We start from the raw sequence: 121,896 nt of genomic DNA, 5'->3' as shown, positions 1-121,896 counted from the left end.
ATGTATAGAAAAAAACAGTATACACACACACACACATATAGTTTGGTACTATCTGCAGTTTTAGTTACCCACTGGGGGACTTGGAACATCTCTCTCATGGATAAGGGTGGGGGGTACTATTATGTATCCATACAATGGGATGTTATTTGGTCTAAAAAAGAATGAAACATTAGTACATCCTACACATGTAAGAATTTTAAAATATTGTGGATAAGAAAAGTTTTTGAGGATGTAGAGAGAAACAGATATTTGTACACTGGTGGTGGGGATGTGATTTGTGCAGGCATTATGGAAAACAGAATGAAGATTCCTTGAAAAATTAAAATTAGAAATTCTGTGATCCAGCTATCCCACTTTTGGGACTTTACCAGGAAAAAAAAACACTAATTCAAAGAGATTTATATACTCCATGTTTATTGCAACATTATTTACAATAGTCAAGAGCTGGAAACAACCAAAGTGCCCATTGACAGAGGACTGGATAAAGAAAAAAATATATATCTGTACAATGGAATACTACTTAACTATAAAAAGGGAAATTGCTGTTATTTGCAACAACATGAATGGATCTAGTGTATTATGCTTTGTGGAATAAGTCAGATGGATAAAGACAAACATATGATGTACATAGAAAAACCAACCAAATGAATGGCTAATAAAAAAAATAAACTTAAAAGTGTGCTAAGTGAAAGAAATCAGCCACCAAAAATGACATATTATGTGATTACATTTATGTGAAATATTCAGAACAGGAAAGTATACAGAGAAGGGAAGTAGATCAGTGATTAGTGAAGAGAAAGGGGGGTAGAGGACTGGGTGATAGAGTATAGAGTTTCTTTTTGAGATGATAGAATGTTCTAAAATTGTACAAATCTGAATATACATTTTGTGAATTTGTATTTTATAACATATGGATTAAATCTCAGCAAAGCCTCCCCCATCCCAAAAGAAATCCACAGCATAGGTACTTCAAATGTAGTCAGTGGGATAGTGCCTTCCATAAGCTGATTGGTCCACAAAGAACTTGTAACAATATAAAATTGTCACAAGACTTTCTCAAAGAGGAAGCAGTATACTGAATGTCCAAACATAATCTTATCTCATAAATGGGGTTTTTTGAGTAACAATGGCAACAGCATCTCATGCACCAAACAAAATGGCTTTCAAGGTCTTTGGAAACTATGGCTCCTGAGTCTAGTGAGGAGAGCAAGTGATTCTGTAAGAGGCACTACTGGCTGATGGATCTTGGGGATCATGAGGAATGAAGAGACCATTTTGGGGGCCTCCCCGGTGGTGCAGCGGTTGAGCGCTGGGTTGCGAAGCTGCCCGCGGCCTCTGCAGCGCTGGTTCGATCCCCGGCTGCTCCCCGGCCACCGGAGGAGGGTCCCACATGGTGGCCAGACCTCTCCTGCCGCCCGCTGCTCCCCTCAGCAGTGTACTTCGGTCCTTCTGCCTGCTCTGCTCCCCGCTCTGGCTCTGGTGAATTCTCTCACCCTCCCGCGCTTCTGACTGTACCCAGTGCATGTATAAACAAAACAAACAAACAAACAAATAAATAAAACATGCCTCTATAAATAAAAAAAATAAAAAAAAAAGAGACCATTTTGGGAAGTGCCAGAGTTGGGAGCTGGCATAATGTATGGAAGGGATCAATGGAAAAGAAATAATAAGAACAGTAACAAGAATAATGTGAGGGGGTAAATTGAACAAGAAAGCCAGAGTGAAGACAATAGCAATGGTAATTTGTGCAAAGCTAGCTTCTTTAAGAAGCATCTGAAGAACTGAAAGATGTGGCCGCTAAGGTGTCACCCTTAGTCCCCCAAATGGGAACACAAAATAAGTTGAAGATCAGGAAACTGAAAGTCACCCAGGCAATTTCAATGCAAGTGGTCCTTGAATTTCACAATAGGGCCTCTGTGGTAGCCTAGGGGTTAAGTCTCAGTGCTATCATGGAGGTGACAGCCTGAGTTCAATCCCTGACCAGGTAGCTGACACATGGCACAGCAGACCTCTCCTGTCTTGCCCACTGCTTCCCTCAGCAGTGTATTTCAATAAATCCACCAGTTTTCTGGTGAATACACACACACACACACACACACACACCCTCCCCAGACCTCTGGCCTACAACCTAGCTCTTCTAATTCAAAATAGTTAAAATTTTAAAATCTTACAATATAGCAATAAATCTTAAAAAAAAAAAGGAATTTCACAATAAAAGAGTGAAGTAGGGCCTCCCTGGTGGCACAAGGGGTTAAGTCTCAGCACTATAAAGCTATCATCAGCCACATAGCATGAGGTCCATCCCAGGCCAGAGGGCTGACCCACATGGCGCAGCAGACCTCTTCTGTCTTGCCCGCTGCTCCCCTCAGCAGTGTACTTCAGTCAATCTGCCTGTTCTGCTCCCCACTCTGTCTCTGCTGAATCCTCTCACACACACCCCCACCCCCTGCACCTCTGGCCTACACCCCAGTTTTTGTATGCATATATAAAATAAATCTTAAAAAAAAGTGAAGTAGAGGAAGCAGCAGCAGACAGAGGCACCTGATATTATAGGGATAAGTGTAGGGATAATTTGGGGGGTTTATGGAATGATAGTCACAGGAGACTCTTAAAATTGAAACTGAAGCAGTTTTTAAAAAGAAAAATCTATGCTTAACCATTTTGTGATGTCAACTTTTGACTTATTTTTACTCTAATTAGAAGTTCCTATTTTTAATGTTTGAATTAAAAATAGGATGTGGCAATAAAGTTTGTTAGGCTGTAATAATAAAAACTAAATGTAAAAATGATTTGAAATGCATTAAAAATAGCTTAAATGATCCTCAGCTTTTCTTTAAATTTAGAGATGTAGAGGTATAACTTCATCAATAATGTACAATTAATTTCAATTAGGCTAAATAATAGTTAAAGAGAATTATAGGTTTTTGGTTTTGGTTCAAATATAAAAACAGTTATAAGCATAGTTAGGCCTTGAATAATCAACCAAACTACAAGTATTTATTGAACACCAACCACATAACCAATCATCATACCATGGAAAAGAAGACCACTTTAAACCTGTGTCTTTGCTCCCAAGGACACTATGACATGGAGACAAGGCATTTAATAATAAATGAAAATCATTTATTCATTTAACAAACATTTGCCAAGCACTTGCTAGGCTGAAGACTGGTGCATATGAAAGAATGATTAATTGGTATTTGTTACATTATTCTTTATGTCTTTTTGTATATCTGAAATATGATAAATTATTTTAAAGCAATAATCGTTCAGTTTTAGTGTTGGTTACTAACTAATATCTGCCAAAGCTATTGATTCCAGGTTTAAAATAAAAGATTCATAGCAGTCATGGCAGAGTTAGAATTAATGCTAATTGGAAATTATGCCTTCAAATTGAAAATGAAGCCAAAACAGCTGGTAACTATTTTTTGGTTTGAATTACTTATATTTATCTTTCAGGTACCTTTACAGTCCATACTATTCATCTCACTCATTCTGATAGTTAGGGAGCACACTGCCTGGTGTGGTTTGTAAGACTTACACATGGATATCTTAGTCTCTGAAGAACGCCCAGGGAAGGGACCCTGCCTTACCTTCTTTGTATCCCTATCATACAGCTATCTGTCATGAAGATTGTTAACAATGACTCACTCACATATCACAGAATCTTGTTATCAAACAGTACCCTTGCATGGTGTGAATCTTCAACTAGTGGATTGCCACAATCTTTCAGTCTTTTATTGCACCGAATTGTTTCTAAGAATGTGGGTGATGCCCTACTTTTCAGCAGAGAAACTGTGAAATAATGGAATTTCTCTGTTTTACTGAGAAAGATGATGGCAATATGTTTTCCTGATAAATGAGATTCATGGGCCATGAAAGTAAGTCCATGCACTGCCCAGAAGAAATGCATGTAAATATGTTGCTCAGCCAAGCTCCCTGTGCCATGTGGCTGGTATAAATGCTAATCCCAAATGAAAGTCCCTAGAAATTTGAAATCCAGAGCAGTGATAACAGGCGAAAAAAGGAAACACCTGATTAAAAAGAAAAAGGATATGAATTTTAATGTAGTCAACTTAAACGTTAGTCTCTATAGAAAGCACCAGAAACTGATGTGGGTAGTATGTTTCCAATATCAGGAACCAACACTTAATTTTCAGTCTCTAGAAACTACATCAGTAGTTTTTGATCTGTCTCAATAAACATATCTGATAACTCAAACCTACCTTCAGTTCCATGAATTCTTTACTTTCACGCCATCAGATGCCTCCTTCAGTTTCCAAATCCTTCTCCGCCTTCATCAGATGGAAAGTGCCTGACTTCAGCAGTTCCTTTTAACCTCAACTTCCCTTACCCAGTCCTGGATCTCGCGCTTGCTTTCCTCGGGCTACACTCTTGCCCCAGAGCTGCTGGAGCAAATCACCTTTTACTCAAAGAGCCTCAGCAACAGCTGCACCTGGGGGCCTGTGGGAAAGTTGGAGCTCAGGCTGCCCCAGGCCCACTGAATCAGGATCTGTATTCTAACAAGATCCCCAGCTGATTTCTTTGCACATTAAAATTGGCAAGTGTCAACACAAAACTCCAGCTGCTTCTGGAAACACCAGGCAGATGTCCCCAGGCAGCATGAGTCCCATTTCCTGAAGGGCTTTATCAAACTTGACACTCTCTTTGGAAATCCACCCATTTTGCTTTCCCTTCCTGACTGTAGGGTAAAGAAAATGTCAGGCTTTTCTGCCCTTCCGCCATCAGGATAGATGATGGATCCTTGTCCTGAATGCATGCCTGATGGCGGGCACCTGGAATAGGGTGTGGGCATAGGTAGATGGGATTCACCTAGGGCAGCGTCACGGGGACGCCAGCAGCAGCAGTAGAAGCCGAAGCGGAAGCCGAAGCAGAAGCCGAAAAGCAGCAGAACAAACGCCAGCGAGCCCAGATAGAGTGAAGACTTGCTGGGGGCTGGGAGGCCTGCCAGCTTCCCGGCCCCCCCCCCAGCACCCCTGCCTGCCATATGCCTGGTGAACCCCAATAAAAGACCTGCAAAAAACCACTGAGGACTCTGACTCCTCCTTTACCCGGTCTGCATGGGATCAGAAAACCTGCACTGTCTCCTGTCCTGCCCCTACACTGACTTACCAGTTAATGGCATTACCTCTTCCTTTAGTGAGGGGGAAAAAAAAAGAGGGGACAGCCTCAGGCAGAAGTCCTCCATTGTTCCCACTGCCTAAACCACCTTCTCAGTCAGCCTACCTCCTTCACAGAAGAGGCAGCTCTGGCTTATTTCGCTGAGCATGATCCCTTCCAGCTCCATCCATGTTGCTGCAAATTGCATGAGTTAGCCAGAAAGAAAAAGAAAAATCCTGGATGGTCTCACTGATAGTAGGAATTTAGAAAACCTAAATAAGGGACCAGGAAAAAGACTAACTATAATAAAGAAAAAAATCAAAATCAATAAGCAACTATAAACCAGAGACACACTGAGAGTTGGGGGGAGGAAGGATTAGGGTGAAAATAGGAGAGGGTGCAATTGTATGGGGAATATAACTGGCGTACAGGCCAGAGGTGGGCGTGTGTGTGTGAGAGGATTCACCAGAGACAGAGTGAGGAACAGAACAGGCAGATTGACCGAAATACACTGCTGAGGGGAGCAGCAGGTGAGACAGGAGAGGTCTGCTCCGCCATGTGGGTCCCCTCTCTGGCCCGGGACTGAACACATGTTTCAGTGGCTGCAAATAGCTTCATAGTGTAGCAGGGTGGTCCCCAGGAAAGGGGGAGGTTCCAGGTTTCCTGGCCTACCCAAAAGGAGGGTGGAGCTGAGCAGAGAGAGAAGCTGCAGAGAAGACTGAGGAAGGAAGGAAGCAGGATGGAGCCAGAAGGAGACCTGGAGGAGGTACATGGAGCCGAGAGACATGTGAGAATCTACACTTGCCTTTTGGTCGGGGACTGGTTGACACGGATGTGGGTGAGACCCGTGGGGAGGTGACAATGGCGGTTTTTGTCTCGATTTTGATTTTGCTCTTTTCCTCCCAGACTTGTCTGATTGTTTCTGACCCTTTTCTGTGGGTCCCCACTGGAAGATGCTTTGGACTTGTGGCAGGCTTGGGGCCTTGCTCTGGGCCAATCCCGTTTGGGTGGACTTTTACCCATGAGGGGATGGGTAACTTTGGGTGCTTGATTTAGAAACTATGTTCTTTGCCTTTCCTGTATTGTTTCCTAATTGTATTAAAGTTCCTTTTCATTAAAGTCTCATATGTTCTGTGTTGATGTGGCGGGTGGCAGAACCCATTTAGAGCAGGCAGGTTTGCAGGGTCTGGGGTGCCCCTCTCTGTGCCCTGTAACATTAGTGCTGTAACTTAACCCCTTGTGCCACCAGGGAGGCCCCTGTAGTCAGTTCTTTGTACCCTCAAAGACATCCTTATCCTCTCCCTCCACCACCCAGGTTTCACTCCAACAACAGATGAATTTAATCTGTCAGGTTTGTTTATACATGTTTCTACTTCTGCCTCAATTAATTCCTTTTTTTACCTTCCACTTTCATCCTCACCCTGTGGTCTCTAGTGCAATACTCACTGCTGTCTGGCCTCTCCCCTCATTCTGGGGACCCTCCTTTGCCTTATGAATCCAACCTCACTCTGCAGCCTTTGACCTTGTCATGCTGTCGCTGGCACCCTTCCCCCCCAGCTCCCTCTCTCCCCCACTAGTTTACTTTGAGGATAATTCTTCCTCTTGCTTTGAGTTTCGATCCTTTGTTACTTCTTCTAAGACTCCTTTATAGACTCATTTTCCTTTACCTGCATCTCAAGACTGGTATTCCCTGGCTGCATGTTTGGCTTTTCCCTTTCTTATTCCTCCCTGCCTGAGCTCGCCCACCCTCAAGCCATTTGCAGTGACTCCCAGCCTGTGCCCACATCCCTCCAATGAACCTGTGCTCTTCGTTTGCTTTTGCGGCTCCACATAGAACTGAGACAGCGCGAATGCCGCATGTCCCAACAGATTTCATCTGTTCCTTCAATACCTCAATAGACTGTGAGCTACCGCTTGGCATTTGGGATACAAGGACTTACCTGAAGACTTGTGCTGTTTGAAAAGACGGTGAGTTGTGGGCAGTTTGTGCTGCGAATGACCACCCAAATGCTTAGACTTAGGCACTTCTCGGAACACTGTGCAAGGGCCTTTGAGCAGCCTCTCCCTCTCTCCCTAGTGTCCAAAACTTTCATCGTGGGGTGGTATGTAGAGGCACTAAACAAACAGAAGATGTGTGTGTGCGGGGTGGGGAGTGGTGGTGAGGGGGCGCTTGGTAAGAGTAAGGACACTGGAACCAAGAGAGTGGGGGAAAGCGTGTTCCTTTATTTGCAGAGGTGGGAAAGGCCCTCTGAGCTGGCTTTGGGGTGCAAACCTGGAGAAAAGTAAGGCGGTTCCAGAATGAGGGATGAGGGAGGCAAGTGCAGAAGCCCAGAGGTAAAATGTGTTTGTGTGTCCAGAAGCAGCCAAGCTGCAGCAAGAACAATGGAAGCTGGGAGGCAGGAGGTAAGTGTAAAGAAGCAGCAGAGTCCTATGAGCCACTGGAAGGACTTCTTTTACACTTCGTGAAGTGGGGACCATTAGAGTTCGAGTGGGAGAGGGACATGTTTCGACTGGATTCTTACCCACCTGGACTCCACCCTCCCCAACCTGCTCCTCTAGTGTTTCCATCTCCGTGAAAGGCCCTCCCATTGTGTTGACTCTCATAGTTTGCACTCTCTTCCTTAAGGTTTAGAGACGCCCCACCAAAAAAAGGTTAAGAGACCACCAATAAAATAGTTCAAAGTGTAAAACATACCCTCATTCTGAATAAGGGATCCTAGTTACTAATGGCTCACAGTCTATAATGTTCTGAACCATAATTGCAAATTTAATTTTACAAGACCAACAAGTAACAAAAGTACTTTGATTCTGAGGATTGTTTTCGGAGAAGAAAATATAGGCATTACTTTAGAATCAAGATAACAGAGGTCTTGAAGATAGTGGGCCTCTGTATTGTGAAAACATTTATCAGAAAGCAGTGAAGTTCTGAGTGTTCTGTTAGAGACCCAAGAGGTCTTTAACAAGAAGCACAAAAACCATCATTTAACAAAAGAGGAAACAAAAATTGGGAAAATGGAGTCCCGATCACACAGTTTGTAGAATAAGCCGGTTCCTGGCTCCTTGCTTCATCCACTTTAACATAATTCTGCATAAAAGCCAACCCTCAACAGGTGCACCTTCTGACAATCTTTGTTGACACAGCAAAAACCAAATCACCCTGCTGGTCTATTTTAGAGAGGACAGCAAGACAAGCTGATTGGGGTGGGGAGGGTGAGGCTGCTCACAGGGCCTTGGCACTGGGTTCAGAGCAGGGCTTAAGTCTAAGCAGTCGGGGTGGTCAAGTCACAACATGGAGCCTACCCACAGCTCGAAACCTCAAACAGCGCAGGCCTGCGGGTGAGGTTCATCACACCTAATTCTACAGTCCTTTCCTGGCTGAAGCATGTGATTTTTTTTTTTCCTATTCAGTATGACATTTATTTTCTGTCAGTCCCAAAGGAAACCAGTGGTCTTTGCCCCTCTTCCAAGAGTATATATCCAGAATAATGCTTTAAATCCAAATTACTCACATGGCAGGAATGATGGGGGTGTGGGTGAGGGGCAGAAGTTTTGGAAACTTGCGTATACCAGGGAGACTGGTTATTCAAGAAATGTTTAAAATATCCCAGTGCATATTAAAAGAAGCACACCCAGGCATTATTTATCTAAATAACTCTTTTATCCCAGGCCCATATCTGGCATCACTAGTGATGCCTAATAAACGAATGTACTTGTCCCATCATGAATCCCTGAACTTCTGCATACAATAACTTACATCATCATTATTAGGCAGGAGACAATGCCAGCCTAACTTTTTTTTTTCAAATTATGTTTATTGTGGTAAAGTTGGTTTACATTGTTACATATTTGGGATTACGGGTTTAAGCCTCAACAAATGTATATTTTCACACCCTGCCCATCACCTGTGTCCCAACAACCCTCCACCATGTTCCACGGGACCTCCTCCCTCTCCTGGTTGCCTCAGTTTTGCAGTTAAGATGTTAAGAGTTTATTATGGGTTTTGAGTGGGTCTTGGTTGTGTTTCTCTATATTCTACATATAAATGAGACCATCCGATATTTGTCTTTCTCCTTTTCACTTATCGTTTGAGGAGAGGAAGAGACAAAGAACTCTAGGTTCTTGGCTTTTGGTTTCTTGTCACCCCACTCTCCTCCTCCTGCCCCTCCTCCTCCGCCAAGTATCCTAGAGAAATGAGGATTTGAGAGAAAAGTTAGAGAATTCTATTTGGGACATTTAAGTGAATATCTCCACTGAAAGGGAGTTGTGTTTGGAACTCAGGACAGAGGCAGATAGAAGTTTGCAACATGCCAGCACAAGTCTGCTAGGTGAGGCCTACTAGGTCTGCTAGGTGAGGCCCAGGAAGAGCATGCAAAGTGGGAAGAGGCTGCAAGGCAGGATGATCTGCTCAACTGCATTTTACCAACAGCTGAAAATTACAGAGAAGAATAGACCAATTGGGGAATAAGGATCAGTGGAGTGAGTGAGGCAGAAGTTGAAATGATTCAGCCTAGATACTAGGTTGAATGGGAAAGCTAGCAAAGTTATGAGCTGGTTGAAAGACTTAGGGATAAGGAAGAAGTCAGGAGGTTGGTGCAGCTAAAACACTTTTGTGTATTTGTGTAACCTTGAATCTGCACTTGACTTTTCTATCAAAATGTGCCCATCACATGTGCAACTGTGCCAAAGTATTACCTCTGCTTTTTGAGATGATAAATAAGCTTTTAGATTGACAGGTTAGGAGCACTCCTCAAAACACAGTGCCCAAACAAGTAACTCTCCCCAATAGTGGAAGTCAGATCATTTAAAAAAAAATAGGACAGAAGAGGGGATAAGACATACCAAAATATGGAAAAATCTATCTCCCTCATGACAAAATGAGTCAACACAAGTAAGTCCAACCTCTGTGGACTGGCTTTTATGTATCTAGGTGTATGGTTCCTTTCATCACAGGTCTTGCACAAAACTAGATGTTGCAAGATACACATTTCTGGCAACAGCAACAAGCAGAGAGGCCCCCTGCTCCCATAAACTCCACATTCTTCTTCCAGCTGCATGCCAGACCAACAATAACCAAACTATACTACTCCCTCAGGACAAGCAGGAATGTGAAAATAGAACAGAACTGAAATCTATTAAGATTCATATCCAGAGAAGTTTTTATGAGGCTAACAAAGGATGTTAGAAAAAACTAAGACCAACTCATAGCACAACCCCCATCTTTAAATTGCTTAGAGTTTGAATCGAAGTGCTTGAGTTAATTAGAATTTCCTTTTGGGGGAGGAGAACACAGTTCAACAAAGCTATTAGTTGTTTGAATATTGGAAGAGAAGCCCAGTAATATATCATGCTTTGAAGAAAAGTAATAAAACCCATTCATGATCCGAATCCCGAAAACCTCAAAACCCCAATTTATTTAATCGTGGGTTCTGTTCTTTAAAATGCTGTGAAGGGAATTAAGGTTGCAGGGGGAGGATGGGAATGGGGACAAAACAGGAAGGGGGCTTAAAGGCCTAAGGTAAAGGACTATGTGTGCTTTGATGGGGGTGGTGTGCTAATATACATCTGAGGAAGGGCGAACCTATTCACCTAAATTATGTACAGTGTTATAAACCAGTGTTAACTCAGTAGAGAAAATAAAGAAATAAATAAAATGCTGTGAAGACTGCAAAAAAGAGGGGGAAGAAATAAAACCATACTTTCTGCTCTTAAAAATTTATCTATCGGGGCTTCCCTGGTGGTGCAAGGGGTTAAGACACAGCCTGTGAAGCTGTCCGCAGCCTCTGCAGCATGAGTTCCATACACTTAGATACATAAAAGCCAGGGAGCTACCCACATGGCACAGCAGACCTCTCTCCTGACTCGCCCGCTGCTCCCTTTACCAGTGTACTTTGGTGGATCTGCCTGTTGTGTTCCCCACTCTGTCTCTGGTGAATCCTCTCACCCCCCACACCTCTGGCCTGTACCCCAGCTCTTGGATGCATAAATAAAATAAATCTTTAAAAAAAATTATATCTATCCTAGACATTTATCTGTATGTTTCAACCGTAAAGTCTTTAAAAAAGAGAATGTGATTTCTTTCAAAACTATTGTAGAAAATAAGATGACTTAACTTTTGGTACATTGAGAAGTTCCTGACCAACAGTTTGCCAGTGGTCAACTATTACACAATAAGCAAAATACCCAAATCTGAATGAAGCCTGCTTGTTGGAATTCCACTCTGCCTTGGTATAACAAGAGATCTTCTGTGTCATGTATGCACTGGTAGAGAGAGTGTTGTGATCTGAATGTTTGTGCCCCTTCTCACTTCCAAATTAGAAATGAAATTCTAATGCCGAATGTTATGGTCTTAGCAGGTGGGGCCTACCTAAGTCATGAGGGAAGAGACCTCATGAATGGGTTTAGAGACCTTAGTCTCCAGAGAGCTCCCTCCATCCACCCTGTGTGGACACTACTTGGGAAGACTGCCTCCAAGAAGAGTGACTTTAGCTGACCATGTTGGCATTGATTTCCAGTCTCCAGAACTGTGAGCAAAGAATTTCTGCTATTTATGAGTTACCCATTTTGTGATATTTTGTTATGGGGCTCAAATGAATAAGTTGGGGACAGCTAAGGACTACTTGGTCCAAGCAGAGAAAAGTTAACATCCTGGAAAGGAAGGTCTAAATTGTGTGTAGTGTTGGGAGGAGAAAGGGGTGGGAAATATATTTATTTCCCTATTTCCAGAATTGGTATACACTTGGTAAATGTTTCCATAAATTAACTGAACTAATTCTCATTCTCATTTTGTGGTTAACCTACTATGTGACTTAAGGCAAATGATTCTGCTTGTGCCTCAGTTTTTCCATCTGGAAGTGGGGAGATGACCCCTGCAACAAGTGGTTATAAACAAATTTATAAACTCTAAACTCTAAAGCTCTATACACATGAACAAATGGAGAACTAGAGTTGTCTCTTTTGTTTCTTATTTTTTTTTAATATTTATTTATACAAGCACTGGGCACAGTCAGAAGTGCGGGAGGGTGAGAGAATTCACCAGAGCCAGAGTGGGGAAAAGAACAGGCAGACTGACAAAGTTCACTGCTGCAGGAGAGGTCTGTTGCAGGAGAGGTCTGTTGCAGGAGAGGTCTGTTGCGCCACATGGGACCCTTGCCGGGAGCCGGGAATCAAACCGGCGCTGCAGAGGCTGCGGGCAGCTTCGCAGCCCAGCGCCCAACTGCTGCGCCACCAGGGGAGGCCCTCTTTTGTTTCTTCTTATACTAGCAGATATTGAACTTTAAGTGTCTAAGCCACTACCAATAGTCTTAGTGACTTCTGATCATAAAACTTCCTTGGTTTGTAAAAATACATATTCTTTCCCATAGACTAAAGCTGATTTCACTATGAAATGTCTTTCTTGCTTAGAATTAAACATTATTGTTTTTAAAAACTTATTCACCATAATTTTATATAAGATGTGTCCAGTTCTGTCATGTCTTTGGCCCGTCTACTCTGTCAACTGACTTCAAAACAGACTTGTAGAACACAATCCCTCAACGAACTGAGTCTGTTTTTATGAATATGAGAACCATATTCATTTCTTAAAAAAGAAAAAAATGAGATCCTTGTAATATGTAACTTTTCTAAAACCTTTGGTAAATGTGCCTCCAATTACTGCACTTAATGCTTTCATTGTTTATTCAAACTGGATCACATCAACAATACAAACTTTTTGGGGACATTTTCTAATTCAAAAACAAAAGAGTTTCAACAATACTAGAATGAACTAGAGGAGTCCTCTGAAGAATACAATGGTCCTCATGTAAAAATAATCCTTAAAAATAACAAACCCACTATCAGGCATACAAAGAAAATGCACACTTCATCCATTCTTGTTGATTTCCACTTCAGCAGGGAATAATTTGCTTAGTGGTTGCTGTTGGGATTTTTCAGATTCTGCTGTAAGTGTTGTCTTTGTACTTAAGGGTGAGTTACATTTATTATTATCACATTGGCTGGAGGCAAATCTCTCCAGAAACAAGTAGTGAAACTTGGTTTAAAGCCCTTTGACCATGTAATTACTCTTTAAAGTTCCAATCTATACAATATCAACTTACAGTAGCAACATCATTCCAGCACACTGAGAGAAAAGTTAAATTTAGGTTATTGGCAAGAAGCCTACCACAGCTTAAATGAGACATACATGTTTTAAATAACTTTGAAATATAAGTTTACCCCACATTTCTTCCCAGTCTGCTTGGAACATGGGCAAGTTGACACTCAACCTACAATTAGAAAGTTTAGAGTGTGCAATCAGAAGAGCGAAAAGAGCTCCTAACTATGAACCAAAGAAATATGCATACTTCAGGCAATTATTCAAGAGTTAATTATCCAGAATGATTCAATATTAGCCAGAACAGATCTGGTGCAGAATCCAGAGTGAATTTGAACTAGGGGTTGATCTGATGAAAAAAATGTTTTAGCAAAATCACCTATCATGGTGGCAGTGATATGTGAAACGTCTTGGAAAGGGGTAATACCAGAGGCACAGAAACCACTTAGAAAAAGCTAAAGATTTAGATGATGTGGGATTAGCAAGAAATGGATAGAAGGTAGAAATACTTTTCAAGAAGTAATCAACAAGAATTACTTGATAGAGTTTCTTGACATGGATGGCATTATTCAAAGAGGTAGAAAAGGTGGGAAATGGAATCACTTGGAGATGAAATTTTAGTGTTGATGTGATGTGGAACTCTTCAGTGGAGATGAAGTGTTAAGTAAATGAGTCCTGGATTAATTTAATTTACTCTAGGAATCTAAAGTATGTGCAGTTTCTTCCCAGTGGTGCCTACTATGAATTAGGCAGTGATTCGTTTGAAAGAAGCAAACTCTTATATCCTTACACATTTACCTTCTGTTAATTAATACAAGTCAGGCATAAAATCTATTGCAGGCAGCTGAGACTTGATTTTATCTTTGAAACCTTATTTTCTTCTACAACAAACATTGTCTAAGTCCGATCAATATACATACAAGAAAGTTCAAACTTTGTCCCTGTTGGCAACTTGTCAGATCGTGGGCTTCACCTGTCTTGCATAATGCTGAGCTAATTACAGTCTGCATTATCTTTAAAACAGCACACAGAGGCCAGTGTATTGGAACGTGGGCTTTCTTGTAAACAGGCTGTAGCTCCAGAACTACCCAGCCTATATTTATCTATCAAGTTCTATTTTAATTTCACTTCCTCTTCAAAATTGCTGTCATCCTGCAAAGCCATATATCTACCCCAGATTATGAAAGTCCTTTCCAACTCTTGTGATATTTTGCTAATCTTTATGTTACTCGAAGATAAGCATTAAGATTACATTTTTAAAAAAGATTTATTTATTTTTATACAAGAACTGGGATACAGGCCAGAGGTGTGGGAGGGTGAGAGGATTCACCAGAGACAGAGTGAGGAACAGAACAGGCAGACTGACTGAAATACACTGCTGAGGGGAGCAGCAGGTGGGACAGGAAAGTCCTGCTGCGCCATGTGGGAATCCCCCTGGCCAGCTGGGAATCGAACCTGTGCTGCAGAGGCTGCGGACAGCTTCACAGCGCAGCGCTCAACCCACTGCACCACCGGGGAGGCCCTACATTTTGTTTTTTAAGCAAGTAGTAAGTAGGAAACAAAGAAAGTAGGAAATGGTTTGTTTAAGGGTCTATATGTTTAGACTGACTAATAAGATGGAAATTGAAATTTAAAGAACATCTCAAACCAATTATATGTGTACACAGAATCTGGCTGATTTAATTTATATAAGTTAGTTTATCAAACCATATTTTAAAATTCTTGCTTAAATAATCTCTCCCCTGTGTTACTAGTCTTATGCTGTGGAGTGCTTGAAGTCTGGACTGGTATCCCCAATCCTATGGTAGGACTTGGCATAGAAGAGGTGTCCAGTAATGACAGACGGAGGAAGTGAGGGATGAAGTGCTCTGGTAAAGGTCACAATAAATGGTGGTATCTCTGAGATGTTACTAAATATAATATGGGACACTGGACTGAAGAGATATCTTAGGATGTGTTATGGGTATTTTAGTTCCAGTAAAAAAAATTTGCTAAGAGCTGCCTTTTCTTGACACTTGCCTGTTTTCTCTTAAAAACTTGGCAAAACCCAAAAGAAAACACCAAACTAGTGAAACCACTAAAACGTCAACAAAAGATTGGTTTGCTTCAAATTACAATGTACTCACATAATTATTATGCAACCATAAAAATATAATGAAAAGCACATTATAATTCACAAACACTTAAATTACAAATCATTACATATAATGTAATTCTATTTTGAAAAGAAGAGATACATAAATTTTAAAATGTGTCTTTCTTACATAAAGAAAAACACCAAAATCTAAACATTTGTCTCTGAGCAATGAGATTACAGGTGATTTTTAGTTTTTGCTCATCTGTATTTTAATTTTTTCTGTAGTGAATGTATATGATTAAATAATGTATATAATAATGGGTATTAGGCGATTTTTGGTAACATCATAGGCAGTAGAGCCCACTACTGTGGTATATGTGATGTTTGTTAATGTAAATGGTGTTAAGCAATACCGACTGTTAACCCTTCTGGGGGCTGTGCTAGAATTAGGGGTAACATAAAAAAGATAATTCATGGTTCCTGGCATTAAGAGGCTGCCATCTTGTATTTTTAAAAGCCGAGTTTTGTATTTGTAAATGGCAAACCGCAGAGGGTTCAAGGTGAAAATGGATGCAAAGGAATGGGTCAGAATACCATTTTTCTTTCTTTCTCCCCCTCTCTTTGGAAGTAAACTTGGTCTGCTCTAAGAGTTGACAAAAGAAAACCAGAAAAGTTATTTTCTGTTTCCATGACATTAATAAAAAAGCAGTGAGCACATGTACAATGACAACAAAACAAAATAACCCTATATTAGTGAAATCTTTTTTTTTTTTTATAGAGGCATGTTTTATTTGTTTGTTTGTTTTGTTTATACATGCACTGGGTACAGTCAGAAGCACGGGAGGGTGAGAGAACCCACCAGAGCCAGAGCGGGGAGCAGAGCAGGCAGAAGGACCGAAGTACACTGCTGAGGGGAGCAGCGGGCGGCAGGAGAGGTCTGCGCGCCATGCGGGACCCTCCTCCAGTGGCCGGGGAGCAGCTGGGGATCAAACTGGCGCCGCAGAGGCCGCGGGCAGCTTCGCAACCCAGCGCTCAACCGCTGAGCCACCGGGGAGGCCCCATTAGTGAAATCTTAGCAAAAATGAGACCAGCTAGCAAGAGTAAAGGCTTCCAAAATATTAAGCACAGGACAAGGGGATGCTAACTTTTGTGATTTGGGGTCAATGTCCTAAATTCTTCAACCTTCAAATTCATCACAAAATGAGAGCATTAGGGTACAACTGCATTCCAAAATGTTTGTCTAAGAAAGAATCAGGGGGGGCCTCCCTGGTGGCGCAGGTGTTAAAGACAGAGCTATCAAGCTATCACCAGGCACTGCAGCACGAGGATCCTGGCCTGCCAGGGAGCAACCCGCATGGCGCAGCAGACCTCTCCTGTCTCGCCTCCTGTTTCGCCCTCAGCAGTGTATTTCAGTAGATCTGCCTGTTTTGCTCCCCACTCTCTCTGGTGAATTCTCTCACCCCTTGCAATTCTGGTCTACACCCAAGTTCTTATATGCATAAATAAATAAAAATCTTTAAAAAAAAAAAAGAATCAGGGACTTGTTGACAAATCAAATTCCCTACCTTAACCTAAGGATTTTGGCTTAAAACCTTGTGCACATGGATAGGGAATTTGCAACCCAAGTAAACCTCTTGGGTGGAGTGATCTAAGATCCTTGGCTCTAAGGCATCACCATCACAAAAGGGAAACAGCAGGAAACTTAAACATACAGCTTGTAATTTCTTTTCTTCCTGTTTCTACTTGTGTATTTCCATTGTGTACAGTCACAAATACTTTAATGTAGGAATTACTTCACAAATACAATAATTTAATCTGTATGCAATCCCTTCTGCAATGAGTCAAGTCAAAATTACACTTTTATCAGAAAATGAGGCCTAAACATAACACTGCATTCAAACCATGAAAAATAATTAACTTGCACTTACAAAACAAAATGGAAAGTTTCCCACAAAATACCATGATTTATAATTTACAATGTAGAGAGTGCAGTCTGAGAAACCAAAAGCAGAACATTTCCGTTCTCCCACTGAAAATGAGCTTTAAAACTCATGATTACTGAATATGCACACATATTGGTTAAGTAGGCAGCCTCCCTGTGCATCTGGGGTTGGCTTGGAAGCACTCATGGAGAAATGGAGAGAGAGAGGAGGTGAAGCACTCTGCCCTGAGCTGGAGGATCAGGCAGAACGTCCTAGAGTAGACCTACACACCACGTATATAGACGAGAAAAAGATGGTACCTAGGTTTACACTTGATTTTTTATTTTGGCAATCCCTCTGCCAGCTGGCATTTTCAGGCAGATGGGATTTTATCAATAAACATACCATATTTGGCCTTACTGGGAAAGGTGCATGACTTTACTGCATGACCATTCAGAGCTAACTCCTTATCCTGGGAGTCGATTTAAATCCATCTGAATAGAGTCACTCTTCTCTTCAACCATGAATTTTTTGAAATTGAACTATTTCATGATTTATTATACAAAGTTCTCCTGCCATCATCCCCCACCCCAGCATTTAATCTGTTTCAAATTTAGGTTTACAAGTACAAGAGCTTTGATGGTTCCATATTTATTAGTAAAGATCAAAGACACTCTTTGCTTTTTCAGTCTTTTATATCTGCGAGGGATGACATAACATTTCAGATGACAGTCTTTCTTTCCTCCAAAGAATTCAGCAAGTGAATGCTTTCATTTTTTAGCATTTTTCTCCCAAGTCTCAACTCTCCAAATTACTAACATGCTGCCATTACATGCAGAATTTCATTCAATGTTATATTTCAAGAACACCAAGAGTTTAACATGCCATTCTTTATTTTCACCAGATACTGCTTTGTCCCTTTTCTTCCCACACATCCCTTTGCCTAAAAAGACTAGCTTCAGGGATTATAAAAAGGTTTAAGTCAAAGGTTGTTATCTTCCTAAATAGATCTTATAGAGAAGATGGCTTTTTGCTGTGTTGGGTAGTTTCTGACAAAGGATCATCAACATATTTTAAAAATAGACCACATGTGGTGAGAAATATATAAAAGACAGAAGACTGCTGTCCAGAATGCATAACCACCTAAAAATCAGTAAGAAAAGGACAAAGAACCCAAATAGAAGAGGAACAAAATATCTGGATAGTAACAGAACAGGGTAGCCAAATGACCAACAAATGTGAGAGGATACTCAAACTCACCAGTAATCAATCAAGACATTACAAAGTAAGAAATAATATTTCACACAACCATAATGGCAAAAATGATGAAGTGTAACAATACTACGTGTAAGACAGGAAGTAGAGAAACTGGATTTGAGTAAATTGCCAATAGCACTCAAAGTTGGTACTGAAAATCTTAGAGAACAACAGACAATATATTTGAAAAGGTACCTAGTTGGTGAGTCAGCAATTCTACTTCAAGGAATATATCCAAGAGAAGCTGCACTTATCTACAAGGAGATACAGATAGCATTGGTTGTAGTGGTAGAACTGCTTGTAATAAACATTGAGAATAAGTCAAAATTCATCAGGTTGGTAAGGGAGACTAAATTGTGGTACTATTAAAAGATGGAATCTATGTAGCAGTTAAGATAGTTAAGCTCTTTATTTATAAATATGGATACAGAAAATGACTGGAAAAACAAATTGTAGCTCATTTTGTATTATTTATACTATTTATGTAGATTTAAAATGATTTCAATCAATACCGTGTGTTATATATGTATATAGTAAAAAACCATGAAATAAACTCTAAAATCTTGATTATTATTTCCTCTGGGGGAGGAAGAGGGAGGAATAGGAATCAAAGAGAGTCTCAAGACTTTACCTTCTTCAAGTGTTGTTTGGATTTTCATTAGCAGATGAAGCAAATAAAATAGAATGGTAATATATTATACTTTTGATACAATTCTTTGTACTTCCAATCTTTATTTAAAAATAATTCAAACTAAAATATTAAGTAATAACAGAATACATGGAAAAAACAACCTGGTATGACAACAGTCCTTTCAAATTGTGAGAGTGTGGTGTTAGGGCCACCACAGAGTTAGTTTTACAAAATGCAATGGTGATATTAACAAAGAATATTGAGAATTATTCATTATAAGGATTAAAGGTAGCTACAAGAATTGAGTATATTTGTCTCAGAAAATTCAAAGTAGGGACAAGAAAGTTACAAATCATAAAAATAAAATTATATAAAAAATTGTTCTAGGGCCTCCCCAGTGGCGCAGCGGTTGAGCGCTGGGTTGCGAAGCTGCCTGCAGCCTCTGCAGCGCTGTATCAATCCCCGGCTGCTCCCCGGCCACTGGAGGAGGGTCCCGCATGGCGCACAGACTTCTCCTGCCGCCCGCTGCTCCCCTCAGCAGTGTACTTCGGTCCTTCTGCCTGCTCTGCTCCCCGCTCTGGCTCTGGTGGATTCTCTCACCCTCTCGCACTTCTGACTGTACCCAGTGCTTGTATAAATAAATAATCTTAAAAAAAAAACAAAAACTGAAAACTTAAAAAAAAAAATTGGTCTGTCTCCTACATTTTGTATTTCATAACAGAAGTGACACCTACAATCTTAGGTAACTTACTGATGAATTCAAAGTTCCTGAAAATTCAAAGACCACCTATCTGAAAGCTATTCAACCTGTCAAATTATAAATTAACTTGAAACTTGGCAGATATATACACAAATAAAATAGTAAATTCCTGTAGGGAGTTGCAAATTCTAGTTATGTACAGGCAAATAACTTTTGAGTTAAGTGACTAGGTAAAAATGAACGAATGAATAAACAAAACCGTGTAATCCATTTACATAGTCTATCTTTGATTTTTACAATCTTCATAGAATGGGACCAGAGTATTTCTCAAAGAACAGAAGTACAAGTATTACAATAAATGGTAACTAACACTAGGTGTCAGCACTGGAGCTAAGAGCAAGGGGTTTACATTCCCCAGAACCTCCATAATAGGGAATACAGGCCCTGTGATTGTTTTGTTTTTTAAAAGATTTTATTTTTGTGTAGAAGAAGAGGTGTAGGCCAGAGATGCGGTGGGTGAGAGGATTGACCAGAGACAGAGTGAGGAGCAGAATAGGCAGACTGACTGAAATACACTGCTGAGGGGAGCAGTGGGCTAGACAGGTCTGCTGCACCATGTGGGTTAGCTCCCTGGCTGGGGATCAGGTCATAGCAGTGATAGCGCTGAGACTTAACCCAGAGGCCACCAGGAAGACACTCCTACCTCCCAGGGCCGTGTTAAAAGGAAGAAAAGCTATTAGTCAGGTTAACTGCTGCCATTATGCACACAGTGTTGTTACATTATCCAATTTTTCAAAATAAGTTGAAATGCAGATTTTTTTGTTGACTCTACCAACAGTTTTGTTGGTTCAAAGTCTGGTGACAGCCCAAAATGTGAACTATCGTGCACGCAACAGAATGTTACCCACCTGGGAAAAAGATGAAAAAGCGCTTAAAAGACTGATATAGAATGATCTCTATGATACGAAGTTTAAAAAAGGCAAGGCATAAGACTGATAATCCAAATTACCCATCTGGGCTTTAGTGATCAGGTTTTATTTTAGCTTTTCAGAGGCCCTTTCTGCCTTATTTATGAATTTCTAATTGCTGCTACAATTTTGTTGATCTCAGATCAAGCCTTCAGAAAATTAAGAGAGCAGGGTTTCAATTGGAGTCTATTTTCACTCGTGGGGATTAATCAATACAAAATGGCTATTATACACAAAAGGCAGTAAAATACTGGCTCCCAGTTAGCCTCTCTGTTTCATCAACTATAAAATGGAGACAATATACATTACCACAATGCCACTATAATCAAATGAGAAGCTGAAGTAATTGGTACTTATTAGATACTCAAAAGGTGATTGTTATTAGTTTAGATCCACTCTAAATCTCTTACCAGAAATAAAGAATTGTTTTGGTCAATAAAATGGACGTGACTGAAAACATGCTAAGTGGAATAAAGACAATCATGACTTTTTAGTCTACTCTTACTCCTCCCCAAAGAGGCAGGAATGACATCTGGATTAGAATTATTAGCTTATAATAGGGTATTTACATGAATAATAAAACCGTTGTAATTTATTGTCTTGTAGAAGAAAACAATGTTTGAAGACACAAATACCTATACATATCTATCATCAAATTACATTTATTCAGAAAAGCTTAACTAGTTAGAAAAATCATTAGCTCTAGTATCAGTATTTACTATATTCTCAACTGGAACATCACTATCAAAGTATATTCATAAAACATCTACTAAAAACAGCAATCCACATACAGGTCTACAACTCTATAACCCTGCAGCTGAAGAAGACTGAGAAGTATAAACAAATCTTACCTACATCATTAATCCACTCAATGGCTTAGACAGGTCATTTAACTTCTCTGGGCTTGAATTTCCTCAGTGAAGTCAGAAGTCTGGGTTAAATTATCTCTGACAAACTTTCCTACCCAAAAAGTCCATAATAAAGTGTTCATTAGCCCTCCCTTAATCTAAGACACCTTTCTTTGTAAAGTGATGGAAACATCAGATGACACATCATGTTCATCTTGAGAATGTGATTTCTAAAAGGAATGCCTAAAAAAAAATTCTAACAAAAAGTGGACTATAAAATTCATGATAAGATCTTACCTGAAACCAAGGTATAAATACTTTTTCAACAACAAGCAGTGACTGCAGAGGGCTAATCAATCAGAACATGGTTCAAGAACTTGGGGTAGTTATTCCCCCGGTTCTTAGCATTCACCCTTTCACAACAGACTCATACTTTCAAACGAGGTCCTCAACAACTGTTCTGTAAAAATGTACCTAACTTCAATGTCAGTTTATTGAGGGGTGGGGGTCTATACTATCAGTCCTGCTTTGCTTACCTTTACCTTGGTGGTTTACTGTCACTTTGCTTTCTACATTATTGAAAATTGTTTTGTCCTGTGAGTTTTTTTTTTTTTTAAGATTTATTTATTTATACAAGCACTGGGTACAGTCAGATGCGCAGGAGGGTGAGAGAATTCACCAGAGCCAGAGTGGGGAACAGAACAGACAGACTGATGAAATACACTGCTGAGGGTTGCAGTGGGCACGACAGGAGAAGTCTGCGCGCCATGTGGGACCCTTGCTGGCAGCCGGGGATTGAACCGGCGCTGCAGAGGCTGCGGGCAGATTCGCAGCCCAGTGCTCAACCGCTGCGCCACCAGGGGAGGCCTGTGTCCTATGAGTTTCTGTACCATTTCCAAAATTTTTTGAATATAAAAAAAACTGTTAATAGTTATTGAGTAACCTAGGATTTGAAGTGCTCATGAAATACGTTTAAGAAAAGTGGGCAACTACTTTTTCTTTTAACCAGTTCAACTGTATGAAAATACGGGGTGTCTGAATGCTAATCACTTTTCAGTACAAATTAGAATGTATCCTTTTCACAGATTAAGTATTCAGTTGAGTTCTCACATCTTTATTATCACCTTTATAAAACTGCTTGTAGCTCTTCAAGTTTCTTTTATGAGAGTTAGAAGGTTGGTCCAAGTGAATATCAAAACACTCACCGAGCCAATACTAGACACCTCAAGACAGGTAAGAGTCAAATCTCTCCAATTTAATATATTTGGCCAATAGACGATGCTATGAATAACTCAGTCACAATTCCAGAAAACTTTCTAATATTCAAGACATATTAATAACTTATGATGTACAAACTAATTTGAAATGTAGCTTTTTAGGAAGAAAGTAATTCTCAACAGAGTTTGACTACAACTAAAACACAAATATAAGACCTTTGTTACAAGTTCTTGGCACATATTTTATAATACATCTAAATGTTCTGCTGAGTTTCCAGAATGAGAATCTCTAAGAAGGTATTTTTCTTGTTTGAAGAGTTGAGAATTCACTTTGCAGGACATCAGAAAGGCATTTAAAGGACACTGACTATGTCTTTTATAACACTGATCTCTTCCCAGTGTTATCACAATGCTTTTTGCACACAGATGCTTAATAAATGTTCACTAGAGAGGTTACATGGAATACACACGCACACATCTTGACATAGCATATAAATACTGTACATACACTTACATAGTTTCAAAGACAAGAAAAGATATTTTATTCAATGAGGTAGATAAAAATATCCAAAAGAAAGGCATATTATGAAGTATCTACATATCATGGATTTATAATGTATTTTTGATTTTGTTTAATGTTGAATATTTTCATAACTCTATTCACTTTTCAATGTTTAGCATACTTATTAAAGAGATTTTTGTTTAGCCAAGTAACCACTAAAGATAAAGCAAAATAATTTTTTATTTTTAAATGACTACATATATACATCATAAAAATTTTCATGCATTATATAACTTATGAGATGCTACACTTTCACATTTATTAAAAATTAAGATCTCAGGAACTCTAATTCAATTACTTATGGAGAAATAAATGGCTGATCAGAAAATGTCAAATTACTAATTAAGATTTTATCATAATCATGAACAGCATTTAATCATGAATACTATCATTTTACTTTTAAAACTACATATCAGTCTTCAGATTAAAATCTCTTATTGGGGCAATAAAACTTTACTTCAAATTATAATCACATATGGAAGGGAGCTTTTAATTCAAGGTTTCATTATGGTCCATTGTACAAAGATAGATTTTCATGAAGGTTACATGATGGATAGCTAGCAAAGGAAATATGCTAGCAGAGGGTAGTAAATGGCCAACTAAGCATGCACTGAACCAATAGACTACTGTAGGATATGGTAAGGCCTTGATTATTGCCAGATTTTCTATAATGTTCAGGTTCTCAAAGATCACTGAATTTTATAATTATCTCCAAACAATTTTCTTCATGGTCATTTAAGCTTTGTCTAAACAGCTGGGTGTGTTGCCAAGCAACAACACCATCTCCTCTGCTTAACTCTGCTTCCAAAATAACTTCAGTGGCACCAGAAAAATCATGATAGGAGTGAAGAGTTTTATCTGTTGGAGAAAAGAAAAAATTAACACTTTGTTTTTGGTAACTTACAGAATGTAAAGTGATCATTTTGGAGTGAATTTTGTTTGATTTATAGGTAAAAATCAACCCTTAAAAATACAAATTATTTTTTATGGAGGAAATATGTCCTTTGAAACAAACAAAAGATCTTTCCCCTTCCATTTATGTTTCACTATAAAAATCCTATGTCTTTCTACTACAATGAGGTTATACAGGTTTTAATTGTTTTTATTGCAACAGTATAAGTAAGTCTTGAGTATGAAAAACTCAAAACTACATCTCTACTAAGTACAATACTTTCCATGATTAATTCTCCAGTCAAATGCTTACCGCCTGTCACTTCCACCTGGGCTGTTTCAGATCGCAATTTCCACTGTATTGTTCCAGTCTGAAAGGTTTGGCTACTTGTTCGAATGGAGATGCTATCCACTTTCAGGCCAACTGACCCACACTCAACCTTCCAGGAAATACAAGCATAAGATGATCCTTCCTTTCGGGCTAAATACACCTGCAAATCAGAAGGGAAAAGGAATTGTCAAAAATACGAGAATAAGAAACACAAAGTCTACTGTCAAAGAGTGTTATGTATAAAAGATTATAAAAAACCTAATTTTTCACCATTGATGAATTTTTCTGATATTTTTTCATTAGCAATTCTATTGTGGATCAAAATTATCTGAATATAAGTGCCTTAGTAAGTACAGTCCTAAAGGACTGCATAGTAGCCAAATTTTGGTACACTATTTCTCTTGAAAATGTAGAAACCTTTAAAATGCAATTATTTCTTAATTTAGTCCACTCGCAGTCTGAATTTTCAGATAAGCTTTCCCAGAGTGAGATGGGTCACATCATTTAAATCAAGGAAATGTTTTAGTCATTGCTAAGTAATGGTTTAAAAGGTAATATTCATGCTTGCTTCACTAAGCAGCATGCTTCCCCATTCTTTCATCAATATCCTGGACCACTTTAAATGTATTTAAGGTATTCAAGTTTACTGGCTTTTTCTAAATCATCCCCTCTTACACTTTCTCCTTGAAGATATTGACATCCATAGGTAATTCTATTCACTCAGTCTCAAAACCCTAATGATCGACCTTTTTAATCAGTTATCACTGGTATCCAAACTCCCATAACAGTCCAGGCATTTCTTTGGCACATCTGGAAAAAAATCTTTTATACCACATTTACCACTGTAGTCATGATTTTACACTTAACTTTCTATAGTTGCCTAATTAATGTTTTTAAAATCCTACTTCCTTCTTATAATTTGCTTAGGCTAGAATGTACAACAAATGTCTTGCTCTTGCTTTAAATCCAAATTCTTTTGCTTTCATGGTCCTCCAGAATTTCATGCCACATTGAACTGGTGACATGTCCCTATTCCAAATACAACTTTTATTTCAGGTGTGCTCGCATGATGTAGCTTACCAAATCTCTAACTCGCTAGTGTATAGGCTCTGGATACACAGGGGGGGTTTATTGAATGGTATTTATTAAATATTAAAAATGTACATACACACATATTCTTTTAGAAACATCTACTTTGGAAAATAGTTGAAAGCACCATAAAAAATACATCTGAATCAGAAATGTTCTATACCATGTTCTATTCTAATATTTAGTCATTAAGTAAAATGACTGTTAGCATTCTATTGATACTCTTTTTGGCAACTTATAGCTACTTTTTTCCTACTAGGTTAAACATGCCAGTAAATTTAAAGGTTTTTGAATCAGAGAGTTAGAAATTATAAAACAATCCCTCTTCAAGGGTGGTAAAATATGATAGGCTTACATCAGGTTAACATCAATTTCTAGCTCTTCCCAGAACTGTCTTAATTGTCCTATGTGGATCTGGGTCACAGAATGCTTATAACAGTTGTTGAATACGTCCGAAAAAGACTTCTATTTTTTAGTTGTAAAGGCATCAACTTTGAAAACTCAAAAAAGTTAAAGGATAAATGAAATTCACTGAATTCTCAAATGCTACATCATCCAAAGTTATTATAAGCAAATAAAAGTCCTCTTACGCTAAAGAAACAGTATATGGAGATAAAACAGACTATCTTAAAAATTCATGTGATCTCTTTTACTCAATATATTCTCTGTGTAGCATTTTAACCAATCCCCCACCACCAGTGACCCACCTTTGTCCATTTTTAGTTTCTGTAAGAACTTAGAGGTGAACACAACCTGTGGGTGAGAACAAGACCAGTGTGCCTGTGTTTTAAGGTCTAAGTCATACACCTCACAGTGAGTTATACACCTCACAGTGATTTTTTTCCAAATTTCATATAAATGAAAATTGTCTTTTGTGTTGTGGCTTTTTTATTTCATATACTCCAGAAGATCTTCACTTAAAGATTTTCTGATTACTACTACAGGCTAGGTTAGTGTGTTTGCTGCTATGATTTCCTGAAGGTTTGGTTTATTCTGCACTGTTTGAAGTTGTTGTTTAACATGTTCTTAAAATTATTTTCCTGTATAGGCTGCTAAGATTAAGTCTAATTAAGTTCACCATACAGCAGCTACTCTGCAGTCAGTCATTACTACAGATATCCAGCAGGGCAGTTGCATTTCAAGAGATTTTAATTCAATACTGGTAAATTGGTACTGCTCATGAATCTCATTTTTTGTTATTCTCTTTTTATCATCAAAATCAAACATGAATCAATGTCAGTTCCCACTATACTTAAATTTTTTTGTACTATGCTTATGATTTATTCCATTTGTAGCCTCTGGAATTATCTCTGCATCAGGCCCTTTGGAAAGGACCAGGTCCTTTTCCTTGCTTGAATGCTTTCATGTTGCCTATTATATAATTGCAAGATAATCAAAGTCCCTGGGACCTAACAACTTTTTCTCTTTAGTTTTACTTCCCACTATTCTCCTCCATATTCCCTACTACATTACTCTTTCCTGAACATAACAGCTGTTTCTCACGTCTCTGCTTTTGTATGTACTATTTCTCATGTCTCAGATACCCCGCCCCTTTCATATTCTGTTCCCTCTAAGAAACTCCCATTGCCTCCTCTAAAATCCTGTTCAGAGATCCCTTCTTCCACCCGGCCCTCTCTGGCTCTTAAGAAGGGACAGCGTTTTCATTCTCTCTTCTTTCCCCTTGTATGATGTACAGACTCATTTACCTCAGTTGGTCCATGTGTCTTTCTCTAGCACTAGTACTTTCTCTATGCTCACCTTGAGATTTTCCTCTTAATTTCACCATTAAAACTGAATTTTCCACCTGAATCAGTATTTTAATTCTCTAGTAGCCTGTCTTCAATTACGGATTCATGACTCCACTAAGTCACAGAAGCCTATTTCCCACCACACCTTCCTCAGTAATCGCCTATCTGGAATTGCCTATCTGCCAACACAATGTCTGACAAGGTGCATGTTTGTTGAATGAGTAAATGAACCAATTCTTGACATACCATGTGTGAAAAAATACCAAAATAATTCTAGTGACAAAGAGAATGATAAAACTGCTCAAAAATGAAAAGCAGCTAGGAACATCTAGGGATAGTCAAAGGACAAAATCTGAATGAAAACAAGAGTATCTAAGGGGCTCTACATAGCTCTGGGGTAGTACATAATTTATGCCACATACACTCAATCATTCTTTCTTACACTCACTAATCTTGATTAAACGTTTATTATATATCAGGACCTCCCCAGTGGCGCAGCAGGTTGAGCACAGCGCTGTGAAGCTGTCCAAGCTTCTGCAGCGTGGGTTCGATTCCCGGCCAGCCAGGGAGATTCCCACATGGTACGGTAGACCTCTCCTGTCGTGCCTGCTGCTCCCCTCAGTGGTGCTTTTGGTCCGTCTGCCTGTTCTTCTCCCCACTCTGTCTCTGGTGAATCTTCTCATCCTCCCGCACCTCTGGCCTGTACCCCAGCTCTTGTATAAATAAAAAATAAATCTTTAAAAAAAGTTTATTATATATCAGGCGCAAACACACATATATAGTGAATACACTATATATACACACACACACTGTGAGTACAAAAGTAAGTATACCATGAAGGCTATAAAAGGACTGGGGAAGATGCAGGGAGGTTAGTTTAGGAAGTTATTAATATCAGTTTTATCAAGTGATGTCTTCTAAGAAGCATTTAGTTTTGTACATTCCTGATTTAGTTTTTGTACATTCCTGATTCCAGACAGGCAATTACTGAGGAAGGTGTGGTGGGAAATAGGCTTCTATGACTTAGTGGAGTCATGAATCCCTAATTGAAGACAGGCTACTAGAGAATTAAAATACTGATTCAGGTGGAAAATTCACTTTTAATGGCAATATATTAGTTATGCATAATATAATGGTATAGTTTGAGAGTCTAGCATCTTTTTTCACTTGGTATAGATATTATAACTAGATCACATTTATTAAACTTTTAAAAACTGATGCCTTCTATGAAAGTATATCAAGGCAGAAATTTTACTTAAGTAGGGGCTTGTTTTATATCTAATGGCCTTTGCATTTACAATATTTAAATCTTTCCCATACAATATATCATCTCGGGCCACAACATTCTATGTAGAGATCTCAAAATATGCCATGTACTACATGCTATTTCCTTGCTGTCCCCTTGCCTTATGAACACCTACTCATCCTTCAGCGTCCAGCTCAAATGTTGTCTGCTCGGTGGAGCTTTGCCCACCTCCCACAGTCAGAGCTAATTACTCCCTCCTTGGTGTTTCCATAGTAATATGTTGATGTCCTTATTATAGCACACCACATCGTGGCTAAGATGACTATTTATGCTGTTAAGATTGTGAGGCTAGAAACTGTATCTTCATCTTTTTATACATGTTGCTGAGAACAATGCCTGGCACAATAAGCATTCAGTAAGTGTCTGTTGGTCAAAAGATGTGCGAATAAGACAAAGGAAAAACATGAGCAGACCTGCTTTGCAGCACATCATTACTTTCTTCATTAATGCTGCTGGTTATGAAGAAAGGCTCGCTTTTCCTTCAGTTCAAGCACATACAGACTAGTCCTCAGATGAATGACGTGCCTTCTATCCCACTTTCCATTCAGAGGAATATTTAGGCTAAAGATAGTCTTTCAGAAGCTGTTCATTCTCTCTCATCAACTATGTAATCACAGAGATACACATCCTGACATTTATATTTTTATCTTATTTTGTTCTTTAATTTCCTCTGTTAATTAAAGAATAAACTTTCTAAATCTTCAATTTTAATAATTCTAAAGCACTCTTGGTATACTGCAAAAAAGATCACAAAGTAAGTTTTAGAACACAAACATGATTAAAAAGAAAAAAGCAGGGAGCTTATTTCTGTATGTCTTCTGTATTCTAACGCCTACTAAACTGATAGTGTACAGTTGATGCTCATAAACACAAGCAGCAGCTGTTAATTTGTGGCTCACTTTTCAAATCTAATTTATCTTACAAATGAACAACTTCGCTTCTCACTCAAACATCTTGGCAAGTTGACTTTAAAAGCTCCCAGGGCTTCCTCGCCCCTCCCTGGCCTGGTTCCATCGGCCTGGGAGTCCCACTATATTTCTGTTCCTTTTCTCCTCAATAAATTTTTTTCTTTCTCTTAACAAAAAAACAAACAAAAAAAAGCTTCCCACTCATATGAAATTTTATCAATAATATGGTTAGATCTATTGAGGTCATATGAGTACCTGTGAGTTTACTTTTGGTGTGTATCTAAAAGCAATTTAAAAGTAAAGCCTCTTATTACAGATAACTTGTAACTATAATGTACAAGTTGGTATAAATGAACAACTATAGTCCTTGCATGTGTTTCTTTCCTTATTTTTAAGGATACAGAGAAAAGAAATCACCAATAGTGCTGTTCAATCATCTATGTTCTTATGAAATGAAAGCATGTTGGATGATTAGCTTTTAGGACTTTGAACTAAACTATTAGACCCACTAGTAATTAGTCAAAACATATTTGTGAAAGAATAACAGTATTCTTCATACATTCATGCAAAAACTAGTAACATGGGTTAGTCATAGTCTTCATTATTTCTCCTCAGGAAAGAATAAATATAGTTTTTCTGATGAAAATGGATGGGTATTTCCTTAATGCAAATGAACAAATTTTATATGAACTTTTGATTAGACGCTTAGGTCAGGATTTTTTCTTGTTTAAGGATTACTAAAAGTAACACCAGTTTTTATATTATATATAACTGATAAATGAAGCAGATCTATATTTGTTTCAATAATGACTAAAGTTTCATGCATTAAATTACCATTTTCCAGTCTGTTTCAACTTTTCTGAATATGGATTCCATTTTCCATACACCATTCTCCCATCCAGAAATGGTTTCACTATTATTTGAAACTCGGACATAATGATCTTTCACAATGTTGTAACAAAGGTGAAGCTTTTTAGAAATCTTCTCATTTTCAGAAGGGATGAAGAGGGATTCTTTTCTCTTAAAAAAGAAAGCAGAATTAGTTTTTTAGCATAATGGAATATATGTGTGTGTGTGTGTACGCATGCGCGTATGTGCATATATGTGTGTGTGTGTGTGTGTGTGTGTGTATATATATATATAGAGAGAGAGAGAGAGGGAGAAAGAGAGGGAGAGAGGAACTACTATGTCTACTGGTGATCTCTTCAACTTGAAAAGGAAAAACTGGTGTCAATGGAAAATAAGATATATGTTAAATAGCATCAGCACACTGCTTGAATAGTGCCAAACATCAGACAGAATATAAAAAGAATTATTTATATCTCTGATTTTTGTTGAACCTGAATTCATTTATTTTTCTTAATTCTACCACCACTTCCTAATTGTATTATTACAATCCTCTCCTAAAGTTGACTCCCCACTTTCAACTCTTAACACCTCTCCTATCCATGTTCCACATAATTAAAGTGATTTTTTAAATGTAAATTGGGATAAACCATCTTCTTGCTTACCTCATTTCATCGATTTCCTTCAGTACTTAAACTCTAAACCTAAATTGATAACATAATCAAGGCTAATAGTACCAATTATGAGCTTTCCCTTGCTTACTTCTCCAACCAGATCTCAAACTATTCCTCCCCTTTTTCTCTCTTTTCACTATTTACTTTTCCTTTCTTCAAAAAGGCCCAGCTCATTTCTGCCTCAGGACCTTGGCACAGCTATTCCCTTTGTCTAGAATGCTTTTCTTTCTATTCTCCACATGCTTACTTCTGTCTAATCCTTCAGGACGCTACCAAAAGTCATTTTATCAGAATGTCCTTTCCAGACCCTCTAAGTTTAAGAGAGTTCCTGTGATATATATGCTAAGATAATCTTTGACATGTGAAATCATCACAAAAGTTCACGTTTTACCTTAAAATTCCAGATAAATTTTACAATCCCATCCAAATTAAATACACTTGTTTTAATGTAAAACAGTCCCCTGAAATCACTGAGTGAATCTAAAGCTTGAGAAAGATATTTCAATCCTGTGTCTTTATGGGCCATAGACACAGTGGCTCCTCTCCCTTAGGTTACAGAATAGTAGCATTTTGAGTCAGATAATTCTCTAAAGTAGAGGGCTGTCCTGTGAACTGTAGGTTGTTCAGTGGCATCCCAGAGCTCTACCCACTAATGCCAGGGGGATCCTCCTTCCCAGTATGACAACCAAAATGTCTTTAGTCTTGCCAGATGTTCCCCTAAGGCAAAAATTATCCACTGTTGAGAACACTGCTCTAGTCTGTGTCAACATTCTGCTACAGAACTTACTAATCAGTCACGATAGTGTGCAATGCATATTTTGTTAAGCTAAATTGAGCACCAGCTATTAAAGATTATAAAAACTAAATGTACAAAAATCAATAAGCAGAAAACAAAACATCTTAGAGATAGAGACACTGTCAGAATTTTAAAATAATAACATTACATGTATAAACAAAAAGATAATTCCCTAGTAAAACCTACAACCATTACTAACCAAAACATAAGGTTTTAAAAAAAGCAGTTTAATATTTCTAGAAATTGATTATGTAATTATGAATTAGTATACCACACTTCAAAACAACATGTAACAACACTTTCCAATTCTTCTCTTCTCTGCCAAAGATGTTTCAGAGTAATGACATAAACAAAATGGAAATAAAATTTAGAAGCAGCATTATCCACTATTTTTTACAGGATAAGCAATTACCAAGAGAAAAGAAAAATAAGTATATTACTGAACATATCATGCATTCAACCAAGCAAAGCCAATGTGGAATAACAACATCAATATTTCATAAAATTTTTAGATAATTAACATTGAGGGCTTCCCTGGTGGCACAAGGTGTTGAGCACAGTGCTGTGAAGCTGTCCACAGCCTCTGCAGCATGAGTTCGATCCCTGGCCAAGGAGCTACCCATGTGGCAAAGCAGATCTCTCCTGATTCTCCCCTGCTCCCCTCAGCAGTGTACTTCAGTTGATCTGCCTGTTCTATTCCCCACTCTGTCTCTGGTGGATCCTCTCACCTCCCACACCTCTGGCCTGTACCCCAGTTCTTGAAATTATAAATAAATAAATCTTAAAAAAAAAAAAAAACCCTAAAAAAATTAACATTGACTTACAACATCATGAAATCTTTTAAATCTAAGATTAAGATAAATTTTTCTTTCTGGAACTCTATGACCAATATTTCCTTCTTTTTCCAATTGATTTCAAGGTATAGTTACTTAATGTTTTAGGACTGATACTTTTTAATCTATTTTTAAAAAAGATTTATTTATTTATTTATACAAGCACTAGGTACAGTCAGAAGCGCAGGAGGGTGAGAGAATTCACCAGAGCCAGAGCGGGGAGCAGAACAGGCAGACTGACAAAGTACACTGCTGAGGGGAGCAGTGGGCGCAGCAGGAGAGGTCTACAGGCCATGTGGGACCCTCACCTGCGGCCGGGGATCGAACCGGCGCTGCAGAGGCTACGAGCAGCTTCGCAGCCCAGCGCTCAACTGCTGCACCACCGGGGAGGCCCTCTTTAATCTATTTTTAAAAACATATGATTTTAAAATGGTTAAAATGATTTTTAAATTCATTGCCCTAACATGGCTTCCAGTAATTCAGAAATTAAAAATTTCAAAAGGGAAAACAATCTGGACATATGACCTAATTGCTATTTTAAAAATATAATCAACTTATATTCCATTCAAGAGGAAGCATGACCATCTATAAGAAGGGGAAAAAAAAATTGAACAACTAAATAATAATGATGTTTTAAATTGGGCACAGCTGTGAATTAAATAAGCTCTTTTAAATGTCTACATTTAGATTTGCACTTGTAAGTTGCTCTGCATCAGCAGTGATTTGGATTATTTGTTGAATTTAGATCTTGTAATTCTATGTGGTTAAACCAATACTTCTAACTGCCTGCTAAAGAGGATAAGATAATTAAAAAGGAAACAAGTTTACTAGGAATAATTCACCCCTTTTTGACATATGCTTTTATTAAAGAAATTAATATGCAGCAATGATAAATTTAGAACATAGAAAAAGCAGATATAAAACTTTATCTTGCTTGCAATTATTTGACATCAGTCCTGGGAGGGACTATTTTCCTTTCAAACATTTTTCATTACATATCTTCTTAGGACATTTATATTAAATACTTACTAGAGGGTCACTTTTAAGCTCCTTAAGGGCAAGGGACAATCTACTGTACTTTCTTAATGTCCATTTGCAGAGCACAGTGCCTAAGTAGACATTATATTTCCATAATTCATTATTTAATTTTGGGCAATTAATCAAGTGATAGTATCTTAAAATAATTAGTAATATAATATTAACCGTACAATAATAACAATCACACCAATAATAATTTCTGTTGCATAAATATATAACAAAAAACAAACACTTTCATCAGCTGTATTCTTCTCACTATAATTCTTAAAGTTTTCACATGGTAAAAAAGAGGTAAAAATTGGCTCTTTGAAAATACTATTGATACAGTGATGGTTCAAGGGTGATATGGTAGTGGGAGAACTATGGAGACTACAGTGATGTAAGAAAAAAAATTAAATTAATAAAAAAAGGAGGGCCTCCCTGGTGGCACAGTGGGTTGAGCGCTGCACTGTGAAGCTTCTGTAGCCTCTGCAGTGCGGGTTCAATTCCTGGCTGGCCAGAAAGACACCACATGGTGTGGTAGACCTCTCCTGTCTCGCCCACTGCTCCCCCCAGCAGTGTCTTAGGTCCATCTGCCTGTTCTGCTCCCTGCTCTCTCTGGTGAATTCTCTCACCCTCCCGCACCTCTGACCTGTACCCCAGTTCTTGCATAAATAAATAAATCTTTAAAAAAAAAATAAAAATAAAAAAAATGAAGAAATATATTATTTGGAAAGACTTGAACAAATACTTCAAAAAAAGAAATTAAAAAATTTAAAGAACAGAAGTTTAACTCCATTAGTCATCACCAAAATGCAAAATTAAAATCACAATGTATTAATACTTCATACAACAGAATTACTAAAATGAAAAAGATATATGATTGTAGGCAAAGATATAGGAAAATCTCATACAGCTGCTAAGAGTGTGAACTGGCACAACCACTTAAACGGGCAGTATCTATTGAAGCTGAACATATACATACCTTATTACCTAGCTTAGGCTGAAAATGAGCCTAACTACCCACTGAAATGCATAAATAAATATCCACTGACAACATGTATATGACTGTTCACAAGTAGCACTATTTTGAGTAGCCAGAGCAGTAAAAACAATCTGGATACTGATTATCAGTAGCATAAATTATATTCATACAATGAATTATTACACAGCAGGGTATAAACATGCCAAAAACATGCAACAAGAAGTACAGATTTCACTAAGTTATTTTGAGGGAAAGAAACCATTCACTAAAACGTGCATACTACATGATTCCATTTATATAAAACACATTAACAGGTAAAACTAATCTATGATGTTAGGAACCATAACGGTTACTCTTGGGGTGGAAGGCAATGATTGAAAAGGAATGCATGGTTGCTGCCTGGGGTTCTGATGGTGTATTACTTATTCTGGTTAGTGATTTATATCAGTACTCAATTTGTGAAAATTTGTTAAAGTTATATACACTCTACATTTTTCTTATTTACACTGTACTAAAAATTTATGAAAGATTGAAAAAATTCTATTTTAAAATAATTTAATTCACAATTACACTATGTCAATTTTTGGTTCTCTTCCAATGTTTGCATTTTTAATAATTACTCAGAAACATTAATTGAAAGGTCACGGCCAAGGCATTTTTTGTAAGTAAAGAGTGTAGTGGAAGCAGGAAGATGATATCATGCAATAATGAATTAAATACCTCTAGACCCATTTCACCTCGGGCTACTCTCCAAGCCACTGACCCAGATATTCTTCCACCAAGTTCTCCAGGTTTAGGGGTTTTGGGAGATATAAATTCAACAAGTTCCACAATTATCCTCTGAAGTAGTTCTTTTCTTCTGTCTTCTGATAAAGATACTTGCCTCTGTAATTCATATATTTAAAAAGTCAGATTAGGGAAATGTAGAGATACATCTTGTAAGAAAGAATATATTAAGGGCCTCCCCGGTGGCGCAGCGGTTGAGTGCTGGGTTGCGAAGCTGCCTGCGGCCTCTGCGGCGCTGGTTCGATCCCCGGCTGCTCCCCGGCCACCGGAGGAGGGTCCCACATGGCGCGCAGACCTCTCCTGCCGCCCGCTGCTCCCCTCAGCAGTGTACTTCGGTCCTTCTGCCTGCTCTGCTCCCCGCTCTGGCTCTGGTGAATTCTCTCACCCTCCCGCGCTTCTGACTGTACCCAGTGCATGTATAAATAAAACAAACAAACAAACAAATAAATAAATAAAACATGCCTCTATTAAAAAAAAAATTAAAAAAATAAATAAAAAAATTAAAAAAAAAAGAATATATTAAAACATTTGTATTTTAAGGGAATCCTGGAAGAAGTAAGCAACTTTATTTTCATGCACACAATTGTTTGTAAAATCAACTCTCCATGACTTTTACCATCCTAGAATTCAAAAGGAAGTAGCAACTTGTGTTCCTGACTATGACAGACTAGCTTGCGTCAGATCAATTGTCCTGCTGACAAAGCTATAAAAACAGGGAAACACACACACACATACACACACACACACACACCCCTCCCCCCCACCTGAATGCAACAGTTACTAAGGTAGTCAAGATCTGAAGAAGCTAAGACCCCATGGGAAGAAATGAATTGAGGTAAACCAAGCACACCACACCTCTCTTCCCTTCTCTCAATGAGTGAAGTGACATACAGAGAAGAGGCTAAGGAGCCAAGTACAAAATTGTGGCTAAAGCACTAAAAAACAAAGCTACATTTTTAGTGGGAATATATAAATTAGAGGTTAGCTTTTTCAAAGTAAGGGCCTCCCAATCTGCAGTTTAGCATCTCTAAAGCAAATTTAGATGCTTTTTTTTTTTTTTTTTTTTTAGGAAAAAGAGGCCCACATATGTAATAGGAAATATGCTCAATATTAACAAAGGGGTAAAAATGAAAACTGAACTTTCCGACTTATTCTTCTCGGAAATTGTGACAGTTTCCTGTGCCTTGTTTCAGAAACGTCCATACTTGGATATGTGTGCACTTGTGTATAAATAATATTCAAGACACAAAAATTCTGATACTCTGAGAAAAATAAGACAACATACTTTTTATGTCAAATATTGCATATGTAGAAATTCTGTTTCACTGAACTCTGAGAGAAGACAGAATTTAATGGGAAAAAAAACCATGATATTTAAAATGAATCATCAACATTTTCAAGGAGTAAAAAGACATTTAACGTATTAAAATATTTTGTTTCCAAAATAATACTACTACCTTAGCATTATTAACACATTAACCACTTATTAGCATTATTAGCACATTAACCAATTAATGTCAATGGTTTAAAAATTGGCTATTCTTGATTATATAAAAAATTTCCAATGTGCTCTTAAAAATGACAAATACACATCACATACCTGTTTATTAAGTCCATTAATAGTTTCTCGAAGTAACTCTTCTTTAACTTCAGTTCTTCTGGAAATTACCTCTTCATGTTTACAAGAATATCTCCAAGTGACATCAACCACCTCAAATTACAGAGTATAAGTATTTAACAGGATTACAACTACCAATTTGCTAACTATCTAGAATGTATGCAACTTTTAAAATGCTACCCTTGGAAATTTTAAATCTTGTGTAAAAAACTTGAAAATACTTTTTATTCTTTTTCTAACAGGTACACTTCCAAGAGAGATAAAATTTTCAGAACATTTAGCTTTTGAAAACTTATCTACAAAGTAAATTTCATAAAATTTAAAAAATCCATTTTCCATTTTGACTGTATTAAATTATATTATAGAACTGATTTCTCACAAAGGTGCAAAGTCAATTCATGGGAAAAGGATGTTTTCAACAAATTGTGCTATTTGAACTCTTCAAAATAAGACACTGCTATATATCTATTGAAAGGGCTAAAATTAAAATGTCAGGTCATATACGTTAGCAAGGATACAGAGCAACTGGGTCCTCTCAAATACTGCTGGTAAGAATGTCACAATCATTTTGGAAAACAGTTCAGCTGTTTCTCAAGAAGTGAAACATACCCCCACCATTTGATTCAACTACTTCACTTCTAGACATTTACCAAGGAGAAAAGAAAGCATATTTCATATAAAGATTTGTGCCTGAATGTTTACAGCAGTTTACGTGAAATAGTAAGAAAAATAAAGTAGCCAAATGTCCATCAATAGCTGAATGGAGAAATAAATATTGATACATTCCTCTAATGAAATACCACTTAGCAATAAAAAGAAAAAACTACTGATACATGAAAATACATAAATGCATCTTGAAATAACTATGCTGAGAAAAAGAAACCAAATCCACCTCTCAACCAAAAAAAGTGTATGTTGTATGATTCCATTTATATAACACTCTGGCAATGCAGATTTATCTATAGTGACAGAAAGCAGATCCATGTTGCCTGGAAAGGGGCAAGAAGGAAGAACAAAGGGACATAAGGAAACTTCCAAGGATAATTATTTTGTTCACTATCTTAATTGTGAAGTTGATTTTGTAGGTGTATATACAAATGACAAGATTTATTATACACTTTAAAAATCTGCTGTTTATTTTGTATCAATAATTTTTTAAGAAAAAATATTTTTATTATTATTGAAAGGTTTATTCTTATTTATTTATATATATAAGAACTGGGGTATATACCAGAGGTGCAGGAGGGAGAGTAGATTCACCAGAGACAAAGTGAGGGGCAGAACAGGCAGATCTACTGAAATACACTGCTAAGGGGAGCAGTGGGTGAGACAGGAGAAGTCGCCTGCACCATATGTGGGTTAGCTGGGGATCAAACTCAGGACATAGCGGTGATAGTGCTGAGACTTAACTTCGAGGGCACCTGGGAGCCCCTATTATATTTTGTTTTTAGGAAAAAAATTTCTCATATGCCTTACCTCATCTTTAGAAAATGCTATGACATAGGAAAGCTTCTTTCCCCACCCTATTTCATAAAGGAGTGGTTTGTCACAAACATCTTCACACGCATCACAGTGTAGCCACCGCTGCTGAGAAGGAGAATAGACTTCTGTCCAGACATGGTCTACCCATGTGAGAAATGAGAAAGCAAGGGAAAAAAGAAATATAAGTTTATAAAACCAGAATGACTTCCAAGAATCAGACAGGATCATAAAAAAATAAATTACATAATAATTTCTAATATTCTAAGTTTTAAAACCAAGAATTTTGTGGCATGAGACTCTACACACTTGTACTAATTTCACTATCTCTTTGAAGTACTTGAATTTGGAACATCTCCTTTAATGTAGTTGGTTTTAGGTTGAATCAAAAATAATGTGAGCTTTAAATCTAAAACAATAAACACTGAACAACAAAATAAAAAATATAGGGCTCAGTTTGCTAATGAGGAGTTAATGTCACTTTCAAAACTTCAGTTTCTCAATCAAATTGACAGAAGGCCTGACAGAGGATCCCTGGTTACTGATGTTCTATATCTCATTGTAAGAGAAAAGTAACCACTAAGTGAGGATTTCAATTTATTCTAAAGAAGCAGCAGAAACAAAATTACTATGTATGATTCCATTTATATTAAACTCTGGAAATGCAGATTTATCTATAGTGACAGAAAGCAGATCCATGGTGCCATGGCTCATGAATCATTTCTGAATAAGGACAATATGTATTTCACATGACTTTTATTATTTTTGTATATTGAAATTTAAGATTATTAAACCTTTCATACAAATTGCTGCAAAAAACCAAACTTTCTATATTAATTACTTTTTTTTCACATCATTGTTCATTTTTAAACAATATTTGCTTCCCCCCACCCCCTCAGGTGTAGTCCCCAAAGAGTTTCCTTCACCAATGCACCCGTGCACCATCACCTCAGTCCCCTGAGCTCCTCCCTTCCTCTCTCTGATCACTCTCCCTCCTCCTCCCCTGCGGGATGTCTCTGATTTATATTTGTCCATTTTTTGCTTTATTGTGTTTTGTACTGTTATTATTAAAAAAAAAAAAATTTCCATAGCACATTACTACACCTGTTCTTATCCATATAGAAAAAAATTACTAAAAAATGACATGGTAAAACTGTTAAAAGAGGGCCTCCCTGGTGGTGCAGCGGTTGAGCGCTGGGTTGCGAAGCTGCCCGCAGCCTCTGCAGCACTGGTTCAATCCCCAGCTGCTCCCCGGCCACCGGAGGAGGGTCCCACATGGCGTTCAGACCTCTCCTGCCGCCCACTACTCCCCTAAGCAGTGTACTTCAGTCCTTCTGCCTGCTCTGCTCCCCGCTCTGGCTCTGGTGAATTCTCTCACCCTCCTGCGCTTCTGACTGTACTCAGTGCTTGTATGTATAAATAAATAAATAAATCTTAAAAAAACAAAACACAAACTGTTAAAAGAATGTCTATAGTGCAACAGGGAAAATTTTAGCTTTATTACAAAAATCTTGTGATCCCTACAAAAAACCTGTGAGGTACTACTGTTACCTCAAAGGAGGCAAATGGAAGACCAGACTGAAAGGCTAGAGAGTCCAGAGAGTAAACCCAAAGCCTTTATATCTGTTTATACCATGTTCTGTACCTGTACAATCCCAAACATAGCGAGCTTCAAACCCTAAGGCTCGGCAGCACAGTGTAAAACAATTGGCCCACTCGCCGCATCGTCCACACCTTGTTTCCAGAAGTTTCTCAGGGTGATTATACCTGGTTTAAAATAATACCAAAAAAGGCTTTGATTTGTTATGGAAATCAAGAATTTTAAAGAATTCATATTTACTTCTGTGCTGAACAGTAACAGTATATTTCATATTCTTGAAATAATGAAACAAAGTGCTTAGAATACGTGAGGTTATTTGCCAAAATCTTTGGTGAAAAATGAATAAAATGTTACAGCTTTTAGGCAGTTTACAGTCCTGAGAGAAAAGGGATTAATACAAATAAATTCAATACATGATAGAATGTGATACAAACCACACAATAGATCAGAGTCAGTATTATAGGATAGCAGTTGTACGAGAGGTTATATTTGAACTGGGACTTGAAGGACAGACAGGATTTGGATAGGTCAAGATTCTTTAGGAAATCTGCTTTAAGTGCTTAGTATTACTCTAACAAGTGGTGTAAGTACTTCATTGCATTTAAAAGGTAAACAACTTTAATAAACTATTCAATAAAGATTTTAAAGCTTACTGGAATATAAAATTTTACATAATTTTACTTAAAATATTTTTTTCTAATGATCATTTGAAACTTTATTCTTCTGAACTACTTATTACCTATTAATTTGAAATTGTGTTTTGAAAGAGGTTTGTAATGTTACTCCAATTATAAAATTATCATAAAACTGAGAACATCAAATTTTGCATACTGTATTGAGAAAGATTTTGAGTGGCTAAAACAGAAAAAGTATCACAGCAAAATTTGGGAGGAAAGAAAACAGTTGCATAAATGAACTAGCTATGCAATGAAAGTTTGTTTGCAGATGCTGTTATTTAAGCTAAGTTAAATATATGTATAATTTAAGTAGTTATTTTAAAAAGTTAATTTATAGTATTAAGTATTAATAGCAGAATTAGAGCATCCTATGTCTCCATCTTCTATAAACTTGTGCCAAAATGAATGACCAACTTAGTCTCTAATTAATAATGGTCATCATCCCAACCCTGCATAGTTAACAGGAAAACAAATGATTGGAAAGGAAAACATTCTGTATAGTATCTTTGTTAGCTTGTGCATTTCCACACTGGATTATCAGTTTACGTCCAACAATCTAGAAAGAATTTGAAGAGTGATTTAGTTAACATATTTTATCTCAAATTTTTGCTATATGCCTGTCCAAATGTATGCTGAATGAAGAAATACCTTGGACTAATTTTAGATACTTACTGGATATTGGATTGTTTTTCCTTACAGTCTGTAGATTATAGGACTGGTTCCTAGTTAGGACAGAACTGAGTCCCTAAGCACCCCAAAATATTTCAAAAAGCTGGCATCTTTTCTTGCCTGATGATACAATCAAACTTTACAAGCATTGTCAATTAAGAAAATTTGATAAGAGGTTCATAAATTAGAGGATGAGAAAAGTTAATCAAAAAGTTCAAATTTCATTGGTTTAAAATCTAGAAATATGAGAGTAGGCTGGGTTGGGCAGGAGAGACACCTAATTAAAACAAACATCCCGTTAAACAGAAATAATATGATGTTATAATACTATAGTTTATCTTCCGTATTACCACCTGACGATTACTTTAAGAAAAGCAATGTGTTTAGTATAATAATTAGTACTATTACTGTTAGCATTTTTATTACTATTGTTATTATTAAAGTATCAGAAAGTTAAACTTTATATATTAAAAGAATACTAAATGTGCTAGGACATTAAATGAGCTAGAAAAATATATTTCTAATAATTATGAGGAAACAGGTCATTAAATAAAATTCTCTTCTAACTGTTATATTAAGAGATTAGTTTGACTTTATTGTTCAGTGAATACCCACCTTGGGAATCGATTGCTGAACTGGCATTTATCACAGTAATGATCTTCTACTCTGTTTGCACCCCACTTTAGCTCATCATCATTTGGGAATAATGATTCCCCTCTAGACTTAGTTTGGCCACCACATTTGCTGCATAAAATATCATTCACCCAGTGAAAAAATTCTTCCTTAAACCAGTGTAAAAGCTCCAGCAAAAGAAAATCCTCATCATTTAAATTTGTACCTGAGAAGTTAAAACAGAACCAAGTTACAACCTCAAACACAAAAACTAATATCCACACATATTTTATTCTCAAATATGAAGCTGAAATACATAAATACATGATGATCTAAAGATTTTCACAAATAAGATTTAAGAGAAAATTATCATTATATTGTGAAGTAGGTTGAAATACAATGGCATAACACATTGTGCATCTAGAATAGTAGAATGTTTATAATTTTGTATCCTCTAATTGATACTACACATTAAGAAGTGAGCTGAAAATAACAATCTCTTATGGAACTTTGATCAGTTTGAAGCACATGGGAAGAAAGTAATATAACTAATATATTAACAGTTTAAAATGGCTGTAGTAAATTTTTTATCAGGTGTATATACACAGATAAATTTGAAGCAATCACAAAAATCACAAGCAGAAATCAGAATTTCACACACTTTAAAAAAGCACCCTATATATGGGCCTCCCCGGTGGCGCAGCGGTTGAGCGCTGGGTTGTGAAGCTGCCCGCAGCCTCTGCAGCGCCGGTTTGATCCCCGGCTGCTCCCCGGCCACCAGAGGAGGGTCCCACATGGCGCGCAGACCTCTCCTGCCGCCCGCTGCTCCCCTCAGCAGTGTACTTCGGTCCTTCTGCCTGCTCTGCTCCCCGCTCTGGCTCTGGTGGGTTCTCTCACCCTCCCGCGCTTCTGACTGTACCCAGTGCATGTATAAACAAAACAAACAAACAAACAAATAAATAAATAAAATAAAACATGCCTCTATTAAAAAAAATTAAAAAAAAAAAAGCACCCTATAGGGCCTCCCCTGGAGGCGCAGCGGTTGAGTGCTGGGCTGCAAAGCTGCCCGCAGCCTCTGCAGCACCGGTTCAAATCCCAGCTGCCGGCGAGGGTCCCACATGGTGCACAGACCTCTCCTGCCACGCCCACTGCTCCCCTCAGCAGTGCATTTCAGTCAGTCTGCCTATTCTGTTCCCTGCTCTGGCTCTGGTGAATCCTCTCACCCTCCCGCGATTCTGACTATACCCAGTGCTCGTATAAATAAATAAATAAATAAATAAATAAATAAATAAATAAATAAATAAGTCTTTAAAAAAAAAAAAAAAAGGTACCCTATTAGCTTTTCTCATCAGTGCTTCAACTGTGCCCTAAAATTATAATTATAATATAAATTATAATGCATTATTATAAATTATAATATGTAACTTATACTACTTTATATGTAATATATATCATATCACAGTTTATAAAATTTAAATTTTACATTTTATTCTACATATCTACAATAAAAACATATATAAATTATATAATGTATAATCTATACTGTAATAAATTACAATATAGCGTATAACATAATTTCACCACAAAACATAAAAACACAACCATGTCTTCACTGAATATGTAACAAACCTAGGAAGTAAGTATGACATGCAATATTATAAGCACTTTATTATCTTGACCTACTTAGGACCATGGTCATCTATGAAAAGAAGGGAAGGAGAGAGAATAAAATCTGGGAGACATATATAGGGGCTTTTAGATCTTTAATATTTAATTAAAAAGTGGTAAGAAAACATATACAAAGGAAATACATGGCATAATGTTTATATCAAAGTTCGATGCTGGTCACAGACATTAGATATATTCTACTCTAGTTCTCATGTTTGAAGAAAAAAGTGCAGAGAATATAAAAAGACCAAATGTTCCTAAATGAGAAAACTCAATATTCTGAAGTTGCTAATTCTATACAAATTAGTATTGAATTTAATGAATCCCAATTATAAATTAATATTTCATAAAATCTGACAAGCTAACTGCAAATTGCATGTGAAAGTGAAAATGCACAAAATAGTCAAAACAACTGTGATAAGAGCTATGAGATAAATTTGTGCACTACATATCAAAACATTACAAAACTCTAGTAATGAAAATATGGTAAAACTGATAAAGAATAGACAGATCACTGAATGAAATAAAACAAACTAAATGATGTATAGTACTTAATAAAATTATCATTTCATAGTAGTTCTAACATGATGAACTGTGCAATAAATGATATTGTGACAAGTAGCTCTCCAAATATATTTGTTTTTCATTCAAGAATATTTAAAATATAAATAAAGGGCCTTCCTGATGGCACAGAGAGCTGACCCATGCGGCACAGTGACCTCTCCTGTCTTGCCAGCTGCTTCCCTCAACAGTGTATTTCAGTAGATCCACCTGTTCTGCTCCCCACTCGGGCTCTGGTGAATCCTCTCTCACACCCCCATCCCCACACCTTTGGCCTGCACCCCAGTTCTTTTATGCATAAATAAATAAAAATCTTTTTTAAAAATGAACTTTTAGAAAAACAGCACTGCCATCCTCTCCATCAAGCAGTAGCCAGCACTCTCCAGCAGCCAGAGTGAATTTTTTAAGATGAAAGGCAAATTAAATCACTCAAAACTCTCCGATGGCGTTTCATCTCATTACAAATATAGTTCAGTCTCTCCTTGTATTCTTTCAGCTGCCCTCTTATACTAGACTGAAAAATGTCCCCCCAAAATATACCCACATCCTAAACTCTGGAGTCTTATGAATGTTCCCACATTACCATATGTAGGGGGGGAATCTTTGCTGATACAACCAAGTATTTTGAGATGGGGAAATTATCTGGATTATCTGGGTGGCCCTAAATGCAATCTTTATAAAGATAAGCAGAAGGAAATTGCATATACACAGGTAAAGTGATGTGCAAGCAAGGCAGAAAGAAAGGGATTTGAAGATTCTGGCCTTAAAGACTGGAGTGATGTGGCAACAAATCAAAGACCAGAAGCTGGAAGAAGCAAGGAGAAGATTCTCCTCTAGAGTTTCCAGAAGAAGTGTGGCCTTGTTGACACCTTGATTTCGGCTCTGTGGTATTGATTATGATTATGGACTTCTGGCTTCCAGGATTGTGAAAGAATAAATTCCTGTTGTCTTTAGTCACCCCATTTGTGATACTTTATAATAGCAGTCACAGGAAATGAACCCCTTTTACCACTCTAAGTGTTTTCTGTCTTTTTCTTTATGACACAGCCACAGAACCACAGAACTCTTTCAGATCACTCCACCTCAGGGAACCTCTGCAGTTGTTAGTGCCTCTACCTGAAAGGGAAAGCACTGCTTTCTCAGAGAAGACTTTCTCACAACCTGATACCAAATGGATCCTTCCTGACTACTCTATGCTATTATCCTGACTTACTTGTTTTCTAGCACTTATCACTCACTACCTGTTATATTTGAATATGGGTTTTGTTTTTTTTTGGTCTGTCTCACTCCATGATAGCAGAGATTTTGCTTTGTTCACTGTTGTAGTCCTAACACCTAGAAGCTGTGCTTGCTATACAGTAGGAGCTCAGTAACGATCTGAATGAATGATGGAAAGACTGAACAAACAAGTTTCATAATATTACTCAGAATCAATACTGTTCACAATAGTCATTGCCAAGATGGGAAGGGGCCTCCCTGGTGGCAAAAGGGGTTAAGCCACAACTTATGAGGATGATAACCTCCACTGCAGCACAAGTTCAATCCCTGGCCAGGGAGCAACCCACATGGCGCAGCAGACCTCTCCTGTTTCACCTGCTCTTCCCCTCAGCAGTGTATTTCAGTCAGTCTGCTTGTTCTGCTCCCTACTCTGTCTCTGGTGAATCCTCTCACACACACCCCCCCCCCCCACCCCGCACCTCTGGCCTGTAACCGCATTCTTGTATGCATAAATAAATCTTAAAAAAAAAAAAAAAAAGAGAGAGAAGGAAAAGGCAGACAGCTACCTGTACTTCTATGCAAATGCACTTTGGGTATTTATCAACAGCTTCCCAGCTAGAAGTACAATTATTACACAGACAATGAGGACCACCTGAGAGGCAGTGTTCTTTGATTAAGTGACATTTTTAATTATGGCTCAAAGAAATGAAAATGGGATCCTGTCTGTACAGGATAAGAGCTCGGAAACTCCAGAGATACAGGTGTTAAAAGGAGATTTGACTTAAATGCTAAGTTCTGTGAAGATAACATTTAAAGCACAGAGAGTGTATTTCAAAATTATAATCAAGATTCAAGTTAATAAAATTTAGCATCTTTAAAAATAACCTAAATAGGGGCCTCCCTGGTGGTGCAAAGGGTTAAGTCTCAGCACTATAAAGCTATCTGCAGCCACTGCAGCAGAGTTTGATCCCCTGCCAGGGAGGTGACCCACATGGTGCAGCAGACCTCTCCTGTCTCGCCCGCTGCTCCCCTCAGCAGTGTACTTCAGTCCGTCTGCCTGTTCTGTTCCCTGCTCTGTCTCTGGTGGTTCCTCTCACCCCCACTGCATCTCTGGCTTATACCCCAATTCTTGTATAAAAATAAAACTTTAAAAAAAGCCCCAAAAACCTAAACACCAATAAATTTCTGGTAACTTTTCAGTGATAAAAATAAAAGTAACAAGTTTAGGTCTCAATGCTCTCTTACAAAAACCAGACATCAGTGAAAAAAAGAGATTGAGAAGGAAACCAGTAAAAATATCAGTAGAAATAGCCTCATTCTTACACATACCATTAAGACTCAATATTCTGCCTCTATGTCTTCATATTCAATTTAGTATTTTTGTTATCACCTTTCTAAAATGACACAAAGGTGTTTCACCAGTATTTGGAACCCTCTGTCACAACAAACCTTCAATATTCCAGGCCAGAGTTATCAAATCATGCTTAAACTACCTGTGGAGGTGTCTCAGTGGGCAGGACTCCAAGGCTGCTGCTTTTATTTTAAAACAAGAACACTTCGCAGTTCTTAAACCCAGAATAAGATTTTGTCTGGAGGGAAAAAGATCCCATTGCATGAATAAAAGAAGTCATCAACCTGGACAGTAAAGGCTTTGTCAACATCTCAGTGTCAGCTTCTGGACAGAGACTTTAAGTTGCCATACAATATCCAATTGCCACTCTCCTCTCTTTATCGAATTCTAATTTATTTGGAAATGCTATGTACCAGCTAAAAGACTACAGATCACTGTAGCTAAGAGATACCAAATGACTAAGCTTTGTGTGAGATTCCAAGGAAGGCTGTATCAAGAGAAAAGGCTCAGTTTAGAGGTATAACCTTGCTTTTTCTCTCTTTCTTCTTCCTGATGCTTGGTCTACATATGTAATGGCTGGAGCTCTAGCAGTCATCTTGGACTGTATGGTAACCCAGAGGATAGAAACCATGTATGCCACAGCCAAGAGAGGCACCCAGCCCTCTGATAATATCTTAGAACTTACCACTAGCACTAGACTGACTACCTTCAATAATTTCTTTTTTTTTTCCCTAAAGATTTATTTATTTATTTGTTTTTTTGTTTATACAAGCACTGGGCACAGTCTGAAGCGTGGGAGTGTGAGAGAATTCACCAGAGCCAGAGCAGGGAGCGAGGCAGGAGAGGTCTGTGCACCATGTGGGACCCTCGCTGGTGGCCGGAGATCGAACCGGCGCTGCAGAGGCTGCGGGCAGCTTCGCAGCCCAGCACTCAACCACTGTGCCACCGGGGAGGTCCCCTTCAATAATTTCTTACTTGAGAAAATAAATCCTAAGTCACTGGGGTCATCATGATTCATAACCCCAACTGATACATTCTTTATGCCTACCATTCTACTTCTTTCATTGTATGTTTACATTTCCTTCATTATTACTCTTACTTTTTTATTTTTTAGTATCCTACTATTTTTCCAGAACAGTACTAACCAATGGAATTTCTACAATAATGAAGATAGTTAATACTGGCACTCTCCAATAACTTGTGACTATAAAGTACTTGAAATGTATTGAGTATAACTAAAAACTCAATTTTAAAATTTAATTTAGACTAATTTAAATGTAAATACTCTTATGTGGCTAGTGCTACCCTTTTTCTTAAAACCTTTGCAGTCTCTACCCTTCCCTTTTCAATCCCAGCAATCTCATCTACTTGCATGACTTTACCTCTCACCTTAAAGCATATGTCAATGCTTGACCTCTTAACAAACTGCCAGGCCGACATTTGCACCTGGCAGGCAAGATGTTGTCCAGCGATTCCTCAAACTGGAATATCATTCAAAACCTATTCCTATTGACTCTTCTAACCTTCCAGTTGCCTGGATATAAAACCAGACAGTACTCTTTGACATTTTTCTTATGCACACACAACTGTCTGTCATATCAATTGTACTCATATCTGCAAATATCACACATTCTTTCACCTCCACAACTCTCACATCCTCCTTATCTTATGCAGTCACAATACCCTGTTCACCCTTCTATTCCTCTAATGTAAATTCTATTACTATTGTATTTTAACTCTTCTTTGCTTGCACTTTCTGAATTCTTGTTCATCTTACAAGTTATTGCTAGGGTCTCCCTGGTGGCCTACGGGTTAAGTCTCAGAGCTATCACCGTGATAGTTTAATAGTCTTGATTCGCGATAGTCTTGATCCTCGGCCAGGGAGCTAACTCACATATGGCATAGCAGACCTCTACTGTCTCACCCGCTGCTCCCCTTACCAGTGTATTTCAATAGATCTGCCTGTTCTGCTCCCCACTCTGTCTCTGGTGAATCCTTTCACCACCCAACCTCTGTTCTACACTGTAGTTGTCCTATGCAAAAATAAATAAAATCTTTAATAGATGCATTCTTCATTTCATTTAACCACTAATTGTTCTTTTAAAGATTAAAATTATAAAAATAAATTAGAGATACATTGCTCTGCTGAAATTCACTGTCAACCAAAATATGGTCTCAGCCAACCTGATGTCTCACTACTATTTTACCCATTCCCTTCCCCATAAACAGCCAGAATGCATTATTCGTTGTTGCCTATACAGAGCCCATACTTTTCTGCTTCCATGCATGCAGTTCACTACATTTGGGGGGAAATACATGACTCCTGCCTTAATATGTCCTTTGGCATCTCAGGTTGTAAGTTCAACTCATCCCTCATGATGTTTTAAAAAAGCCCAATCTTTGATTCATTTTAATAATACCATACCTACCAACTTTAAAATTCACTAATAGTTCCATTGTATATCCCATGGACTAGTTTTACCATAACTAAGTTTTACCATAACTGTTGATGTACTTCTTAAAAATCCAAATCCAAATAGGTTAGATATATATAATGTATATACATTTTATTTAGCAGCAAGGCATATTTAGGAATGAATGGTTATATGAAGCCACTACCTTTATCCAATTTTTTAGCTCTAGATAACTTTTCTTGTGATCTCCTTTTTAGTTCCTGGACTGGAATACAAGCCAATGCTTTCTCCTGAAGAGCAAGGTTCTCATAGACCAGCACATGCTGAATGTTGGACCGAAGAACTTTTAGAATGACTGGATCAGAGGTGACCTAACAGAAAAAAAAAAAAAAAAAAAAAACCAATGAAATTAGCATTTTAACATATGCTATAAAAAGAACATGAAAAACAGGTCTGATGAGTTCACAGATTAAAAGTGCATAGATTCACTGAAATGTAATTATGCTCAAAAATCTTTACAAACTTAGACGATAACTGTTGCCTCAGTGAGTTAGGATGCTTAGATTCCCAAAAGGAGAGAACAATATCCATACTCAGAACAGTTACTTCTGACATAACCCACCTTGCAGGATGTACTGCCCCTCCTCACAGCTGCTGGCAGCAGATGCAGTACTCACAGACAGGTTAGGAGCTCTGAATCATATGTTGATATGTTAGAATCAACATCAGAAAAACTAACCTTGCAGTCATGGCAGGAAACACAGAAAATGAGTAAAAAGGTCTATCTTCAAAAGTTTGAGAGTATACTGTGCTCAAAAAAAAGACAACCAAGGATCCTGGATATTAAAAAATTTAAATACTAAAATGAAGCAAGCACAGACAGTGTCAAATAGTAGAATAAACACAGCTAAAGAATGATCAATTGGTTAGAAGTTTGAGCCAAGACATTTTCTGAGAATACTGCACGAAAAGACATGGAGGACAAACACAAAGTTCCCAACTCCAGCTTAGAGAGTAGGATAGGGCCTCTTGGGTGGCCCAAGGGGTTAAGCACAGCACTATGAAGCAATCCGCAGCTTCTGCAGCACAAGTTTGATCCCCAGCCAGGGAGCTACCCACATAACACAGCAGACCTCTCCTGACTTGCCCGCTGCTCCCCTCAGCAGTGTATTTCAGTCAATCCGCCTGTTCTGTTCACCTCTCTGTCTCTGGTGAATCCTCTCACCCCCCACACACCTCTGGCCTGTACCCAGTTCTTGTATATATAAATTAATAAATCTTTAAAAAAAAAAAAAAGAAAGTAGGATCGAGAAAAATGGAAAACTTTCTCAAAGAAATAATGGAAACAAATTTCTGAGATTTGAAGAAAGAGCTGGTATGAATGGAAAACAACAATAAACTGGGCATATATTAGTGACTTTTTGTAACACTAAAGATAAAAACAAAATCCTAAAAACTGCATTGATGTCAGACATCTTATTGAAAATAATGAAGCAAATCTTTGAAATTCTGAGGGAAAATGACTACAGGGAAAAGCTAAAGATGAAGTTCAATTAGTAAGCAGCTAGATCCTTCTTGCTTGTTTCCATTTGTAATAGGAAATTATTAAAGAGATTTAAGCAAGGCAGTAAAAAGATTAGACTTGTATTTTTAGAATATCACTCTGGTTGTAATGTGGCAAAAGCTGGTATCAGTCCCTCAATGGAAAACTACTTCAAATTTCTGACAGAACTGGTGGCATAAACTGGATTGGTAAAAGTAGTGAGAGAAAAAGCAAATGGATATGAAAAGTACTTAGGAAGTAGAATTAACAGGTCCTAGTGACTGAAATGGAGAGTCAGGAGGCAGTAAAAGTGAAAAATATATAAATTAGGAAAAATGCATGTATTTTTGATAATAAGGAACTAGGTCAACAGTTGACTAACTAGCAACAGGAGAATAACTGAGCTAAAGATTTCAAATGATGAAAAAAAAATGAACTGAAAAAATGTCCATCAAATTTAGCAGCGTGGAGGAAGTTGATGATCTTAGTAAAATGTAATAAGTTAATACAGGAAATGAGTCCTAAGAGTCTTACTTATTAAGTGGTACCCTAAGACAGACTTAGTGCACCAAAAGAACAGTCAGAGGGTCCACTGCAATGTGGGTAAAAAATACTAGAACTTCTATTTATGTAACTTTTTTTGTTCAAAAAGTGAAGCAATTAAGTTATAATACTATTTACTACACGGATTACCAGTGGTTCCCTCTCAAGCTAGAGAAGTTATCCAGAGAAGAGGAGCTAACTGTGGCATGGCTCACTTCTACTTCTACCTTCATAATGTTACAAAGGTTTACAGTTCAATGTGCCTGGTTAAGTGGATTTATAGATTGTATTAACTGTCAGCCTAGATTTAAGACGATTACGAAGAATGCTAGACATTAAGATTAATACCAATAATGTAAGCATAAATAGCAAAAAGAAAACAGTTGGGTTAACACTTCTACTTCTTAGTATGAGCCCTTCAACAGCTACATGTTAATGCCAAAAAAAAAAAAAAAATCACAATCTACTGAGATCTCATAAAGTTAGCCAATTCAGATAATGTGGGATACGCAGATATTTGTGGGTTGGCCTGTTTCTAAGAAAGGAGAAGGGGGCCTTCCCGGTGGCACAGCAGTTGAGTGCTGGGCTGCAAAGCTGCCTTCGATCCCCGGCTGCCGGGCAAGGGTCCCACATGGCATGACAGACCTCTCCTGCGGTGCCCGCTCTCCCCTCAGCAGTGTACTTCGTCAGTCTGCCTGTTCTGTTCCTGGCTCTGGCTCTGGTGAATCCTCTCACCCTCCCGCGCTTCTGAATGTACCCAGTGCTTGTATAAAATAAATAAATCTTTAAAAAAAAAAAAAAAGAAAGAAGGGTTCTTGACCATTCCCAAGTTCCCCTTCTCCCTTTCTGGTTTAGCCAGTCTGGGTGACGTACTCGAATCTGCATGTGCAGGTTTTCTGATGCCAATGGCCCAAACTTAGATGAAAACTTACTTAAAGCAAGGTTTAAATGCCATGAGAAGAATCCCTAAGAAAAGAGGAGGTTCAAGACTGGACACAGTCCATGGTGAGGAGAGAGGGATACAGGGATGGAGGAAGAATATTTATTAGGAAAGGGCACATTCCTCCATTAGCAGAAAGAATGAGTGTTAGAGATGGCTGAATAAGCCTGATGAAGACCTGTGATGAGAAATCCTGGGTATTCACAATGGGGAGGAACACGTCCTTTACCAGACTGTTATAGAAACATGAAAGAGGGAAATTTCTTCATTTTTATTTGAAAGAATTTTTATTAAAAAAAGATACTTACATTGGTATTTTTTTTAATGCAGATTTTTATTTACCAAGAAGGGTAAGAACTCATCCTGAGTATTTTTATTTTCAATTTAATACTTTTCAATCTGGAAATTACCTCATTTGTTGTGGTTTTAGTGGCATTCAAATGATCTTGAACAATGAAGTTTATTTTCTTGCCTTATTTCTTTACATATTCATTGGTACAACTAAAAAAAAACCTAAGTCATAAAAATAGAGTTTTGCTGATTGCATGGCAATTACAGCAGCTGGGTAACCATGTCCATAAAGGCAGCAGCTAATTGCTTGTGAGAGTAAAAGTTATTTGGAGTACGAATGGAAGTTTAAATTGTCAAATCTGTTTTAGAGTAAAAACATTTTTCTCTTCACTAATAATACTTTGGTTTCAATTATTTGGCTTCTAATATGAGATATATTTAAGACTCTTAATAATAAAGGACAAAGTATACATTTTATTATATTTCAATGTAAGCAGTGGAAGCTGGACTAGCAAAATCACTTCTTTAGTAAAGGACCAAGGCTTCCCAAACGTATAGTTTCTTTCTACCTTCATATAACCCTTTGCTTGAGTTATTTTAAAATTTAAAACCTGTTTTTTTTTTTTAATTGTATTATTTTTATTGCTGTAATGATGGCTTACATCATCTGGGGACACAAGTTTACATCTTCTCAGGTTTATGTTGCCACACCAGGCCCACCACCAAAACACCCATAATCTTCCACCACAGTACACTGGCCCCCTTCTCAGCTCTGCTCCCCTCTAAGAGCATCAATTCTATAGATTTTTAAGATTTGTTTTGAATTTTTGTAGAACCTGTTTTTAAATACAAAAGTTTTGTTTGAGACATTTTTTAATGATAGGTTTAATGAACTTGTGGCTTCACTAAGCTTATTTATTATAAAAAATTCATTTATTGCTTACAAAAGTAATATATGTTGCAAAATACTTCAGGAGATATTTAAATGGTATAAATACTATGAAATCATCTACAATTTTACTACTCAGAGGAAATTATGGCTAAAATATCTGTGTATGTCTTTCCAGACCTTGTGAAATGAATGTGTATTTTTATAAGAAAAAAATGACATATTATACACATATACACAATACATTGTTTTAGAATTCGCAGTTTACTTTCTTTCCACATACTACTACTTGTCATGTCAAAATAAACCTCATCATTATTGACAGATGCTAAAAATGCCAATATAAGGATGTGTCATGACTTAAGTAATTCCCTATTGAAGGGTACCTAGGTATATTATATAAGAACCGGGGTACAGGCCAGAGGGGTGTGTGTGTGGGGGGGAAGGATTCACCAGAGACCGCATGGGGAACAGAACAGGCAGACTGACTGAAATACACTGCTGAGGGGAGCAGCAGGCGAGACAGGAGAGGTCTGTGAGTCAGCTCCCTGGCAGGAGATCGAACTCGTGCTGCAAAGGCTGCAAATAGTTTCATAGGTTGTGTCTTAACCCCCTGTGCCACCAGGGAGACCCTATTTTACTTTTTTTTAAAGATTTATTTATTTATACATACAAGAACTGGGGTCATTAGGAAAATACAAACTAAAGTCACAATGAAACACTACTTAATAGCCACTAAAACAGTTATAATAAAAAAGATAATAACAAATGTCAGTGTTGGCAAGGATATTTAGAAACTGAAACCTTCATACATAGTTGCTAAGAATGTAAAATGGTACAACTTTGGAAAACAGTTTGGCAATTTCTTAAAACATTGAATATAGGGCCTCCCCGGTGGCACAGTGGTTGAACGCTGGGTTGCGAACCTGCCCACAGCCTCTGCAGTGCCGGTTCAATTCCCGGCTGCTCCCCGGCCACCGGAGGAGGGTCCCACATGATGCGCGGACCTCTCCTGCTGCCCGCTGCTCCCCTCAGCAGTGTACTTTGGTCCTTCTGCCTGCTCTGCTTCCCGCTCTGGCTCTGGTGAATTCTCTCACCCTCCCGCACTTCTGACTGTACCCAGTGCTTGTATAAAATAAAATAAATAAATAAATCTTTAAAAAAAAAAAAAAAAACACTGAATATAAACTTGTTACAAAACCCAGTTGTCCCAACCCTAGACATCTACCCAAGAAACATGAAATCCTATGTCCACACAAAGCCTTGTAGTGGCACTATTCACAATAGACAAAGACTGGAAATAACCCAAATGTCCATCAAGGATTAAGCAACAAAAAGGAACAAAATATTGAAACATCTTACAATATGAATAATCTTCAAAACATGCAAAGTAGGGCTTTCCTGGTGGTACAGGGGTTAAAGAAAGCGCTATCAAGCTACTGCCAGCAACTGCAGCATGAGTTTGATTCCCATGTGGGCCAGGGAGCTGACCCACATGGTGCAGCAGACCTCTCCTGTCTCACCTGCTGCTCCCCTCAGCAGTGTATTTCAGTAGATCTGCCTGTTCTGCTCCCTATTCTGTCTTTGGTGAATTCTCTTTCACACCCCCTGCCCCGCACCTCTGGCCTACACCCCAGTTCTTGTATGCAGAAATAAATTTAAAAAAAAAATATATTCTAACATTATAATTAGAAAATTCAAAAGAAAAGGTGCTAAAGACCAAGAAAAAAGTAAAATGCACTGTCTGTATCTGCATCAACCCTAACTGCAAAACTGATGAAGACCTCAGACATTCCAAGGTGGAATATACATGCTAAAGAGAGGGACACAAAAGATGCCACTGGGTGCATTTTGGATTTATTTTATATTTCAGCTCTTTATGATTGTTGTGGAAGGTACATATTAATACAGAAGTATTTAAGTTATGAGTACAAAGACAGTTTACTGGATTATGAACTCAACATTTTACTACTGGTAAGAAGTACAATCAAAAAAGAGTGGAGATAATCCTCCACACAAAAAAAATTGAAAATCACTCAGTAAGAATTATATAAAAAGCCTTATATAAAAAGATAATACCTGTTTTCTTCCCCTGCCAGGGTCATTCACCTTTATCCTTTATTTTATAAAGACAAACTTAGGGCCTTCCCAGCCCACAAAAAAGAATCACCGCCAGTCATTTCACTAGTAGGAAGGTGAGGTGTAAGACTCTGTAATTATTCGGGTGAAGATTAAGGCTAGATTTAATAATTGATCTCTAAAAAGTACTGTTTGTGGAGAATGACAAGATGTCTTAACAAAATTAAATTAAAAGAATATGACTTTAAGTGAGTTACTGGTAAAATTATTATAGAAATATCAAGTAAGTTTTCCTAACAGTGAAAATTCAGGAGAATACACAAAGAACTTTAACAAAAAGAAATCCTGTAAACAGGATAATTTCCTATCAAATGAGATCATTAGGTATATCAAGAATGTGTACATCAGATATTTGATTTCAGTGCTTCAGAAGTATATGTCTGTGTAGGCTAATAACTAAACTATACTAATTTGCTAGAACCACTATCAGTAAATTAATGCATTGTCATTTACCTTAAACCTAAAAAGCTGACTTTTTTATTGAATGGAGGCACTAATAATGGTTAATTTGTTGCAATTAATAATCCCAATGGTGAATAGCAGTAGGTAAACTTTAGATCAGAACTGTTAAAGCATTAGAGGAAATTGAATCTACCATACCCCTGTCCCGGAAATGAATTACTGTGTTTTAGGTTAAAGACAGTCTAATTTATATAACTGATTTAGGTACTACTGCCACTTTATAAATGATAAACAAAACTTAAGTAGATTCAGAAACAGTAAGTTTAAATTAAGGTAACACTGCTTTACAACACTGTATGTGACCCAGAAATATAGGATTCTACCTCTTTAGGCATCTATAATTGCAACACACCCACCACCAGATAAGTAAAAGATAGTCATTTTCCATACATTTGTTACAAATTTGATAATTTTTTAAAAGAGCTGAGGAATTTTGGATACAAGAACCAAGAATAAATTCAGGAATAAACCATAACAAATTCAAAGCTTTTGTAATTTCAATAGTTTGAAAGGAAAAGTTAAGGAAGGTTTAATTCCAACATTACCATTGGAGCAGATGATGGATTTGATGGCCGCCCTCCACTGTCCCCTGCATGCTGAGTTAACCCATTGGGATTTGAAGACTGCGGTGCAGGAAGCTGGGTAGTTGATGCAGGCTGCTGAGATAACTCTACTTTATGGTTCTTATTTGAACCATCCAATCTGCTACTTCTCTCTATGGCAATCAGGTCACGAATTTTTTGCAACTGCTCCACTGAAGCTTTTTTAGGAAAGATAAGATGTGTTTCTCCCTGAAATGCATAAAATTAAGAACAGTTTAAAAATTTACTTTATAGTGACAGCTAGCCATATATACAAGTCCTGAGGTGTGACATCCAAAGTCAGTCAGAAAATTTCAGTATAATTTAAGTAAATTAGTCTTATCAAAACATGGTCTTTTTTCCTGAAATTTCCTGATTTCATTTGTATCAACCACTATTTTCAAATCTCAGTCTGGATTATCACCAGGCACTGATGTGACCAACCTTAAGGTTTACTTGATATGGAGTGGTTTTCTGGAATGTAAGCCTTTCATTGTTAAAACCAGGATAATTTCAGGTAAACTGTGACTACTGGTCACCCTACCTGGTGCTCAAATATTATTTAAATGAAAGAAAATCTGATCTCACTGAATCTGTGACATTCAATAATGAGAAATCAGTACTTTCCAGTTACTATTTTCTCAATTTTCCTGTCATTTGACTTGAAAAATCTCCATTTCCTTGAACAAACTGAACAATGTTATCAATTTTCCCCTTCTACAGTTTCAAATTCTCTATGTTGAGGTATCTGTTAATAACTAAAAACAGATGATATAACTTATCTCCAGTCTGACTTCTCCTTTTGAGTCAGACTCATATTCAACTGCTTATTGCCATCTCTACTAGAATATTTTAGAGCATATCAGTTAGAACTATCCAAAAAATAGGTAGTGATTTCTCCTCTGACCTTGTAAGATTTCTCAATCTCAATTAATGATACTCCCAACTACTTAGTTGTTCAAAGCAAAATCTGTAAGTCATCCTTTCCCTTAATACCCCACATACAATGTATCTGCAAGTTATGTAGATTCTTTCAAAAAGAAATCCTGGGTCCCTTTACTTCTCCCCTATCTCCACAGCTATTGGTTTTTAATTCAACAAATATTTACTGAGTGCTGAAATGTACTAGCACTATTCCAGGAGCTAGCAACACAGGAAACAAATCAGACAAAAAGCCCTGTCCTCATGAATCTTACAAGAACCACAACTGTTTCTCATTGAGACTAACATAATAAGCTTAAAAAAAAAAAAAGATTTATTTATTTATTTATACAATCACTGGGTGCAGTCAGAAGCACGGGAGGGTGAGAGAATTCACCAGAGCCAGAGCGGGGAATAGAACAGGCAGTCTGACGAAATACACTGCTGAGAGGAGCAGTGGGCGCGGCAGGAGAGGTCTGCCACGCCATGTGGGACCCTTGCCTGCGGCCGGGTATCGAACCGGTGCTGTAGAGGCTGCGTAAAGCTTCGCAGCCCAGTGCTCAACTGCTGTGCCACCAGGGGAGGCCCCATAATAAGCTTTTTAACTGTTTTTTTTTTTTTCCTTCATCCCTTGTTCCTTGCCAGAAGAGCCATGATATTTTCTTTACAACAGCTAATCTTTAAATATCCTTCAGGCCTCCCCTGGTGGTGCAGGTGGTTGAATGCCGTGCTATGAAGCTGTTCGCAGCCTCTGCAGCGCCAGTTTGATCCCCGCCGGCAAGGGTCCCACATGGCACGGCAGACCTCTCCTACCAAGCCCACTTCTCCCCTCAGCAGTGTATTTCATCAGTCTGCCTGTTCTGTTCCCTGCTCTATCTCTGGTGAATCCTCTTACCCTCCTGCGCATCTGGCCTGTACCCTGGTTCTTGTATAAATAAATAATTAAAAAAAAAAAATCCTTCCCTGCTTTAAACCTTCCAATGGCTTCCCTTCTTACTTACAATAAAGTCCAAGTCCTCACCACAGTTCTCAAAATCCCAGGCCTTGACCTCTGCCTGCTTCTGTAACTATTCTCTATGTCAAAGCTACTCCTGCTAGAATGCTTCCGCCTCAGGCACCTGAACTGTTTCTTGTCACTCACATCCCAGGCTCAAATGTTATCTCCTCAGAGGCCTTCCCTGACTACTCACTCTTATTATATCACTGGGTCTTATTTCCTTCTTTGCACTCATCTTTGTTTTCATGTCTGTGTCTAACCTATTAGAATGCAAACTCCATGTGAGATGGAGCCTTTGTCTATCTTGTTCACTACTGTATCCTCATGGACAAGAACAGAATCTGAAGAGGTAGCAAAGAAAATGCATCCTGTAACAACTCAGTATATCTCTGACAATTTCTAGACAGTTCTGACTGAGAGTCTGACAATTTCTCTTGATAATTCTGAGTCTCCAAAACCTGCTTTGACGTCTTTCAATAGTCCATAGACTACAAGTGGTTAAGCATATATAAAGAAAATTCACAATCTTGGTAACTCTATTTATTGTTATAAAATTAAACAATGCTACAAAATTCTAGAAGATGGAAATGTTTTTCTTTTGATCTAAACACAAAACACACTGCAATCATTCTCATGCCACAGAAGAAAACTCCCATGTATGTTAACTATGCAGCTTTTCTGTGTTTACTTCAAGCTTTCCTCATTTTGTACTGAAGACAGGCAGTTAGATCCTATTAGTATGCATATGTGCTTACAAATCAGGTTTTTGCTGAAAGTATATGATGAAATAAAATTTGGTCTTGCGGTGTGTGTCTGAGCTCCCTAATCCAAAGGGCTAAGACTTGTAAGATTTTTTCCCATGGGAGAGTTGCTATATTTTACTGTACTTTCAAAGTATATTTATTGATACTTCAAAAATATCTAAGAGGTGAAGAAGAACTTGTGACATGGATTTCTGAAATGAGACTAATTAATAAGAAATAGTATTGTACTTAAACAATTATTCATTAACACTATAATGAACGCTATGTATATAAATTGGGGAGAAAAAAGTACATACCTCTTCAAAGCCCATTTCAAATAAACATTCAACAGCTCCTCTGACAGGCAACAGTCTAGTAGAAAAAGCTGTGTTTCCAATTCGGATAGATCTGTATTTTTCATCATTAGGATTTCTGATTGTAAAAAAAAAAAGTCTGATTATATATAACAGTTCATAGTCTTCACAATATTTTTGATTTTCTTGTCACATTTTATACTGACTATAACTCTATAAGTGATATACATCCCAAATTTACAGAAAGAGGAAGCACAGCACAGAAAAGGGACTTTATTTTGTGATTCTTACCTCAGTGTACATTTACTATGATCTTACCATTTAACTTTACCATTGTTAATATCAATGCTGCTACAAGGGAAATTCAAGTGACATTTTAATTCTATGCCACTAAAATAAACTTTTTGAATATTTAGGTTACTAAGTAAAAAAATCGTATAAACTGGCAGCAGTTTTGTCTGTTTTGCTCTGATGGACCTCAATCATCAAGAAAGGTACCAGCATAGGGGTCTCCCTGGTGGTGCAAAGGATTAAGATGCAGCACTATGAAGCTACCTGCAGCCACTGCAGCACCAGTTCGATCCCTGGCCACATGGCACAGCAGACCTCTCCTGCTCGCTTCAGCAGTTTATTTCAGTCAATCCACCTGTTCTGCTCCCCACTTTGTCTCTGGTGAATCCTCTCACCCCTGCACCTCTGGCCTGAACCCCAGCTCTTGTATGTACAAATAATCTTTTTAAAAAGATGGTACCAACATAATATTTGTGAAATAAATAAAACTAAGTAGTTACATAAAAGTACATCATAATTCCTCAAAGATTTTATGCCTGACAAACATGAGCCTAGATCTATCACTTGATTCTCTTTCTTTTCTAGACCAATGATTAAACAGTTTTTATATTAAGTTCCACCTCAGCTTAAGATACATTTTTGTCGCAGCTAGTATGGTAATAAAATAAAATGAAGATGTGAATTTTTTCAGATCATTATGATTTGAGTAGTATACATGGGATGAGACAAGCACATGTAAACAATATGTTTTGAGATTTTTAATAACCTTGATAAATCAGAAAGGGGATTTATAAATAAATAAATAAAATTTATTTATTTTCAGAAAGAAAATATAAGGTTAAGGTAATCTCAAAAACCCTTCAGAACATAATCTAGGATAATATTTAGATTTCATATCTCTGATAACCACTCCACATAAATGATAGTGGGCTCCATTAGCACACCATTGTGAGAAGAATTCTGAGGCTGTGTCAACGGTCCATAGTAAGGAGTGCTGAGACCACCTGCCTTGGGTATGGAATGGAGGGGTAGGGAAAGGGTAGCAGCCATCTTTGTCCCTAATAATATATGCTCTCTAGATATTGTGATATAAAAACATAAGGAAGGAAAAGATTTTTAATTGTAGAAATTTCAACAAATTTCACATTTGTTTTCTATCAAGGAACTACCTGTTGCCAAACTGTTACAAATACCACATTCATCTTTTTCAAATCTCTTTACCTTAATTTCAAAAATTATACAAGTTTATCCAGAATATTCAAAGATAAAAGCTCTAAAATAGTGTTTCTCAAAGTCCACAGATTGGTGATCTACAAACTCTTTGTTATCTACTCATGTGAAATTCAGAAATTGAGTTTTCAGTTTTTTTAGTAATTTGATATGGTTATGGAATTTTCATTATATTTTACAAAAGGACTGGAAATTAAAAACAAAAACATTATTTTTCACCACAGATCAACTGAGAATCATGTAGTTACAATCACAAAGAAAATACATTATTCTGACCAAATTACATTAGGGTTTCTCAACCTTGGCACCACTGACATTTGGGTTTTGGATATAGGGTGCTGCCCTGAGGGGAGCAAAATGTCAAGCACGTCTAACTTCCATGTCACACTGTATCCTCAGTGTGCCTTCACTTCTTACCAGTTTCTTACAAAAAACATAAAGCTATAAAATACTCGGCAATCACCAAAGCCAGTTATAGATAAATAATGCATGACACTAAACACATTTTACAGGGTGATGATGAATATTACAGTGTCACAAGGATGGTATATCCTACTGATCTAACACTGCTTAAACTGTTTTAATCAATTTTTCCCCAATGGCTTCTAGATTTCTTATATGTTCAAAGCCTTTCACTGGGCTTAATGTTCTAGCTTTTCTTCCCTCTTTTACCATGGTTTGAAAATTCTCCTATAAGCACAAATGACTATAGAGATTGACTGTGGGTGCTTTGGTGGTGGGTGAAGTATAGTAACAATACCTGAAAGGAGGTGATTCTACACCTAAAGGGCACAAATAATGATGTAAACCAATGTCTCAATTTAAAAAAAAGAAAAATGGGAAAAAAAAGAACCAACTTAGCTAAAAAAAAATTTTTCATATAACTTATACTAATTGTTCTGGTATAGCTTATTATTTTGACAGAGGTTGTTTAAAAGTAATTGCTGGTATAGTTTCTCAGCTATGGGCTTTATGTACTTTCAATTTTCCTCTTTGGTTTCTAGTAAGCAATTTTTTACAAACATCTATGACCCTCACATATCATTTCTGGTTTTCTTTTCTTTTGAGGTCAATTCATCTTTAACTAGAAGCCAGTAAGCTGAAAAAAAGATAAAAGGTCCAAATTCATGGCGAGTTGTGCATGGAAATTAGTGTATACTTTATTCCATAATTTCATTAGCTTTATGACTAAGTTGGAGAATAGGACAAAGATCATTTGGTGTAGAAATTTAAAACTTAACCAAATATACTATTTCCACCTTTGTGTACTATGACACATTACCGCTGTTTAAAAAAACAAACTGCTGGGCCTCCCCGGTGGCACAGCGGTTGAGCGCTGGGTTGCGAAGCTGCCCGCGGCCTCTGCAGCGCCGGTTTGATCCCCAGCTGCTCCCCGGCCACCGGCAGAGGATCCCACATGGCGCACAGACCTCTCCTGCCGCCCACTGCTCCCCTCAGCAGTGTACTTGGGTCCTTCTGCCTGCTCTGCTCCCCGCCCTGGCTCTGGTGAATTCTCTCACCCTCCCGTGCTTCTGACTGTACCCAGTGCATGTATAAACAAACAAACAAACAAACAAAATAAATAAATAAAACATGCCTCTATAATAAAAAAAAAAAACTGCTAATGAAATTCTCATTTCAGCACTTGTATAAAATAGTAAGGCAGACTTGAGATAGGAGCAAGGAATAGCAAAACATTATGCCTTACACATGGTCCCATCTCTAACGCTAATGAATTTCCCAAAGCAGCAAATGGAACAGAAAACCTTGATTTTCTCTACTCGCAAATAGATTAGCTTATCTGTAATGCAGTGTGGCTAGGGATAAAGAAGAAAGGTTTTTCTGTGACTAGGTCAGCAAGTCACTGGAGTGGGCAGGGAAGAAATGCTGTTCTTTCCCCCCCTAGAAGCCTGAAGGAGTTTGAATTCTAAGAATATAAGAGTAGGGACTAACATTATTTAAGCCAAACTAAAAAGGGTAGTTTTTCATACTATCTCCAATTATATGTGTCCCAGGCTCCTAAATGCCTTTTTAGATAAAACCTTTTAAAGATCAGAAACATAAGCCTTACTGTATGTCACATGAACTGACAGCATGCCAAATTTCTTCTATGAGTTTGGTAAACATTCATAATGTTGATTATGATGCCAAGTCATTATTTGCTTGCAAAAGATTTCCTCGCTCAAAATACACAGATTTTAGCATTTTTGGTTTAATTTAAAGGAGGAGAGAATCCTGATTATAAAGCCACCTCCCTTTTCTGAATAGTGGGGTTTAAATAGTTGGGTGGCTTTTCCCAGGTGGAAGATCCCAGACTATGGACTCTGAAGAACTCTCAGTCTGTGAGTTCACTGATGCAGCCTATCCTTGTGGTCTGAAGGGCTGTTAAATCTCTCAGGGAAGAAAAAGTGAGTTGAGAAGTTGTCACAGAGGAAGAAGGCAGTCCCTACAGAGGTCACAACTGTGTAGCTGCATACAGTGCACATGTTGCATCCCTACATGAACTACCATTGGTGAAAACACTGCACTAGTAACCAAAGTCTCCAAAATTAGGCCACATGAAATCTATAACCTTGAAACTGAAGGGAATTTCCTTTCAGACCTCATGCCAACATACACACCCACTTAGAAGAGCAAGTGCACCTGGGGCTGAGGAGGCTCCGATGTGATCAGGTCCAGCTGATCAAAGAGGTGACGCCAAGAAAGCACCTGGCATCTGGGCCCCTTTAACTTCGGTTCATTTCCCTCCCCCAGGCATCAGGAAGAGTCCAGGTGAGTAATGCTTCAAAAATGAATAGTCAAACTTCCCTCCCAGTTCCCCAAATCTGTCATGTCTCCTAGAAATGTGGACGTGGACTTCGGCTCATAGAGAATGAAACACTACTCCCAGCAAAGATCATCATCTCTGCGTTGAAAAGCAGACCACAGATAGGAACATGAAAAATTTAGCTTTTAAGTAATATGGCTAGGAATATTCCGACCAACAAAAATGGGCAGGAAAAGGCCCTGACAATTCTTTAAAACCCACCACTTCAGGATCATGCTTCCGTGTAAAGATGTTCACCCAGTGCTGGGAAGAACACATTTTGCCAGTGACTAACTTCTGATCAGCATGTGCGAATTTACGCTGTGTGGCAAAACCCAAGCAACGGTCACGAAATGCAGTCACCGTTTGAGGGCTGCCAAGACAGTCACCCACGGGCCCCGGGGAAAGTGGGCACGTCCCCCCTCTCCCCTCCACCCCGTCCCACCCTCGGCCCTCCAGTGCCCCCCAACCTCAGGAGCCAAGTCACAAGAGCAAAGAAACTTCCCCTCCTCGGCAGGGGTGGGGCCTGCTCTGGTCTCGAAGCCCCCGGCTCGCCGAGTGTGACGCCAGCGCGCGCGCGGCCTCCGGGCCTCGTCGCCCTTCCGGGCCGGGGTCGGGGGCCCCCAAACGTGGGCCACACAGGGGCGGCGCCTCGCCCGCCCGCCCGGCAGCCCCGGCCCAGCCCGCAGCCCGGTACCTGAGGATGTTGTCCGCGTAGGTGAGCAGCAGCTTGGACGCCTCCAGGAAGGTCTCCGGGGTGTTCTGACAGAGCTCGGCCACCGCCGGGGACGAGGAGCCCGACGAGCTGCCCAGCGCCGCAGCCGCCATGCTTGAGCGCCCGCGGCCGTCGCCGCCCCTCGCGCGCCGCGTCCCGCACTGAGCAGGCGCCTGAGCGCGCGGCCGCCTCTGCGGCGGACGGGGCAGGGCGGGGGTGGCTGGCGCGGGGCTGGGGGCTCGCGGGGTGGGGCGGGGGCCTTGGCGGGAAGGGCGGGGCTGTGCGCTAAGGGCGGGGGGCTCGGCTGGGAAGGGTGGGGTGCTGGGCGGGTTCTGCAGGGTAGGGGAGTGCGGTAGGGGATTGGGGGAGAGTTTGGCCTTGTTGGGGGTGAGGTAGTGGGTGGGGAGGGCTCGGCGGGGTACAGAGTAGGGAGGGAGTGAGGTAGCAGGCTGGGAAGACCTGGTCGGGAGGAGGGGGTGCTGGGCCTGGAAGGGTAGGCGTGGTGGGGAGGGACCAGGGGGCCTCTTCAGGAGGGGACAGATGAGTGGGTTGGATGGATGGGTGGGGACCTCGGCAGGGTTTCTACCAGAAGGAGCAGGGGCCACGACAGCCCCCAAACCCGGGTGTCTCTGCAACCCAGGGCCGGTTTCTAGCTAGGCACAAATGTGGGGACCCTCTTATCACCAACCAAACTTTTCCTCCCAAATAAAACCATCTACAGCTTCCCTCTCACAGATTGTCAGGCCTTCTTTGAATGAAGGAGCAGCAGACATTCAAAAACAAACAAGTGGCTTTAAATTGTTGGGTTTCTGATGCATGAATTCTTTTTAAAACTAGATGGATGGAAAAACCTCTTGCTGAAGTCCTAGCTCAGATAGCATGATGACCCTGAAAGGTAATGTTTTTTAAATCCCAGGTTGCAACATACTAATGGATTGTGAACTTCATTTACCATGTAGTCATAAGCACAAAACACAGTAATAACAAAAGAGAGTAGCATGGAGGAGGATGAAGAAGGGGTGGAAAAAATAAAAACAAACATCCCACGTAGTAAAGGTGGGTATTATATTGTGCCTTTGCTGGTAGATGATGTGATCAGTGGCCTTTATTCCTCTCAATCTTTAAACCTCTTTCTTTAATGCGCTCTCTCAGCATGCCCTTGAAGTGTACTTTACACAAGGCTTCCTTCTTGCAGAAGCCTCTTTCTAAACCTCAACAAATAATTTCTTGACCGTATGTTCGGAACATGTTATTTGCCTAAGTAACTTATTTATATGTTCCTAATGCTATATTTTTGCTTGCTTTTAAGATTTGAAAATTTCTTCCAATATTTCTGAGCAAGACCCAGGGCTCTGTCATCCATTTCAGTTACCATTCATTCATCAGCCAGATACACCTGAGTTTTTAATATGTTGGTTTTGGAATCAGCTTCCAATAATAGCGTGTTGAATCAATAGTATATGGCTAGTTGCTATCACTAAAATTGTCAGTGACTTAATACAGGAGATATTTCTTGTGCAAATGACACTGTAATCATACAGGTGCTGTTAAATCAGTGGGCAGCTTTCTTCCGTATAATGATTTAGGCACCCAGACTCATTTATCCTGTAGAATAGAGGTCAACAAACATTTTCTGTAAAGAGCTGATGTAGTAAATGTTTAAGGCTCTGTAACCATAGGATCTTTGTTTCATCTATTGAATGCCGTCTCTGCAGGTGTAGTTCCATAGGAAATACTTTAAAATGAATGAGCTATATATTAATGAAAGTTTCTTTACAAAAACATGAAGCCTGCTGGATTTGTGCTTTATGAACTCCTGCTATGGAGTCTCTTAGCAGTTGGACAAAAAGATGGTATACCTGCTTCTCATCCAGAAATGACATACAAAATTTTCTTTGCCTTATCATTGGCAAGAATGGAGTTCCATCTAGATAAAAGGGGGGATGGTAGGAAATCTAGTCTCTATTTGGGCACCACCACCCACAACTCTACATTATGGTCATTGGTACTGGGGTTATGACTAGCTGTCTTTGCCATAAACTATATTCCCCTTGAGTTTCTTTTTTTCTCTTAGCTCATTTATTTATCCTTATAATAACTGTGTAAAGCTCTTGTATACTACTTAGCATTTGTGATTTTTTTTAAAGCAACAGAACACTTTTTTCAAATAAAATCTTGGGAGGAAACCCAGTATATACAAAGCACCAAAACAGAAGTGCTTTAGAACTGAAGCAGGAGTATGGGGGTGAGGGGGTGAAGAGGGGCTTGGGGTGGAGCAGGAAGAATGCCATCAGCTCAGCTTTCCCCTTGGAGATAATGGCCTTAGGATACCTCTGTGAGGTACATGAAACTACAATTGATTGTGAAAATCAATGGCATAGAGCTAACTGTGATAATATACAGATAATAAAATTATAGAAATTATTTCGAGTTGTTCAGGAGGTTGTTACTTTTTTTCTAAGTCACCTGAAATTTAAATCTTGCTAAATTATTTTTTGCCAATACTTCTGTTAAAATTCTTGAGCAACTACACTCTTTCTTAAATATCACCATTTATGAAGCTATTACATGAATTATAAAAAGAAACATGGGCTAGGTGAGGGAGGGATGTAAAAAAAGAGACATTGGCTCATTCTTTCCTTTGCTTCTTTATCTTAAGTTGAAAATAACTTGATTTCTGTTTCCTTTTGAAAATTTGAAGGTATTAAACTAGATTTTTTTTTATACCCCACCATTGCCTCAAACAACTAAAAGATGTTTTAGTATTAAATCAGCTTTCAACCTCCTGTTCTTTTACTTGATTTTGTGTGTGCCAAAATAATGAATTTTTTTTCAGTATTCGAGTTTTATTAACAATACCATCTTTAAAGTTGACACATGGTGGCACTATTCTTAAATGGAATAGAATAAAGAAATAACCTAATAAATTTTCCCCAGCATTGCCTGTTATAAAAAAGAAAATGTTGACCTCAATAAAGACAATCAGCAAGGGGAGGGGTTCAAGCCTTTTAGGAATTGGTGTGGTGATTCATTATTGTGTGATAGCCCTAAGTGATTAACCAAATATTTATTGAGCACCTGCTCTGAATAATGCAGATAGATGACATGACTTTTAATATAGTAGGAAAGACAAAACTAATGATAATATTGACATAGATAGCCCTTTAGTTGATGAAACAAGGTTATTGTGGAAAGAAAAGAGTCATTTGACAAGAAAAGTACAAAACAGCGCATGTATCAATATATGATTTACTGTAAGGGCGTGTTCTTATTAATTCCCCAAGTATTTATGAAGTGACTTACTAAATGCCAAGCACTGTGCTAGGCAATGTGAAGCAGTAAAGGGAATAAACAGGAGACCCTGCTTTCAACCAAATCATAATGAGTTTACATCATTATGAGGTTAGATCAGTAGCAGCAGGGAACTTGTTAGAAAGACAGATTCTCAAGTCCCACTTTTAAAAGTGAGGCCCAACAATCTGCACACTAACAAGCCCTTCAGATAATTTTTGATACACAGTAAAGTTTAAAAACTACTTTTTAGAGGAAGGAAAATTTCACTGTGTGCTACAGTTTTATGGAAGAAAAATTTCAACAGACCCTTAATTTTGGAGGTTATGAAATTGAGGAAGGTGAGGACTTCCTGGTTATGGGAGAATCACCCCACAATTAATCAGGAACAACATCCCAGCAATGTTTCCTCCTCAACATCTGCAACTCTCCCCCTTGCCATTGCCTTACTTCAGGACTTCACCTTCTTTTGTCTAGTCTTACTGAACTGTCTTCCCCATGTCCTAGTCATCCCAGGTCCTTTCCCATACCCTGGAAACCCAACCTCACCCCGCCCCTCACCCCCTTCCCCCCCCACTCCAACACACACACTGCTGCAACAGTGATCTTTCTAAAGCACACATGTGGTCATGATATTCTTTTATGGCAAATGTTGTCAGGAGTTAGGAAAGCCTTCACCTTTAATGTACAAAGTGGCTGTTTTGAGACGAAAAGGAGTAGCAGAGAGCTTGAAGGGAATGAGCATATCCTTTCTAAAGGAATTTAGATTAAAAAAAATGAATTTAGAGTCAATAAAAGAATCTTGCAGTCCAAATTAGACCAGTGTTGTCAGCATTTTACCTCTGACCTACAAGATCAAATCCAAAGTCGTTAATACAACACTTAAGTATTTGTGATAGGCCCCTGCTTTACTCTTACACTTTACTGTTGCTGTGTCCTCAAATCCACCATTGACCAGATTTATCTATTCGCGGTTTGTGGAAGACAAGATTCCACGTCTTCGTTTTCCACCTGTCAGAATGTCCTTTCCCAACCAAGTTACTAAACAAATACTCATTTTCAAGCTACAGTTCAAGGATCAGTGATGCTGCTTCTGTGCCAAGAGGTTGTGTTGAAGTTCAGTCTCCCACCGTTATGGCCATTGGGGCAGCACAGTTAGCCCTAACAGTTTTAGTATCTTTCCACATTAATATTCATTTATCAAATTTTTCAAATGGCTGCACAGCTTTTAGATATGCAACATAACAGACAACCCATTTCCAGATGTTGGGCATTTTGCGCAGTTCCACTTTACTATTATAAATAGCGTTGGGAGGTAAAGTAGTAACCTGGAAGCTAGTCACTTTAACTCTTTTTAAAGCTACAGTTATTAATTCTTTAGTTCTAGTCAAATTCCAGGAGAATAGGTGTGCCTTCTGCCACAACACGGGAATATCTGGGCATTAGCATTATAAAAACTCCCTTTTGATGGACAAAAATGTTCTCTCATCGCGTTACGTGCGTGTTTCTGATTACCTACAAGCCACTGAGGTTGGACAGAAGCCCTGCAAGCAGCACAACCCCAACTCCGGCCACACCCACTGCTTGACCTCAGTCAAGGTGACGTGGAGGAAAGGCAAGCGGCCGCGGTCGGCTGGGACGTGACGCGATCTTGCGCATGCGCAAGGGCCGACGTGCCTGTGCGCGTGCGCACGCAAAAGTCATTGCCGTGCGTGGCGGCTGGGTGGCCTACGTGAGTCCTAGTCCGCGTTAGGGGGTGCTTAGAACTTTCTTCCTTCCGCTCCTCTACCGCCTGATCGGGTCAGAATCGGGTCGGGAGAAGGGAGTCTGGGGATTTGGGCCCGATTTCTTCTTTATCTCGCCATGGAGTGTGCGGGCGCTTGAGAGGCAGGGCGGGGGATGGCCACACCCCTTTACTCCCTGCCCATTTTTGTGCTTTCCTTGGGGAGATGAACTCGCCTAACCTCTCCTTCCACTGATTACTTGGTGGAGAAGTTTAGATGCGTGGAGAAGTTTAGATCCATGGAGAAGCCCGTCTTCTTCATCAGTCACTAGTCTACATTCAGAGTATTTTCTCAGCCCAGGCTCTATCTAGATCTCGCTGGGTATCTTTGTATGGAGACAGAAGTCCACTTGCTCCCACATCGAAGATAGACCCTGAGCGTGTTTTTTGTGCCACGGACAGGAGAAATGCTATTTAGAATAAAGCCTCAGTAATCCTGAAAAAGAATGCTCCTGTCGCCTGTGTCAAGGGGGTGCCTTTTATTTTTCATTGTGTAATTCTGTTTTAGTGCACTGAATCATCACTTCACCTTCCTTGTTTTCGAGTGCCTTGAGGGTGCTTACGTCTAAAAAAAAGGGAGTTAGGTCCAAATAGGTGGATCGATGGTATGTAAAAATAAAAATGATGTAATATTATTTTCCTTGCTCGTTAACAGCTGACATCAAGCACTTAAAAGAACACTTTGGATATTCTTTCGTTGGCCTTTAAATTACTTAGAAAACAGTGAAGTACCTCCTGGGCCTGTTGTGATCTGTTACTGGAATTTATTTTTAATCGTCTGAATCTCAACCATGTTGTCAAACTGCTTGCCAAATTTCCTAAAAGCTACACACTCTCATCTTCAGTATTCAAGATTATGCCACCGATTAATAAGAAGTAAAAGGAGGTGCTTCGGAACTGCGCCAACATCCAGATTTCGCCGGCGCGTTGTCATTACAGGCATTGGCTTAGTGACTCCTTTGGGTGTTGGAACTCAACTGGTATGGGATCGTCTTATTCGGGGAGAGAGTGGAATTGTTTCACTGACTGGTGAAGAGTATAAGAGTATCCCTTGCAGTGTTGCTGCTTATGTGCCAAGAGGTTCTGATGAGGGTCAGTTCAACGAACAAAACTTTGTGTCCAAGTCAGATATCAAGTCCATGTCTTCTCCCACCATTATGGCTATTGGGGCTGCAGAGTTAGCCCTGAAAGATTCCAACTGGCATCCTCAATCAGAAACTGATCAAGTGGCTACTGGTGTTGCAATTGGCATGGGAATGGTTCCTCTTGAAGTTGTTAGTGAAACTGCTCTGATGTTTCAGACAAAAGGTTACAGTAAAGTCAGCCCTTTCTTTGTCCCTAAAATTCTGATTAATATGGCAGCAGGCCAGGTCAGCATTCGATATAAACTGAAGGGCCCCAATCATGCAGTATCCACAGCCTGTACCACAGGAGCTCATGCTGTGGGAGACTCTTTTAGATTTATAGCCCATGGGGATGCTGATGTGATGGTGGCTGGAGGCACAGATTCTTGTATTAGTCCTCTCTCTCTTGCTGGGTTTTGTAGAGCCCGAGCTCTCAGCACAAATTCTGATCCTAAGTTGGCATGTCGGCCATTTCATCCAAAGAGAGATGGTTTTGTAATGGGAGAAGGTGCAGCTGTCCTGGTGCTGGAAGAACATGAACATGCTATTCAAAGAGGGGCCCGGATTTATGCTGAAGTTTTGGGCTATGGACTTTCAGGTGATGCTGGTCACATAACCGCCCCCGATCCTGAAGGAGAAGGTGCCTTAAGGTAAAGACTGGTTGTTTCATTCAAAATACTTTTTTTTTAAATAACTTTTTAAAAATTTATTTATTTATACAAGAGCTGGGGTACAGGTCAGAGGCACAGGAGAGTGAGAGAATTCACCAGAGACAGAGTGGGAGCAGAACAGGCAGATGGACCAAAGACACTGCTGAGGGGAGCAGTGGGCGAGGCAGGAGAGGTCTGCCCCACCATGTGGGTATCTCCCTGGCTGGCTGGGAATCGAACCCGTGCTGCAGAGGCTGCAGAGAGCTTCTCAGCATGGCGCTCAATCCGCTGCACCACGGGGGAGGCACTCATTTAAAATATTTTTTCAAATAAGACACTTGGAGACTCAAACTAGGGGGCATTGTAGTATTTGGCCTTGGTGTACAGTAACTTCTTTTTTCCATTTTAGACTAATTAGTGTTTTTTTTTTTTAATTCTTTTGCTTTAGTATGTTAGAAATATTTGAAAACATTTGAATATCCTTATAGAAATTGGAGTTTCGTGAAGGCCACTACAGTAGTGAGGAATGCTATGTATCGTCTTTTGCTAACTTTTCATACCTTCAGTTGGGCTTAACAGCTGTCAGTGTGCTCCCTCTCATAGTCCTCCTCTTTGGTCCATCATCAGACTTGGACAGTAAAGGTAACCTCTTCTCCAGGTATTTGGTCTCTGCTCCATTTTTTTTTTTAGAGATTTACTTATTTTTGCATATAAGAACTGGGGTACAGGCCAGAGGTGTGGGAGATGAGAGGATTCACCAGAGACAGAGTGGGGGACAGAACAGGCGGATTGACTGAAATGCACTGCTGAGGGGAGCAGCAGGCCAGTCAGGAGATATCTGCTGTGCCATGTGGGTAGCTTCCTACAGGGGTACTGCAGTGGCTGTGGATAGCTTCTCAGTGCTGCGTCTTAATGACTGGCACCACCAGGGAGGCCCCTCTCTGCTCCATTTCAACAGGATTGTGCTGTTATCAGGTTAGCGCTTCTTAACTTTTAATCACTCGGGACCTTATGAAAATGCAATTCTGACTCTATAGGACAAGGGTGACACTTGAGATTCTCCATTTCTAGCAATCTCCTGGGGGATGCTGAAGCTGGTCTGAGGACCAGACTGAAAAAGCAAATTGCTGTTATTGTAGAAGAGATAGTAAAGTTTAAAAAACCACAAATTTACTGATAATGTGATGATATGTTAGCCTAGTAGATTAGCCTGCTTAGGTCATATTAAATTTTAACTAGTTAAATTAGCCACAGGTTGACATACCTTTTCTGTAAAGGGAAAAATAGTAAATTTTTTTGGCTTTGTAGTTCATAGACCATTTGACACAACTGGTCAACTATACCTTCTAGTGTGAAGCAACCACAGATAATAAAAAAATGAATGGGTGAGTTCTGATGAAACTAAAACAAGCATCTGCCTAGTGCCATGGCTTACTGACCTCTTGAGTTTTAGTGAGTAGCTGGTGCTAGAATTTTTTTTTTAAATTTATTTATTCATGTATACAAGAACCAGGGTACAGGCCATATGTGCGGGAGGGTGAGAGGATTCACCAGCAGATCGACTGAAATACACTGCTGAGGGGAGCAGCAGACGAGACAGGAGAGGTCTGCCGCGCCATGTGGGTATCTCCCTGCTGGCAGGGATCGAACCCACACTGCATAGGACGCGGACAGCTTCACAGTGCTGCACTCAAACGCCTGCACCATCAGGGAGGCCCTGGTGCTAGAAATTTTAAGCATAATGGCCAGTTAGATGAAGAAATAGTTATGTTTAGGTCAAACATGTTATACTTCAAACTAGACTCTGAGCTGCCTCTCATGGAAATGTGTGTAGCCCAGAGATCAGGAAAAGGTGTTGCTGTCCTTCCAATATTCAAAGGTTCTTCCAGAGAAATATTTTACTTTTGGAATGTTTATAGAGAAATATTTTACATTTGGAATGTTTATAGTCTAAGCAAACTGCTGTTTGAAAGATTATATGAAGCACTGAAATGCAATCCTATCCCATATAATGATGTTTCAGTCAATCATGGACCAAATATATATGACTATGGTGCCCAAATTCCAGTTGCCTGATGACATGTGGCTATTGTAAAGACATTAGTGTTGTACACTGACAGCAGCCTCATTCACTCACCTCGTGTTTACCTTGTCTCTTGACAGCGTCATTTTCTCATGTCCTTGATTTAATCTCATGTTGTTTTGTTCATTGTGCTTCCTAAGCTTATAAATTCTTCTGCTAATGATGCCTTTTTTACAACATCTCCTCTTTGTTAAGCAACGCATGACTGTAATGGTGCAGACATTTTTAGATTACTGGGGAATATGCCAACTTTTACATTTAGATGTAAAAGAAAAAACACAGTCATAATTTTTTTTTTTAAATAGAGGCATGTTTTATTTATTTGTTTGTTTGTTTGTTTTGTTTATACATGCACTGGGTACAGTCAGAAGCACGGGAGGGTGAGAGAATTCACCAGAGCCAGAGCGGGGAGCAGAGCAGGCAGAAGGACCGAAGTACACTGCTGAGGGGAGCAGCGGGCGGCAGGAGAGGTCTGCGCGCCATGTGGGACCCTCCTCCGGTGGCCGGGGAGCAGCTGGGGATTGAACCGGCGCCTCCGAGGCCGCGGGCAGCTTCGCAACCCAGCGCTCAACTGCTGCGCCACCGGGGAGGCCCTCAGTCATAATATTTTTCTCCTATCTTAAATATGCACCTATGCACACTCATGCATACTTCTTTGGCCCATTATCAGACTTGGACAGTAAAGTTAACTTTAGTAGGACAGATTAAAAATTCCTTCAAGAAAAATTATTCTAGGCTTGAATCAATTTTTTTTTTTTTACCCAAGCAAAAAGTTCAACTGAAATAAATATAAGTATGTATTTTTAGAGATTATAAAATCCAAGACTTGTGTCTTTATCTCGTGGTAATGAATCAGTCCAAGGTACTAGGGGGGACATGTTATCCCATGCAGATGGTGTCAGAATCTACCTGTCAGTCCAAGAGTCAGTTCTGTTACTAGAGCAAAGGATTCTTTTAAACCACTGTATCTGGTTAATTTTTTTACATAGGTCGCACAGATAATGAATCACCTGTTGAAATTAAACTTAGTTCTGATAAACTTCTTTTCTTATTTTATTAGATGTATGACTGCTGCTGTAAAAGATGCAAATGTGCAACCTGAAGAGATAACCTATGTCAATGCACATGCTACTTCCACACCTTTGGGAGATGCTGCTGAGAACAAAGCTGTCAAACATCTTTTCAAAGACCACGCCCATGCCCTTGCAGTTTCCTCGACTAAGGGAGCCACAGGGCATCTGCTGGGAGCTGCAGGGGCGACTGAAGCAGCTTTTACAGCACTCGCTTGTTATTATCGAAAACTACCACCTACTTTAAACCTGGATTGTACAGAGCCAGAATTTGATCTCAATTATGTCCCCCTAAAGGCACAGGAATGGAAAACTGAGAAAAGATGTATTGGACTTACCAATTCATTTGGTTTTGGTGGTACTAATGCAACACTTTGTATTGCTGGCATGTAGCACAAATCGTTTGTAATTAAACATTGATTATTTTTAATGTTATGAGCAAACCAGATTAAGTGGAGAAATACTGTGTTCATGTGAATATATATACTTATAATCAATACCCAGATATCTTTTATCTTTGTCAGGGTTTCTCATCCTTGGCACTATTGACATTTTGGGCAGGATAATTCTTAGTTGGGGAAAGAGAGACTCTCTTATACACTGTAGGATGCTTAATGGCATCCTGATCTCGACTCACAAGATTCCAAAGCACCTCCTACTGTTACAGGACTGGGAGAGGGACAGCCCACACCCCGCAAACCTGTCTGCTCTAAATAGGTTCTGCCATCCGCTGCATCAACACAAAACATATGAGACTTTAATGAAAAGGAACTTTAATACAATTAGCAAACAATACAGGAAAGACAAAAAATATAGTTTCTAAATCAAGCACCCAAAGTTACCTGCCCCCTCAGGAGTAAAATTCCACCCAGGCAGGATTGGCCCAGAGCAAGACCCCAAAGCCTGCCACAAGTCTAAAGCACCTTTCAGTGGGAACCCACAGAAAAGGATCAGAAACAACAGACAAGTCTGGAGGGAAAAGAGCAAAATCAGAATCAAGATAAAAACCGTCACTGTCACCTCCCCACAGGTCTCTCACCCACATCTGTGTCACCCAGTCCACGACCAAAAGGCAAGCGTAGTTTCTTCACATGTCTCTTGGCTCCATGTGCCTCCTCCAGGTCTCCTTCTAGCTCTCCATCCTGCTTCCTTCCTTCCTCAGTCTCCCTTGCAGCTTCTCTCCCTGCTCAGCTCCACCCTCCCTTGGGTGGGGCAGGAAACCTGAAAACTTCTCCTTTCCTGGGGACCACCCTGTTACAATCCCCCCTTTTAATTTTTATTCCACCATGTCTATGGTGGCACAGATCTCTGGGTGTAGTCTTAGGAGACAGTCTTCTTTCAGGGTTAACAATGTGTGTAAGAGAAGCAACAATTAGGCAGCAGCATTGTCCATGAATGTCCAGTATGACAGTTCTCCATTACTGGAAAATAGTCCATTATCCAAGCCAAAAGAAAAAAAAAAAATCTGGAGGCATTAGCTAAAATAAGATAGCAAATATATCAAAATCACAGGGGGAAAAAAAATCTTAAAATTGGTTACACTTATGTGAAAAAAACAAAAACAAATTCTCTCAACCTTGATCCCAAATTGTTTCAACAGCATAGCAAAAGTTCACAAACTAAATTTACTTTTAAACCATATTACCCATTTTTGCACAAAATCACAGGGCATAATAAACAGCAATTTTAGCTGGCTTTGTTGGAATACTCCATATAGGATCAGAGCAAATTCTTGGCATCCGGTCCACATAGGCTTCAATAACAAAGTTGGTCTCACCAGACTCCACCTGGGCTTCCTCTTCTCGAGGGTACCAGGGCTTTTTCGTTTCTGGGTTGTCCAGTCCTGCCAATGGAGGCAAGCTTCCTCACCTTCTTTGGAGGTCTCTGGAACCCTACAAACAAAGCAGCAGGTTCTCTTCTTGGTTCAGCGCTGTTTCAACTTCCTGGAAGAACTCCACTCAAAGCCACACAATGAAACTCATCTCCAATTGTTTTTGTTTGTTTGTTTGTTTGTTTTTAAAGATTTATTCATTTACCTATACAAGCACTGGGTACAGTCAGACTGACCATACGCTGCTAAGGGGAGCAGTGGGCGGCAGGAGAGGTCTGTGTTCCATGTGGGACCCTCACCCGGCGGCCGGGGATCGAACCAACGCCGCAGAGTCTGTGGGCGGCTTCACCACCAAGCACTCAACCACTGTGCCACTGGGGAGGCCCCACCAATTGTCTTTGTTTTAAGCAGACAAAATCCCTATGGAAGTTATGCAAAAACAGACTCTAAGATTAGTAAAACAAAATTACTACCACTATTTTTATGCTGTGTTGGTATCAAGGGGAGAGAAAATGTGAACACAAGTTAGCTCTGCTGGAAAAAAAAAAAAGAAGAAAAAAAAATTCAACATTGCTGCCAGTCCTGGTCAGTCAAAAGAAGAAAACTTTTTTGAATCAGAGCAAAATGTAACAAAATTTCCGGTGTTATATCAAAACTTAGTAAAAGTCAGGCGTATCTCCAATAGTCTATTTGTTATAGGACAGGGAGAGGGGCAGCCCAAACCCCGCAAACCTGCCTATTTTAAATGGGTTCTGCCATCCGCCGCATCAACACAAAACAGGAGACTTTAATGGGAAGGAACTTTAATAAAACTAGGAAACAATACAGGAAGGGCAAAGAGTCTAGTTTCTAAATGAAGCACCCAAAGTTACCCGTCCCCTCGTGGGTAAAAGTCCATCCATATGGGATTGGCCCAGAGCAAGGCCCCAAAGCCTGCCACAAGTCTAAAGCATCTTCCAGTGGGGACCCACAGAAAAGGTCAGAAACAACCAGACAAGCCCGGAAGGAAAAGAGCAAAATCAACATCAAGATAAAAGCTGCCATTGTCACCTCCCCATGGGTCTCACCCACATCTGTGTCACCCAGTCCACGACCAAAAGACAAGCGCAGTTTCTTTACGTGTCTCTAGGCTCCATGTGCCTCCTCCAGGTCTCCTGGCTCCATCCTGCTTCTTTCCTCAGTCTCTTCTTCTGCTTCTCCTCTCCCTGCTCAGCTCCACCCTCTCTTGGGTGGGGCAGGGAACCTCCCCCTTTCCTGGGGACCACCCTGTTACATTTCCACTCTCCAATGTTTCCTGAACTCCATTCATTCCATTTATTTATGTATTTAATTAAACTTTTTAAAAATGAGGTAAATTTGGTTTACAGCTCTATATATGATTTAGAAGTATAGGGTCAGACGCCTCGGGTGTATGTTACCCACATAGACACAGTACACACTGTCCTCTACCATAGTCTATTGGACCTACTCCCCACTTTGTTCTCCACACACTCACCCCCCATCTGGTAATCTCAATTTTATAGTCAGATTTCTAGGGATTGGTTTTGGTTTGGTTTGTCTGTTCCCTTTTTTTTTTGTTTCTTTATATTCCACACATGAGTGAAACCATCTGGTATTTGTCTTTCTCCTTCTGACTTTTTTCGCTTAGCATAATCTCTCCCTGGTCTAGCCATACTCTTACAAATAGCAAGATTTCATTTTTTTGTAATATAGCTGATTCATAGTCCACTGTTTACCACGTTTTTGGTTTTTTTTTTTTACCTACTCATCATCTGTCCTTGGATAGTTAAGTTGTTTACATAATATTGTAAATAATGATGCAACACCATTCAATCTTATCATTTTTTATGATAGAAATCTGACCATGTTATTTCTCTGCTAAAAAGCTTCCGATGGTGTCCTGTTTGAAATAGAATGTAATCCAGATGCCTTAATAAGGTGATCCATTCCTGATTTTCCTTCTCTGATCTCAACTCATAACATTCATATTTAAGTCATACTGGTGTTCCTTCTCCTCTTGAAACACACTAAAGTTAATTATGCCTTTATCCTTGCTCTTCTGTAGACCTGGAGCACTATTTTTTATTTATATGCAAATTGGCTTTATCTGGTTTTTCATATTTCAGCACAAATACCTCTTCTTGAGAGAGGTCAACTCTAGCCTTCCTTAGTCCCCCAATCTAAAGTTGTTTCCTCTCTTCATTTCTGATCCATCTTCCTCCTAGAATCCTGATTTGTGTCTTCATATCTCATTATTATCAGAAATTATCTCTTTTTAAAATCATTTTTTTCTGGACAAAATAAAATCCTTCTTTTTTGTTTGGATATAAACTTCATGGGAGGGGAAGACTTATTGATCTTAAAAACAAAAATAGCATTTATAGATCTCAGCAAAGTGTGTGGTCCATACACACGTATACAAAGGCAGAAAACCTTTAATCCCAGTAATGACTGAAATAGCTCTGTCTCAGGAAGAGTAGCTCATCCATAGTCTTAGAAAACTTTAGTAAGTCTTGATCCTGGGAATAAGTACAAAGGGTAGACTTCATGGCTATAATCAGTGGAGGCTTTATGCTTTTTCTCTGCCTAGTTTCTTTAGACCAGCTTTGATCTTTGGGCCAGGGAGGAAGAGTCATGGTTATTTCAGTAGTTTCTTTAGAATTGCTTAGCACAAACAATGTAGATTGAATTATAAGAGACCAAACACATTATTTTGAACAGAAACGCCTTTAACTCAGGATTCAAACATTTTTTTTTTTCTGTAAAGGGTCAAACAGTAAATAAGTTTGGCTTTGAGGGTCATAAAGTATAAGTTGCAGCTTCTTAATTCTGCCCTGTAGTGCAAAGGCAACCATAGATAATACATAAATGAATTGACTTCCAGGATTTGGGCAGGGGAAAGAGTTGGGGGACAGATTTGGCTACTGGCTACTGGGTGGTAGCTTGACAACTCCTCTGCTCTAACTCTTCAAAGAAACATGTTCTCTAATGTTACACCAACTAATTTTTCTCCATCACTGGAGTACCCAGGAATTTTGCAATAGAAGATTAGAAAGCTAATTGATTTCAGTACTGGAACAGCAATGATAATAATAACAATAACTAATGATTCTGTAGTATTTATATACTAGGTATTGTTTCAAGTGCTTTTCTTGATGTCATCTTATTTAATATTCACAACACATACGTAATTTAGTTAATAGCATGGTTCCCATTTTATGGATAAGCAATCTGTAATTTAGCAATGTTAGAATGTTAGAGAACTGGTTCAAAGTCATGCAGTCAAAATTTGGTAGAGTTAAGATTTAAGTAGTCCAACTCCAAAGCACAGGCTTGTAACCTCATGAATATACCAACTGCCTGAAAGCAAGTCTTGGAACTCATACCAAGGGACATCCTATAGGGTAGGGCAGAGCTAACTCTTTTGGACCCTGTTCTGAGCTGGGAGAAGGCAAGATACAGAGTTATCGAATGTCTGCTTTTGTTTGTTTGGAAAAGAACAAAGATGCCATTTTTAAAAAAAGATTTATTTATGCATCCAAGAACTGGGGTACAGGCCAGAGGTGTGGGAGGTGAGAGGATTCACCAGAGACAGAGTGGGGAGCAGAACAGGTGGATTGACTGAAAAATACACTGCTGAGGGGAGCAGTGGGCGAGGCAGGAGAAGTCTGCTGTGCCATATGGGTCACCTCCCTGGCCAGAGATTGAACTCATATTGCAGTGGCTGCGGATAGCTTCATAGGTTATGTCTTAACCCCTTGAGTGTCCTGGGAGGCCCCAAAGCTGTTACACATTATATCAGAATGTATGAAGCCTGATAAACCAAACTCCAACTTGAAAATCAAAATGATCCTTTTCTAGTATAAATATTCTGTTCTTTCCAGGTTTAATATAGGTCCATTTTTATTTATACCTAAAAAATAATTCATCAGAAACAAACTATGAACCAGAGACACACTATGGGGGAGGGTGGGGAAAAGAGGGTTTGGGGTCAAAATTAGGGGGTTGCAATTGTATGGGGAATATAAAAATAAAGTTAAAAAATAATTCATCAGAGTGTCTCAGGAAAAAACATTAATTTAAAGGTAACAATACTGAAGGTATATTTTCCATATACAATCAGGTGGCGTGTGATGTACATTCATTTAGAAAAATTTAAGCACTGTGGAATGTAAATCTACCATTCTTCACACCCCTCACCGCTCACTAATAACATTTTATACCCTCAAAAATTGAAATACGTGATGCTACTTTGCTGTACCCTAATTCCAAATGAGAATTGCCTTTGTCCTTTCATTGCTTAATGCCACCATAGCCAAGCTTTGCTAAGGATGGCCTGGTTTGAGAATATTCCATCTGAAAATCTTGCTTTCTAGAATGATGTGGAGAGAAGTGGGGGAGATTTGAATTCAGTAACCCTAGATTTAAATCACTGTTATGAGGCTCAGTTTTCTCATAGGTAATAGAGTCAGTAATAAGATTTGTATAACAATGCTTTGGAGGTTATTTGATCAACCACTAGATAAGGTTGATTAATATACTAAGTGTAATCCTCTTTAAAGAGAGTGTTCCACATCCCTCAGTGTGTGTGTATGTATATACACACAATATATAATATATATATATGTATATACAGTGTGTATTATGTTTCTTATAGTATATATACTGTTATATTGTATAATTTATTGTTATTATTGTTATTATTATTGTTCCATGGAGAAAAGCTTTGTCAAGGTAAAAGTCACCATAACCAGACTTGAGGAATTTCTCCTAAAATAATGTGAAGCACAGAAATGTTAACAAAGAAGCCTATGAAATTCCTTCTGAAGAGATGAAAGGTTAGAAAGCTGTCTCAGGCCCACCTCTTACTAGCAGCAGGGGAAGATTAGATGACCTCTCAAGGGTCCTTGCAGCCTGTGGTTTTATTTTTTGATGTCTATTTAAAGCTTATGCTAATAACGCTGGAGGAGAAATCCTTTGTACACAGTGATGGTTGAAAATGCTGGCTCATGACCTGAATCTGTGCCTGCTTGGTTAACATTGTATACTTGAGATTAACAGGACTCAAATGCTCATGTTTTATACAAGCCATTGGATTGTTTTTTGTCCTCGAGAAGATTTTTTTTTTTAGCTTTATTTTGGACTAAAGCAAGAGGGAGAAAGTTGATAAAAAATGCATTCAGATACAGAAGGATTTAGATTACTTTAATAACTAAGCTTAGTTATCATATTGAGGTTCAGAAAGATGGATGAATAATAATGTAGAATGCAAAGATCCAGGAGGTAATCCCCCCAGACAAAACATTACTGGAGCAGCATATTAACTAGAAAAAAGAACCTTTGTTAGCAGAGAACAGAGAGAGAATTTTCCAAATCCATAAGCATCTTGTGTCTAATAAGTAACTGTATAGTCCTATAGGAGAATGAACACTGGGCCAGCCCACCTGGGTTCAAATACCGACACTGGTTTCTTATGAGTTCTGTGATCTTAGCAACTTATTTAGCCTCCTTTTGTCTCATATTCCTCATCTATAAAATGAAGACAACAGTGGTACTTATTTCTCTGGGTTGATCATGAAGACTAAATGAGTTAATACAAGTAACATGATTAGCACAGTGCTTGAAATATAATGTGTTCAATAATGATGATTAATTAAAAATCTTAAGTATTGTTGCAGGGTTTTTTGTTTTTTTTTTTTCTATTCTGTTTTTTAACTTTTTATTATGGAAAATTGTTAGCTTTCAAAAATAGAGAGGTATAATATATCCCATGTATTCATCAGCAATTAGTCATTCTTGGGCAACATTTTTTACTTAGGTGCCCATTTGCTTTCACTACTGCTACTTGGTTATTTTGAAACAGATCTCATACATCATATTATTTCATTTATATCCTTTCCAGTGTGTATCGCTGAAAGAGGTAGCAAATTACAGCCAGTCTGTTTTACAAGTAAAGTCTTATTGGAATTCAGTGAAGGGTTCCAGAATATGGCACTATGGCATACAAATTATTTTGAACTGAAAGCATTTGAGAATAGGCTTTTTCCCTTGAATTCCCCTATCTAAAACAGAGCCTCCCAAAATAACTCATAAATCCCCTCCCCAAGAAATTCGCAACGAGGGAAGATTGACTTATCAGAGATGAGAAGTTGACACTGCATCTAAACAAATTTTGTATAAATTTATTATATTTCTCATCTACGCTTCTAAGGGCTCATTATCTTTCTTGAAGTCATTTGTTTTCTCCTAAGTGCCTTTATTCCCCTTCTCTTTCCCTATTAGTATGGTATATAAGTGTCAGAGTCTTAATACTGTCCTTGAATCATGTTTTTCTGTGAGTGCTCTCGTTTGTACATGAATAAAACTTTTTTTTGTCTTCTTAATCTATTTTTTAGTAGTTTAATTCACTGGCCCTCAATAATTGAATCTAAGTTGGTTAAAAAAAAGTTTTTCCCGCTGGACAATACCTATGCCTTATGACTGGGTATGGTTGCTTTTACACTAGAGTTGACTAATTGTTACAGATTACATGGTCTATAAGCTTCAGATATTTACTATCTGATTTTTTTTTTGTGGGAAATGTTTGCAAAATCTGCTCTAAAGACAAGGAGACTCTCTCTTTTAAACATATAATGTCTATTCATTTTCACACCTAAAACATTAATAATAATGTGATAATATCATTAAATATCCACCTAATCTTCAAAGTTTCCCAAAAGTCTTACAAATTTAAAAGAATGGATTTCTTAAAAAACAGAATCCAAATGAGATCAATGTGTTTGGAAGATGTAGTTCTGTTACCTCTAGCAATTTATCTATTAAACAAATAGGTTATATGTCCTACAGAGTTTTCCACATCTGTATTTTGCTGGTCACAGGTTATAGTGGCATTTGATATGTTCCTCTATCTTCTGTGTTATCTAGAAAATGATGGTTAAAACTGGAGATGTCATTTGATCCAAGTTCATAAGAACAGATAATCTGCAAGGGTAGTATGTACCTCTGTGAGACACATATGACTATCTCTTCATGATGTTAGTTGACAGGCTAAGTGTTATAAATTGCTTATTATGAATGAAAACTAGCAGTGCAGGTGATGTCTCTTTGAACAAGGGAAAGCTTACCCTCTGTGATATTGTGAAATCATTCAAATTTATATTTATTGATTGAGCATTATAGAAACTGTTTTGGTAGAGATTAGCAGATCTTCACTCAAGGCAAACCTTTGACTTCTACCCATTCTAATCACCTTCAAATTTATCTGTAATCCCTCTATTTCTTACCATCTCCTAGGTTCCTGCTATCTTGGTCTGTGTCACTGTTATCTCCTGTCTGTATTACTGCAATCATCTTTTATCAGGAATCCCAGCCACTGTGCTTGTTTTCCTACAATCTGTTCTCAACTCAGTAGCCAGAATAATATTTTTAAAACCCAACCTCTGTCACGTGATTCCTCTGCTCTTAACCCTCTGCTGTTCCTATACTATTCAGAATAATTGTGGTTCTGGCACTGGCCTACAAGGCGCCAACTAGTCTGCACTCACTTCTGCTTGCTCTGTTCCAATCCTGGCCATCTCTTTTTAGACCCATTAAAGCACCTGTCACATTCTTCCATTGGGCCTTTGCACTGGCTGTTCCCTTTACCTCAGTGCTATTCAGAGGTAGATGTAATGAAAGTTTTGTAAGGACAAGGATTTTTATTTGGGTTCACTGATATACTCTAGCATCTGCACATAGTCAATGCTTGATAAGTATTTGCTGCATGGATGACTAGCCAAATGTCCATAAACAGTAGAGCTTAAAGTAATTCCACCCACTGAGGGAGCAATCTACCTAGTAGTTTAAAGCAGTGATCTAGGAGTCTGATGAATTTGAGCTCCAGTTCTGGCTTTGTGTCTTACTAACCCTGTGAACTTATTTAGTAAGTTAGGAGGTAGGAGCTAAACTTTCTAAGCCTGAGTTTAAATAGCTAGAAATGGAAATAATAATTGCAACTGTCTTTGGGGGGTTGTCTGAAGGATTAATGAGATAATAAATGGAAAATAACAGTGCCTGGCCCACAGACCAATTGCCTCAGAGGAAGAAAGACAAAAAGTGTTGGGAAAAAGTAGTCATGTGATTGAGGCCTTTTGGTCCATGGAATGCATTTGAGTGTTAATGATATTAATCGGTATTAATGATAGCAATTCAATGATTCATTCAGCAAGTCTGTTTGAGGTGCTTCCTATGTGCCTTAGGCAGGTGGTTGATTTAGGCAGGTGGTATGCTTCAGTGAGTAAAACAAAAACCCCACCATTGGGAAACTTGTTCTGGCAGGAACAAATAGAAAATAAACAACAGGTATAATAATCAGGTAAATTATAAAGCATGTGAGAAAATAAATACTGCCTTAGAAAATTAAAAGGTGGAGCAGGATGAGAGTGGTCATCATTGTGGAGGAGGAGAACAGAAAACCATATTTAAACAAGGTCAGGATAGGGATATTTGAGAAGATGATATTTGAGCAAAGATTTGAAGGAGGTGATACCTTCAGTGAGATTTGAAGGGCCTGCATTATAGTGCCTTTTTTTTTTTTTCTGTTAGGTTCATCTGCACTTTACAGATGAGAAAACCAAAGTTTAGGCTAATTTTGAGGCATTCTCAATGTCAGTGAGTGAATAAAAGTACTGAGATTTCTAGCCCTAATTGCCATGCTCAGGACATTATAGCAAATATTAGAGAGGAACATGGTGTGCTAAGTGGCACAGGGGAAGAGTTCTGGCCAGCCAAGTATAGATAAGAGGAAAATTATACAGATAAAAAAGGGACCCTGAAACTCCAATTTACCTACGTGTTTTCCTGGAGCTGAGTAACAGGGGTTTCTTTATAAAACAGAGGAAGGATTAAGGGCAGGTCAGTGCTTTTGTAGGTGTAGACAAGTTAGAAGAACTGGGGAAGGGGGAAGCTGGGAGCCCTACTAGATGGACTCACAGCTTAAAGGCACCAGGAGACCTTACTTCAAACTGATTTCTGGAGGGCATAGCCTCAGGGGAATCAGAGATGTATATAGAGAATTTTTTGTTGATCTGGGCCATGGCTCTGCCCCTTACCTTAGGTGGGATGCCTGGACTCAGCTTGCAACCTGTGACTTCACTGCCTGGGTTGGAAATGAAGGACTCTGTTTGCTTACTATCTGTTTTTTGTGTCTACACTGGAGAGGAAGTGAGAGGTAATAGAAAAGACTTGGACTTTGAATTCAGAAAGCTTTTTCAAATGTTGGTTCTGTCATTTACTGCCCAAATTTTTTAAGTTCTTTGAGTCCCATTTTTATCTGCAAGGAATTAACAATAACTTTATAAATATTCATTTATTGCCACCTATTATATATAAAGAACTGTGCATAATAAATGTTGGGGATAAGATAATATATAGAACATATCTGGCATATAGTAGTTGTTCAATAAGTAGTAGCTATTATTGTTGTTATCATTACTAGTGTCTGTAAGTACATCAACAATAAGTCTTTGGAATGGTAGTAATAAAGGTATTGGGTGCTCACCTTCTCCCCACTCTTCAAGAAGCCCCAGCCTAGTATCTTTGAGAAATTTTGTACCAGGAGCAAAGACTGTTTTCTTCTGTAACTGGCAGTGTAACTTCTGACAACCTCCATCAACCAAGCCTCAGAAGGAAATGAAGCTGGTTGTCCAGCCTATCATTCTGTTTCACAATGGTTGATAGGGATTTGCTAATAATTTTGATCTGGTAAAGAGTCAGTCAGTAGAAAATTAGAAATTTTAATGAAGATTCTCATTAGCTGTTCCTCACAAGTAATTGAAACTATAATCTAACTCAAGATTCTTGGCAAAGCAATTTTCATTTCAATTCTCACAAGTAATTATTATTTAGTGTTTATATCGCTTTGTATTTCTTAAATGTCTTCGATTATTTTTTTCCATTATTATTTGCAGAAAACAAAACCCTTTGAGGCATTTAGCATGTTAATCTCCATTTCACAGATGGGGGATTATGGGACAGTTCTTGAGCAAACACCAGTGTATCATGTTTTGCTAACAAAAATAATGCAAAATTCTCTGCTAAGAGTGACTATCACCAGCAGCTACTAGTAAACAGAAATTAGTTACATACAGAGAGAGAGAGAGAAAGAAGAAAGGATGCTCTTGGATCAATGCTCAGTGAAGAAAACAGATTTTCTACTTGATTTCTCTCCAGAAAAGTCAGGTGTTGAAAACCTAGCTTAAAGATGGTGATTCCATCACCTCTTTGTTGCTTTCCTGCTTCAGAATTTCCATCCTCCTCCTTTCTGCTTTTATCTACTCTTTAAATTCAGTGTGTGAATGATTCAGTCAATGTTTGCTGTCTAACAACTAGCAAAATTTCAGTTACCAGCAATTACAAGCATTTGTTTTTGGCTCATGCACCTGTCAGTCATCTGCACTGGTTCTGCTAGGAGGAAGTTTTGACCTAGGGTATGTTTTTCTCATGGCAATGGCCTCAGTACAATAGCAGAAACTTAATGTATAAGCATATTTTAAATCTTTGCTGGTGTCATACCCCATTGGCCAAAGCAAGGTACATGGCTTTTGCACAAGTCAAGGGGCATGGAAATTTATTCCTCCAAGCTGCCATAGCAAGGATTTTGGATGTAATATCGGTGGGAGTCGAGAGATGATAAAGTCCTGTAGACACAGGCAGCAACTTCCTCTTTTCATCTTGCCTCGTATCTTCTCTAACTTGCTCTTCAGAGTGTAACAGTGTCTGGAAGTTAGGACCACATAAGATCAAGTCTCAGCAAGAACATGATCCCTGAGGATGTGCCAGATAGAAATGGGATTCCCAAGGAGTCTATCCAGGGGGTTCCCATGTGTGTTAAACTTACAGCTAAAACGTTTTATTAATTTTCTACCCCTATATTTAAGCATGTTGCAATTTGACTTTGAAGAGTCCATCAAGAGGTGGAACCCAATTCCCTACCCCTGGATTCTGGGTTGACTGGGGACTTGGTTTGGACAATCATGTACACTGGACTTAATAGGATGCCAATTCCAGGGATAGTTATTAAGAGCTTTGCAGCTTCTGTTCTTTCCTGGTCACTGCCATGAGAATAAGCCTGGACTAGCTTGCTGAGATGAGAAGACCCTGTGGAGGGAGCTGAGACTTCCTAGTTGTCCCTGCTGGAGCCATTGCTGATCAGCCTGCGTATAACTGAACTGCCAGCCAACTGCAGACACAGGCAAGGACTCGGGTCAACAAATAATACTTGGCTATGTTTTGAACCACTAGTTTTGGGTGGCTTGTTAGGCAGAAATCCTAACTTAACCCCCCTGGAATTTTCCACTTCAGCTGGTTTGTACCATGGTGCCATTTTCCCCAATCCTGCATTATCTTGGGATAGGCAAGTGGTGATAAAACGCTCTCTGATGCCTTCTCTCATTCCCCAAGCCTGCAGCTCATGAGATTTCTGTGACTAAAGGACATACAAACCCAGTGACTTTTCCACACTAAGCATGTCCAGGGGGTGGCTATATTTTTGGAAAATTATAGGCTACTAATTGATGTGGAAAATTGTGATTACTGATATGATACAAAGGAAAGCAAAGCAGGGAGGCATTCCAATTTCTGTAAAATGGAAGTTAATTTAAGCTGGGTAGAAAAACCCATTTTCTTTGAAAAATCAATGAATTTTAGAGAATTCATTGTAACCCTTCTTAGGAATCTTCATTGTAATTCATTGTAATTATAGAGAATTCATTTGTAACCCTTGTTTGGAATCTTAGTTTTCATGTAGGAGACACAATTTTACAATGACTTCTAATATACAGAAAAGCCACCCAAACTAGGGAAAGCTATTTGGCATTATTGTGTGTTTCTGGAAATATGTGATAATGGAATTGACATCAAATAAACAGAGGCCTGATGTTGAAGCTCTCCTTTTTTCTCCTCTATTTTCTTTTACCAGCCCTAAAATACAATATAAATAGAGAAATGTAAAAAGATAAGTGTGGTGACTTATAATTAAGATTTTTACAATCCTCAAGGATATATAAGGGCAAAGTTTTTAGGCGTTGAGGATAACATCTCTATGAATGTGTCAGAGAAATGCTCCATTTTTACAGCTAATGTATAATTGCAATATTTTTCTGCTCATAACTGAACTTAGTATAGTGACTTTCACATGTATAAGCATGTGTCACTAGTTAATTTTTTAAAAGATTTTTTAATTTATTTATACAAGCATTGGGTACAGTCAGAAGCATGGGAGGGTGAGAGAATTCACCAGAGCCAGAGCAGGGAACAGAACAGGCAGGCTGATGAAATACACTACTGAGGGGAGGAGCGGGTGCGGCAGGAGAGGTCTGCCACAACCATGTCGGACCCTCGCCCGTGGCCGGGGATCGAATTGGTGCTGCAGAGGCTGCGGGCAGCTTCGCAGCCCAGTGCTCAACCACTGCGCCATGAGGGGAGGCCCTGTCACTAGTTAATTTTTAAGGTGCATGACCCCAAAGCCGTTGAGGTTTGCCCTACCATTCTTGCTCTCTGTTCCCTGTCCCACGGGGGTGGGGGGGTTGAAAAACAGCCCCCCAAGGACAATAGGAGAGATCTCTGGCGCCACCTAGTGACCAGAAAAAAAGTCACTAACACCCCATAGAACAGGGAAATCTCTTAAGACTTCTTGAAAAGGGCAGAAGGCTTCTGGAGGACCCAGTGGCCAGCTGGGAAGTTAGCCCACGCCAGGCCCCTTCCAACCAGCAGTCTGAGCCCACAGAGGGAGCAGGCACCCACGTCCGGGGCAGACCGGGCACGCAGAAGAGTGTGCCTGAGACTGGATGCGCAGGGACTGCGTCCCGCTTCGCCAGTTTAGAACAGGGACATTTCTTCAGTAAGACTGCCTAAAACCAGCAGAAAGCCCCCCCCAGAAGCCAGAGATGGTTCCTGGAGGAGCCAGAGGGGAGCGGAGAAGTTCACCCAAGATGACGGCCAGTCCGAGCAACACAGTGTCCCAATGCATACGACAAATTAGAAAACAGACAGTAGGGAGTAGAAGAACCACACGCAACCTAACAATGCCTCAGGAAAGAAGCACACCACAAAAAGAAAACCACCCTCCAGATTGCAACGACAGTAACTTGGAAGAACTTCTGAGCCTTCCAGAAAGAGAATTTAAAATTGCCCTGATTAAAAAAGTGGCAGAAGTCATAAAGGAAAACAATGATCAGAAGAAGGAAATTGAGTCCCTAAAGAGGGAAAACAATGGTCAGAAGAATGAAATTGAGTCCCTAAAGAGGGAAAACAATGGTTAGAAGAATGAAATTGAGTCCCTAAATAGGGAAGTAAAAGAAATGCAAGAGATCATAGAATTAATGGAGGAACTAAAGAACACTGGGAAAAGCAATGAAAGCAAAATAGATGAAATGGAAGAACGAATAAGTACTCTTGAAGACACAGAAATAAAAAGAACCAAAACAGAAAAGGAAAGAGAAGTACGAAGGAAAAAGAACGAAGAAAGACTTCAGGAACTATCTGACTCCATGAGGAAAGGAAATATAAGAGTTATAGGAATTCCAGAAGGAGAGGAGAGAGATGTAGGAACAGAGAAAATATTCCAGGAGATAATTGAAGAGAACTTCCCAAATGCGAAGAAGGAGCTGAAAATTGATATACAAGAAGCAAGAAGAACACCAAACTTCCACGACGAAAGGAAAAACACAGCAAGACACATAATAGTAAAGCTCCCAAGAATCCAGGACAAGGAAAAAATAATGAAGCTGACAAGAGGGAAGAAACAGATAACATTCAAAGGAAAACCAATCAGGCTGACATCAGACTTCTCTGAAGAAACACTACGGGCAAGGAGAGAGTGGAGGGACATAGTCAACAGACTCCAAGAAAACAGATGCCAACCAAGAATACTGTATCCCGCAAAGCTCTCCTTCCTCTTTGAAGAAAGAATATGGACCTTCCCAGACAAAGAGAAACTCCGGAATTTCATTACGACTAAACCCCCACTCCAAAAAATACTACAAGGAATCCTAAAGCCAGAACCTCAGAGGGACGAATAACAACGAAAGAAGACCAAAAGAAAAAAAAAGTTATTAAAAGAATAAATAAATAAAATCAAAGGAAAGACAAAAACATTGGCAAATACAGATGCTAACATATCAATATTAACTCTAAATGTAAATGGACTAAACTCTTCAATAAAAAGACACAGAGTTGCAGCCTGGATTAAGAAACAAAACCCAACCTTTTTCTGTCTCCAGGAAACACATTTAGCTACAAAAGATAAAAATAGGCTTAAAGTTAAAGGATGGAAAACAATCCTACAAGCAAATGGACCAAAAAAGAAAGCAGGAACAGCTATACTTATATCAGATAAAACAGAATTCAAACTCAAAAAAATAAAAAGAGACCCCAGTGGTCACTACATTATGATCAAGGGGGCAATACTTCAAGAAGAAATAACACTCATTAACATATACTCACCAAATGAAGGAGCACCAAAATATATCAGACAACTGTTGTCCTCTCTGAAAACAGACATCAGAGAAAACACATACATAGTGGGAGACTTCAACACACCACTATCAACAATGGATAGATCAACAAGACAAAAAATAAGTAAAGAAACTAAAGCTCTAAATAAGGACCTAGAGCATTTGAGCTTAACAGACATCTATAGAACACTAAACCCCAAAAAAACGGAGTACACATTTTTCTTAAGCGCACACGGATCATTCTCCAGGATCGATCACATACTGGGGCACAAGACAAACATCAACAGATACACCAAGATTGAAATCATACCAACCATTTTTTCTGACCATGAAGGCATCAAACTAGAAATAAACCATAAAAAGAAGGCAAGGAACTATTCTACCTCATGGAGATTAAAAACCACACTACTGGAAGACCACTGGACTAATGAGGAGATCAAAGAAGAAATAAAAAAATTCTTTGAATTGAATGACAAGGAGGACACTAATATCCTAAATGTATGGGATGCAGCAAAAGCAGTAATAAGAGGAAAATATATAGCAATAGAAGCTCACATCAAAAAACAAGAAAGAACTCAAAGAAACAACCTAATCTTGAAGTTCAGAGATCTAGAAGAAGAACAACAAAAAAACCCCAAAACCAGTAGAAGAAAAGAAATAATAAAAACCAAAGCAGAAATAAATGAAATTGAAACTAAAAAAACAATCCAAAAGATCAATGAAACCAAGAGCTGGTTCTTTGAAAAAATCAATAAAATAGACAAACCCCTAGCCAGGCTCACAAAGGAAAAAAGGGAGAAAGCACAAATAAACAGGATCACAAATGAAAGAGGAGAAATCACAACGGACACAGCAGAAATCAAAAGAATAATCAGTAACTACTATGAACAGTTATATGGAAACAAGTTCAACAATCTAGAGGAGATGGACAAATTCCTACAACTCTACAATCACCCAAAGCTAGATAAAGAAGAAATAGAACACCTAAACAGACCAATTACAAGCAGCAAAATTGAAATGGTAATCAAAAACCTTCCCCAAAACAAAAGCCCAGGACCTGATGGATTTACAAATGAATTCTACCAAAGATTCAGAGACGAATTAATGCCTATCCTTCACAAACTCTTCCAAAAAATTGAGAAGGAAGGGACAATACCAAACACGTTCTATGAAGCCAACATTACACTAATGCCAAAACCGAATAAGGACAACACAAAAAAGGAAAACTACAGGCCAATCTCCCTAATGAACACTGATGCAAAAATCCTCAATAAAATTTTAGCTATCAGAATCCAACAATGTATCCATAAGATAATTCACCACGACCAATTAGGATTCATTCCAGGGACACAAGGATGGTTTAACATCCGAAAATCAATCAACGTTATCCAACACATCAACAAAAAGAAATATAAAAACCATATGATAATATCAATAGATGCTGAGAAAGCTTTCAACAAAGTGCAACACCCATTCATGATAAAAGCCCTTGAAATTCTTGGGATACAAGGAACATACCTCAACATCATAAAGGCCATCTATGACAAGCCAACAGCCAGTATCATCCTCAATGGTGAAAAGCTGAAAGCAATTCCATTAAGATCTGGAACAAGACAAGGATGTCCACTCTCACCACTGCTTTTCAATATAATACTGGAAGTCCTAGCCAGAGCAATCAGACAAGAGAAAGACATACAATGAATCCAAATAGGAAAAGAAGAAGTCAAACTATCACTATTTGCAGATGATATGATAATATACATAGAGAACCCCAAAAACTCCACAGAAAAACTAATTCAACTCATCAATCAATTCAGTAAAGTGGCAGGATACAAAATCAACATGCAAAAGTCAGTAGCCTTCCTATACACAAACAATAAATCTGAAGAAGAAGAAATAAAAAAAAAATCCCTTTTACTATCGAAACAAAAAAAATCAAATATTTGGGAATAAATGTAACAAAAGAGGTAAAGGACCTATACAAAGAAAACTATAAAACAGTGTTAAAAGAAATAGAAGAAGACACAAAGAAATGGAAAGACATCCCCTGCTCATGGATTGGAAGAATAAACATTATTAAAATGGCCATCCTACCAAAAGCAATATACAGATTCAATGCTATTCCAATCAAAATTTCAATGTCACTCTTCAAAGAAATAGAACAATTATTGATGAAATTCATATGGAATCACCAAAAACCCCGAATAGCCAAAGCTCTCCTGAAAAAAAAAGAAGGAAATGGAGGCATCACACTCCCAGACTTCAAACTATACTACAAAGCCATAATCATCAAAACTGCATGGTATTGGAACAAGACCAGACATACAGACCAATGGAATTGAATAGAAAATCCAGAAATAAACCCACAGATTTATGGTCAACTAATCTTTGACAAAGGAGCAAAGACTATGCATTGAGCAAAGAAAGTTTGTTCAATAAATGGTGCTGGGAAAACTGGGTTGCTACATGCAAAAGAATGAAGCTTGACCACTACCTCACACCATACACAAAAATCAATTCAAAGTGGATTAAAGAACTAGACATAAGACCTGAAACCATAAAATACATAGAAGGAAATATAGGTGAAACTCTACGTGATTTGCATATCAAAGACATCTTTACAGACACATCACCCAAAGCAGTGATAGTGAAGACAAAGATCAACAGCTGGGACTACATCAAATTAAAGAGCTTCTGCACAGCAAAAGAGACAATAACAAAAACAAAGAGAAACCCCACCAACTGGGAGAACATTTTTGCACCCAACACTAATGATAAAGGACTGATCACAAAAATCTGCAAAGAGCTGATGAGACTCAACAACAACAAAGAAAATACTCCAGTCAAAAAATGGGCAGAAGAGCTAAAAAGAAACTTCTCTGAAGAGGAAATGCAAATGGCCAACAGGCATATGAAAAAATATTCAACATCACTTGTAATCAGGGAAATGCAAATCAAAACTACCATGAGATACCATCTTACACCAGTGAGAATGGCACATATTAAAAAAACTAGCAACAACAAATGTTGGCGAGGGTGTGGAGAAAAAGGAACTCTTCTGCACTGTTGGTGGGAGTGCAAACTGGTCCAACCACTGTGGAGAGCTGTGTGGAGATTTCTGGACCTACTAAACATAGAGCTTCCATATGATCCAGCAATTCCACTCCTAGGTATTTACCCAAAGGACACAGAAACATCAATTCCAAAGAACACCTGCACCCCTATGTTTATAGCAGCACTATTTACAATAGCTAAGCTTTGGAAACAGCCCAAATGCCCAAAAATAGATGACTGGATGAAGAAGATGTGGTACATATATACCATGGAATATTACTCAGCATTCAAAAAAGATAAACACATGCAATTTGCAGCAACATGGATGGCGCTGGAAGGGATCATGCTCAGCGGAATAAGCCAAAAAGAAAAAGAAAAATACCGGATGGTCTCACTCATAGCAGGAATCTAGAAAACTTAAATATGGATCAGGAAAAAGAATAACTATAAGAAAGTGAAAATCAAAATCAACAAAAAACTATGAACCAGAGACACTCTTTGGGGGGTGGGGGCCGGGAGGGGAGGGATTGGGGTCAGAATGGGGCATGTGCAGTTGTATGGGGGAATATAAAAATAAAATTTATTATTTAATAAAAAAAAAAAGGAAAGAAAAATTTTTTAGGTGCATGACTGTAAGTGAGCTGGGACTGGTTAGTCTATCAGAGAAATGGGGGAATGTATTTTAAGTGAAACCTGTATAACCTGAAGAAATAAGAATACAACAGAATGCTTCATATTGTTTTTATATGCATGCATAAACCTATAAATCTACTTGGAAAAAGTTTGTTAGACAGGTAGAAAAGTTGCATTGTCCCACTCATACTTCATCCCATGTCCCTGATGGTGGGCAGCAACTTTTGTGTTTGTTCAATGCTTTATCTCCTACACCTAGAACAATGGGAATTTAATAAATATCTATTAAATGAGTAAGAAGAAAGTTGAAGAAAATAGAGACCAAGAGATCTCAGTGAGTTCTCATTCCTGTTGAAGAAACTCTGAACAGTTACCTTTTCATTAGATTTCCTGGCAGGAGATAATTGCCCTGGGACAAAGAGTTATATATCATTTCTGAAAATAAATAGGCTTTATGCTTTGCTTCACCTTCCATTTATCTAGAACCTCTGTCTTTCCAGTCCCTTTAAGGTTCAGGTCAAATTCAACCCCACTTCCAGTATGTGATCTTTATTGATTACTGCTCTTCCATGACCTCCTCCTTACCTAAACATGTGGGATCCTCGTACCTCCCCATTTCTGAACACTGTGACTGTGGGGCCATAGTAAGTTTGGCAGGCCTGCTGTGCAAACAAATGAAGATGTCTGTTGGGCAATTATATATATTGAATGGAATTCAGGTGGAAGGCCTGATCAGAGGTCACATTTGAGATTCACTGGTGTGTGGATCATGAAAGTCACAAGCGTAGATCACTCTGGGAGGATGTAGAATGAGCAGAATACCTGTACACAAAATACTTGGGAATCTCGTTAAAGTGCAGGTTCTGTTTCAAAGTTCTGGGTGAGGTCTAAAATTTTGAATTTCACCAGGCTCCCAGATGATGGTGATGTTACTAGGCCATGGTCCATACTTGGAAAACCAAGGAGGTAGAGGATTGAAACCTGAGGAGTGAGGACATTTAAATAATAGGCAAAGGAGAAAATGCTGCAGAATGAATGTTCAGAGTAGCCAGAAATGGAAGACATCCAGAAAGTTATTGGTATGGAGTCAAGGATGGAAAGATTTTTCAAGACAGAAGGCATGCTCAGTCTCTCACATGTTACTGAGAAGCACCAACATAACATAAAACACACTCTATTGCATTTTCCTGATGATCTTTGGGCGACTTTAATGAGTAAGCAGGGTAAACTGCTTTAGAGGATGCAAAGCAAGCAAGAGGTAGCAATAATTGCATTTATATGTTTTTAATACAACCGAAATTTGGGCATGTTTTTATGCTGAAGAGAAAGGAAGCAGAGAAGAGGTAGGATTTATAAGGGGTCATGTGATTGATGAAGCAATCCCTAAAAAGGGTGAGAGGTGACAGGAATTAGAGTTAGGTAAAGAGGCAAACAGGAGGGCATAAGCAGTATAACGTCATCTAGGTCTGAAGGTTGAAGGAAGAATCAGGTTTAGGGAAATGGAGTTGTTTTGTAAGGTTTCCATTTCTCTATGAAGAAAGAGTAGCCTACTGAAAAATAACAGAAGAAAGTGGTGGCATCAAGGAAAAGGGTGAAGATATGAAAATGCTCTTGGGACAATGGGTAAGGAAATTGGCCTGGGTCAGAATTTCTGGGTAGTACTGAGTTTCCAGTTGACATTGTAAACCTTGAATTAGCAAATGGTGCCAATGCTTGGGGTTATGTGATTTTTCTCCCAGAGAACTCCATTAGCTGGGGACAAGCACAGAATAGATGCCTTGTGGTTGTATTTTCAAAATACAAAAGGTCTAATAACAACCCGCAAGAGGCGTTTGACACACTTGCTTGGGTGCCCCTCCACCCACAGGGAATCTTGGAATTTTCCATTTATAATACCCAGGATGTAAATTTTACTTACTGCCTTAGTAAATGAGGTTTTGGATCTAGAGGAAACAGTCTGACTTCTAGCTCAAGTAGATATTGGGGAGCTGCCAGCAATAATTAAAAACCAGGATATTTTAGTCTCTAGAACGTCACTGTCAATTGTGCTAGGTACTAAACACATGTATTATTGAGCACATGAAATATGGCTAGTATGAATTGAGATGAGCTTGAAATATAAAATATACATGGGCTTTCACAACTTACTACTAAAAAAAGTAAAATATCTCACTAATAATTAAAAAATATGCCTGTGTGATCAAATTATTCCCTATGTGAGCTCTCCCTGCCACATTGAGATGATTCTTACTGAAAAAGAGCAGATTGTTCCTGAACCAGAGGGGAGGTTGCACAGAAGAAAAAGATATCCCGGACGAAACAAAGAAACAAAAAGTTATGTCCAGGGAATAAGTTCAACTTAAAATAAAAGAGAAAGCAAAAGATTGGTTGCCGTTATTAGTAAATATATCTCAAGTGTCTTCCAAAAAAAAAAAAAGCAAGCAATATTCTTGGGAGAAAAATAAACTTTTAAGCAGGCTGGAATTCACCCACACAAATGTGTGCAACTAAGAGCCCCAAATCATCATGAATCATAGACGAGGCAACCTGCAAGTAAAACACTTATACTTTTCCTGAATCATTTTCTCTTGTGTAAAGACTATTCTATAGTATTTACATGGTTTCTTTTGGCAAAGATATAGAAAGTCCTTAGCTGTAAATGCCGAGTAATTATGTGCTACTGTGAGTGACTGAGACATTACACACAGTAAGTCAGTGTACAGCCTGTCAGAAAAACAGCCTTTGGATTTATACTATAATTAGTACATATTTGCTAAAACTATGTTCCAGAAAAATGTCTTTTGGCTCACTTACAAAATATTTTAAGAAGAATAAAATCCATATTATTTAAAATCATATAGCATTTTGTGGGAAAAAAAAACAGTTCTTGGAGTTGGTTGAGACTCTGGGAGTTCTCTGAAACAAAGATAATCTAGGGACATATGGCATTTAATTACTTCTGTTTCTTGGCAGATTTTGATTTTATTGTTATGATGTGCTTTTCTTTAACTGTTAATTTTGGGATTTGAGGACAGAGTCTGTCAAACATTATTTATTTACAGAACTATGAGGTTATCTTCACTTTTACTCACAGTTAAATCTATCATCATAGCCATTTTCTGTCTTTAGTGTTTCCCTATTGACTATAGCATCCCTGTGAAATGCTCATGATAGAAAGATGGAGAATCAGAGATAGTTAAGTTTTTCTCAGGTAACAAAATAATTGGCAGTGCCTGCTACATGAATTTGTCTTCTCTATCCGATAGGATGATTTTGACTACATATGACAAAGGAGTAGTGGTTTAAACAGAAAAGACATTTAACAATCTAATGTAAAATGAAGACTGGTAGCAAGTGGTTCTACATTAGTTCAAGGAGCTAGACTGTTATCTCTTTGATTCTCTTGACCTTTTCCTCAAAGTCATAGAATGACTGCAGCAACCCCAAACATCACACCTTCGTATTGTCGAATTAATTCACACCAGGAAGAGAAATTGGAGACCTCTCTAGCACCTTCTTTCTTTTTTTTCTCCTCCTTACTTTCTCAGCTTCCTCTCGCTTCCTTTCCCATTTTCTGTTTCTTTTTCTCCCCCTCCCGTCTTTCTTTCCTGATTTCCTTTACCTCTCTCTTCATTCTCTCTTCATTTTCTCTCTTACCCTCTTTTCTTTCCTTCACTCTCCTTAATCAGGAGGTCTGTTTTTTGAAGAAATAATTTTTAAAGATTTTCTTTAAAAATTTGTTTACATTTTTACTTATAGTTGCAAGGAAGTCTGGAAAAATAAATAATACCTGGCATTTTTGCTATCATTGGAGGCAGGTTTTTATTTTCACACTATTTCTATTATTGTAAAAGTTACACTAATGAAAAGTGAATGTGGATTTGGTCCCAATAGTGTTTACTAAATCTTTGTACACCAAGTCCAGTGCTCTTCTAATTTTATCTCATCAAATTATTTTTAATGCACAGAAATAAAATTTGTTGCTTTATTTATTAAGGGCCTGCTCTTTAACAAATAGTGTAGTAGGTGTTCTGGACCTTCAGTAATTAATAGATGATGTTCTTGCCTTTGAGATTATCTAGTCAGTGAAGGAAAGCAGAACTCAAATAAGAATACTTTAAATGTAAATGAACATTTAAATGCAGCTGTACTGGAAAAAATGAATTATAGGAATTTAGATTCAAGAAATAAATATCTGGGATTTGACATACAAGAATTAAAATGGATATGTCACCAATTCAGTATTTTACTAGGAAGTCTGGTTGCAAGATGTTACTTGGTAATGATACAAAATTCTTGCGGTGTATGTTAACATACAGCTGCAGTCACCATTTTTGGTGGAATGTGAATAATGACTTGAAAATGTGGCAGCTTATAATAATCCCTTCCAGCTCCATCCATGTTGCTGAAATGGGTGAGTTTGTTTGTTTGATTGCTGAGTTATATCCATTCCATTGGATATAACACACACACACACACACACACGCACGCACGCACACACACATACTACATCTTCTTGATCCACTCATCCATTTTTGGACTCTTAGTTTGTTTCCATATCTTGGCTATTGTAAATAGTACTGCTATAAACATGAAGTGCATATTTTTTTTTTCCAATTAGCATTTTTGGATTCTTCAGGTAGATACCTAGGAGTGGAGGGAGAATACTGTATTCCCAAAATCCAAATAAAAATGTAAAGCAACATTACCTCCACCAAAAAAAATAAAAAGGTAGCAGCTGAATATGCACAGTCATACTAAGTCAAAAGCAAAGTATATACATTAGACTCTTTGAAAACAAATCATTTTCCAGAACTCTATGTAGTCTTGGGAGTAGTTACCTTGGATTGGAAAGCAATCTTGTATCGCTGTGCTCAACTTGCTGGGTAATATCATGTTTTTTTTTTTTAAAGATTTATTATTTATTTATGCATACAAGAGCTGGGATACAGGCCAGAGATGTGGGGGGTGAGAGGATTCACCAGAGACAGAGTGGGGAACAGAACAGGCAGACTGACTGAAATACACTGCTGAGGGGAGCAGCAGTTGAGGCAGGAGAGGTCTGCTACACCATGTAGGTTTCTCTCTGGCTGGCAGGAGATCGAATTCATGCTGCAGAGGCTGTGGATTGCTTCATAGTGTGGTTCTTAGCCCCTTGCACCACCAGGGAGGCCCAATATCATGGTTTTTGATCTTTACCTGTTCCTTTTGATACCCTGTTGCTAGGATGCTCCTGATAGGGGCACAGAGTTGCTATTGGATGTCCACAGTTTTTGGATCCAAGTTTGAAGCATCGGCCCAAAACACCTATGTGGCCAAACCATTGATGAGAGTTCCATAGTTGAGATGGATCTTCTTCATGAAATCTAATTTTGACATTGAGATAATTACAGAGGCAGAAATTCTTTGCGTCATTTCCTACTTAGAGAATATACTTCAAAATGTGAATTTAAGACTGTAAGATGAAACTCTTTGTCATGTACTTTAATAAAATAACATCCATGACCTTTGATACAGTGTGTGGAATAGTTGCTTAATAGCTGCATACATTTTTTAATACCGTGATGTGCGTAAAAAGGCCCTATTTATGGATATTTCTGATTTTTCAATATTGTAATCGGTTGATGATGATGTTGATGATGTTGATGAATGCTGCTGCTGATGGACATACCTACTTAAAAGTAGGTATGGCTGATTGAGCCAGTGGCCACATTTTTCCTTTCCTCACTGTATCCACACCCCTTGCCAAGTTCTGATGTTGCAATCCTGGGCTCAGCCGACTTGCTTTGACTGCTGGGATGCAAAAAATATGATGCAGGCTGAGTTTGGAAAAATGTTTCTGCAACTGAACTTCTGCCAATGCATGGGAAGGGCATGCCTGGCTAGCCTGCTGACTCCAGGACAGTGAAATAGAACTGCCCCAGTGAAGCCAATTCAATAAAGCTCTGACTAAAGCAGAGCCCCCCACCCAACTTACAGACCCTTGACTTAGCCCAGCAAGATTAGCAGAATCACAAATAGGTGGGCACTACTTTTTTTTTGCATCCCAAAGGGGATTTGTGGTTGTTATATAGCATTGATACGGCAACAGACAATGGATATAGTAGTATGTGGCAATTTTTTGTTGGTTCATGTATTGATTTATAGTTTTCTAAGCTTTGATATATTTTTCTGGACTTTTTTCAAGGTAATAAATGCAGTTTTGCTGAAGTGATAATGTGTATCCATTATATTTAGGTACAAGTGAAAGAACATAGCAGATTAGCAAAACCCTCCTTGGTAGGTTCTAGATCTTGTTCCTAATGGCCTTTTCCACTTACTTGGCTATTTATTTTTCATATATATGAAAATATTTCCAATAGTGAAAAAGAAGATGAGTAATTAGTTGTTCAATTACAGAAAGAAAATGGAAAAATTAAATTATTATAAGCAAGGAAAAATAAGCAAATAGATGAAACAAAAGATTGATAATTTATTGATTTTTTAAAAATCGATATTGAGAACCCTCACACAGGCTATGTGATTTGGTTTCTGGCCACAATAAGTAGCATTCTGAACAAATTTAGGACCATGACTCTTGCTTCACTTTTCTATCCCTGTCCCCAAGCACCCATATTAATATTTATGTTGAACTGATAGGTTTGTCCATTCTTACTTTACACTTGGAAATCAGATAATGAGTTCCCATAAGTTAAGCAGGATTGAATTTTATTGCATATTCAGTTCAATTATCCTTGAAATCCACAGATAATCCTAAAACCTCATTTGAGTGATTAACATCCATGAATTCTATACCAAGCCTTTCAGCCAGAATTTCAATGAGAAGTAAGATGGAACATTTTAATGTTTCACCTCCTTGATCCTTCTCAGACCCATTATTTATTGATTATCTTGATTCTTTTGTACCATCAGTTCTGCCTCTTGGCTTCTTGACCTTGCCTGTCCATTCTGAGACTCACAAACCATCTCTTCAACCACATTCCTCACCTCAAGTTCCCTCAGCTGTTTATCCTAAAACATCAGTCCTCAACCCAGGTAACCCAGGATCCACAGAAAGACCTCATGTGTCATGTGTCATGTGGGGTTACATCTACCCTTCCCCTGGGGCCCTGGCCCCCCAGCATTATTGCCAGATGACCAGTTTTATTTTTTTTTTAAATGCTGGTATCTTTTATCAACCCATTCACAATTGTTTGTCTTCTGTTTTGTTGAAACAACAGGTCAGGCAACATTTTCCACAATAATGTCTGTCAAAATGAATGGTCATAAAAACTCTAGCACCACATCCATCCAATGGCACTTCTGACAAAGGTGACTGACTTTACCATTCTCATCCAGCATAGCCAGCTTGCTCTTCTTTCTCTTACGTTTATTTTTCTTGGGAGTGGTATAAGATTCTTCCTTTCCTTAGCACCACCACACAGTGTGAAGATGAACAGTGGACTCCTCTTGGTGTAGTAGTCAGAGAAAGTTCATCCATCTTCCAGTTGCTTGCCAGCACAGACCAGTCTTCGCTGATCAGGAGGAATCCTCCCTTATTCTGGATCTTGGCCTTTACATTTTCTATTGTACCTGAGGGTTCAACCTCGAAAGTGACAATCTTCCCAGGAAATGTTTTCATGAAAATCTGCATCTTGGAACTGTTTCCACCGCAGATGGCCAATCAGAAGGGAAGAGCCCAGATGACCAGTTTTGAAAAGAAAATAATAATCACAAGAGTGGCTATTCCTCAATATTCTTTGTTCCTCATTTTCATGATGCCAGGCTTTCTCCCTCCAATGTCCCCTACTCTGCATTAGTTATTTTTCTAAAATATGATCACATTTGTTCCTAATTAAAATCATCCAGTGAATTAGGCTTGAAATCCAAGGTTGTTGAGAGTCTGCTGGCAACCTCTTTTCCAGGTCCATTTCTCCCTCTGCTTTTAGGAAGCAGAGGAGGTCAGGAGGGGAGTGATGGGCAACTGGGAACTAGAAGAGTGGTAGCCAAGGTAGAGATGTCAGTCAGGACAGGTGACTGTGACAATCTGAGATTCGAGGTGACCACCACATCCTGGGGATTCCATGCTGGAGGAATAAGATCACAGCTTAAAGGAGGAGGGGTATCTTAGGCTTGATCTCCTTAAAGTAGAACTCGAGATAGTAATTTGTAAACCTTTCTCAGAGAGCAGGAGTGCAGGATGAGGGACTAAATCAGAAAAGAGGGAAGCCAGTATCTGGATGCATTACTGAGTTGTACAGTGGTGGAGGCATCACATGTGGGATCCAGTGAGACTTTGTGAGGAGGCTTATGAGCTGTTCTCTTGGGAGGAACATCACTCCTTGACTTCTGTCTGCCATTGTTAAATGTGGCCTCTCTGATGTTAACTTCCTTGTATATCTGGATTACAAACACATAAATTCCAAGTAATTCATGGAGGACGTTTCAGGCCAGCTTCAAAGGGAAGAAAACAATACCCTCTAGGTCCATCCTTGTTGCAAATGGCAGGATTTCATCGTTTTTCAAATAGTTGAATGCTATTCTATTGTGGATATGTACATGTCTTCTTAATCCAGTTGTCTGTCAGTGGACACTTAGCTTTCACCCTATCCTGGCTATTGTAAACAATGCTGCATTGAACATGTGGGTCTATGTATCTATTTGAATTAGGGTTTTTGTATTCTTCAGATAAATACCCAACAGTGGAATACTTGGATCACATGGTATTTCTAGTCACAATTTTTTGAGGTGTCTCCATAATGTTTTCCACAGTGGCTGTACCAGTTCCCACCCTGCATGATGTTAAAAGGCAATGTCACTTCAAAAGAAGTTACCTTATATTCTTAATGCTGCTTACCTCTCCTTTCTCCCATAACACTTCATCACCTAAAATACTATACAAGTAACTTTCTTCTTAGTTCATAATTTCTTTTTTTTCTCTCTCTCTACAAGACAAACTCCACAAGGGCTGGCATCTTTGACTAGTTGGTTGGTAGATGTATCCCAAGTACTTGCAGTAGTGACTGGCACATAGTAAGTCCTCACAAATGCTTAATTTTAAGTTAGAAAATGAAACAGAAGGCTCCCCAGTGGGACCACTGTAGTGAACGCTGACCTGGGGGAAGGGCTCATGGTTATGCCCTTTTGTGCTGTTTGTGGAGCACAGTTTGTAATCCAGGAGCACCAGCTGCCTGCTCTGAATTGGAGCGGGGACAGAGATGGGCTGAAATTTAAACCATGACCTTCCCTATATTGAAATTCAAGCAAAGCAGCGGGGGATGCTAAGCACTTTTATCATCCTAACAGATTTTTAAGTGTCTAACCACAGCTGAGATGCTTTGAAAGGAAGGCAAATTCTGTCCCAGAAAGGAAACTAATCATGCTTTCGATACAGTGTTTCTTAGACAGTCACATGATGCTTTAACATATGGAACATCAGCTAAGCATTGTAACATCATTGGCAAAAGGTAGGGATTAAGAGCTTCACTTTAGATAGAAATGTATATTGATATATTTGTATTTTTCAAAAAATGGAGGGAAAATCCCTGCTATAAATTTAACCTTTTAAAGTGGACATTCAAGGGCACTTAGTATATTCACAAATGTTGTGCAGTCATTGCCTCTACCTATTTCAAAAGTGTCTTCATCATTCCTCATCATCCTACAAGGAGTCCCTTATTCACCATGCAGTCTATCTCTGTTGTACTCTCACCATAGTCCCTGGAAACCACAAATCTGCTTTATGTTTCTATGGACTATTCTTGGTATTTCATATAAATAGAATCACAACAATACGAGGACTTTGGTGTCGAGCTTTTTTACTTGGCATCATGCCCTCAAGGTTCATCAGGTTGTAGCATGAATCTGTACTTCATTCCTAGGAATGCCTGCATGCTATGCTATTGTGTGTGGCACCGTGTTTCCTTATCCATTCTTCATTTGATGGACGTTTGGGTGGTTTCCATCTGTTAACTATTACGAGTGGTGCTGCTGTGAACATTGCTGTGCAAGTTTTTGTTTGAATATCTGGTTTCTTTTGGGTCTAGACCTAGAGGTGGAACGTACATGTACTTTTATCTACTTTATTCTGGAAGTCTACTTCCTCTAAGACACAAGCATAAAGGTGGTATTAGATCTATTTGCTTAATTGGATATTAGATAACATCGAGAAAATTGGAATGTTGAGATGAGAAAAGTGAACATTTCAAGTGAAAATATGTAAGCAATGCTCCCACAATTAGATTGAGTTTGACTGTTAAGCACCCAGCAGGTGTCAAAGGCTTTTCTCAGTTAGAAATGAAACCAAGAAGTGAGATGTTTACAGAAACCACAAAACCTGAAAAACAGGTTTGGGGACATAAAGATAAAGACTTTCTGACAACCAAAGGAAAAAAAGTTAAAGACTTTTAACTTGAACACTGAGGGAACTATTTGCAACATCTGCAACAAAAGGTCAATGTCTATAATATGTAAAGAGTATTTACATACAGATCATTAAAAAATCCAACCCAATGTATTGAAGGGTAAACAGGAGGCATTTTGAAAAAATACTTTTTGGGGGGCGTGGAGTAGGGTAGAATAGATTTGAAAAAAATTTAAAAAGACAGATAAGCATGCAATGTTGATGGGGATGCGGAGAAACCTTTCTTGCAAGGCAAACTGATAGTGCTTGGTCAAAGAATAGATATACAAAGTGACATAGATCATTGGAAGGAAAAGGATGCTCAGAAATAGTCTCTCACAGGGGCCTCCTTGGTGGTGCAAGGGGTTAAAACACAGCACAATGAAGCAATCTGCAACTCAAGTTTGATTCCTGGTCAGAGAGGTGACCCACATGGCGCAGCAGACTTCCTCTGTCTCACCTGCTCCTCCCCTCAGCACTGTATTTCAGTAAGTCTGCCTGTTCTGCTCCCCATTCTGTCTCTAATGAATCCTCTCATCCCCCACACCTCTACCCTATACCCCAGTTCTTGCAAGCTTACATAAATAGATCTTTTTTTTTTTTTTAAAGAAATAGTCCCTCACAGATATCTGACATTGGAATAAAGGCAATTCAGTAAAGAAAAAATAAACTTTTCAATAAACAGTGCTGCTGCAACAACTGGAAGTCCCTTATGCAAGAGAAAAAAAAATAGAAAACAGATTTTATACCTATCACAAAAATCAATACATTCTAGTAAAACTCAAAAGTAAATCATAAAGGCCACCAGTGATAAAAAAAATTGCTCACAAAAAAAGAAAATCCTAATGATATCAGACTTTTCATCAGCTATACTTGATGCATAAAACAAAAACAAAAGTGCAGTGTATTCAGAGTAAAGGGGAGACTTCTGTGGACAGAAGGAAGTGGACACCAAAAGAGCTCATCTTTACATGAGTTAACTATGGCAACCTGTGGTTGATCAATCTAGACTGGAACCTGAGCAGAAATATCCTGGAAGTATATTTCCTGTAAGACACAAAAATTTATAGAGATAGTATTACTACATCAGATTAGATGAGAGAATTAGAATGTTGAGATGAGAAAGCTTAAACCTGAGGACGGGAGTACAATAAATCTGTAAGAAAGAGAAGTGAAAGCAGGACATGCTAAGGGGAAATGATTAGTGCATTCAGTCTAAGCTAATTGAGTAATGTGAGTCTGGATACCTATAATTTTCCTCAACTATGTATTTATTCTCATTATAAAACCAATTGTGGCAGAGCAATTATCAAAGATACTCATTTAATCCCTGCGCCATACTGTACTTTCTATAGAGTGTTAGCAGCTGACAGGGTTTGCTTTGAAGGAAGCCTGCTGGTCAGTGTGATTGCTCCGTCCTTCTGAGCCATGATTTCAATAGAAAGCCTTTTGTTCAAAAACAAAGTAGTTTAGCTTAGTCAGTTCATCAAAAAGTATAATGCTAGGAGATGCAATTTCATCATGTGGAAAACTTTTGATGCATTATCTCATCTACTTGCCAAATGCAGCCTTGCAATTAAAATCACCCCATACACCACCAGATGGAATTTTATGCAAGCACACATAGATGTGTGCCAGGATAGTAAGAGGAGAAGTTTCAAAGCACAGCTGCCAGCTCTGCCTAACAGGACTGGAAGAACCACATTTATAAGTAAGTGCTTGTCAGACAGTGGACCTCTCAGTTTAGCCAATTATGTAAATGGAACTTGAGAATGGTGTGTACCAGGCATGGTTTCTGGAGAAAGCCCTGTTGTTGTGGAGCCCTATCCTGGGTCTAGACTATTTGAAAATTTTTGCTTTCTTTCCTATATTTCTTTGTTTGCTTTTCCTGACTTGTGGAGAAACTTCTCAAGCAACTGTGGGAAGACAGAGTGAGGCCTTTGCGAAATGCAGAATCTTCATAAAGACCTAAAATCAGTGGAGACAATGGAATTTTAGGCACTCATGGAGTTTTTAAACACTTGAGTATTGGTTAATTTTTAAAAGCAAAACATCACTAAGAAGATTCATTTTTTTCCCCCCTCATTCTTTGAAGCCAAGCAAAGCCCAGAATATGATTATCATTGAAAGTCCACTGGGACTCTGAGCAAATGCCCTAAGTGTATGTCTGAAAGCATTGAAAAGAGTAATTTTTATGACAGAGAAGAATGTAAAAATTTTAAAGAATGGTCAGGGACTATGGCAAAAAGTAATTTTGAGTGCAGTCCCAAGGAGAGAGAGAGGGAGTTTTCACACTATGCTTCATGCATTATTCTGAGAAAATCTTGCCATGAATCAGAAAAGGCATCTTCCTTTAACCAGGATGCTGCAGGTTCCTCCCTCCCTACCATCAGTCAGGCAAACTCAGTTTTAGATACTGTGTTCTTGCTGGAGGTTTCATTTGGAGAAAGAGCTGCTGGCTGTAAAAATGAGTCCCACTGCCTAGAGCAAAAAGTAAACAGGCAGGTGTTAAACTGTTTTATTACAAAATATGTGTGATTTTGTGGTTCCCTACTATCTTTTCCGAGGTGTTTAACAGTAAAATTTCTGTAGCTGTGATGGTACTTGACAGCTCTTCTTGGGGTGTAGAGGAGGAAACATAAGAAACAGAATGAATGGGTAAATACAGCTATCAGACTACTGGAAACAACAGGATAATTGATTAAGGTGTCCACTTATAATTTAATATGCAACAATCAGCAGCTTCTTGTATGAGATGTCATCAAGTTTTATATAAGCCATATAGATATATGTGCAGAAAATATAAAGGAAGAATATATTACATTCATATTGGCAACATGAAACTTAAAATACCCAGAAGTAAACAACAGAACAGATAAATGACTTTTTTTTTTAGGAAGAAAACTGTAAAATTCTGTCATAGAAGAAGTCCTGAAATACTTTGCTTTAAGATAAGGCTCATTATCTTTGTCATGTTTTTGTCTTTTAAATACAAATTGTGGAGGTTTTTCCAAGACAACAGATGAGTCACTACAATCCTTTTACCATTTGCACAGAACTTTCCTGAATGGGGAGACCCTATGCCTACTCTTTTGGTGGACATTAGAGTGTTTCTACTTCTGTACTGAAAACAGAATACCTCGCTCAGAAAGCCTGCCATGGAAACATTTTGACAAATGCTGTCTAATTGTCTTCTAAGAAATGTTGACCACTATATGCTTCTGCCAATGATGTTTCACAGTTTTTTCTACCACAGCCTCACGAATACTGAATGTTGTCTGTCTCTTAAAATATTTTTTCTGGGGCCTCCCCGGTGGCGCAGTGGTTGAGCGCTGGGTTGCGAAGCTGCCGGCGACCTCTGCGGTGCCGGTTCGATCCCCGGCTGCTCCCCGACCACCTGAGGAGGGTCCCACATGGCGCGCAGACCTCTCCTGCCGCCCGCTGCTCCCCTCAGCAGTGTACTTCGCTCCTTCTGCCTGCTCTGCTCTATAAAAAAAAAAAAAAAGAATTGTGGTCTTTTAAAAAAAAAAAAATATTTTTTCTCAGTCTACTACATGATATGTCCTCTTCTCCATACCTGCTTATCCTTTAATATATTGGTTTGTCCTAAAAAAAGACTTTAAGATACTTCTTATGTATTATGAACACCAACCTTTTGTTAATTCTGTCCAGACTTTTAGTTACCTTATAACTTTTCCTTTTGTTACACAGAAGTTCTTAATTTTTATAGTGTTAGCTCTGCCTTTTAAGTTTCATGCCTTGTATAGACATTTTACTTCTGGGTTTCATTTGTAACTTAGAAGAGCTGTTGACACCTGCTAGGTGCCTCGGAGTCAAATTCTGGATCTAATTGTGGCAACTTTGTGGGGCGCTGGGCACCCTGGTCACCACCTCTTAACTCCAGCGGTCCCGGCTCAAGGCCAGCAGATCCCTGCCGTGGCGCTGCATGCTCCTGTCTCCCCAGATTTCAGCAGCTATTTGTTCTCTGACGATTCAAGAAAGGCATTGATTTTGCACTCTGGTCTGCTTTTTCTTGCTATAAGATGATGACTTCCCATGATTTTTTATATACTACAGCTGAAATGAGAAACCTTTTAGTGTAAATTATTTTACCAAGTCTGAATAGACTTTATGTAGATGCAGTTTAGTCAGCAAAAAATTTTGGGTGAGAAGCAGGATTTAGGGGTGGCATATCAGGTATGAGTTTTGTCTGTGAATGTCTGAAAGGGTTTTTAGAGAACTCCGGGCAGACATGAGTGGTTGAATGTGTAGGTTTGACTCAGGTGAAGGGTTGGGGTTAGAAATAAACATTTCTGAACTAGCACAAATGTGGTATTGAAGATCTCTCGTGGTTTCCTATCTTCCTCAGCCAAAACCCTTGTGCATCCTGTTGGAGTAAATGACCTGACTCTTATTCTTTCCCTGACCTCTACTTTTTGTTTCCTCGCCTTGTTCTCTGAGCTTAAGACACACTAACCTCTTTGCTATTTCTTAAATAAACAAGGTTGCTCCTGCCTTCTAGCCTTTGGCCTTGCTGCTTCCTCTGTGGTAATGATTTTCCTCTGAGTTCTCTCCTCACCACCTATAGGACACAGAAGTCATCAGCTCAGTGATACTTTGCTGAAAATTGCTGACCCAAATTACAGCCACCTGTCCTGGTAGCTTAGATCGCCCTTCTCCTTGGCACATGTCACAATCTTGCACCCTCTAGCTGGCATATGGTGTATATCTCCCATGAGGTTGTAAACTCCAAGGGAAAGGAACTTTTCTGTTAACTTCATTTTCCTTCCACATTATATTGGGTCCACATTATAAAAGTAAAAAGAAGCAGGTGAAAATAAGTTTAATAATATACATTATATTCAAAATATTTTCTTTTCAACATGCAATTGCTATAAATAGTATTAATGAGACAATTTTCATTCTTTTTATGTTTTATGTCTTCCACATTTGGAGTGTATTTCATACTAACTGCACATTTAATTTGTACAAGCCACATTCCAAGGGCTCGGTAACCACAGATGACTAGAAGCTACAGTTTTAGGTAGCACATATTGAATTGTAGGCTGTTAGGATTGGGGATAATTATTTTTAGTAGAAGTGGGATGTTATTGAAATGTTCTAGGTAAGATTTAGGGTTAACATGAAGCGTTTTATATTAACACAACTCACTGTTACAGCAGATTGGAAAATGATCTAGAGGAAGTTGAGAGTGTATGTAGGGAAATCAGTTTAAGAACTAGAAGATGGATTAGCAGAGAGACAGATATAAGTGTCAAGACTAAGGTGGTGGCAGCAGAAAAAGGCAGAAGAGATAAGAGTTGGGAAATAGCCAGTAAATTCCACAGAGCTTGATAATAGACTCAATATAGGTAGAATAATCTAAAAGTCAGAAAATAATTGGATTATAATTATGTTTTCTTTTCTATCAGACAGAAAAGAGGCTTGAAAGAACACTGTGTTGAAGAGTTTCCCCGTTCCTATATTGCCTATGATTTGTGTGGCATTGTAGAAATAACATGGTTTTACAGGACTTTTGTTTTTATGGCATAAATCTAAATGGCCACATGATGGTGCTAAAACCTTGGCAGTTGGTATGGCTTTTCAGACCAGCTTGGAAATTCCTTCTACAGAAGTATTGCTGCCTTGGCTTAGTTATTTCATGAAAAACAACAACAACAACAACAACAACAACAACAACAACAACAAAAACCACCCCAAAAGCCCTCCAAAAACCCAACAAATTCATTGTGCATAAGTGATTTTTTTTTTTTTTTGTATTTTCAAAGTGCAATGTTTTATTTCTAACCATGTTCTCAAGTTAGCCGGTAGACTTGACTTAGTCCTCATTATGTTATACTTATAAAAATGGAGTTTTTTAGTAACCCAATATAACATATTCTCAGAGGAAAATGATCCTATATTTATTTATTTGAGAATGAGGCCAATAGGAGTGGTGTAAGACAGAAAGTCCGTTCCTTTGGAAATACAGAAATTTCTCTGTAGTGCTTGTGGAAGACATGCCAAACTTTCATGAGAGATGCTTATAAAGCTGATGAATCCAGATACCATGATACTACCTTTGAAATGATTTGTTAGAGGTAGTTCAATACCCTATTTATAACTGATTTTTTTTTTTAAATTTAAGCATACAAGAGCTGGGGTATAGGCCAGAGGTGCAGGAGGTGAGAGGATCCACCAGAGACAGAGTGGGGAGCAGGACAGGCAGATTGACTGAAGTACACTGCTGAGGGGAGCAGTGGGTAAGACAGGAGAGGTCTGCTGCGCCATGTGGGTTGCCCCCTGGCCGGGTGGGGATTAAATTTGTGCTGCAGAGGCTGTGGATTGCTTCATAGTGCAGTGCTTAACCCCTTTCACCACCAGGGAGGTCCTGTAGTTGATTCTTTTTTTTTTTTTTTAAATATAAATGTGTTTTATTTTTTATTTTATTTTTTTTTAGATAATAAATTTTATTGTTATATTCCACATACAATTGCAGCCCCACCATTCTGACCCCAATCCCTCCCCTCCCGCCCCCGCCCCACTAAAAGTGTCTCTGGTTCATAGTTTTTTGTTGATTTTGATTTTCACTTTCTTATAGTTATTCATTTTCCTGGTCCCTTATTTAAGTTTTCTAGATTCCTGCTATGAGTGAGACCATCCGGTATTTTTCTTTTTCTTTTTGGCTTATTTCGCTGAGCATGATCCCTTCCAGCGCCATCCATGTTGCTGTAAATTGCATGTGTTTATCTTTTTTGAATGCTGAGTAATATTCCATGGTATATATGTACCACATCTTCTTGATCCAGTCATCTATTTTTGGGCATTTGGGTTGTTTCCAAAGCTTAGCTATTGTAAACAGTGCTGTTATAAACATAGGGGTGCAGGTGTTCTTTGGAATTGATGTTTCTGTGTCCTTTGGGTAAATACCTAGGAGTGGAATTGCTGGATCCTGTGGAAGCTCTATGTTTAGTAGGTCCAGAAATCTCCACACAGCTCTCCATAGTGGTTGGACCAGTTTGCACTCCCACCAACAGTGCAGAAGAGTTCCTTTTTCTCCACACCCTCGCCAACATTTGTTGTTGCTAGTTTTTTTACTATGTGCCATTCTCACTGGTGTAAGATGGTATCTCATGGTAGTTTTGATTTGCATTTCCCTGACTACAAGTGATGTTGAATATTTTTTCATATGCCTGTTGGCCATTTGCATTTCCTCTTCAGAGAAGTTTCTTTTTAGCTCTTCTGCCCATTTTTTGACTGGATTATTTTCTTTGTTGTTGTTGAGTCTCATCAGCTCTTTGCAGATTTTTGTGATCAGTCCTTTATCATTAGTGTTGGGTGCAAAAATGTTCTCCCAGTTGGTGGGGTTTCTCTTTGTTTTTGTTATTGTCTCTTTTGCTGTGCAGAAGCTCTTTAATTTGATGTAGTCCCAGCTGTTTATCTTTGCCTTCACTATCACTGCTTTGGGTGATGTGCCTGTAAAGATGTCTTTGATGTGCAAATCACGTAGCGTTTCGCCTATATTTCCTTCTATATATTTTATGGTTTCAGGTCTTATGTCTAGTTGTTTAATCCATTTTGAGTTGATTTTTGTGTATGGTGTGAGGTAGTGGTCAAGCTTCATTCTTTTGCATGTAGCGACCCAGTTTTCCCAGCACCATTTATTGAACAAACTTTCTTTGCTCCAATGCATAGTCTTTGCTCCTTTGTCAAAGATTAGTTGACCATAAATCTGTGGGTTTATTTCTGGATTTTCTATTCGATTCCATTGGTCTGTATGTCTGTTCTTGTTCCAATACCATGCAGTTTTGATGATTATGGCTTTGTAGTATAGTTTGAAGTCTGGGAGTGTGATGCCTCCATTCCCTTCTTTTTTTTTTCAGGAGAGCTTTGGCTATTCGGGTTTTTTTGTGATTCCATATGAATTTCATCAATAATTGTTCTATTTCTTTGAAGAATGACATTGAAATTTTGATTGGAATAGCATTGAATCTGTATATTGCTTTTGGAAGGATGGCCATTTTAATAATGTTTATTCTTCCAACCCATGAGCAGGGGATGTCTCTCCATTTCTTTGTGTCTTCTTCTATTTCTTTTAACAGTGTTTTATAGTTTTCTTTGTATAGGTCCTTTACCTCTTTTGTTAGATTTATTCCCAATTATTTGATTTTTTTTGTTTCAATAACAAAAGGGATGGTTTTTTAGATTTCTTCTTCTTCTTCTTACTGGCTGTTGGCTTGTTATAGATGGCCTTTATGATGTTGAGGTATGTTCCTTGTATCCCAAGAATTTCAAGGGCTTTTATCATGAATGGGTGTTGCACTTTGTCGAAAGCTTTCTCAGCATCTATTGATATTATCATATGGTTTTTATATTTCTTTTTGTTGATGTGTTGGATAACGTTGATTGATTTTCTGATGTTAAACCATCCTTGTGTCCCTGGAATGAATCCTACTTGGTCGTGGTGAATTATCTTATGGATACATTGTTGGATTCTGATGGCTAAAATTTTATTGAGGATTTTTGCATCAGTGTTCATTAGGGAGATTGGCCTGTAGTTTTCCTTTTTTGTATTGTCCTTGTTCGGTTTTGGTATTAGTGTAATGTTGGCTTCATAGAACGTATTTGGTATTGTCCCTTCCTTCTCAATTTTTTGGAAGAGTTTGTGAAGGATAGGCACTAATTCGTCTCTGAATGTTTGGTAGAATTCATTTGTAAATCCATCAGGTCCTGGGCTTTTGTTTTGGGGGAGGTTTTTGATTACCATTTCAATTTCGCTAATTGTAATTGGTCTGTTTAGGTGTTCTATTTCTTCTTTATCTAGCTTTGGGTGATTGTAGAGTTGTAGGAATTTGTCCATCTCCTCTAGATTGTTGAACTTGTTTCCATATAACTGTTCATAGTAGTTACTTTTGATTTCTGCTGTGTCCGTTGTGATTTCTCCTCTTTCATTTATGATCCTGTGTATTTGTGCTTTCTCCCTTTTTTCCTTTGTGAGCCTGGCTAGGGGTTTGTCTATTTTATTGATTTTTTCAAAGAACCAGCTCTTTGTTTCATTGATCTTTTGGATTTTTTTTTAGTTTCAATTTCATTTATTTCTGCTTTGGTTTTTATTATTTCTTTTCTTCTACTGGTTTTGGGTTTTTTTTGTTCTTTTTCTAGATCTTTGAGCTTCGAGATTAGGTTGTTTCTTTGAGTTCTTTCTTGTTTCTTGATGTGAGCTTCTATTGCTATATATTTTCCTCTTATTACTGCTTTTGCTGCATCCCATACATTTAGGATATTGGTGTCCTCCTTGTCGTTCAATTCAAAAAATTTTTTAATTTCTTCTTTGATCTCCTCATTAGTCCAGTGGTCTTCCAGTAGTGTGGTTTTTAATCTCCATGAGGTAGGATAGTTCCTTGCCTTCTTTTTATGGTTTATTTCTAGTTTGATGCCTTCGTGGTCAGAAAAGATGGTTGGTATGATTTCAATCTTGGTATATCTGTTGATGTTTGTCTTGTGTCCCAGTATGTGATCGATCCTGGAGAATGATCCGTGTGCGCTTGAGAAAAATGTGTACTCCGTTTTTTTGGGGTTTAGTGTTCTATAGATGTCTGTTAAGCCCAATTGCTCTAGGTCCTTATTTAGAGCTTTGGTTTCTTTACTTATTTTTTGTCTTGTTGATCTATCCATTGTTGATAGTGGTGTGTTGAAGTCTCCCACTATGTATGTGTTTTCTCTGATGTCTGTTTTCAGAGAGGACAACAGTTGTCTGATATATTTTGGTGCTCCTTCGTTTGGTGAGTATATGTTAATGAGTGTTATTTCTTCTTGAAGTATTGTCCCCTTGATCATAATGTAGTGACCATTGGGGTCTCTTTTTATCTTTTTGAGTTTGAAATCTGTTTTATCTGATATAAGTATAGCTGTTCCTGCTTTCTTTTTTGGTCCATTTGCTTGTAGGATTGTTTTCCATCCTTTAACTTTGAGCCTATTTTTATCTTTTGTAGCTAAATGTGTTTCCTGGAGACAGCAAAAGGTTGGGTTTTGTTTCTTAATCCAGGCTGCAACTCTGTGTCTTTTTATTGAAGAGTTTAGTCCATTTACATTTAGAGTTAATATTGATATGTTAGCATCTGTATTTGCCATTGTGTTTGTCTTTCCTTTGATTTTATTTATTCTTTTAATAACTTTTTTTTTTTGGCCTTCTTTCATTGTTATTCATCCCTCTGAGGTTCTGGCTTTAGGACTCCTTGTAGTATTTTTTGGAGTGGGGGTTTAGTTGCAATGAAATTCCGGAGTTTCTGTTTGTCTGGGAAGGTCCATATTCTTTCTTCAAAGAGGAAGGAGAGCTTTGCGGGATACAGTATTCTTGGTTGGCATCTGTTTTCTTGGAGTCTGTTGACTATGTCCCTCCACTCTCTCCTTGCCCGTAGTGTTTCTTCAGAGAAGTCTGATGTCAGCCTGATTGGTTTTCCTTTGAATGTTATATGTTTCTTCCCTCTTGTCAGCTTCATTATTTTTTCCTTGTCCTGGATTCTTGGGAGCTTTACTATTATGTGTCTTGCTGTGTTTTTCCTTTCGTCGTGGAAGTTTGGTGTTCTTCTTGCTTCTTGTATATCAATTTTCAGCTCCTTCTTCGCATTTGGGAAGTTCTCTTCAATTATCTCCTGGAATATTTTCTCTGTTCCTACATCTCTCTCCTCTCCTTCTGGAATTCCTATAACTCTTATATTTCCTTTCCTCATGGAGTCAGATAGTTCCCGAAGTCTTTCTTCGTTCTTTTTCCTTCGTACTTCTCTTTCCTTTTCTGTTTTGGTTCTTTTTATTTCTGTGTCTTCAAGAGTACTTATTCGTTCTTCCATTTCATCAATTCTGCTTTCATTGCTTTTCCCAGAATTCTTTAGTTCTTCCATTAATTCTTTGATCTCCTGCATTTCTTTTACTTCCCTCTTTAGGGACTCAATTTCATTCTTCTGACCATTGTTTTCCCTCTCTAGGGACTCGATTGCATTCTTCTGATCGTTGATTATTTTTCCCTTATCATTGTTTTCCTTTATGACTTCTGTCAGTTTTTTAATCACGGCAATTTTAAATTCTCTTTCTGGAAGGCTCAGAAGTTCTTCCAAGTTACTGTCGTTGCAATCTGGGGGTTGGTTTTCTTTTTGTGGTGTGCTTTTTCTCTGGAGAGTTGCTAGGTTGCGTGTGGTTCTTCTCCCTACTGTCTGTTTTCTAATTTGCCGTATGCGTTGGGACACTGTGTTGTTGGGACTGGCCGGCATCTTGGGTGGGCTTCTCTGCTCCCCTCTGGTTCCTCCAGGAGTCATCTGTCAGTTTCAAGCAGTCTTTACTGGAGAAAGGTCCCTGTTTTAAAATGCCGATGTGGGGACACACTCCCCTGTGCTCCTGGTCTGCCCTGGCGGTGGGTTCCTGCTCCCCCTCTGGGCTTGGACTGCAGGCCAGAGGGGGTCTGGCGTGGGCGAACTTCCCCCGCTCACCTCTGGCTCCTGAGGAAGCCTTCTGCAGGTAGTCTTTACTGAAGAAATGTCCCTGTTCTAAAATGGTGATGTGGGACACACTCCCTGCGCGTCCGGTCTCAGGCACACTCTTCTGCGTGCCTGGTCTGCCCCGGCTGTGGGTGCTCGCTCTCTCTGTGGGCTCAGACTACTTGTTCGGAAGGGGCCCGGTGTGGGCTAACTCCCCAGCTGGCCACTAGCTCCTTCAGGAGCCTGTGCTGGCTTCAAGTTGCTAGGTGGCGCCAGAGATCTCTCCTAGAGCCCTTGGGGAGCTGATTTTCCACCCCGTGGGACAGGGAGCAGAGCGGGGATGGTAGGGTACACCTCAACGGCTTTGGGGTGCTGTGTCTGCCTTGTGCCCCACCGTCGTGGGGAACCCACGCCCCTAATTTCGTGCCCTGGGTCTCAGTTCCAAAGCCCTCAGTTCCAGGACACGGGCTGTAGCCCAGATCAGTGGCGCGGGAATGGCGCCTTTTGAATCCCGCTCCCCTGCCTGGGCGCCTTGTTCCTGCTCACTCAGGGAGGGCCTCCGCGGTCTCCCCGCAAGCCTAGGTCGCAGGCGCGGGGACCTGGGCAGCTGCGATCCGCTCCGGATCCGTGCAGCTTTCCGCGCAAGCTTTCCGCCAAGCTTACCGGGCGGCCGGGGCTGTGTGCTGGTGCTGGTCTCCTCCTGGGGGGCGGGGCTCTCTTTAATGGCGCCTGGAGCTCACCTCCGCGGCGGATCCTGCCGGTTCGCCTCAGCTCCTGTTCACGGGGTGTGGTGGCTGCAATAGTTCCTTTCCACTCACAGTCCCACTTGCTGCGTCCGTTTTTCTTGTTGGCCGTTTTGGTTTGTTGTTTCCCTCCTCTCTGCCGGTCGGAGAGTGCTGCCTCTGTGGGCGGGGGAGGGGAGCAGGGTTCTGCGCTTCCCTCCCTTCTAGTCCTCTTTTATGGCCACTTTATTCTTCGGGTAGTTAGCTGGAGTCACCCGTTTATCTTCCGTGTCCCAGTTCTCACTGGGACCTGCCGCTTTTCCTCCCTATTAACTTTTTTTTTTTTACATTTTAAACTTATAGCAACTTTATTTTTTTTTTTTATCTTTTTTTTTTATTTTTTTTTTATAAATTTTATTGTTATATTCCCCATACAATTGCAGCCCCCCCATTCTGACCCCAATCCCTCCCCTCCCGCCCCCGCCCCCCTAAAAGTGTCTCTGGTTCATAGTTTTTTGTTGATTTTGATTTTCACTTTCTTATAGTTATTCATTTTCCTGGTCCCTTATTTAAGTTTTCTAGATTCCTGCTATGAGTGAGACCATCCGGTATTTTTCTTTTTCTTTTTGGCTTATTTCGCTGAGCATGATCCCTTCCAGCGCCATCCATGTTGCTGCAAATTGCATGTGTTTATCTTTTTTGAATGCTGAGTAATATTCCATGGTATATATGTACCACATCTTCTTGATCCAGTCATCTATTTTTGGGCATTTGGGTTGCTTCCAAAGCTTAGCTATTGTAAACAGTGCTGCTATATACATAGGGGTGCAGGTGTTCTTTGGAATTGATGTTTCTGTGTCCTTTGGGTAAATACCTAGGAGTGGAATTGCTGGATCATATGGAAGCTCTATGTTTAGTAGGTCCAGAAATCTCCACACAGCTCTCCATAGTGGTTGGACCAGTTTGCACTCCCACCAACAGTGCAGAAGAGTTCCTTTTTCTCCACACCCTCGCCAGCATTTGTTGTTGCTAGTTTTTTTAATATGTGCCATTCTCACTGGTGTAAGATGGTATCTCATGGTAGTTTTGATTTGCATTTCCCTGATGGCAAGTGATGTTGAACATTTTTTCATATGCCTGTTGGCCATTTGCATTTCCTCTTCAGAGAAGTTTCTTTTTAGCTCTTCTGCCCATTTTTTGACTGGATTATTTTCTTTGTTGTTGTTGAGTCTCATCAGCTCTTTGCAGATTTTTGTGATCAGTCCTTTATCATTAGTGTTGGGTGCAAAAATGTTCTCCCAGTTGGTGGGGTTTCTCTTTGTTTTTGTTATTGTCTCTTTTGCTGTGCAGAAGCTCTTTAATTTGATGTAGTCCCAGCTGTTTATCTTTGCCTTCACTATCACTGCTTTGGGTGATGTGTCTGTAAAGATGTCTTTGATGTGCAGATCACGTAGCGTTTCGCCTATATTTCCTTCTATATATTTTATGGTTTCAGGTCTTATGTCTAGTTCTTTAATGCATTTTGAGTTGATTTTTGTGTATGGTGTGAGGTAGTGGTCAAGCTTCATTCTTTTGCATGTAGCGACCCAGTTTTCCCAGCACCATTTATTGAACAAACTTTCTTTGCTCCAATGCATAGTCTTTGCTCCTTTGTCAAAGATTAGTTGACCATAAATCTGTGGGTTTATTTCTGGATTTTCTATTCGATTCCATTGGTCTGTATGTCTGTTCTTGTTCCAATACCATGCAGGTTTGATGATTATGGCTTTGTAGTATAGTTTGAAGTCTGGGAGTGTGATGCCTCCATTCCCTTCTTTTTTTTTCAGGAGAGCTTTGGCTATTCGGGGTTTTTTGTGATTCCATATGAATTTCATCAATAATTGTTCTATTTCTTTGAAGAATGACATTGAAATTTTGATTGGAATAGCATTGAATCTGTATATTGCTTTTGGAAGGATGGCCATTTTAATAATGTTTATTCTTCCAATCCATGAGCAGGGGATGTCTCTCCATTTCTTTGTGTCTTCTTCTATTTCTTTTAACAGTGTTTTATAGTTTTCTTTGTATAGGTCCTTTACCTCTTTTGTTAGATTTATTCCCAAATATTTGATTTTTTTTGTTTCAATAACAAAAGGGATGGTTTTTTTGATTTCTTCTTCTTCAGATTTATTGTTTGTGTATAGGAAGGCTACTGACTTTTGCATGTTGATTTTGTATCCTGCCACTTTACTGAACTGATTGATGAGTTGAATTAGCTTTTCTGTGGAGTTTTTGGGGTTCTCTATGTATAATATCATATCGTCTGCAAATAGTGAAAGTTTGACTTCTTCTTTTCCTATTTGGATTCCTTGGATGTCTTTCTCTTGTCTTATTGCCCTGGCTAGGACTTCCAGTATTATATTGAAAAGCAGTGGTGAGAGTGGACATCCTTGTCTTGTTCCAGATCTTTTTCTCAAGCGCACACGGATCATTCTCCAGGATCGATCACATACTGGGGCACAAGACAAACATCAACAGATACACCAAGATTGAAATCATATCAACCATCTTTTCTGACCATGAAGGCATCAAACTAGAAATAAACCATAAAAAGAAGGCAAGGAACTTCCCTACCTCATGGAGATTAAAAACCACACTACTGGAAGACCACTGGACTAATGAGGAGATCAAAGAAGAAATTAAAAAATTTTTTGAATTGAACGACAAGGAGGACACCAATATCCTAAATGTATGGGATGCAGCAAAAGCAGTAATAAGAGGAAAATATATAGCAATAGAAGCTCACATCAAGAAACAAGAAAGAACTCAAAGAAACAACCTAATCTCGAAGCTCAAAGATCTAGAAAAAGAACAACAAAAAAACCCCAAAACCAGTAGAAGAAAAGAAATAATAAAAACCAAAGCAGAAATAAATGAAATTGAAACTAAAAAAACAATCCAAAAGATCAATGAAACAAAGAGCTGGTTCTTTGAAAAAATCAATAAAATAGACAAACCCCTAGCCAGGCTCACAAATGAAAAAAGGGAGAAAGCACAAATAAACAGGATCATCAATGAAAGAGGAGAAATCACAACGGACACAGCAAAAATCAAAAGAATAATCAGTAACTACTATGAACAGTTATATGGAAACAAGTTTAACAATCTAGAGGAGATGGACAAATTCCTACAACTCTACAATCACCCAAAGCTAGATAAAGAAGAAATAGAACACCTAAACAGACCAATTACAATTAGCGAAATTGAAATGGTAATCAAAAACCTCCCCCAAAACAAAAGCCCAGGACCTGATGGATTTACAAATGAATTCTACCAAACATTCAGAGACGAATTAGTGCCTATCCTTCACAAACTCTTCCAAAAAATTGAGAAGGAAGGGACAATACCAAACACGTTCTATGAAGCCAACATTACACTAATACCAAAACCGAACAAGGACAATACAAAAAAGGAAAACTACTGGCCAATCTCCCTAATGAACACTGATGCAAAAATCCTCAATAAAATTTTAGCCATCAGAATCCAACAATGTATCCATAAGATAATTCACCACGACCAAGTAGGATTCATTCCAGGGGCACAAGGATGGTTTAACATCCGAAAATCAATCAACGTTATCCAACACATCAACAAAAAGAAATATAAAAACCATATGATAATATCAATAGATGCTGAGAAAGCTTTCGACAAAGTGCAACACCCATTCATGATAAAAGCCCTTGAAATTCTTGGGATACAAGGAACATACCTCAACATCATAAAGGCCATCTATGACAAGCCAACAGCCAGTATCATTCTCAATGGTGAAAAGCTGAAAGCAATTCCATTAAGACCTATTAACTTTTTTTATTTTTTTTTTTTATTTTTTTATTTTTTTTTTTTTTTATAAAATTTTATTGTTATATTCCCCATACAATTGCAGCCCCCCATTCTGACCCCAATCCCTCCCCTCCTGCCCCCGCCCCCCTAAAAGTGTCTCTGGTTCATAGTTTTTTGTTGATTTTGATTTTCACTTTCTTATAGTTATTCATTTTCCTGGTCCCTTATTTAAGTTTTCTAGATTCCTGCTATGAGTGAGACCATCCGGTATTTTTCTTTTTCTTTTTGGCTTATTTCGCTGAGCATGATCCCTTCCAGCGCCATCCATGTTGCAGCAAATTGCATGTGTTTATCTTTTTTGAATGCTGAGTAATATTCCATGGTATATATGTACCACATCTTCTTGATCCAGTCATCTATTTTTGGGCATTTGGGTTGTTTCCAAAGCTTAGCTATTATAAACAGTGCTGCTATAAACATAGGGGTGCAGGTGTTCTTTGGAATTGATGTTTCTGTGTCCTTTGGGTAAATACCTAGGAGTGGAATTGCTGGGTCATATGGAAGCTCTATGTTTAGTAGGTCCAGAAATCTCCACACAGCTTTCCACAGTGGTTGGACCAG

At 38.7% G+C, this 121,896-nt stretch overlaps 2 protein-coding genes across 3 annotated transcripts; one reads left to right on the top strand and one right to left on the bottom strand.

Annotated features, from left to right (window-relative positions):
• Nucleotides 1–24,074: 24,074 nt before the first annotated feature.
• Nucleotides 24,075–64,987, bottom strand: NGLY1 (N-glycanase 1; the record flags this gene model as incomplete). Of its 2 annotated transcripts, XM_084248102.1 has the most annotated exons (12): nucleotides 24,075–24,250; nucleotides 24,597–24,774; nucleotides 30,500–30,685; nucleotides 35,537–35,701; nucleotides 37,203–37,313; nucleotides 38,697–38,842; nucleotides 40,345–40,466; nucleotides 42,261–42,483; nucleotides 49,675–49,840; nucleotides 56,822–57,067; nucleotides 59,836–59,950; nucleotides 64,857–64,987. In XM_084248102.1, the coding sequence occupies 12 exons, from the start codon at nucleotides 64,985–64,987 to the stop codon at nucleotides 24,075–24,077; spliced, it is 1,965 nt and encodes a 654-aa protein (XP_084104228.1). The 2 variants fall into 2 exon arrangements, with proteins under 2 accessions (XP_084104228.1, XP_084104229.1); XM_084248103.1 differs by lacking the exon at nucleotides 35,537–35,701.
• A 5,571-nt stretch (nucleotides 64,988–70,558) lies between these two features.
• On the top strand, nucleotides 70,559–75,268 carry OXSM (3-oxoacyl-ACP synthase, mitochondrial; the record flags this gene model as incomplete). Its single annotated transcript, XM_084246775.1, has 2 exons — nucleotides 70,559–71,722; nucleotides 74,866–75,268. The coding sequence occupies exons 1-2, from the start codon at nucleotides 70,740–70,742 to the stop codon at nucleotides 75,266–75,268; spliced, it is 1,386 nt and encodes a 461-aa protein (XP_084102901.1). The 5' UTR covers nucleotides 70,559–70,739.
• Between the last annotated feature and the right edge of the window lie 46,628 nt (nucleotides 75,269–121,896).

Source organism: Talpa europaea (genome assembly GCF_964194135.1).
Source record: "Talpa europaea genome assembly, chromosome: 11".
NCBI lineage: Eukaryota > Metazoa > Chordata > Mammalia > Eulipotyphla > Talpidae > Talpa > Talpa europaea.
Note: the sequence above shows the minus strand (reverse complement) of the source record. Positions and strands in the feature narration are given on the sequence as shown.